Source organism: Hyla sarda, chromosome 3 (assembly GCF_029499605.1).
Source record: "Hyla sarda isolate aHylSar1 chromosome 3, aHylSar1.hap1, whole genome shotgun sequence".
Taxonomy (NCBI): Eukaryota; Metazoa; Chordata; class Amphibia; order Anura; family Hylidae; genus Hyla; species Hyla sarda.
Window position 1 is genome coordinate 432,498,673 of NC_079191.1, and position 144,179 is coordinate 432,642,851.

Sequence of the window (144,179 nt, forward strand, 5' to 3'; positions counted from 1 at the left end):
CTGACCATTTCGTGATGCCAGGGCACTGTTAGCCTATACATGGTCCGAGGTTGGAGACCTTCTCCTGGGCCAGACATAGGGAGTAAGGAAACACACTGACGTCGGGTTACGGATAACTGTCTTTACTGAGCAGGGTGCAGATGGTATTACACGCCAACAGTATGGAGCAGAGCGAGAGGATGCAGTGTAACCCCTTGGGAGCCCGGTTGCCTTGCTGGGACTTATAGTGTTTTTCACGCAATTGATTAATACTGACTTGATATGAGGTTAAACATTGTTCCAGGTCGCTAGGGTTCTGACAAGGTCCTGTGACTTTTTCTTCCAAGGCTTGAATTTCCTCTGTGCGGGGAATTCTTTGCAGAACGACTGGATAAGACTTCGGATACGCTTTTGTGCTGGGCCTTCCCTCAGAGCTTCTCCACACCTTTACCACACATCTGCTCAGCACTGATCACTGAAATGAACTGGAGCAACTCCTCCCCCCACTACTCTATATGGCCAAGAATTTAGGGGTTCCCATTGGCAGGCAGGGTCACATTGGTTTTCACAGCTCCTCTTTAAATCCCTTAAGGACGCAGCTCATTTTCACCTTAAGGACGCAGCCCTTTTTTGCAATTCTGACCACTGTCACTTTATGCATTAATAACTCTGGAATGCTTTTACCTATCATTCTGATTCTGAGTTTGTTTCGTCGTAACATATTCTACTTTGTTAGTGGTAAATTTTTGTCGTTACTTGCATCCTTTCTTGGTGAAAAATCCCCAAATTTCATGAAAATTTCTAAAATTTTGCATTTTTCTAACTTTGAAGCTCTCAGATTTTAAGGAAAATGGATATTCTGAATAAATATTATTTTTATTCACAAATACAATATGTCCACTTTCTGTTGGCATCATAAAATGGACATATTTGTACTTTTTGAAAAAATTAGAGGGCTTCAAAGTATAGCAGCAATTTTCAAAATTTTCATGAAAATTGCAAAATCTGAAGGGACAGATGATACAGAACTACAACTCCCAGCATGCCTGGGCAGTGTAGGCATGCTGAGTTGTAGTTTGGCAACATCTGGAGGGCTACCGTTTGGGCACCACTGTAATAGTGGTCTCCAAACTGTGACGCTCCAGATGTTGCAAAACTACAACTCCCAGCATGCCCAGACAGCCTTTGGCTGTCTGGGCATGCTGGGAGTTGCAATTTGGCAACAACTAGAAGGGCAGCAGTAAAGATCGCTTTACTGCCACTTTCCTTCGACCCCCCCCCCCCCCACCATCACTTCCCTACCTGCGCCACTGATTTCCGCTGTCTCCACCGATGATCGGCGGTCCTGGTACTGGCCGCCATCTTCTCCCCCCTGTTCTGCCCGACAACCAGGGGTGGGCAGAGCGGGGGGTTTCCATGGCAACCCCCTGTCGTGCACTGCCATTGATCAGAACTCATTTCTGGCTAATGGTAGGGGATAGGAGAAGATCGCAGCGCTGCAACCTCGCTCCTATCCCTCAGGATGACAGCTCCGATCATCCCTATTTTCTGGGTGATCGGGTCACTAGAGACCCGATCAGCCCGGAATAGCAGAAAATCGTATGTCTGAATTGACATGCGATTTTCTCCGATCGCCGACATGAAGCCCAAAGGACAGCCTTTGGTGCTGGGACACCACAACCCCCCCCATCTTAAATACAGCCAATCTTGGCACCCAGTCCTGAAGAGTGACAAGGGTAGTGCCTTAGGAGTTCAGTATTGGATGTAGAACACTTTGGATGAAAGTTCCTTCCCTTTTGAATGGTTGGTGCCTTAGTCGATAACCTGAGTATGGGATTTGTTTTTGTCATTGGTCTGACAGAGACAAATGGACACGAAACAGACACAAAACAGGCCTTGGAGCTCCTCCTGGGGTATGACCAACATGACTCTGGAAGGTGGGCCGGAGCTGCTGTAGGCTATCCTTCGCTACTGATCCTGTGCCACAGGGCCCATTGGCTTCTAGCATCTTCTCCCCATGACGAGTGTAGAGTCCACCTCATTGGCCACACCCGAAGGACACAACAAGGACACAGACAGACTCCTCCTTCGGCGCTTATGTTCCAGCCAAGGTATCCCCTTGAACTTCAGGGTAACCTCATGCGCTTCAGGAGACAAATGATACAAACCACATAGAACATGCAGAGAGATACATCCTGACTGAATATACTGTAACACATTTAATTACTGTCTGGCTTTGTGCATTTCACTAACAGCATTAATTAAGGCATAAAAAATACTGAATAAGACAATATAAGACACTTGAAGGCTGACTGAGTGCGGAGCAAGACTGTCTAGGTTAAACATTTTCCTCTCTAGGCAGTCCTGACTAAGCATTTCCTTATTGTAAAGGCATTTTAAGTATTTGGCACAAAACAAGGAAGGTATAAGGATATTAGTTCACGGTAGAATACCGGGCACATGAAGTGTTATGGTTTCTTCTTGGCTAAATGCCAGGCACGTTACATGAACTGTTGCACAACTTTGGTAACAAAAACAGGTATCAGTCCTGGGGCATTACTCTCAATGTCCTACAAAGGCTGGTTAAGGGTACACAGGAAAACGCCGGGGTGGCCTGACCTCCGCATCAGACGGAGTTGTGAAGCTCTGAATCTATGACACCCTTGAGAGCTGTGATCCCGAGATGTGGGGACTCACCGTGACGACAACCTGTATGGACGCAGCACCCGCCACTGGAGCTGCTGAAGATGTTGTTGGCTCCTGCTCTTCTGCCATAACCTTGGTATTAGGGGGTCATGGCGCGGTCTCTCTTGGTACGGCTGGTGGTGGTGGAACCGTTGTGGGTGGTGGCATCCAGCCGGATGGCGTCTTTTTCTTAGGAAAGGGGAAAGAGAAACTCGTGCATATAGCAGAGCAGCTTGGGCTCATCCCCGAATACCCACTGCTGCAGCGGGGTTGATTTGGGCCTCACTGGTGGTTCCGTTTGGTTAGGGCACATTCAGATATCCTCTCGAGGCTAGAGTAGGATAAGGGCGTAGTGAACCCAACCCAGGTTGTAATGTTCACCTCAGACTCTTCACTCTGGATCCCCGCCAAGGAACCCACGATTGAAGAGCCACACAGGAGATGGTGCCCGCGAGGAGCGCTTAGAGTACTTTTCAGGGCTGAAGTAAATTGGTGTGGGTTAGTATGTAAATGATGGGAGCTGTGACTTTTGTGCATCTTTCAGAGAAAAGTCACACGTCACAAATCCATCACCACTGCATAAAACTAGTCTAAACCACTGCACATGGTAGTTGACTTTCAGATATGATCCATAGCAAAAGTCGCAGGAGAAGAGACTTTTGATGCAACTTTTTAGATATAAAAAAAACGATCTAAAAAGCTTGAATTCCCCTCGTTATCCCTATCAAAATGATAACATGTCTGATTGCTAGTACATAGCTCATGCTCATTTCTACTCTGCAATATGATACAAGATGTTACTCAGGATCAGTACAGGATAAGTAATGGAATGTATGTACACAGTGACCTCACCAGCAGAATAGTGAGTACAGCTCTGGAGTATAATACAGGATATAACTCAGGATCAGTACAGGATAAGTAATGTAATGTATGTACACAGTGACCTCACCAGCAGAAAAGTGAGTACAGCTCTGGGGTACAATACAGGATATAACTCAGGATCAGTACCAGATAAATTATGTATTTACCAAGTTCCTCAATGTCACGGCCCTGTATGTGAGGGGTTGGGGGGAGAATTGCAAGGTGCCTCCAGCTGTTGCAAAGCTGCAATAGGTCACGCTGAAGTTGTAGCTTAGCAACAACTGAAGATGCCCTGGTTGAGGAACGCTGTTATGTGTGTGTGTGTGTGTGTGTGTGTGTGTGTGTGTGTATATATATATATATATATATATATATATATATATATATATATATATATATATACATAATATGTAACCAGTGTTTCCCAGGGTGCCTCCAGCTGTTGCAAAGCTGCAATTGGGAATGCTGAGAATTGTAGTTTTGCAACAGCTTAAAGGAAAACACTGATCAGTTTGGTCCTTACCATGCCTGGATCCGCTGCGCCGTTCCGCCGTAATCTTCTATTTTCGGAATATGCAAATGAGGTGCTAACTTGCAACGGACGGACGGGCTAACTGGCACTCTGACGTCAGTGCTGCTGGGGACCCACTCAATCTTTCATGCAGCACCCCGTTATCATCAGCCTCTGGAGGGAACATCGCTCCGGGTCTCAGGAATCACCATCAAGGGGCCGCAGTATCGTGACATCACAGCTCCGCCCCCTCAATGCAAGCCTATGGGAGGGGGCGTGACAGCTGGAGGAACACTATTCTCTATGAATTCTGATGTACAGAACATCTCATCCCTCCAAAGGTCGTCATTGTACATTTTCGGGCCCCTCCTATGGTCACATTCAGAGCTGCATTCTTAATTCTGCACCTTACCTGCTTCTCCAGACTACACACCCCACATCTAACGTTTATCCTTCCGCTCACACATTTGGTGACTATTTCGGTATGACACAGACTTTCCTCATCTGCTAAACATAATATAAGATAAAACCCTGCAGGCTTCATGTTTGATCCGCCCCAGACTAGTCTGACTACTCCGCTCCCTGACGTTCCGGCTCCTGTTATTCATGATTTTTATTATGTGTGTTTGTTATTAATTGTAACTTCAGATCAGCTAATAAAAATGTACAAATACAGGGAACTGTCTTCGGCGCTGTGCTCGGTGCTTCTACCTATAATCCGCTAGCGCCGGTGGGGGAGGGGGGCTCGCCGGCGCTAACACAGTAGCGAGATGGGGGTGAGTGGCTTGCGCCCTTTGCATGCGCTAAGTAGCTGGGAGGGGGAGGAGTGGGGAGTAGGGGCTAGAAGGACAGAGGGACTGTGTGCATACAATTACTTTTTTGTGGCAGACAGAGCAGCGCCCCCATCAAGAGAGAGGCACTAGGCAGCTGCCTATCCCGCCTATTGGTGGTGCCGGCCCTGGTCAGCATTAGTTTAAAGGGGAACTCCGCTGCTCAGCATTTGGAACAAACTATTCTGAACACTGGAGACGGCGCCGGAAGCTCGTGACGTCATAGCCCTGCCCCCTCATGACATCACGCCCCGCCCCCTCAATGCAAGTCTATGGGAGGGGGCGTCACGCCCCCTCCCATAGACTTGCATTGAGGGGGCGGGGCGTTATGTAATGAGTGGGGCCGGGCTATGATGTCACATGCTCCCGGCGGAGTTCCCCTTTAATGAGAATCCTTCTATTCACTGACAGGATGCGAGTTCTTGCAAAATGATGAGGATTTGGAACACAAAATATATTAGAAAGTTAGTTGCTAAATTTTTACATCTGTCCCGTATGTGTTATGCTTGGTGCAGGGCCGTCCCATCAGACCTTACACTACTATCAGTTTTGCCTGGAGTGTTCTTTTAAAGGGGTACTCCAGTGAATAACAATTTTTTTTTTTCATATCAACTGGCTCCAGAAAGTTAAACAGATTTGTAAATTACTTCTATTAAAAAAATCTTAGTCCTACCAGTACTTAACAGCTACTGAAGTTGCGTTGTTCTTTTCTGTCTGACCACAGTGCTCTCTGCTGACACCTCTGTCCGTCTCAGGAACTGTCCAGAGTAGCAGCAAATCCCCATAGCAAACCCCTCCTGCTCTGGACAGTTCCGTAGACAGACAGAGGTGTCAGCAGAGAGCACTGTGGTCAGACAGAAAAGAACAACTCAACTTCAGAAGCTGATAAGTACTGGTAGGATTAAGATTTTTTTTAATTGAAGTAATTTACAAATCTGGTTAACTTTCTGGAGCCAGTAGATATGAAAAAAAAAAAAAAAAAAAGTTTTTCACCGGAATACCCCTTTAAATGCGCTAAAGCCAACACATATTTTGCACTTCTGTCTTTTCACATAATGAATATGAAGAACATTTCAGAACCTGGCGATGACTTATTATAAATATTAATATTGTACGATTAATAAAGAGAAATAAAAGAGAAGCAGAATTTTTATTTCATTTATTTTTACAGCACCCACAATCGGCAAAGGCATCCGCATCCCCCTACAAAGCCTTAGAGCAGTGTTTCCCAACCAGTGTGCCTCCAGCTGTTGCAGAAAACTACAACTCTCAGCATGCCCGGACAGCCAAAGGCTGTCCGGGCATGCTTAGAGTTGTAGTTTTGCAACAGCTGGAGGGATCCTGGCTGGGAAACACTGCCTTAGAGAGTAGTCAGTGTACACCATTAAATGCGCCATTAAATGCGCCACTGCTTCACATAGCAGTTTTTTTTCTCCAATCAGAAATAGCACCACTCTTTCATATGGTTGTGTGTGGGCACTGCACATCTTCTGCATTAAAGTGCATGGGGCTGAGCCGCAATACCAGCCACAATCATGGAATAAAGTGGCGCTATTTGGAGAAAAAAATATAAATTTAGCACTGCTTACAATACTGGATAACCAGTTTAAATTGTTGCAATTTTATACTTAAGTATTTAAGTATTTAGTAAAGTGTATAAACAGAAGGGTAGACATCTAAACCCGCAGGTGTGTGGATCTCAAATCCCAATCAAGAGCTGCAGTAAACAGAGGCCGGCACTCACCAGTCCATGAGTTCATGGTCATGATTAAGAGCTAGATCCCCTCAAAACACGTCGGTTCATTCCAGTCCTGCTGTAATTTTCCTGTAACTACCATGCACTTATGGACTGTATCAATGTCATCTTAAAATTCATGAAAGTGCATAGTGGTTCCAGGTGATTTACAGCATGACTGGAAAGAACCAACGCGTTTCAAGTTGATCTAGCTCTTAATCATGGCCATGCACTTATGGACTTAACAGTATTAATGTCCTCTAAAAATCCAGAGAAAGCGTCCATAAGTGCTTGACCATGATTAAGAGCTAGATTGGCTAATAAGAAGTTGGTTCTTTCCAGTCAAGGTGTAATTTACCTGTTACCACCATGCACTTATGGACTGTATTAATATCTTTGTTAAATTCAGGGAGAAAAAAAGAGTCCAGGTGATTTACAGCATGACTAGAAAGAACCGATGCATTTCGAGTTGATCTAGCTCTTAATCATGGCTTTGCACTTATGGACTTTGTCTCTGGATTTTAAGATCACATTAGTAGAGTCCATAAGTTCACGGTCATGATGAAGAGCTAGATCAGCTCCAAAATGCGTTGGTTCTTTTCAGCGATGTGGTAATTTACCCATAAGCACCATGCACTTATGGACTGTATTAATGTCATCTTAAAATCTAGAGAAAGAGTCCATGGTCCTGATTAGTGATGAGCGGCTGGGTCCATATTCGAATTCGCAATATTTTGCGAATATATTAACGGATATTTGCCCTATGTTTGCGAAATACACATATTCGCTATGTTTGTTTCACTTTTTTTCCATGCTTAAATTTGCATGGAGAATTCGCATAAAAATTTGCATGTGAAAAAAAAACAATATTCGTCATTACGAATATATAGCACTATATTCTAAATATTCCCGAAATTGCTAAGTGCCGATATTCGCAATAAAAATTTGCATTACGAATATTCATGCTCAACACTAGTCTCAATTAAAGGGGTACTCCGCCCCTAGGCATCTTATCCTCTATCCAAAGGATAGGGGATAATGTCTGATTGCAGGGGTCCCGCCGCTGGGGACCACCTGTGATCTCAGCTGTGCTACCCCAGACACCTGGTGCGCGGAGCGAACTTCTCTCCGTGTCGGATGACTGGGGATGCTGGGCAGAGGCTCGTAACGTCACGGCCACGCCCCGCTCGTGACATCACGGCCACGCCCCCTCAATGCAAGTCTATGGGAGGGGGTGTGACAGTGCCACGCCCCCTCCCATAGACTTGCATTGAGGGAGTGTAGCCGTGACGTAAGGAGAGGGGCATGGCCGTGACGTCACAAGTCTCCGGCACTCCACCCGATGCTCTAAACGAACACCAGGTGTAGCAGGGAGAAAGCGGGGTTCCCAGTGGCAGGGGTCCCGCCGCTGGGGACCACCCGCGATCTCAGCTGTGCTACCCCAGACTTGTGACATCACGGCCATGCCCCGATAAGACAAAGGATAGGGGATAAGATGTCTAGGGGCGGAGTACCCCCTTAAGAGCTAGATCAGCTCAAAATGGGTTGGTTATTTTCATGTCGTGCTGTAATTCACCTGTAACCACCATGCACTTATGGTGGGATTTTATCTTCTGATGAGTGCTGGCCTCTATTGACCGCAGTATTTAGAAAAGAGTAACTCATGCTCGGAATGGAAGCGATATTACAAGATTCACCATAAAACACGCAGTCTGACGCTCCTATGTATAAAATAAGTTATATACTCAGCAGATCAAAATACACCTTTTTGCCCCCTTAAACTATTTCTACTAAAAATCTCCTTTAATACAGCATTTTATTTATCACTTGCATTTCACATGCCAGAGGCAGCCATTTTATTTTTTGCATCAACCAATGATCCATTTTAAGTATCAATACATGAGGCATAAGGCACAGTGCACCTCATACCTCACGGATATCACTACTAATTCTGAATGGACCATGGTCCAGCCTAACAGCATGGCTGCCTCTGTTTCCCATCTATCATTTTAATACACATCCCAAACTCATGGTCCTCTACTTCAACCTTATAACACTTCATGGCATATCTAGCCTCTAAGGTTGTGTCCTCTCATTCTATCAAATCAATAGTATTGATACTAAATCTGAGGATGAAAAATACTCATGCCATGCTTTTGCATATAATATGATGCCCAATGACTATAAAGAAGGTCTTGACAAGGTCAGAATTTGCAGCAAAAGTTGTGCAAGCTGGCCTTTTCTATGGTTTGAAGATCCCGTAAAAATCAAGGGAAATTCGTTTCACCCCAATACTGACCACTAGGGGGTTGGAAAAATAGCAAATTGGGGGAAAGTCACAGGATGATGGGCATCAAGCTCATGCTCCATCAGGCTTCATGTGGCACAAGTAGCAGAATTCCCCTACCCTCACCCACAAGGATCTGAAATATCAGTAAAAAAAAAGTTCTCCACAATTGTCATCTCCATACACAAGGTCAAAGCACACCATAGGGTCTACAATGAACACTCACCATCTGGTAGGTCTATATATGATAAATTTGGTGCCTACATCAGATCTACCATGTACAAAAAACAACATCTCTTAGATGTGAACATAATGTATTAAAAACGTAGGGTCTACAATGGACAGGAACCCTAAGGTAGGTCTGTATGTGATGGCAGGTAAGATCTGTAATAGACAAAATCAACAGATAGGTCCATATATAATGAACGTACCCATGTAGGGTCTACAATGGACATGGACTAACAGGTAGGTCCATATAGGATGAATGTACCTACATAAGGTCTACAATAGACAGGAACCCTCAGGTAGGTCTGTACGTAAAGTTGGTCTATTATTATGATAAATGTACCTCATAGGGTCTACAATGGATAGGAACCCTCAGTTAGGTCTGTACGTGGTGACAGGTAGGGTCTGGACTATACAAAAACCATCAGATAGGTCCATATATGTTGAATATACCCAGGTGGGGTCTACAATGAACACAAAGCATTAGGTTGGTTCTACAATCACAAAATAATCAGGTAGATCTGTATATAATTAAAGAACCTACGTGTGGTCTACAATGGGCACGAGCCATCAGGTGGGTCAGTACAAGATGAATGAACCTATGTGTGGTCTACAATGGACACGAGCCATCAGGTGGGTCAGTACATGATGAATGAACCCTATGTGTGGTCTACAATGGACACGAACCATCAGGTGGGTCAGTACATGATGAACGAACCTACGTGTGGTCTACAATGGATACGACCCAACAGGTGGGTCAGTACATGATGAATGAACCTACGTGTGGTCTACAATGGACACGAACCATCAGGTGGGTCAGTACATGATGAATGAACCCTATGTGTGGTCTACAATGGATACGACCCAACAGGTGGGTCAGTACATGATGAATGAACCTACGTGTGGTCTACAATGGATACGACCCAACAGGTGGGTCAGTACATGATGAATGAACCTACGTGTGGTCTACAATGGACACGAACCATCAGGTGGGTCAGTACATGATGAATGAACCCTATGTGTGGTCTACAATGGACACAAACCCTCAGGTGGGTCAGTACAAGATGAATGAACCTATGTGTGGTCTACAATGGACACGAGCCATCAGGTGGGTCAGTACATGATGAATGAACCCTATGTGTGGTCTACAATGGACACGAACCATCAGGTGGGTCAGTACATGATGAACGAACCTACGTGTGGTCTACAATGGATACGACCCAACAGGTGGGTCAGTACATGATGAATGAACCTACATGTGGTCTACAATGGACACGAACCATCAGGTGGGTCAGTACATGATGAATGAACCCTATGTGTGGTCTACAATGGACACAAACCATCAGGTGGGTCAGTACATGATGAATGAACCTACGTGTGGTCTACAATGGACACGAATTATGGTAATCTCCAACCTCTTAGTGTGAAGAAAAGCCAACAGGGGAGAACCCGATTTTACAACCAAACATCATCCTACATGGACATTCTCAGTATAACAGACACATACAGGACATAAAAACAACAAACTGAAAACACATGGGCGGAAAACAATACAATGAGGTATCTGGGAAGCATCAAGAATAAAGGAAGCATAATACAAAACGCTACACAGATCCAAGAACACGTTACAGTCTTCACAGTCTCTCTTCCCTTTATTTTTTTAGAATATATTTTCATCTTCATTTAGTCCAGGTCAGCACAAAGGAACAAATATTAGCTTCTGGTTAAGGGTTAATAAAAGCTCAGTGGTGAATAGCATCTCGAGATGGATATATCTTGTTAAACCGAAATGCCACAGCAGGTTCACTCCACCTTAATAGCATCAACTTAAACTCTGTTACTTCTTGGGTCTCCTCCCTCATTCCAACACTTGACAATGTTCCCTCTGGGTTCACTCCGTCACCTTTCTCTTGGATGGTGGGATTAGATGGCAGGGCAGATCATTGGGAAGCTCATGACCTTCTAATTTCACCTTTATTAGGTGGTTGGCCAAGGCAAACTCCTCATCGTCCAGCAAACCATCTTTGTCTATGTCGGCAAGCTTCCAGATCTTTCCAAGAACAGTATTGGGCAGCTTGGACTTCACCATCTCCCTCTTGGCATTGGCACCAGTGATTTTGCCGTTGACAGGAGACAAAGTGTAGAAGATCTCGTCGTACATAGGCTTATCTCTGGCTACTACCCAGTCTGCATCGTCAATGCCTTCACCTGCCCCTTCCCCGTAACCATGTCCAAATGGGCCATTCTGGGTGCCCTCAAATGCGCCTCCTTTAACTATCTGGACTGGTTTCTGCGTTTCTTCTTGTCTAACCAGCACCATCAAGTGGGCGATGTCATGGGCCAGCATCTCATCCACGGTCTCCAGGAGCTTGCTCTTCAGAGGTTGGAATTTGTTAAAATCTTGGGATTGCAAAAGATCCTACATAACAAAAACACACGAACAGATTTAAAGAAAACTCTTCAGAAACGTATCCTAACGTTCAAAATGATTTATCATTTACTTTATGACTCATTGACGTGTAGAAAGGAAGGTCATCAATCAGACCATTTTACCAAACTTTTTGGATGAACAGTGCCTCAAAGAATTCTATGTCTACTAATCAGCTCTCTATAGGGCCCTGGCCCTATTTCCTCAAAAAGTCTACAACATATGAGCTCTATAGGGGTTCTAACTGTTCAAGGGCACCCACTAATTCCCGGGGTATCAGAGAGAAAACCAACCTTACTCCCCAATAAATGTATGAAAACTCAAGAACAACTAAGAACGAAAAACATCCACCATCAACAGTGGAGGTAAAAGAACAAGCGCTCCATAGGGTAATAATGATAATACCCAGTGTGAGAAAAGAAGTAGATAACTGCTCACCCTGGGTGGTTGTGTGGATTCATACACAACAATGATAAAGGCACAAAAGATGGTAGGTCGTGTGTTGCCTTCCGGTGAATAGTAGCAAGAGATCAGAAAGGGTAGACTTCAATGAAAGTAACCGGCTTACACGGCGCTGTTCGACCAGGACACGATGTGGAGGATACAAATGGACTTTAATAACCAAGATTAAACGCGTTTCGCTGCGCATGCGCAGCGAAACGCGTTGCATCTTGGTTATTAAAGTCCATTTGTATCCTCCATATCGTGTCCTGGTCGGACAGCGCCATTTGAGCCGGTTACTTTCATTGATGTTTACCCTTTCTGATCTCTTACCATCTACAGTGGGCATCCTTCTATTACCAAAGTACAGAAATCTAAGAGTTCAAAAGGTTATTCTGTAGATGTCCCGGTGGATGAGCAGGGAGGTCTACCGTACCTGCATCTTCTTCAGGTTGGGGAAGTCTCCAGGTGAAATCTGATGTTCTCGTTCAATTCGAGCATAAATCTCTCCCAAACTTCCAATCAATTCCTTCTTCTTATTGTCTTTTCCAAAGACGGCCGGCATATCCTTCTTCAAGGAACTGATGATGTATGCATGGACCTGAGGAAGAGACAGACGAGCTTGTGTCATGTAACATTTATAACAATCATATTATCATACTAAGTGTAAGGTCAGTAGTTCTAAATCACTGCTACTATAGGGGGCACTCCAGAATACACAGTCAGACTGCTGTTATAGGGGGAGCTCAAGACTACACAGCCAGAATTTTACTATAGGGGGCGCTCCAGACTACACAGTCAGACTGCTGTTATAGGGGGAGCTAAAGACTACACAAGCCAGAATTTTACTATAGGGGGCGCTCCAGACTACACAGGCATCTGTTCTAGGGAGTGCTTTAGACTAAACCTCAGACTGCTGTTATAGGGGGAGCTCCAGACTACACATCCAGACTGCTGTTATAGGGGCCCCTCCAGACAAAATATCCAGACTGCTAGCATTGGGAGTGTTTCAGACTAGACACCAGACTACTGTTATAGGGGGAGCTCCAGACTACATATCCAGACTGATGTTATAGGGGGAGCTCCAACTACATATCCAGACTGCTAGTATAGGGAGGGCTCCAGACTCCAGGCTCCACAGCCAGACTGCTTGTATAGGGGGCGCTCAAGACTAAACAACAAGACTGCTGTTATACGAGGAGCTCCAGACTACACACCAGACTGCTGTTATTGGGGCCACTCAGACTATACAGCCAGACTCTTACTGTAGGGGGCACTTAAGACTACACATCCAGACTGTTGTTATAGGTGGCGCACCAGACTACACATTCAGACTGCTGTTATAGGGGTGCTATAGACTGAACATCCAATCTGTTGTTATAGGGGGAGCTCCAGACTACACATCCAGACTGCTGTTATAGGGGTGCTATAGACTGAACATCCAATCTGCTGTTATAGAGGTTGCCCCAGGCTACACAGCCAGACTGCTGTTATAGAGGGCACTCCAGACTTCACATCTAGACTGCTGATATAAGGTGTGCTCCAGTATACACATCCAGACTGCTGTTATAGGGGGAGCTCCAGACTACACAACCAGACTGCTGTTATAGGGGGAGCTCCAGACTACACGACCAGACTGCTGTTATAGGGGGAGCTCCAGACTACACGACCAGACTGCTGTTATAGGGGGAGCTCCAGACTACACGACCAGACTGCTGTTATAGGGGGAGCTCTAGACTACACAACCAGACTGCTGTTATAGGGGGCGCATCAAACTACACACCAGACTGCTGTTATAGGGGGAGCTCCAGACTACAGGGATTATAAAGATTACATATATTTCTGTACTTTCACCAGCAGGGAGGCGCTACTGTTTAAAAGTGCTTTCATTTTCCAGAAGACAGATTAACAAGAATTATAAAACATATTTTCCATGTTCTATTCAATTTTTCACACAAGAAAAGCACAACGCCGTTTCCTCTGACTGTTTGACCCCTGGGATGAGGTCGCTGCGTAATAAGGGCAGAAATTCATGGCAGTCACAGGAAATACCAGACGTGAATTACATCTCAATAGACTCGTCTCCGAGTACACAAACTTCAGCGCTAAAATAGACTGTTACTATTTAAAGACAAAACTCACTTTCTCAAAAGGAGAACAATGGAATGACATTAACCCCGTGTGTGTTTCAGGGCCATTGAACAAGAAAGAGAGGGATTCTGTAAAGATAATGCTGTGTGGTGAAAGGGTATGAATACTTTTGCGACTAATTCATTCTTGTTTTCCTGATAGATCACAGAAAGAAAAATGAGGTTTACTTTATCAGTTGTTTTAATTAGAAAACTGTTATTGTTTTGTGTAAACAGCTCCTATGCAGGTTCATTAAAGGGGTATTCTGGGAAAAGGATAGGGGATAAGATGTCTGATCGCGGGGGTGCGCTGTTGGGACGACCCCCCCCCCCCCCCCGCGATCTACCTGCAGCAACCGCATTCTATGCAGGGGCTGCGTCCCCAGTTTCGGAAACCTCCGGGTTTCCGGGACTGGGGACTTGACGTCACGCCACGCCCCCTCCATTCATGTCTATGGGAGGGGGCGTGACAGCATGAATGGAGGGGGCGTGGCGTGACATCACGTCCCCAGTCCCGGAGGTTTCGTCACGCCCCCTACCATAGACATGAATGGAGGAGGCGTGGCGTGACGTCCCGTCCCCAGTCCCGGAAACCTGGAGGTTTCCGAACTGGAGACGCCACGCCCCCTCCATTCATGTCTATGGGAGGGGGCGTGTCAAAACCTCCAGGTCACGCCCCCTCCCATAGACATGAATGGATGGGGCGTGGCATGACATCTCGTCCCCAGCCCCGGAAACCTGGAGGTTTCGTCACGCCCCCTACCATAGACATGAATGGAGGGGGCGTGGCGTGACGTCCCGTCCCCAGTCCCGGAAACCCGGAGGTTTCCGAAACTGGAGACGCCACGCCCCCTCCATTCATGTCTATGGGAGGGGGCGTGACAAAACCTTCAGGTCACGCCCCCTCCCATAGACATGAATGGAGGGGGCATGGCGTGACGTCAAGTCCCCAGTCCCGGAAACCCGGAAGTTTCCGAAACTGGAGACGCCATGCCCCCTCCATTCATGTCTATGGGAGGGGGCGGGACAAAACCTCCAGGTTTCCGGGACTGGGGACGTGACATCACACCACGCCCCCTCCATTTATGTCAATGGGAGGGGGCGTGACAGCCATCACACCCCCTCCCATAGACATGAATGGAGGGGCATGGCGTGACGTCACCAGTCCCGGAAACCCGGAGGATTCCCAAACTGGAGATTCAGCACCCGCATAGAATGTGGGTGCTGCAGGGAGATCGTGGGGGGTCCAAGCAGTGGGCCTCTCCGCGATCAGACATCTTATCCCCTATCTTTGGATAGGGGATACGTTTTTTTTCACGGAATACCCCTTTAATCTCCATGGTTACAGACTACAAATGAACCCTGTGTAGTCTGATCCTGAAATAAAATTAATTATAAAAAAAACCTCTTAGGTTAGAGACATATCAAAAGCTTTTATTGGTCAGGGTCTGAGTGTTGAGACGCCGATGGATCAGAAGAAGTTTCCCCTAATAAGTCCCCTCCAAAAGAAAATAATAGAAATCCCCTTCCCTCCGCTGAGGCCTCTGCATCCTCCGCTCTGTACGTGGTCCAGGACCTCCTCCTTGGCTCCCTTATCCAGAGAGGTGCAAGACCTGCCGCGCAATAAAATTGCGATGAAGAGGCCTCAATGAGTGCAGGATCGGAAGAGATGCGAGAGGATTTTTCTTTTCTTTATGGTGTTCAGACCTGATCATGGTCATGTGACCAGGTCAGATTCATAATGTAAATCTATGGGACAGTTTTGCTTATATAGACACAGAGTGGCCATGTGACACTCTCCTCGCTCGTTCTACTGATCGGTCAGGTCTGAACACTCAGACACCGACCTATATAATGACAGGTAAGCATTAAAGGGGTACTCCGGTGGAAAACTTTATTTTTTATTTTTTTATCAACTGGTGCCAGAAAATTAAACAGATTTGTAAATTACTTCTATTAAAAAAAATCTTAATCCTTCCAGTACTTATTAGCGGCTGTATAGTACAGAGGAAATTCTTTTCTTTTTGGATTTCTTTTCTATCTGTCCACAGTGCTCTGTGCTGACACCTCTGTCCATGTCAGGAAATGTCCAGAGCAGGAAAAAATCCTCATAGCAAACATATGATGCTCTGGACAGTTCCTAAAATGGACAGAGGTGTCAGCAGAGAGCGCTGTGGACAGACAGAAAATAAATCCAAAAAAGAAAAGAATTTCCTCTCTAGTATGCAGCAGCTGATAGGCACTGGAAGGATTAAGATTTTTTCATAGAAGTAATTAACAAATCTGTAACTTTTTGGCAACAGTTAATTAAAAAAAAAAAAAAATAATAATAAAGTTTTCCACCGGAGTACCCCTTTAAAGTGGCCATACATATAAGATTGCTTGTTTGGCCGAGTACTCTCGCAAATGTCCTTGATACTTGCACACCATTAAAAAGAAATCCCTCTCGCATCTCTTCCTGTGCTGAGGACTGTTCATCAAATGTATTGCGTGGCCGTTCCTGCACCAATCTGAATAATGGAGCAAAGGAGGAGGTCCTGGACTACTAACAGAGCGGAGGATGCAGAGGCCTCAGCGGAGGGAAGGTGACTGGGATTTCTATTATAATTTTTTTTTTTTGAGGGGACTTATTGGGAGAAACTACCTAATAGGAGCTTCCCTACCTACCTGACTACCCAACTAGTGGGGGCTTTTACCTATAAAGGGGGAATTCCCTACTTATAGGAATCCCCTATTGAGGGCTTCTATCAAATATGAGGGATTCCCTACCTACCTAACAACTGGGGGCTTCTACCTTATGAAGGGGATTCCCTGCCTAATAGGGGCTTCTACCCAAAAGGGGGGGGGTCCCTTGCTACCTATTTCGGGCTTTGACCTAATAGGAGAGGATTCCCTACCTAACTACTTGGGCTTCTACCTTATATGGGTATTCCCAACCTAACTATTGGGGGCTAATGGGTGGGGGGGGGGGCTTTTACCTATAATGGGAAGCTTCTACCAAATATGAGGGATTCCCTACCTACCTAACAACTGGGGGATTCTACCTTATGAAGGGGATTCCCTGCCTAATAGGGGCTTCTACCCAAAAAGGATAAGGGGGGGGGGTCCCTTGCTACCTATTTGGGGCTTTGACCTAATAGGAGCGGATTCCCTACCTAACTACTTGGGGCTTCTACTTTATAGGGGTATTCCCAACCCAACTATTGGGGGCCAATGGGTGGGGGGTCCAACTAGTGGGGGGCTTTTACCTATAAAGGGGGGCTTCTACCAAATATGAGGGATTCCCTACCTACCTAACAACTGGGGGCTTCTACCTTATAAAGGGGATTCCCTGCCTAATAGGGGCTTCTACCCAAAAAGGGGGGGGGGTCCCTTGCTACCTATTTGGGGCTTTGACCTAATAGGAGCGGATTCCCTACCTAACTACTTGGGCTTCTACCTAAAAGCTTATTCCCAACCTAACCCCTGTGGGTTTATTCCTAATAAGGGAGATCCGTGCCTAACTACTGGGGGCTTCTACCTAATAGGGGAAATTTCCTACCTTACTACAGGAGGCATATCCTAACTATGAGTGTCAGTGAGGGCCTCATGTTTGAGTTTCCTCTACAAAGTCTAGAGCCACCTCTGCTGTCACATGACATTAAAGCATTACTGTCTTTTGGGCTGGCGTCAGGATACGAGTGAAACTAATATCGCTATTCCCATGCCGGCGCGGATACACACGTCATCAGAAGGACTGCCTAAGGGTTCGATCCTTGAAGTCCCATAGACTTGAATGGGGCTTCCCGGATGGAAGATCAGGCAGTGCGAGTGTCGGTGCCAGTCTGGGGCAATGGGATAGCACTTAGTTTTACCCATATCCTGCCGCCGGCCGAAACCATATTAAAGGGGTATTCCAGGAAAAAAAAATGTTTCTATATCAACTGGCTCCAGAAATTAAACAGATTTGTAAATTACTTCTATTAAAAAATCTTAATCCTTTCAATAATTATCAGCTGCATAAGTTGAGTTGTTGTTTTCTGTCTGGCAACAGTGCTCTCTGCTGACATCTCTGCTTGTCTCGGGACCTGACAGAGTAGAAGAGGTTTGCTATGGGGATTTGCTTCTAAACTGGGCGGTTCCCGAGACACGTGTCATCAGAGAGCACTTAGACAGAAAAGAACAACTCAACTTCAGAAGCTCATAAGTACTGAAAGGATGAAGATTTTTTTAATAGAAGTAATTTACAAATCTGTTTAACTTTCTGGAACCAGTTGATATATAAAAAAAAAAGTTTTCCTGGATAACCCCTTTAACCCCTTAAGGACCAAGGACGTACCTGTACGTCCTTGGTCCTGCTGCTGTGATATAACGCGGGGTTACACGGTAACCCTGCATCATATCACGGCGGGCCCGGCGTCATAGTGAAGCCGGGACCCGACGCTAATAGCGCGCAGTGCCGATCGCGGCGCCGCGCGCTATTAACCCTTTAGCCGTGCGCTCAGAGCTGAGCCGCGTGGCTAAAAGCAAAAGTGAAACCATGCCGGTTAACTCAGTGGGCTGTTCGGGATAACCGTGGCGAAATCGCGGCATCCTGAACAGCTTACAGGACAGCGGGAGGGCCCCTACCTGCCTCCTCGCTGTCCGATCGCCGAATGACTGCTCAGTGCCTGAGATCCAGACATGAGCAGTCAAGCGGCAGAATCATCAATCACTGGTTTCCTATGAGAAACCAGTGATCAATGATAAAGATCAGTGTGTGCAGTGTTATAGGTCCCTATGGGATAACAATGATCAGTGTGAGCAGTGTTATAGGTCCCTATGGGATAACAATGATCAGTGTGTGCAGTGTTATAGGTCCCTATGGGATAATAATGATCAGTGTGTGCAGTGTTATAGGTCCCTATGGGACCTATAACACTGCAAAAAAAAGTGAAAAAAAAAGTGAATAAAGATCATTTAACTCCTCCCCTATTAAAAGTTTGAATCACCCCCCTTTTCCCATAAAAAAAACACACAGTGTAAATAAAAATAAAAATAAACATATATGGTATTGCCGCGTGCGGAAATGTCCAAATTATAAAAATATATATAATTAATTAAACCACTTGGTCAATGGCGTGCGCGCAAAAAAATTCAAAAGTCCAAAATAGTGCATTTTTGGTCACTTTTTTATATCATTTAAAAATGAATAAAAACGATCAATAAGTCCTATCAATGCAAAAATGGTACCGTTAAAAACTTCAGATCACGGCGCAAAAAATGAGTCCTCCTACCACCCCATACACGCAAAAATAAAAAAGTTATAGGGGTCAGAAGATGACAATTTTTAAACATATAAATTTTCCTGCATGTAGTTATGATTTTTTCCAGAAGTGCGACAAAATCAAACCTATATAAGTAGGGGATCATTTTTACTGTATGGACCTACAGAATAATGATAAGGTGTCATTTTTACCAAAAAATTTACTACGTACAAACGGAAGCCCCCAAAAGTTACAAAACGGCGTTTTTTTTTCAATTTTGTCGCACAATGATTTTTTTTTTCGTTTCACCGTAGATTTTTGGGCAAAATGACTGATGTCATTACAAAGTAGAATTGGTGGTGCAAAAAATAAGCAATCATATGGATTTTTAGGTGCAAAATTGAAAGAGTTATGATTTTTTAAAGGCAAGGAGCAAAAAACGAAAATGCAAAAACGGAAAAAACCCCGGTCCTTAAGGGGTTAATGCTCTAAAAAGACAAAAAATAGGATCAGTAATTGGTATTGGTGATTACTTGAAAAAAAAAGTATTGGTACTCATACTTGGTTGTAATAAAATGGTATCGGGACCATCCCTATCTTGTAACTCAGAGTTAAGAGATAAAAAAAAAAATTAAACAAAAGAAAGTATAAAAAAGAAATGGAGTATATATATATATATATATATATATATTATAACTCACCTTGGCCAGTCGTGCTCTCTTGATCAGGTCATTGAGTTTCCTGAGCGCCGCGTTCCGCGGTAGGCTCTGAATGTCCCTGAACAGGTCCTGCTCCTCGGCCTCGAACAGTTTGCGGTTGTCAGGGATGAGGAGGGGGTGAGACCAGAAAGACCCGATGTAGACCCTGATCACCTCGGGGGTGTTGACAATTTTCCCCAAGGACCACATGAGGGCGCCGTAAACCCTCATCAGCTGCTGGGTCTCGATCTGATCGGCCTTGTTCAGGACCACCCTCATTTTGTCCTCGTGGTTCTTCAGGGCTTTGATGACTTCGGAGAACTCGTCGGAAATGTCCAGCTTGTGGGCATCGAAGAGCAGAATGATGCGGTCCACCCTCTCGGCGAACCATTCCAACACTGCCGCGAAATCGTAGCCTGGAAACGACAAATTAAAAAAGGATACTGTTATAATATAGAGGACACGGTGGTCAGCGCAGGGTTGTGATTTAGTCTCTTAAAGGGGCACTCCACCTAAAATACTTAGAGGAGTGTTTCTAAACAGTGTGTCTCCTGCTGTTTCAAAACTACAACTCCCGGCATGCCCGGACAGCCGAAGGCTGTCCGGGCATGCTGGGAGTTGTAGTTTTGCAACAGCTGGAGACACACTGTTTGAAAACCACTGACTTTAGTAAGGGATAGCGAAAAGTATGGAATGAGAACTTCCGTTCCCTCTTACAGCCCATGGCTCATCTGATACAAATCGGTCAAGTGCGGCCGGCCAAAATGTCACCTTAGTATTGGATGACAGCTATAAATACTCATGGTTATTATTTATTTTCAACTTTTTGTAGGTGTAAAAAACAAACAGTAAATCTGCAAACATAGTAAAACCCACATAAAAACCCAGGCCTTCCCCCACAAAAACACACACACACACACACACACACATAACCTCACAAAAAACAACAAAAAGAAACCCCCACAAAACAAAAAAACAAACAACACAGAAATAACCCACAAAAAACACAACACAACCTCACAAAAAATGCACAAAAAAAAACACACACACACACACACACACACACACACACACAGCAAAACCTCACAAAAAAATACACCCCCCCCCCCCCCCCAAAAAAAAATACAAAAAAAAAAGAAAACAACCAAAAAAACACACAAAAAAACAAAAACAAAACTGTTGCTTCGGGAAACAAACAAAACAAAAAAACAATCCATCATAAAAAATAAAAAAAAACATCAAAACGCACAATCGCAAAAAACCTCTCTCTCAAAAAAATAAAAATAAAATAAAAATAAAAAACCACAACAAAGAAAAACCCCACATAAAACCACAACAAAACTAAAAAATTAAAAAAACACTCACACAAACACAAAAAATAAATGATTGCTTCCGGAAACCATCAACAAGCTTCTGTTGGTTGATCTTTTATTTTTATAACGTTTTATTTTACATAATCGTGTTCTGCTGTGAATGAGTGGTGGTTAAAATGGTGCACCCCAAAAGATACAAAATCATTCACAAGAACATGGAGCTTTTACTCTCTGGGTGGAGCGGCCCTTTAAATATTTTTTTATAATAAGATTGGAAGTCCTGCAGGCTTTGGGGCTCTGCCCAGGACGCTCGCTGTGCGCTTCCGATGCAGCTGATCAGTAGGAATAGAGAATTTGATAACTTAAGTGTTTAGTTGGTGAAGAGCCAAGTGACTTCATTGTTTTTACAGATTTTGGAAATAAAATTAAAAAAAAGTTTATAAACTTTGCTCCTGTAAGAACAAAAATATCTACACAAAAGGTCACAAAAATTTGATGATCTGACCCTCCTATAATAGACAGTATCAGTATGTACAAAGTGGTGGCCTGCTAGGGACACACTACTGCACCTATGGTTTTCTGTTATAGGGTCTTTTGGCTGTCTCTGCATTTGGGGTTCTTTTGCTATTAGGCCAACCATGTGACAGAAAAAATAACTCCCAAATACAGTACCAGTCACATGACTTCAATTACAATTCCAGCTACAGAACCCTACATACAATGCATTTGGTTGCTCCTTGTACTAAAATCAACCAAAAATTCAAGTTTTCCCAACTATCACTACAGTGATCATGGTGGGGGCAGCAACATGTCTGGGGGAAACCAGGTACTGCCCATCACCTGCCCAATACCATCCCTACAGTGATCATGGTGGGGGCAGCATCATGTCTGGAGGAAACCAGGTACTGCCCATCACCTGCCCAATACCATCCCTACAGTGATCATGGTGGGGGCCGCATCATGTCTGGGGGAAACCAGGTACTGCCCATCACCTGCCCAATACCATCCCTACAGTGATCATGGTGGGGGCAGCAACATGTCTGGGGGAAACCAGGTACTGCCCATCACCTGCCCAATACCATCCCTACAGTGATCATGGTGGGGGCAGCATCATGTCTGGGGGAAACTAGGCACTGCCCATCACCTGCCCAATACCATCCCTACAGTGATCATGATGGGGGCAGTATCATGTCTGGAGGAAACCAGGTACTGCCCATCACCTGCCAAATACCATCCCTACAGTGATCATGGTGGGGGCAGCAACATGTCTGGGGGAAACCAGGTACTGCCCATCACCTGCCCAATACCATCCCTACAGTGATCATGATGGGGGCAGTATCATGTCTGGAGGAAACCAGGTACTGCCCATCACCTGCCAAATACCATCCCTACAGTGATCATGGTGGGGACAGCATCATGTCTGGGGTAGTCCAGGCACTGCCCATCAACTGCCCAATACCATCCCTACAGTGATCATGGTGGGGGCAGCATGATGTCTGGGGGAAACCAGGCACTGCCCATCACCTGTTTAATACCATCTCTATAGTGATCATGGTGGGGGCAGCATCATGTCTGGGGGAAACCAGGCACTGCCCATCAACTGCCGAATAACATCCCTACAGTGATCATGGTGGGGGCAGCATCATGTCTGGGGGGAAACCAGGTACTACCCATCACCTGCCCAATACCATCCCTACAGTAATCATGGTGGGGGCAGCATCATGTCTGGGGGGAAACCAGGCACTGCCCATCTCCTGCCAAATACCATCCCTACAGTGATCATGGTGGGGGCAGCATCATGTCTGGAGGAAACCAGGCACTGCCCATCACCTGCCCAATACCATCCCTACAGTAATCATGGTGGGGGCAGCATCATGTCTGGGGGGAAACCAGGCACTGCCCATCTCCTGCCAAATACCATCCCTACAGTGATCATGGTGGGGGCAGCATCATGTCTGGAGGAAACCAGGCACTGCCCATCACCTGCCCAATACCATCCCTACAGTGATCATGGTGGGGGCAGCATCATGTCTGGGGGAAACCAGGCACTGCCCATCAAATGCCCAATACCATCCCTACAGTGATCATGGTGGGGGCAGCATCATGTCTGGAGGAAACCAGGCACTGCCCATCACCTTCCCAATACCCTCCCTACAGTGATCATGGTGGGGGCAGTATCATGTCTGGAGGAAACCAGGTACTGCCCACCACCTGCCCAATACCATCCCTACAGTGATCATGGTGGGGGCAGCATCATGTCTGGGGGAAACCAGGCACTGCCCATCACCTGCCCAATACTATCCCTACAGTGATCATGGTGGGGGCAGCATCATGTCTGGGGGAAACCAGGCACTGCCCATCACCTGCTCAATACCATCCCTACAGTGATCATGGTGGGGGCAGCATCATGTCTGGGGGAAACCAGGCACTACCACTGTACTTGTGAGAGTTTTTGTTGTCCCTTTATGTGGATCACATGGCTACATGGGGGTGGGAAATCACAGTCCATTGCTGCAAAATTGGAAATTTTGCACTTACAGATTAACCTGTCTTTACTGTAACTGTGCAGTCACAGCCTTACTGGTGACCTTGGTCTTTGACCTGGGAATTTTCCACTAAAACATTAGGCACATGCCAACAATGGATGATCAAAAGGAAAGCTATTTTTACACTATTTTGCGATGTATATCGCCAAGTGTTACAATATGAAAAATAAACCCTCTGGGAGTCGACATTCCAGGCAAGAAGAATGAGCAACAATTTAAATATCTTCTAAATCTATAAATGTTTTAGAAATCTAAGGAACAAAAAAATAAATAAAAAATAACACATTAAAAGTTCTCCTAATTTTATTATTCAGCCTTTTCTGAGCAGCTTTAGTCATTTTGTGCTGATAGCGGAAGGAGCATTGTTGTGAGAGCGCTTTATGTGTGTCTGGGACTATGGCATAGTGCCTGTGATTATACCCAGGGGACCCCAGGGCCGATATGATCAGCGAGTGTTAACTACAAGAGTCAACGCCAGAAACTCAACGGACGCTTCCTCAGGTGTCTCTATTCTTTCCAGCGTTGTTGTTTAGATGGGAAGTGTGAATAATGGGATTCTCAAGGTGCTTTCCACTCTCCATCCATAGTGCAAACATCATGCGGTATATTATTATAGTAGTTATATTCCTGTTAATAGGAAGCAGTATTAGAATGATAAGGATGACCCTTATCATTTTGATTACTGATATATATATATATATATATATATATTCTGCAGAAAAAGATTATTTTCCTTATGAGACATTTCAGCCAAAATATTTGAAGAGATATAGACTGTGTAGGAGGACAGAGAAATCTGGAATTTTCCAGTATGAGAGTTAGAGGGCAGCATAAGTGAACTTTGGCCAAGAGAGAAATGGATGCTTAAAGGGGTACTCCGTTCCCTTGCATTTGGAGCTCCGCTCCCCAGTGTCCGGAAGTTATTGTTCTGAACAATGTGTGTGTGGGCTTCCGTGTTCAGGGCCACCCCTCGTGACCTCACGCCTGCCCCCTCAACGAAAGTCTATGGGAAGGGGGCTTGACAGCCGTCACGCCCCCTTCCCATCAACTTTCGTTGCGGTGGCGGGCATGACGTCACGAGGGGGCGGGCGTGACGTCACGAGGGGCGGCCCTGGACACGGAAGCCCGCACATACATCGTTTGGAACAATAACTTCCGGACGCTTGGGAGCAGAGCTCCTAAAGCAAGCGAATGGAGTACTCCTTTAAATATGCTAATATATACACAGACACAAAACTCAAATAACCAATCAAAATATAACATGATGATTTTGACGTGATAACTAACCTCCCCTTTTTGTCAAATATAAAAACCAATGTACTTCCATGTAATAAACAGAACTCTTACCATTCCTGGAACAGCTCCTGAGCTTCCTGCTGAGAAAGAGTTTTATACCAACTTTTTGTCTGGTGTATAATTCTTTATGTCGGCACATTTTCAGGCCTCATCCGCAGCCATCCTTGACAATAGTAGTTCTGTAAGTCCACGAGGAGCAAAAAAGAAAGAATTCCACACTCACCCACTGTAGTTGCATGCAGAGGTCGTTTATTTTCAGATCATATGGATGACCGAACAGGTATAGGACGTGGAGGAGAAAAAAACATCAAGCGACTAGTTTCGCGCCCTGAGGCGCTTTCTCTGGCTTGACCACAGCAGCTGGGAGGAAGGGGCAGGAATTTCAAGACCCAGTACTGCTGACGTAACATATGCAAATAAGGTTAATACAGACACATAAGCATAAGATCCTACCAATGATGGGAGACCGTTCCTGAAAAAGCAAAAAAAAAAAAAAAGGGGGGGGGGGGCAAGACAGAGAAAGAAAAGAGAGAAAAAGGCAAAAATTTAAGATATATATACTCAAGTCCTGGCGATCATTTAATCCCAATCCATCTGGCGCTCTTGTGCGCATGATCCACCTTTCTTCACATCGGAGCAGCGTTCTGTGTCGGTCAATACCAGGTAAGCTGTTTTTAACCCTCTGGATCCCAGAGAATTTTAGGGTGTCAGCATCTCCTGCGCGCGCTGGTTATATATGTTCCATAAAGCGGACGCAGCCATGTCCAGTATAAATAGATCTGAGGTGCTCACGAAATCTAATTTTTAATGGTCTAATTGTTGAACCAATGTAAAACGGCCTGCACGGACAGATAACCCCATAGACTATGTAATCCGTGGGGCTATGACATCACGATCTCCCGGTGCCGACTCCAGCATTCGGAACAGTTAGTTCCAAACGCTGAGCAGCGGAGTACCCCTTTAAAGGAAAAGACGAAGCGTGGAGCATCTGTATTGTTCGTTTTCTTTTTGTAGTTTTTTGTGACCAAATCAAGTCTAGGAATTTTTTTGTTTTTTTTTCAAGAACTCTGTCTATCAAAATCTGGACATCAAAATCTCTCTCTTATTTTTTTTTTTTTAAGTCTCAAAAATTGACTAGAGGGCACAGCCCGTTTCATGTGGTGAGGGTAAAAACTCTCGTGATGTAAAAGGTTACTCGAAGCAGTTGGCTTCCAATAGACTTTTGTCAAGAAGTGGCCATTTTCAATGACTAAAAGTACATCTAAAAAGTTTTTCGTAAACTTCATGTCCATATCATTGTTTCCAATATACTTCAAAAACTCTTCAAAACTTTCTGCGGTGTTATTCCATACTATAAGTATATCTTAAAGGGGTAATCAGGTGGAATTTTTTTTTTCTTTTTAATGGTCTAATTGTTGAACCAATGTAAAACCGCTTGCACGGACAGATAACCCCATAGACTACGTAATCCGTGCGGCAACAGATGAATTCCTTGACTTGGATCTTAGTCCCTCCAAGCATGAAGGTTTTACCTCAGACAAAGAACTTACCGATATGGGGATGACATACTTAAAGGGGTACTCCGGTGGAAAACTTTTTTTTTTAAATCAACTGGTGCAAGAAAGTTAAATTTACAGATTTGTAAATTACTACTATTAAAAAAAAATCTTAATCCTTCCAGTACTTATGAATACTAAAGAGGAAATTCTTTTCTTTTTGGAACACAGAGCTCTCTGCTGACATCACAAGCACAGTGCTCTCTGCTGACATCTCTGTCCATTTTAAGAACTGTCCAGAGTGGGAGAAAATCCCCATAGCAAACATATTCTGCTCTGGATAGTTCCTAAAATGGACAGAGGTGTCAGCAGAGAGCACTGTGGTCGTGATGTCAGCAGAGAGCACTGTGTTCCAAAAAGAAAATAATTTCCTTTGTAGTATTCAGCAGCTAATAAGTACTGGAAGGATTAAGATTTTTTAATAGAAGTCATTTACAAATCTGTTTAACTTTCTGGCACCAGTTGATTTAAAAAAAAAAAAAAGTTTTCCACCGGAGTACCCCTTTAAGTATGTTATCCACATATCGGTAAGTTCTTTGTCCCAGGTAAAACCTTCATGCTTGGAGGGACTAAGATCCAAGTCAAGGAATTCATCTGATGCCGCACGGATTACGTAGTCTATGGGGTTATCTGTCCGTGCAGGCGGTTTTACATTGGTTCAACAATTAGACCATTAAAAATTAGATTTCGTGAGAACCTCAGATCTATGTATACTGGACATGGCTGCGTCCCCTTGATGGAACACATACGATCAATGCAGGAGATGCTGACACCCTAAAATTCTCTGGGATCCAGAGGGATAAAAACCGCTTACCTGGTATTGACCGATACAAAATGCTCCGATGTGAAGAAAGGTGGATCATGCGCACAAGAGCGCCAGATGGACTGGGATTAAATGATCTCCAGGACTTGAGTGTATACTTAAATTTTTTGCCTTTTTCTCTCTTTTCTGTCTTGCCCCCCCCCCCCCCCCCTTTTTGCCTTTTCAGGAACGGTCTCCCATCATTGGTAGGATCTTATGCTTATGTCTCCGTATTAACCTTATTTGCATATGTTACGTCAGCAGTACTGGGTCTTGAAATTCCTGCCCCTTCCTCCCAGCTGCTGTGGTCAAGCCAGAGAAAGCGCCTCAGGGCGTGAAACTAGTCGCTTGTTTTTTTCTCCTCCACGTCCTATACCTGTTGGGGCATCAATATGATCTGAAAATAAGTGTGGAATTCTCTCTTTTTTGCTCCTCATGGACTTACTGTATATGCTAGTCTTTGGTACTGCCCGCACCCCCAGGTTTTGCTACACTGCGGTTACTTCTGAAAGCCCAAGTTATTTTTCAATGTCAGCTGTTACATGCTGATATATACATTAACAGTGCCACTCGCCTCTCCAAGTTTGCATTATAGTAGTTATATTCTTGTATATAGGAGCAGTATTATAGTAGTTATATTCTTGTATATAGGAGCAGTATTATAGTAGTTATATTCTTGTATATAGGAGCAGTATTATAGTAGTTATATTCTTGTATATAGGGGACAGTATTATAGTAGTTATATTCTTGTATATAGGAGCAGTATTAGTTATATTCTTGTATATAGGAGCAGTATTATAGTAGTTATATTCTTGTATATAGGAGCAGTATTATAGTAGTTATATTCTTGTATATAGGGGACAGTATTATAGTAGTTATATTCTTGTATATAGGAGCAGTATTATAGTAGTTATATTCTTTTATATAGGAGCAGTATTATAGTAGTTATATTGTTGTATATAGGAGCAGTATTATAGTAGTTATATTGTTTTATATAGGAGCAGTATTATAGTAGTTATATTCTTGTATATAGGAGGCAGTATTATAGTAGTTATATTCTTTTATATATGAGCAGTATTATAGTAGTTATATTCTTGTATATAGGAGGCAGTATTATAGTAGTAATATTCTTGTACATAGGAGCAGTATTATAGTAGTTATATTCTTGTATATAGGAGCAGTATTATAGTAGTTATATTGTTGTATATAGGAGCAGTATTATAGTAGTTATATTGTTTTATATAGGAGCAGTATTATAGTAGTTATATTCTTGTATATAGGAGGCAGTATTATAGTAGTTATATTCTTGTACATAGGAGCAGTATTATAGTAGTTATATTCTTGTATATAGGAGCAGTATTATAGTAGTTATATTGTTGTATATAGGAGCAGTATTATAGTAGTTATATTGTTTTATATAGGAGCAGTATTATAGTAGTTATATTCTTGTATATAGGGGCAGTATTATAGTAGTTATATTCTTGTATATAGGAGCAGTATTATATTAGTTATATTCTTGTATATAGGTGCAGTATTATAGTAGTTATATTCTTGTATATAGGAGCAGTATTATGGTAATTATATTCTTGTACATAGGAGGCAGTATTATAGTAGTTATATTCTTGTATATAGGAGGCAGTATTATAGTAGTTATATTCTTGTATATAGGAGCAGTATTATAATAGTTATATTCTTGTATATAGGAGCAGTATTATAGTAGTTATATTCTTGTACATAGGAGCAGTATTATAGTAGTTATATTCTTGTATATAGAAGCAGTATTATAGTAGTTATATTCTTGTATATAGGAGGCAGTTTTATAGTAGTTATATTCTTGTACATAGGAGGCAGTATGATACTCTTTTAGTGTATGAGACCAGGTCCGAAGTAATGGAATCCCACTGTCATTCCCACAATAGGATACACAGGGCACAGGCTTTACAGCAGGACAGGGCAGGATTACCATCCTCATGCTTCTACTGTTCAGGCAGGATTAGGCTTCTTTTCCATACATTGTGCGCAGTCACTGGGCGCAGCTTCCCCTCCTGCTGCCTAATCCCTTTAACCCGCAGAGGGGAATCAGAACAGAGTTGAATACACGACATTTATCATATGTAGGAAGTGTGTTATCCTTGCAGCGGCCAATGTTCCCAGGAAAGGCGTAAGGATGGGTTGTAGCACGCTCCTCACACTCGTGACCCTTGATAGAGATTTTTGGTGTAAAATTCTTGGAAAATACTTATCTGGGCCATGGGTAACAAATCTATCAGTCTAGTTGGGAAGGTTTTACACTAGGATCCCATGGAATGTGAGTTATTGGGTATTCGTCCTGATTACAATGGATTCTCAATCTAAGTAATGTAAGTAATTACAGAGGTTGTCAATGTGTAGAGCTGCCTTTGGCCCTCCAGCTGTGGCAAAACTACAACTCCCAGCATGCCCGGACAGCCAACGGCTGTCCGGGCATGCTGGGAGTTGTCGTTTTGAAACAGCTGGAGGGACACAGATTGAACACCTAGAGTCGAGACTATTGTTTTCCAATCTGTGAATCTTCATCTGTTGCATAACTACAACTCCCAGCATGCCTTAAATGGGGTAGGCAAATGCAAGTGGGCGGTAATAAAGAGGATATGGGTGGGATTTACCTGGGCTCCTACCGTGCTGGGGAACATCCCCTGGGACACTCGAGCCCAATTTGCATAATAACAATAAAGACTTATTAGAAAGGACTGAGGAAATAAAAAGGTATGCCCAGAATCCTGATGACTAGCCCAATCTAGCCATGTGCTTATTTACTCCACGTGATATACATGTCAGAATGAGCGTCTGGTCCTTAAAGGGGCACTCCGGTGGAAATTATTATTTTTTAAACAAACTGTTGCCAGAAAGTTATAAAAATTTGTAAATTATTTCTATTTAATAATCTTAATCCATCCAGCACTTATCAGCTGCCGTATGATGCACAGGAAGTTCTTTTTTTCAATGTATTTCTTTTTTGTCTGACCCAGTGCTCTCTGCTGACACCTCTGTCCATGTCAGGAACTGTCCAGAGCAGGAGCAAATCCCCATAGCAAACCTCTCCTGCTCTGGACAGTTCCTGACATGGACAGAGGTGTCAGCAGAGAGCACTGTGGTCAGACAGAAAAAAAAATGCAAAAAAGAAAAGAACTTCCTCTGTAGTATACAGCAGCTGATAAGTGCTGGATGGATTAAGATTTTTTAAATAGAAATAATTTGCAAATCTGTTTAACTTTCTGGCACCAGTTGATTTAATAAAAAATTTCCACCAGTGTAACCCTTTAAAGACACGTGCTGCAGTAAGTGCAGTAAGTCTATAAAGCGAGCTCATGAGCTGAGCTCAATTCATAGTCAGTGAGTGACAGCTGCTATCAGCAGCCGGCACTCACAACCAATGACTGACATCAGGGATTATGCTGATGTCTGTCATTTAACCCCTTGCTTTCTGAGATCAATAGCAATTGTGACATTGAAGAGGTTCAATGATAGGTGCCAAATTGCCCCAAAACGTTCGCAAAGTGCTTTTTCGGTTTCCATGGCCACTGGAGGTCTTCACCAGGCCGCTGTGCCAGCCACAGGGCAATCTGCTATTAGTGCCTGCCTCAGGAAGTCTCTACTAGCAGATTGCCAATCTAATTCATCAATGCTATGCGATAGAATAGCAATGATCAGTAAAAGCAATCTAATGATTGCTTATAAAAAGTACCCTAGAGGGACGTGTAAAAAAAATAAATAAATATATACATACACACACACACACGCACACACACACACACACACACACACACACACACACACACACACAGTTCAAAATAAAGGGAACACAAACAACACAATGTAACTCCAAGTCAATGACACTTCTGTGAAATCCCACTGTCCACTCAGGAAGAACACTGATTGACAATCAATTTAACATGGAACAGACAACAGGTGGAAATGATAGGCAATTAGCAAAACACCCCCAATAAAGGAGTGGTTCTGCAAGTGGTGACCACAGACCACTTCTCAGTTCCTACCCCTATGCTTCCTGGCTGATGTTTTGGTCACTTTTGAATGCTGGCGGTGCTTTCACTCTAGTGGTAGCATGAGACGGAGTCTACAACCCACACAAGTGGCTCAGGTAGTGCAGCTCATCCAGGATGGCAGATCAATGCAAGCTGTGGAAAGAAGGTTTGCTGTGTCTGTCAGCGTAGTGTGTACAGAGCATGGAGGCGCTAACAGGAGACAGGCAAGTACATCAGGAGACGTGGAGGAGGCCGTAGGAGGCAACAACCCAGCAGCAGGACCGCTACCTCCGCCTTTGTGCAAGGAGGAGCAGGAGGAGCACTGCAAGAGCCCTGCAAAATGACCTCCAGCAGGCCACAAATGTGCATGTGTCCACTCAAATGGTCAGAAACAGACTCCATGAGGGTGATATGAGGGCCCGACGTCCACAGGTGGGGGTTGTGCTTACAGCCCAACATCGTGCAGGACGTTTGGCATTTGCCAGAGAACACCAAGATTGGCAAATTCACCACTGGCACCCTGTGCTCTTCACAGGTGAAAGCAGGTTCACACTGAACACATGTGACAGACGTGACAGAGTCTGGAGACGCCGTGGAGAACGTTCTGCTGCCTGCAACATCCTCCAGCATGACTGGTTTGGCGGTGGGTCAGTAATGGCATGGGGGTGGGGGGGCATTTCTTTGGGGGGCGGCACAGCCCTCCATGTGCTTGCCAGAGGTAGCCTGACTGCCATTAGGTACCGAGATGAGATCCTCAGACTCCTTGTGAGACCATATGCTGATGCGGTTAGCCCTGGGTTCCTCCTAATACAAGACAATGCTAGACCTCATGTGGCTGGAGTGGGTCAGCAGTTCCTACAAGAGGAAGGCATTGATGCTATGGACTGGCCCGCCCGTTCTGGGACGTCTCGCTCCATCCACCACAGACTGTCCAGGAGTTGGCGGATGCTTTAGTCCAGGTCTGGGAGGACATCCCTCAGGAGACCATCCTCCACCTCATCAGGAGCATGCCCAGGCGTTGTAGGGAGGTCATACGGGCACGTGGAGGCCACACACACTACTGAGCCTCATTGGGACTTGTATTAAGGACATTACATAAAGTTGGATCAGCCTGTAGTGGGGCAAAAAACAACCCCCTTATATGGGTCTGTAAAAGGGAGTTATGCCTCTTAAAAAAAGACGAGAAGATAAAAAAAAAGCGAAAAACCCAGAAGTGAAAAAACGTTGCGTCCTTAATTTATATAATATAGTTTTATTGATTTTAGATGTTTGTTACGATTTTCAGATAAATATTTAATATTCTTACACGGAAAATGATGGTTTGTTCTAGAGGTCAACTAAGGACGATCCGGCAGCAAAAAGCTGCGACCTGAGGATAATAAAAACAAAAACTTTATACATCCCTCCTAACGTGAGTTGGCGTTTCCTTCCTTTTTCGTTTTGCGACAAGAATCGGAGACTGTGACTTCCTGACGATGCGCGCAGAATACGGGCTTTGATGTTTGGTGTTACAGGTATCAGGGGGATTTTTCTATGGTAGGACTATTTACAGCACAGTGTTTCTCAAACAGAGTGCCTCCAGCTGTTGCAAAACTACAACTCCCAGCATGCCCGGACAGCCAAAGGCTGTCCGGGCATGCTGGGAGTTGTAGTTTTGCAACAACATTGACTTCAATTATCTGTAGATTTGCTGCAGATTCATTGAAGTCAATGGGGGAGATTTATCAAAACCTGTCCAGAGGAAAAGTTGCCCAGTTGCCCATAGCAACCAATCAGATCGCTTCTTTCATTTTCCACAGGCCATTTCAGAAATGAAAGTAGTGATCTGATTGGTTGCTATGGGCAACTCAACAACTTTTCCTCTGCACAGGTTTTGATAAATCTTCCCCCAATGTGTAGCAAAATGCGCAAGGGATTATGTACATGTAAATTCACCCTGCGGCCATGTCCGCACGGCAGAATTTCTGGGCGGAATTCTGCAGAAGTATTCTGCCGAAATGTACTGCCCATTTACTTCAATGGGAGTCCGAATTCTGCCGCAGAAATTCCGCAAAAAGAACGGACTTTAAATTTTGCGGAATTGCATCAACGCTCCAACGCTCGGAGCCGGAGGCCGTTTTCGTGACGTCACAGGCACGCCCTCTCATGACATCACACCACCCTCCTTCCAATCATGTCCTGCCGGCGGACATGCCCCCTCCCATAGACCTGAATGGAGGGGCGTGGCATGACGTCATGATGGGGGCGTGGCCGTGACATTACAACCACTGCCGCAGGAACCCGGCATTTGTTTAGAACGTCGGGTGCTGCGGGAGATCGCTGGCGGACCCCAGCAGCGGGACCTTGGCGATCAGACAACTTATCCCTATTCTTTGGATAGGGGATAAGATGTCTAGCAGTGGGGTTCCCCTTTAATTTCGGCAGAATTCTGCGTTTGGAGAATTGCGGTGGAATTTCGCCAGAAATCCGCAATTCCGCTAAGCAAACTTTGGCATGTGAGCATAGCCGACTTGGCAGAATTTCCACTTCCGTTGCAGCAGAGATTCTTATTGTTTTCAGTGGGATTCTGCTGCCCCGTGCACATGGTAGAACTTCCAAGACGGAAAGGTCTGCCACATAAAAAATTTATCGACATGTCAATTCTTTCTGCGGAATAAGTATGGTGAGGGTATGAGGGCAGATGGAATTACCCTAGGGGCAGATGGCATTAACCCTTTGCGTTCGTGATGCCAGGGCATTGTTTATCCTCTACACCACCCGAAGGAATACCGCTGGATCCTGGGCTAGGCACAGGGCCAAATAATGACTCTGAAGTTAGAAGAAGGATCCAAATATAGGGGATAAGATGTCTTATCGCGGGGGTTCCGCCGCTGGGGACCCCCGCAATATAGCATGCGGCACCCACCTGTTTCTTGTCCGGAAGCGCTGGAGGGTCTGGGTCGCGACCACAGGAACGGAAGTCTGTGACGTCATGACTCCGCCCCTGTGATGTCACACCCCGTCCCCTCAATGCAAGTCTATGGGAGGGGGCATGACAGCCGTCATGACGTCACGAACTTCCGTTCCCATGGTCACGACCCAGACCCTCCAGCGCTTCTGGACATTAAACAGGTGGGTGCCGCATGCTATATTGCGGGGTTCCCCAGTGGCGGATAGGGGATAAGAGGTCTAGGGGGGGGGAGTACTCCTTTAAAGAGAGTGAGGAGGCTCCACCCAAGGCTTATATCGGGGAGACTCTGGTGGGGTCCCATAGGTCACCCTTAGGTCCCATGGTCACTGGTACCTCACTGGGTTACAATCATATGACAACAGGTCTTAATGCTATAACACATTTTATGTACATTATATGGTATAATATAGGCATTTAAGGGAGTAGGTAGAACACAAGTGCAGGGGTGGTGGTGGTGGTGGTGGGGGGCAGGGGTCACTGTATGGAGTCTGCCGGACAGGGCAGCTAGGGTACAGGGGTGCCACATAAGCTTGAAAATGCATTGCAGTCTATGGAGACGGTATATTTCCGATTGGTCCTAGCGCCGACTCTTCTTTCCGTCAGGATATTCAACAAAAATTCTGCCTTGTAAATGGGGCCTAACCGGAACATCTCTGTTCCTGTTAGGCCGCACAATAGCCCAGAGGTTAGTTCTGTTGCCTTGGGGTCCTGGGTTCAAATCTTACCAAGGAAAACATCTGCAAAGAGTTTGTATGTTCTCTCCATGGGTTTCCTCCAGGTACTCCGGTTTCCTCCCACGCTTCAAAACATACTGATCGGTTTAGATTTTGAGCCCCATTGGGGACAGGGACCAATTCTATTGTACAGCGCTGCGGAATCTGCGTGCGCTATACAAATAGTTATTAGAGGGGTACTCCATTGCTAGACATCTTATCCCCTATCCAAAGAATAGGGGATAAGATGTCTGATCGCGGGGGGACCCAGCAGCGTTCTAAACAAATGCCAGGTTCCTGCGGCAGTGGTAGTCAAGCCACGCCCCCTCCATTCATGCCTATGGAAGAAGGAGTGTCGGCACAGGGGGCGTGGCGTGACATCATGAAGGGGCAAGGTCGTGATGTCATGATCACGGCCTCCGGCTCTGAGTACTCCTTTGAAGCGCCATTGAGTTCAATGGGATCCCGATGCAATTCTGCAAAATTTAATGACTGGTCTTTTTGCGGAATTTCTGCAGCCGAATTCTGTTGTGTGAATGGGACAGCGGACTCCCATTGAAGTAAATGGGCACCTTTAATACAAGGCACCAAGATTGACCTTACTGTGATAGCCTGGGGGAGTAGGGTATCCATGGGATGTAGCTGTGCAGTGACTAAAGGGTGTCTGATTAACCCTTTCTATTTGTGACAACAGGGTGAGGGCTCCTCTGTAATGCTTGTCCTACTGCCACCCTTCCCAAGAGCGATAGGGAGATATAGAATAATGGAATGTCCACAACCGGAGAGTTTGCTGAAAACAGGTGGAACCTTTACTGCAGATTTTATGCAACTTCCGAACAGGAACAGTCTCTACAAATGCAAATTCTCTTGGAGATTGACAAAGGTTGGGACCTTAAGCAATTTAGAGTCTTTAGATTGATATGCGCTGTTCCACTGGATTTAGGGGAGTTAGTTGCTGTCCAGTAGTCACGCTAGCTTTAGCCGGGATTAGATTAGAACTCACGGTTTAGGTTCTGCTGAGGCCGGTAGGTTTTCAGGCCTAGCGTGTCTTTGAAAGTTGCGCAGATCCGTCCTGCTACTACCCAAGAGAGCGATAATTGGCTGCAGCTCCCTTATATGGGCAGGGGCTGGACTAGTGCTAATTGGTCCAATACTTCTGTCAATCACCTTCACATAGGATTATGGGTAACATGTGACTCAAGGTCCTCCAAAGGTCCTCTAACATACCATAGAGGATTCAACATGGTCACATGACCAAAGGTCCTGCGACGCTAGACAAGGCAAGTACTATACATTATATTAAATATACATTATTATTAAATATGTACATATATAAACATTACAGAATTAGCATTGAGGAGAGGCGACTAAGGGCTGTCCCATCTGGGGACCCTACCTGAGCGTAGTTACTCTGACTTTGGGGCCGACCATACAAGGTACGGTATGCTATACGGTACCGGGACACCACATTACCCTGAGACATAACAGGGCCGTAAGGGGTCTAGGAGCCTATTTTCACCGTTATATACATCAATCACATCCATATTATACACAACATGTGCGAGTTATTCTTTCAATGTAAAATGCTCAGCAGTGGTTACTATAAAATGTTACTTTGTGAAAGCGAATTAGAGAATTAGATATCCATGCAAAGCCCATTACGCCTTTTATTTGTTTTTGTTTTTTTAGTGCATAAGCTCTTGTGCGTTTCAATACCTCCGTAAAGGCATCTGCGCAGACCGCTATAACCGCTTTCATCTTGTGCTGGATGAGAGAATAAAACACACAAGGGACAAAAAAGACACATGAAGCATGCAGAATAAAAGGCGAACACACAGTCCATCGGTTATGGAAGGAGGGGGTAGGGGGGGGGGGGGATTATTTTTCCGCTTTTTTATTTTTTATTTTATTCTTTTATACACAGAAAATTGTATATACAAAATTTGAATATTTATAAATACAGTGGTCCCTCAAGTTACAATATTAATTGGTTCCAGCACGACCATTGTATGTTGAAACCATCATATGTTGAGACCATAACTCTATGGAAACCTGGTAATTGGTTCTGAAGCCACCAAAATGTCATCCAAAAATTGGAAAAAGTGAGGATTAAAGGGGTACTCCCGTGGACAACTTTTTTTTTTTTTTCTAAGTCAACTGGTGCCAGAAAGTTAAACAGATTTGTAAATCACTTCTATTAAAAAAAATCTTAATCCTTCCAGTACTTTTTAGGGGCTGTATACTAAAAAGAAATCCAAAAAAGGAAAAGCATTTCCTCTGATGTCATGACCACAGTGCTCTCTGCTGACCTCTGCTGTCAATTTTAGGAACTGTCCAGAGCAGCATATGTTTTCTATGGGGATTTTCTCCTGCTCTGGACAGTTCCTAAAATGGACAGCAGAGGTCAGCAGAGAGCACTGTGGTCATGACATCAGAGGAAATGCATTTCTTTTTTTGGATTTCTCTTTAGTATACAGCCCCTAAAAAGTACTGGAAGGATTACGATTATTTTAATAGAAGTGATTTACAAATCTGTTTAACTTTCTGGCACCAGTTGATTTAAAAAAAAAAAAAAAAGGTTTCCATGGGAGTACCCCTTTAAATAAGTAGATAACTAATACAGATAAAGCAAATCCTTACATATAAAAGTAATAAAGATCTGCTGGGAGCTGTAAATTACTGTCTATTTCAGTGTTTACCAACCAGGGTGCCTCCAGCTGTTGCAAAACTACAACTCCCTGCATGCCCGGACAGCCTTCGGCTGTCCGGGCATGCTGGGAGTTGTAGTTTTGCAACAGCTGGAGGCACCCTCTTTGGGAAACATTGGTCTATGTAGAGGACAGAAGCTTCTTCAGGGTCCTGTACAGTACACAGTGTCCTAAAAAAAAGGAAAATGGAGCCGCCCTCACCTGGGGTCCAAAGGAGCAGCTAACCCTGGTACAGGTAAAGAGTACAGAACATGTAATACCTCCCTGTACTGTAGGGGGCGCTACCAGACACCAGTCAGTGCATGCACTTTAGGAATACACGAGTTTTACCAGTGAAATATCCATTCTGATTGGTCGGTTCTTCCAGCCATTGACACGTTTCACAGACTCCATAGCATTGTATGTTGAGTCTGGTTTCAAGTTACAATGGTCCAGAAAAGATCATTGTATGTTGAAACTATTGTATGTTGAGGCCATTGTAAGTTGAGGGATCACTGTAAGTAAATCTAAAAACTTTTAAAATTATAATTACAGATGGGTGAGAGTTTAATTTCTTTTTTAAATTAAACATATTTGAGAAGACCACCTCCTTACTTAGACCAGATTTTCAGTTCCTCATTTATTATGCATTCTTGGAGAAAACCCCTTTTTTTTGTGTGCAAATTTAGTGGTCGTCTCAAAGAGGTTACAGTTTTGCATTAGGAAACTTTAAAGGGGTTATCCAGGAAAAAACTTATATATATATATATATATATATATATATATATATATATATATATCTCAACTGGCTCCAGAAAGTTAAACAGATTTGTAAATTACTTCTATTAAAAAATCTTAATCCTTTCAGTACTTATGAGCTTCTAAAGTGGAGTTGTTCTTTTCTGTCTAAGTGCTCTCTGATGACACCTGTCTCGGGAAACGTCCAGTTTAGAAGAGGTTTGCTATGGGGATTTGTTTCTAAACTGGGCGGTTCCCGAGACAAGTGTCATCAGAGAGCACTTAAGACAGAAAAGAACAACCTTAAAGGGGTAGTCCAGTGGTGAAAAACTTATCCCCTATCACGACGCCGACGCGCCCCCTCAATACATCTCTATGGCAGAGCCGGAGATTGCCGAAGGCAGCGCTTCGGCTCTGCCATAGAGTTGTATTGAGGGGGCGTGTCGGCCGCCGCCTCGTGCGGAGGTCGACACGCCCCCTTCCCGCGGGCTGTCGGGGCTCCGTACAGGAGATCGCAGGGGGCCCCAGCGGTCGGACCCCCCCGCGATCTGCAACTTATCCCCTATCCTTAGGATAGGGGATAAGTTGCTCACCACTGAATCACCACTGGACTACTCCTTTAACTTCAGAAGCTCATAAGTACTGAAAGGATAAAGATTTTTTAATAGAAGTAATTTACAAATCTGTTTAACTTTCTGGAGCCAGTTGATATATATATATATATAAAAAAATGTTTTCCCTGGATAACCCCTTTAAAGCAATGTTTCCATACCAGGGTATCTCCAGCTGTTGCAAAACTACAACTCCCAGCAGGCTCGGACAGCCAAAGGTAGTTTTGCAACAGCTGGAGGCCCCCCCCCCCCAGTTGGGAAACACTGCTTTAAAGGTTCACTCATCTCCATAAGTCTCTGTTCACCACTGCATCAAGACCGCTGTCTAGAACAGAAGCCATGACACTACGCCAGATCAGGGTGACCTGCGGACCCTTTTGACTTAAACTGGGGTCCACCAATGGATGCTAAGACAAGCAACCGGCCAAAAAAAAGGAAGGATGGATGCCATTAGAGGAAAGAAGAAAAGCACACAAAACAACAACAACAACAACAACAACAACAACAACAACAACACAAGGACAGATCAGGTGTATGGGATAGAGATGTTGCAGGGTGTCAGACAATCTATGAATGATTTAGGCTTTATCCATTGTTAAAGAAGCACTCCAGGATTTTGTTTTCTTTTTAACTTATATAAAAATGCAGCATAGGCCATTATTAGACAATGTAGAGGTTCTTGTGTAAGCCTAGCGCTTACCTGTTTAATCTGATGTGGCAGGCACGGGGTTTTCAGCCATACTGATTGTAATTCCATCACTGAAATGGTCTTCTAAGACTAAGTTTCCACTTATTTCTGCCATTTTTTGGAATACTGCCACTGCAGTTTTTGAGCCAAAGTCAGAAGTGGATCCATAAGGGAGGAGAAGTGTAAGTCCTTCCTTTATATGTCCTATTCATTTTGAATACATTTCTGGCTTTGGCTCAAAAACTGCAATGGCCGATATCCAAAAAAATGCCAGAAAATAAAAAATATAAAAAGAAAAACAAGTGAAAACCTTGCCTAACGCTGCCTACATTTCCCATGAATCCCTCTGACTTTGCAGAGAGAGCGGGTGGAGTCTTATCACTGCACCTGGTCATCTAATTAAGCTGCTGGTGCTGGAGGGCACGCAGGGGAACTGATTAGACTCATAAGTGGGTTGGGGTCAGTTTACATTATGTGCCCTTTGGATGTATTTTTTGTATTCATTTTAAGAGAAATATTACCATGAGGCAAAAAGTGATTTAACCTATAAATCCCAATTGAGGTGTTTTATGAAGATTCCAAAATCAAAATCAATTGCAGTAAAACAGCATCATTGTAAAATATCACGAGATATAAAAGATCATTGAATATATATGTATTAAAAGTTATGGTAACCACGGGTTGAAATAACAAGCTCACCAGCAGCTGTTTCAAGAATATCACAGTATTCGATTGAGGTGAATAGACACGAGTAACATTCACACGTGGATTGTAATCCAGCAGTCGGCACACGGCGCGCAGGCGCTGGAACGTAAAACGCAATGTGCAGCATTTTTTTGATCTGGCTAAACCATTCAAATACGCCAGATGAGTCTGACGCTGCCCCCATTTTCTGCTTATGGGGCAATGGCTGTGATGTCAGATGCAGACGTTCCAACTTGTTGCATCGGGCGTTCCCTTCCAGGACGGCGCCGGGGCCTAATACATGGATACCAGCGGTGCCCCCCCATAGCTGGAGCTGCTCTTTCCTCTGGCTTGCTCTGCCCCTTTATACACCCTCGTACAGTATATTGCAATGTTTCCCCAAACAGGATGCCGCCAGCTGTTGCAAAACTACAACTCCCAGCATGCCAGGACAGCCTTCGGCTGTCCTGGCATGCTGGGAGTTGTAGTTTTGCAACAGCTGGCGGCACCCAGGTTGGGAAACACTGTTATACGGAAAGGGGTTTCCTAAAATTACACACATATCCGTCGTTTAAAAAGGACTCTTGAGGTTTGTCCAATACAGAACAAGTATGATTATAGCGGTGACGCCATTGCTTTATAACTGCCCTGCCAGTAGGGGGTGCTATACCAAGCCAACATTTTTCCCTTTACACGCAGCTTGCGGCAATCAGCAGGAGGAACGACTTCAGAGGTCGCCCTGTGGTGCGGCTGGAGAAAGTAAACACAGCTGAACGCTCATCCGTAATGTATCACCATCCGATTCCACCCAGCGCTAGGTCCACCAGTGGAAAGTTACACAGAGCGCTGCCAAGGGGCTGAGGTCCTCCGCTCCAACGAAAGCAGAGCCCCGTCCAGATATCACGAGTACAAAAACGAGAGATCAAGAACTTTTTATATGTACTGTAGATGAAAGCCGAGCGCCACTTTCCAAGTCTTCCTCATCGCCGACACCCTGTAAAATGTTTGCAAATATTGGATTTACGCTCCGGAGCTGCATTTAAAATTCTGCTGGTGTCACGTTTCTCTCTCTGACTGCATTCGATTTGCCTCTCGTAGCTGCCCCCTTCTGAATTACTTCTGCTGATCAATGGGAGGCGGCTCTCCAATTAGGCGCCTTAGGCAGTTGGCTAAGGCCTCAGGCTTGAGGGGGCCTGGTGGCCGCCTGACTCGACCCTAAAGTACATTGACCCTCATTTACTAAGAGTGGAGTGTCGGTTTGTGTTTTTGTAAGTCCTTTACTCCTTTTTATGCTATTTACTAATCTGTCGCCCAATTTCCCTTTCTTTCTGTCGCAGGTTTTTCTTCTGTCGCACAAAATGTATTCTGTGCGACAGAAAAAAAAGTCTCTGCAAATTCTGACTACATTAGTGCTTGTACTACTACCCCCATCATGGAACAGGGTCTGTTCCATGTTGGGGGTGGTAGTAGTAGAGGGGCTGAGGGATTGATCGCACCGGGTCTCACTTCTGAGACCCGATCCGATCAGAGGTTATTAAGCAGGGGAGCGGGCGGCATGTTCCGATCCCCTGCAATGTACTGTAAACTTTCATTTTTAAATTCCCCACCAGGAGCCCTGAATGGCCGGGACCGAGAAGCCAATCAGGGCTCCTGGCAGGGTTTTAATATAGAAGCGCTGTGGTGGGCAAAGATGTATAGAATCGCTGGGGGGGGTGGGGTATATATCTGGCCCCTCCAGCATTTCTATATACCTTTCCCCCTGCTGCGTTATATCAAACTGAGTGTTTGCTGTGCTGGAATAAATGTACTGCCCCCCCAGCGCTATTATATATCTATACTGACCCCCGCTGCGCATATACTGACCCCCGCTGCGCATATTTATATATATACTGACCCCTCCCCCCCCCCAGCTGCGCATATTAATATTCATGCTCTCCCTCCCCTGGCTGCCAATGAATGTAAACTCTATTAGCGGCGGAGCGGAAGGCTTGTCATTCATAGCGGGCAGCAGCTGTATATCATGCTGTGGGGGTCAGACACATGGATATATATCTGACCCTCACATCACACATATACAAATGCCGGCTCACCGCTATGAATGACAAGTAAAGCCGTGCAGGGAGGCTCGCGCTGCTGCTGCCAATAGCTTACTTGTCATTCATAGCGGTGAACCGGCACCTGTATATATAGATGCTGTGAGGGTCAGATATATATCCATATGCCTGACCCCAACAGCATGATATGCAGCTGCTGCCCGCTATGAATGACAAACTCTTAGCAGTGAGAGCGGGCAGCAGCCTTCCGCTCCGCCGCTAATAGAGGTTGCATTCATTGGCAGCCAGGGGAGGGAGAAGATGAAGATTAATATGCACAGCCGCGGGGGGGGGGGGGGGCAGTATATATATATATATATATATATATATATATATATAAATATGCGCAGTGGGGGTCAGTATATGCGCAGCGGGGGTCAGTATATGCGCAGCGGGGGTCAGTATAGATATATAATAGCGCTGGGGGGGCAGTACATTTAGTCAAGCACAGCGGGCACTAAGTTTTATATAGCGCAGCAGGGGAAAAGATATATAGGAACGCTGGAGAGGGGCCAGATATATACCCCCCCCCCCCCCAGCGATTCTATACATCTTTGCCCACCACAGCGCTTCTATATTAAAACCCTGCCAGGAGCCCTGATTGGCTCCTCGGTCCCGGCCATTCAGGGCTCCTGATGGGGAATTTTAAAAATGAAAGTTTACTGTACATTGCAGGGGATCGGAACATGCCGCCCGCTCCCCCGCTTAATAACATCTGATCGGATTGGGTCTCAGAAGTGAGACCCGGTGCGATCAATCCCTCAGCCCCTCTACTACTACCCCCAACATGGAACAGACCCTGTTCCATGCTGGAGGTAGCAGGATTCACTCCGTTTTGGGGACTTTACCGACAGCTCTGAGCTGTCGGCTTTCTGTGAAGCAAAACTCAGGTTTTCCTGTGAGTTTTCTTCACACTCGGATTCTGGCGAAAATTTTGGTGAAAATTCTGGCGCAGACAGAATTCTGGCGCAAAACCCGACAAAAAGTGTTGGGATCCTGTTAGTAAATGAGGGCCATTGTACACATCGCCACTCTGCAAAGCTGGGACTCATTTAAAGGGGTTCTCCAGGAAAAAACTTTTTTTTTTTATGTATCAACTGGCTCCAGAAAGTTAAACAGATTTGTAAATTACTTCTATTAAAAATTCTTAATCCTTTCAGTACTTATAAGCTGCTGAAGTTGAGTTGTTCTTTTCTGTCTAAGTGCTCTCTGATGACACACGTGTCTCGGGAACCGCCCAGTTTAGAAGAGGTTTGCTATGGGGATTTGCTTCTACTCTGGACAGTTCCCGAGACACGTGTCATCAGAGAGCACTTAGACAGAAAGAACAACTCAACTTCAGAAGCTCATAAGTACTGAAAGGATTAAGATTTTTTAATAGAAGTAATTTACAAATCTGTTTAACTTTCTGGAGCCAGTTGATATTTAAAAAAAAGTTTTTTCCTGGATAACCCCTTTAACTATAAGCGCGCCTTACAGACGTGCGTATAGTTAATTGCGTCGCTCAGCTGATCAACAGAGCGAAGAGCCATTGGCTTCCTGCTCTGTCAATCACTTTGTGGCCACCTGCAATATGCAGGCAAACCACAAGAGGCCCATGACGGTCTGGGCCGGATGGAGAAGAGAAAGAAAAGTGAACGACTCATATTAGAGAAGACATCACCTGATTTAACTCTTTATATAGTCTGCAGATGTCAGCTTTTAGCCAAGATTTCAACACTGAAGGACTGCAAGTTTCAGCCGGAAGAATAAGCATTGGACAAGGTTATCATAGTTACCCTTCAAAAGCTCAGGGTTACAGCCACGATCCAGCTATGACATGTAGTAACACGGATGATGGCTTCTTATTTACTAAGGTGTAACAGGAAAGTGGTATTTCCAGAGACAAGGACAGTCCGGAAAAACCAGCGCACAAGGGCGTCCTGACGGTGTCCGTGACAAATATCCTGGATACAGCACTGAGTCCAAGATTACCTCTTATTATACACACAAACACACACATATATATATATATATATATATATAAAGAAAAAAGTCCAGAAAATCCCAGGTACTAAACTTTATAATCCTGTAATAGATGTGACATGACAGGTGCTGGATTATCAGTCACCAAAAAGTACATGAAGATTTAGAAAGTATCTTCCATATATATGAATACAATGGGGGGGGGGGGGGTGTATGTAGTCATACTGGTGTACACCCCGCTGACGATACATGGACCAATGATATCTGGTTTGTCCTATGTGATAGCCTGGGGGTGTAGGGTATATGGGGTGTAGCTGTGCGGTAATTAAAGGGTGTCTGATTAACCCTTCTATTCGTGATGCCAGGGTGTGGGCTCCTCTGCAATGCTTGTCCTACCGCCACCCTTCCCAAGAGCGATTGGGAGGTATAGAATAATTGAATGTCCATATCCGGAGAGTTTGCTGAAAACAGTTGGAACTTTTACTGCAGATTTTATGCAAGCTTCATAAATGAAACAGTCTCTATACAGGCAAAGTCTCTTAGAGATTGACAGTGGTTGGGACCTTAAGCAATTTAGAGTCCGGAGACTGATATGCACTGTTCCACTGGATTTAGGGGATTTAGTAGAGGTCCAGCAGTCACGCTAGCTTTAGCTGGGATTTAGTTTAGAACTCACGGTTTAGTGTAGGCTGAGGCCGGCAGGTTTTCTAGCCTAGCTTGTCTTTGAAAGTTGCGCAGATCCGTCCTGCTAGTCGGGCATCCACGAGAGCAGCAACCCAAGAGAGCGATCATTGGCTACAGCTCCCTTATATGGGCAGGGGCTGGACTAGAGCTAATTGATCCATACTTGTGTCAATCATCCTTACATAGAGTTATGTGTAAACATGTGACCCAAGGACCTCCAACATACCATAGAGGAATCAACACAGTCACATGACCGAAGGTCCTTGCGACGCTACCAAGGTAAGCATACTAATATGCATTATATTAAATATACATTATTAAATATGTACATATAAACATGATAGAATTAGAGTACAAGGAGGCGACTAGGGGCTGTCCCACCTGTGGGATCCTACCTGAGCGTAGTAACTCTGACTTTGGGGACCACCATACAAGGTACGGTATGCAATACGGTACCGGGACACCACACCAACAACAGAGTTTTCCGTATTCTAGCCCACTACCAATTTTCACTGACCGGCAGGACCTCTTTTACGTACTGCCCTGTCAGGCCTGATGCATCTTGCTAGGCCTCTGGTTGTCATGGCAACCCCATCAGCACTCAATGATCACAGATGCTGATGGGGGGCATGGGGGGCCCCTTTTAGGCCACACAGGTGTTCACATTGCATTTTTACTTTCCGTCGCAGGTCTCTGTCAGCATGGTACTGAGAAGGGGATGCAGACATATACTTTTGGCAGAGAACAGCGGGTTCCATTCATTTTATTCGCCTGAATGGAGTCACCTACTGACTGTTCAGGCCGCTTTCCACCGGTATTTTATTGGGACTCACTAGTTTAGCCTGCTGGGCTATTGTATCCTGGTAAATTAATGGACACAACCTGGACTCCTTGGTGACTCAATTTGGGCCATTAAATTAATGGCACCCACTGCTTTCCGCCACAGTAAAATGGTGGTATGCTGACGGATATACCTGTTGATTTAAAATGGAAATATGGTGTGAACTCGGCCTAACCCTGGCATCTAAAGGATTTAGCAGGATCTGGGCCATACCCAATCCCAAACACTGCAGCGGGAGGTTGTCTATATATTATAGACCAGTGGTCTTCAACCTGCGGACCTCCAGATGTTGCAAAACTACAACTCCCAGCATGCCCGGACAGCCGTTGGCTGTCCGGGCATGCTGGGAGTTGTAGTTTTGCAACATCTGGAGGTCCGCAGGTTGAAGACCACTGTTATAGACCATGTGGAAAGAAAGAGAAAGGGAGCTTCCGCCGCGCTACTGGGTCGTCAGGTATGAAGAACTTCAGGTGTCTTGGATTCAATAGGTATGTACTAAATCACCTTATGGTGGAGATCCCCTTTAATGGTATATCATCAGTTGTGTGCATACAGTGGAAGTTCCATAGCAGGCAGAATCCACAAGTGAAATCCCATTAAGGGTACGTTCACACGAGCGGATCCCCAGCGCGTATTACGCTGTGGATCCGCCGCTGAAGGGCCGCTGTATGCTGCCTTTACAGGTGCCTGCTCGGAGCGAGCAAACACACTGGGAGGTGCGATTTGCCTTGCGCATGCGCAGTATACTCGCCTAGCTAATAGAGCAGGCAGCATACAGCAGTCCTTCAGCAGGCAGCATACAGCAGTCCTTCGGATCCGCAGCGTAATACACGCTGGGGATCCACTCGTGTGAACGTACCCTTAAAGGGGTACTCCGCCCCTGGCATCTTATCCCCCATCCAAAGGATAGGGGATAAGAGGTCAGATCGCCGCGTACCCGCTGCTGGGGAGCCCCAGGGATCGCTGCTGCGGCACCCCGCCATCATTACTGCACAGAGCGAGTTCGCTCTGTGCGTAATGACGGGCGATACAGGGGCCGGAGCAGCATGACATCATGGCTCCGCCCCTCATGACATCACGGCCCGTCCCCTTAATGCAAGTCTATGGCAGAGGGCGTGACGACCGCCACGCCCCCTCCTATAGACTTGTATTGACGGGGGCGGAGCCGTGACGTAACGATGCTCCGGCCCCTGTATCGCCCGTCATTACGTGCAGAGCGATCTCGCTCTGCGCAGTAATGATAGCGGGGTGCCGCAGCGGCGATCCCCGGGGTCCCCAGCAGCGGGACCCCGGCGATCTGACATCTTATCCCCTATCCTTTGGATAGGGGATAAGATGTCTAGGGGCGGAGTACCCCTTTAAGGGGTACTCCAGTGGGAAACAAAATGTTTTAAAATCAACTGGTCCCACAAAGTTAAACAGATTAGTAAAAATGACTTCTATTTAAAAATCTTAACCCTTCCAGTACTTATCAGCTGCTGTATGCTCCAGAGGAAGTTGTATTCCTTTCTTTAATTCTTGTCTTGTCTGACCCTTTAAATGGAAATTGTTATAATATGTGAAGATAATAGAGGTGAAATTTTATAGAGAATTCATAATTATTGCAATTGAAATATAATAAAGAACTTTATAAAGAAAGGAAAGGGAAAAGAAGGAACAAAAAAAATTAATTAATGAAATTAATATTTTTATTTTATGTTTTTAGATCGGATGCTGAATGACTTTCTTCTAGTTACAACTGAGCCATGAAAAATAAAAAAAAGGGTCATGGTGGGATGGCGTGTGCAGGTTACACTAAAAGTCTCAGAATGTCGCACTCTTGGAAGTATTTATCAGTCAGTCTCAAACGTGATCACATCGCTGCGCTAACTGCAGGGTCAGGGGTATGTATGACGGGTCACGTGGTGAGAGAGACATAAATGGAGGAGAGCTATGGCCTCTTACTGTAACTTTAACACAGAGATGCCAAATGTCACTTCACCTCTAATTAAACCTCTAAGTAAATGATACCGACCGGACTGGAAAACAACATCGCATTCTACAAACAGTACAATCACACATCACTTACTCTGGGGCAGTGTTTTCCAGCCAGGGTGCCTCCAGCTGTTGCAAAACTACAACTCCCAGCATGCTAAGCAGCAAGTGTCATGGTCTGGGCAGTGAATGGGAGACCAACAGCAATTCTCAGAGCAGTGTTTCCCAACCAGGGTGCCTCCAGCTGTTGCAAAACTACAACTCCCAGCATGCTAAGCAGCAAGTGTCATGGTCTGGGCAGTGAATGGGAGACCAACAGCAATTCTCAGAGCAGTGTTTCCCAACCAGGGTGTCTCCAGCTGTTGCAAAACAACAACTCCCAGCATGCTAAGCAGCAAGTGTCATGGTCTGGGCAGTGAATGGGAGACCAACAGCAATTCTCAGAGCAGTGTTTCCCAACCAGGGTGCCTCCAGCTGTTGCAAAACTACAACTCCCAGCATGCTAAGCAGCAAGTCTCATGGTCTGGGCAGCGAATGGGAGACCAACAGCAATTCTCAGAGCAGTGTTTCCCAACCAGGGTGTCTCCAGCTGTTGCAAAACTACAACTCCCAGCATGCTAAGCAGCAAGTCTCATGGTCTGGGCAGCGAATGGGAGACCAACAGCAATTCTCAGAGCAGTGTTTCCCAACCAGGGTGCCTCCAGTTGTTGCAAAACTACAACTCCCAGTATGCCCGGACAGCCAACGGCTGTCCGGGCATACTGGGAGTTGTAGTTTTGCATCACACTGGTTAAGAAACACTGCACTATGTGTATATATATATATGCAAGAAAATGGCACCAAAGGTATCTAAAGTATGCTGGGAGTTGTAGTTTTGCAACAGCTGGAGGCACAATGGTTGGGGAACACTGCTCCGGGGTATAGTGTTTTTTTGTTTGTACTGACCAATCAGTCCCATGCACCGTGAATATGGCTGCATACACTAAACTAGTCCACATTTAAAGGGGTACTCCCGTCACACCCCCTCCCATAGACTTGCCCGGTCCACCTTGCCACCTACCTGCTAAGCGTGATGAGGCATTGAGTTGTACTGTTACACAAAGGCTATTTAGCATTTATACCTGGGGAATATTAGTCAAATAGAGGTTTACATCTATTAACAATAAGTTGAGTAAAATAGTTAATGAGGAGCTAACATCACTTACCTGTCTGGTGTCTATATTCTGCTGTAAGTATCTAAAATGCGGCACTTTTTTGCACTACGTAGGTTATAGCACCGGGATATATCTAGTCCCGGACCGCTACCCACGTGTTGATCCCAGGACATCGTTTCCGTGATGGTAATAAGCATCACCAAAGCCGCGACGTGATCACGTGGCTTCGTTTACATCAGGTGACTCAGTTATAGGTCACTCAGAATACTCCTATGACGGAGGCATCACATGTCACGTGGGTATAGCGCAATCATACGGGGCGTCCCTCGTGTGTAATTGCCGTTTCTGTATATCACATAATGGCACACACTTACAATACTTACGACTACTGCGGGTTTCTCTTGAAAATAAATCTAAAAACGCTGATATTGGTGTGTGCGGCGAACCGGAAGTGCTCTCCGTAAGGCTGGGTTCACACCACGTTTTTCAAATACGGTTACCGTATACGGTTTTCGGCTAAAAACGTATGGCAAAAACCGTATGACTCCAAATTAAAACATATACGGTTTTTCCCCCGTACGGTTCTATCCGTTTGCATCAGTTTTTGCCAACGGTTTTGCTAATTTGTTGGAATTAGTTTTCCAGCAATTTAATAAAGTTACTATTGTTCTATTGAAATTCCAATCTGCGCATGTGTCAACTCAAAAAACAGATTAGAAAAACCGTGTGCAACCGTATTGTGAAATTCTGTGTACGGTTCTCATAGACAACAATGTTAAAACAACCGCATACGGTTCGCATACGGTTTTCCAACCGGAGGCAAAAACGTGGTCGACAGCGTTTTTGCCTACGGTTGAAAAATCGGCAAAACCGTATCCGAAGCAAAACGGATACAACCGTACACAACATTTGGAATACGGTTTACAATACATTCTCTATGCATACGGTTTTGGATACGGTCGTATACGTTTTTTTAAGGAAAACCGTACACGGTAACCGTATTTGAAAAACGTGGTGTGAACCCAGCCTGATACTGGAAGTGCTTAGAAGCGTCTGCCGTGGGGTATAAAAAACAGGCCCGCGGCCATATCCAGACTGCGGGCGTGTGGATGAATATACCTACCGGGGCACACGCCTGACGTATCAGTGATGCATGAGAAGACAAGGTATTTCATTATTGCCCCCTTTCTCTTTCAGGAATCTATTTTTTATTGACAATATATCCCCAGGATACAGATTGACTATGCTTCTGTTTTTCTGTGCAGGCTTATCAGAGTTATCTATACTCAGGCCTCTTCTTGTGACATCAGTCCATATCAATAGGACTTAACCCTAAAGTTCCTTGAGAAACCCCGACAATGTGGGGAAACACGTCGGAACGGGAAAAAAAATTGTAATGTCCTTTTTAATTCATTCACGTAATATTGCACAATAGGTGGTATGGTTTAAGGTACCGTATTTTTTGCCGTATAAGACGCACTTTTTCTTGGAAAAGTCGGTGCGTCTTATACGGCGAATACACCCCTATTGCGGCGGTACCTGCGGCCATCAACGGCCGGGACCCGCGGCTAATACAGGGCATCAACGATCGCGGTGATGCCCTGTATTAACCCTTCAGACGCGGCGATCAAAGCTGACTGCCGCGTCTGAAGGGAAAGTGACACTAACCCGGCTGTTCGGGACCGCCGCGATTTCACCGCGGCCGTCCCGAACACCCCGACTGAACAGCTGGGTTAGTGCTTACAGGACACCGGGAGGGACCTTACCTGCCTCCTCGGTGTCTGCTCCGTGCCGGGATCCCCTGTATGGTCGGCGCTTTCCTTCCTCGCCATCACGTCGTCACGCACGTGCGTAACGACGTGATGGCGGCGAAGGAGAGCGAGGATACCCGGCCGGCAGCAGGGACGTTCCGGAGCGACGGGGACACGGCGACAGCGATGGAGCGACATCCAGGGCAGCGGTGACGGGTCCGGAGCGGCGGGGACATGTGAGTATTACCTCCTATGCAGTGGTCTTCAACCTGCGGACCTCCAGATGTTGCAAAACTACAACTCCCAGCATGCCCGGACAGCCAACGGCTGTCCGGGCATGCTGGGAGTTGTAGTTTTGCAACATCTGGAGGTCCGCAGGTTGAAGAACACTATTGGGTTCAGAATCTTTATTTTTTATTTTGACCCTATAAATTGGGTGCGTCTTATACGCCGGTGCGTCCTATAGGGCGAAAAATACGGTATACACCTGAATATCTTTGATGGCGAGTCTAGCTATCCTCTATCCACATTGTTAGGATTGGAGAACTGGATTTATTTCCGTAGCTACAATAGATTGCCTGAACCCTATTACGGGAGATAATAAACCTTTTTTGTATGTCGGCCTGTTGATCCTGGGGGACTGACATACGGTTACCTTTGGACTCACCATTTATAGTGATAATTCAGTAGTCAGGATTGACTCTGGATCAATATAGGGGGATATTTATCAAAACTTGTGCAGAGGAAGAGCGGTGTAGTTGCCCATAGCAACCAATCAGCTTGCTTCTTTCATTTTCAAAGAGTCCTGTGAAAAATGAAAGAAGCAATCTGATTGGTTGCTATTAGCAACTGCATCACTCTTCCTCTACACTGGTTTTGATAAATCTCCCCCATAGTGGTTTCAGATGTTACGATATTTTTTTGTCACAACATAGGGGGAGATTTATCAAAACCCGTGCAGAGGAAAAGTTGACCAGATGCCCATAGCAACCAATCAGATTGCTTCTTTCATTTTGTAGAGGCCTTGTTAAAAATGAAAGAAGCTATCTTATTGGTTGCTATGGGCAACTGGTCACCTTTTCCTCTGCACAAGTTTTGATAAATCTCCCCCATAGTGGTCACGATTTTCTCTATAATATAAATCATTTTAATGTAGATCAATAAAATGTATAAGTGTCAGTTTTATCTGTTACTAGGGTCCTGAAGGGGCTGTGATATTGCTATGTGTATATATACCAGAAAATGGCGCCAACTGTATATAAAGCATGCTGGGAGTTGTAGTTTTGCAACAGCTGGAGGCACAATGGTTGAGGAACACTGCTCCGGGGTATAGTGTTTTTTTGTTTGTACTGACCAATCAGTCCCATGCACCGTGAATATGGCTGCATACACTAAACTAGTCCACATTTAAAGGGGTACTCCCGTCACGCCCCCTCCCATAGGCTTGCATTGAGGAGGCAGGGTGTCATGAAGGGGCGGGGCTATGACATCACGAGCTCCGGGCGCCGGCTCCAGCGTTCAGAACAGTTTGTTCCAAACGCTGAGCAGCGGAGTACCCCTTTAATGAAAAGAAGAATGACCTTCCAGCACTAACCTGCTTTAGGGTACGTCCAGATGAGCGGATTTTCCGTGCGGATTTCGCCGCGGATCCGCCGCTGAAGGACCTCTATATGCTGCCTTTACATGTGCCTGCTCGGAGTGGCAATACGCCGCTACGAGCAGACACACTGTGATGTGCGCAGTACGCAGTATACTCGCACATCGCGGCAGCTCTCGGCCTAGCTCATAGAGCGAGTCTGCGAGTACATTGCGCATGCGCAGTGACTCGCACATCGCTTCAGTGTGTCTGCACGTAACGGCGTATTGCCGCTCCGAGCAGGCACATGTAAAGGCAGCATACAGCGGTCCTTCAGCGGCGGATCCGCAGCGTAAGATACGCTGTAAATCTGCTCGTCTGAAAGTACCCTAAAATGTCATGTATTATTGAAAACCTTACAATCTCCCAACTCCACCTGGCATGGAGCTTTACTTCCACTGTATGTACCTTCACGCTGTTTTCCACCAATATAATGCCATAGCCATAGTGACATATGTGGTAACACAATCCAAAGTACACCTTAAATAGCTCCTATACAGGTACTATGCCATAATTAAAGGGGTACTCCACTGGAAAACATTATTTTTATAAATCAACTGGTGCCAGAAAGTTAAAACAGATTTGTAAATTACTTCTATTAAAAAAAAAATCTCCTGTTCCGGACAGTTCCTAAAATGGACAGAGGTGTCAGCAGAGAGCACTGTGGTCAGACAGAAAGAAAAGGAAAAAAAACTTACTCTGGAACATACAGCAGCTGACCACAGTGCTCTATGCTGACATCTCTGTCCATTTTAGGAACTGTCCAGAGCAGCATATGTTTGCTATGGGGATTTTCTCCTACTCTGGACAGTTCTTAAAATGGACAGAGATGTCAGCAGAGAGCACTGTGCTTGTGATGTCAGCAGAGAGCTCTGTGTTCCAAAAAGAAAAGAATCTCCTCAGTAGTATTCAGCAGCTAATAAGTACTGGAAGGATTAAAAAAATTTAATAGTAGTAATTTACAAATCTGGTTAACTTTCTGGCATCAGTTGATTTAGGTAAAAAATAAAAATAAAATTTCCAGTGGAGTACCCCTTTAACTCAAACTCAGTGTTTCTCCAAGAGGGTAGGTTCATCCACGGAATTCCGCATGGTGATTTCCGCCAGAGATTCTACCGTAATTTACTGTACTTTCACTTCAATGGGATTGCGCTGTCCCATTCAGACAGGAAACACTGATATAATTGTATAACATGCTGGTAGTTTTGCAACAGCTGGAGGGCCACAGTTTGGAGACCACTGCTTTTGGGGTATGTTCACACATACTGTATAGACTGCAGGTTTTATGCTGCATTAAAATGATTATACTGTATCTAGAAAAAAGGGGAAATTAAAAACTTAAAGGGGTATTCCAGGAAAAAAAAACTTTTTTTTTATATATCAACTGGTTCCAGAAAGTTAAACAGATTTGTAAATTACTTCTATTAAACAATCTTAATCCTTTCAGTACTTATGAGCTTCTGAAGTTAAGGTTGTTCTTTTTTTGTCTAAGTAATCTCTGATGGCACGTGTCTCGGGAAACGGCCAGTTTAGAAGCAAATTCCCATAGCAAATCTCTTCTAAACTGGGCGGTTCCCGAGACACGTGTCATCAGAGATTACTTAGACAGAAAAGAACAACCTAAACTTCAGAAGCTCATAAGTAATGAAAGGATTAAGATTTTTTAATAGAAGTAATTTACAAATCTGTTTAACTTTCTGGAGCCAGTTGATATATATATATATTTAAAAAAAAGTTTTTTCCTGGAATACCCCTTTAAAAATGAAGTCAGATGCTCTATTCTTGCTGCTGCAAGATTTTTCTTTCTTTGTCATCTTTATTTTTTTCTATTTTACTGAATTGAAAATTGTATTGATAAAACAATAAATAATCAGTTAAAAAATGAAGTCAGAACCTTAGAAGCACAGAGAAGTTTTTTTGTAGAGTCAGGATTTTTTTCACACTTGATATAAGGAAACATCCCCAGTGATGATGACCCCTAAGGGCCCTTCACGTCCTCGTAACAAGTCAATGATGGTCAGGTCGGCCGTGTCTTCAGGAAGGGAGGGTGGAGGTTGTAGTTCGGAGCCACATGATAAATCAGATGCTGGAACGTGGCCTTGCAGCAGTTCTTCCAAGACAAACAATTGGGCTTGTTAAGACTTCATTCCACCAGATAACACTTTTCATTGGCCGTGACTCTAATCCCTGGACCGTGCTCTATCATTTCCTGTTATACTACAGCCAAGATAATGGAGCCTTGGAGCAATAGAAAATCACATCTGTACGCAGTGGAGTATCTTCCACTAGGCCAACAAGGCCCAGGCCTAGGGCGGTGGTAGGTGGGCACCTAAAACCTATTGGCTAGTAATACCTACACCACCTATTACCATGGGGGTGCCAACCTAGAATAACAGGAATCCTTCTTATTCGATATAAGTATATGCCAAAATCAACCCTGCTTGTTGATAAAATGGTATGGACCAAGTATGTGATCATTAGTTCAAGTTCTGAGCAACAATGACATGCACCCCATGTACAGGGAGGTTTTTGACGGCTATTTACCATACCTGCCAAAAATCCTGTTACGTCTCGGGGGCTCCCCAGCATATAAGGAGGCCTCAAGGAAAAAAAGTGGGATGCTGGAGGCATTTAGGCTTGAAGGAGGCTGGAAACATTTGGGTGGGAGGCTGGAGGCATTGTATGTGGGGGTGGAGGAATTGTATGTTTGTATGTGGGAGGCTGGAGGTATTGTATGTGGGGGTGGAGGCTGGAAGTATTGTATGTAGGGGTGGAGGCTGGAGGTATTGTATGTAGGGGTGGAGGCTGGAGGTATTGTATGTAGGGGTGGAGACTGGAGGTATTGTATGTTTGTATGGGGGAGGTTGGAGGTATTGTATGTGTGTGTGTGTAAGGGAGGCGGGAGGTATTGTATGTTGGCGTGGTGGCTGGAGGTATTGTATGTGGGGGTGGAGGCTGGAAGTATTGTATGTAGGGGTGGAGGCTGGAGGTATTGTATGTAGGGGTGGAGGCTGGAGGTATTGTATGTAGGGGTGGAGACTGGAGGTATTGTATGTTTGTATGGGGGAGGTTGGAGGTATTGTATGTGTGTGTGTGTGTAAGGGAGGCGGGAGGTATTGTATGTATGTGTGTGTGGTGGAAGCAATGTGTTTCCAGGAGACAGGAGGCATTTGCGGGGGAAAGAGGAGGACGATGCAAGAAAAGTAGGGGGCCTAATGTGTTTATGTTGCAGGTTCTGCACTGAAGAATTGTGACTGAAAGAAATCATCACGACGGTCTGGGCCAGATGGAGAAAAAAAGGAAAAGTGAAGGACTCAGATCAGAGAAGACATCACCTGTAAGTTACTGCACATAGCAGCCATGTAATCTACATAGACAACAGATATAGGTTTGGTCTTATGACAAAAATTATTCAATAGGGGTGCCCGGCAAATTTTTTTTCCCCATGAGGGGTTCCCCAAGCTGAAAAAGGATGGCAAACACTGGTCTACAAAGCAGTACAATGCCAAATAACCAGTCCAGTCATTGGTGGTCAGAGACATACATAATACCAAGTCGATGTGTTTAAAAGGGGTTGTCCAGAACTCGAAAAACAGAGCTGAAAACAGTGCCACATCATCTTCAGGTTGTGTGTGGTATTACAACTTGGCCTTCACCTTCAAGGAAACTGAGCTGCAAAACCTCTCAGAAACTCAGGACAGATGTGGCGCTGTTTTTGGAAGTAATCCACTCTATCTTTTTAATTCTGGACAGCCCCTTAAAGGGGTACTCTGGTGAAAAACTATTTTTTTTTTTAAATCAACTGGTGCCAGTACGTTAACAAATTTGTAAAATTACTTCTATTTAAAAATCTTAATCCTTCCAGTACTTATCAGCAGCTGTATGCTCCACAGGAAGTTCTTTTTTTCTGACCACAGTGCTCTCTGCTGACACCTCTGTCCATGTCAGGAACTGTCCAGAGCAGGAGAGGTTTGCTATGGGGATTTGCTCCTGCTCTGGACAGTTCCTGAGACAGACAGAGGTGTCAGCAGACAGCACTGTAGTCAGACAGAAAAAGATTTAAAAAGAAAAGAACTACAGCAGCTGATAAGTACTGGAAGAGTTAAAAAGAAGTAATTTACAAATCTGTTTAATGATCTGGCACCAGTTGATTTAACCCCTTAAGGACTCAGGGTTTTTCCGTTTTTGCACTTTCGTTTTTTCCTCCTTACCTTTTAAAAATCATAACCCTTTCAATTTTCCACCTAAAAATCCATATTATGGCTTATTTTTTGCGTCGCCAATTCTACTTTGCAGTGACATTAGTCATTTTACCCAAAAATGCACGGCGAAACGGAAAAAAAAAATCATTGTGCGACAAAATCGAAAAAAAAACGCCATTTTGTAACTTTTGGGGGCTTCCGTTTCTACGCAGTGCATATTTCGGTAAAAATTACACCTTATCATTATTCTGTAGGTCCATACGGTTAAAATGATACCCTACTTATATAGGTTGGATATTGTCGTACTTCTGGAAAAAATCATAACTACATGCAGGAAAATTTATACGTTTAAAAATGTCATCTTCTGACCCCTATAACTTTTTTATTTTTCCACGTACAGGGCGGTATGAGGACTCATTTTTTGCGCCGTGATCTGAAGTTTTTATCGGTATGATTTTTGTTTTGATCTGACTTTTTGATCACTTTTTATTCATTTTTTAATGTTATAAAAAGTTACCAAAATACGCTTTTTTGGACTTTGGAATTTTTTTGCGCGTACGCCATTGACCGTACAGCTTAATTAATGATATATTTTTATAGTTCAGACATTTACGCATGCGGCGATACCACATATGTTTATTTTTATTTTTTTTTACACTGTTTTATTTTTTTTATGGGAAAAGGGGGGTGATTCAAACTTTTATTAGGGAAGGGGTTAAATGACCTTTATTAACACTTTTTTTTTACTTTTTTTTTGCAGTGTTATAGGTCCCGTATGGACCTATAACACTGCACACACTGATCATTGTTATCCCATAGGGGCCTATAACACTGCACACACTGATCATTGTTATCCCATAGGGACCTATAACACTGCACACACTGATCATTGTTATCCCATAGGGACCTATAACACTGCACACACTGAGCTCTCATCCTGATCACAGGCGTGTATTAACACGCCTGTGATCAGCATTATCGGCGCTTGACTGCTCCTGCCTGGATCTCAGGCACGGAGCAGTCATTCGTCGATCGGACACCGAGGAGGCAGGTAAGAGCCCTCCCGGTGTCCGATCAGCTGTTCGGGACGCCGCGATTTCACCGCGGCGGTCCCGAACAGCCCGACTGAGCAGCCGGGATACTTTCAGTTTCACTTTAGAAGCGGCGGTCAGCTTTGACCGCCGCTTCTAAAGGGTTAATACCGCACATCGCCGCGATCGGCGATGTGTGGTATTAGCCGCGGGTCCCGGCTGTTGATTAGCGCCGGGACCCACGCGATATGATGCGGGATCGCGGCGCGATCCCGCTTCATATCGCGGGAGCCGGCGCAGGACGTAAATATACGTCCTGCGTCGTTAAGGGGTTAAGATATATTGTTTTTCCACCGGAGTACCCCTTTAAAGGGGTACTCCGGTGAAAAACTTTTTTTCTCTTTTAAATCAACTGGTGCCAGAAAGTTAAACAGATTTGTAAATTACTTCTATTAAAAAATCTTAATCCTTCCTGTACTTATTAGCTGCTGAATACTACAGCGGAAATTCTTTTCTTTTTGAAACACAGAGCTCTCTGCTGACATCACGAGCACAGTGCTCTCTGCTGACATCTCTGTCCATTTTAGGAACTCTCCAGAACAGCAAATGGACAGAGATGTCAGGAGAGCACTGTGCTCGTGATGTCAGCAGACAGCTCTGTGTTTCAAAACGGAAAAGAATTTCCCCTGTAGTATTCAGCAGCTAATAAGTACTGGAAGGATTAAGATTTTTTTAATAGAAGTAATTTACAAACTTTCTGGCACCAGTTGATTAAAAAAATAAAATAAAAAAACGTTTTTTCACCGGAGTACCCCTTTAAGCATAACCTGTACAATGCCAAATTAGAATGGGTAATGTCCAGCCCCAGCCATCCAGTGCTTGTATTTACAGTGACCCCCCCGACCTACGATGGCCCCGACATATGATCAAATCGACAAGAAGACAGCAGAGGACCGGAGAAGACAGCGGAGGACCGGAGAAGACAGGGGAGGACCGGAGAAGACAGCGGAGGACCGGAGAAGACATCGCGACATCGCGAGCGACGGGGACAGGGGAGTACAGCTTCCTATACTTTACATTACGAATCCCTCAACATACGATGGATTCGACAAACGATGGCTCGTTTGGAACGAATTACCATGGTATGTTGAGGGACCACTGTATTTGTACACCGTTTTGCTCAGATCAGCCTCACTACCTCTGACATAAAACACCTTCCCAATAGACTGATGGTGACAGTGGTCGGGTCTGGACATATCCAAAATACAATAAAAAGGAAGCAGCATCAAATCCTGCAGTCAATAGTATAAAGCGTCTATGCATAGCAAAACTCAAAATGCCCATAGAGGCCCCTGGGCAGACTCTGAGCCTCGGGGGTTACTACAGGATACCAGTGTTGTTGCCAAAAGTGCCCGCTGCTGCTGCCGCCTTGGTTACATCACAGCGGACGTCTCGGTGCTTAACAACTAGAGCGCCGGCAGCTGTGAATAACAGGAGAACAAAGTACAAAGTATAAGGAAACACAAGGGTGGGGGGGGGGGGGGGGGGTGGGGGGGAGTAAGATAATGTGGAGGCCCCCCTCCCCCCCAAATTACAGGAGGCTAAATACAAGAAAAATGTAAGACGTTAGGGCTACAGGACAGCGATATGGCAAAAGTTCCCTTCCTATTTGGGATACTTAAAGCAACAGGCACCGTTTTAACCTTTATTTTCCTACTTTGTATACTAGCGGTTATAAATTTATGTTTTTTGTTTGATATAGCGGTATAAGGGACATGTACTTTGTATACAGTTGGTGGCATGTTCTAGAATATATACATTTGCGTTGAGCATTCACAGTGTTTCCCAACCAGTGCGTTGCAAAACTACAACTCCCAGCATGCCCGGACAGCCGTTGGCTGTCCGGGCATGCTGGGAGTTGTAGTTTTGCAACAGCTTGAGGAGCGCTGCTTGAGAAACATTGATATGTTCCGCGTGAAATAAGTTCCGGAACCCCAGGCAGCTCGGATCTGCTGGCAAAATTCAGCGAGGAGTGGACAGGGGAGCCTGTAACCCCCTGGGTTATTCTCACATCATAGACGCCAGTACAGACACAGCACCGGACGCTCACCTCGACTGATCCTCTGTTTCTCTCCGGAAAGGATCCCAGGGGTGTCGATCACGCTGATGCTCTCCAGGACTGGGTTGGGCAACTGTGCACACACGAACCTGCAAAGCACAGAATGCAACAATTTAATACTTTGTGAGAATCAAAGCAGTGCAGAGTATTTCAGCAGAGGAGTGTGATCTTATGACCTATATATACACACTAATGCAATCATATTACCTTCCCACTAACATGATCTTTGCTAGCACAAAGCTATAGGGTCAATGTTAATTGTAAGAGTATGGTGATCCTTCAAGTAGTAACAGTGTTACATAGTAAAACAATCTTCTTAATTATACAATTTTAAAACATAGCCCACAGGACATGTAGATAGGCAAGACAGGCCTGACGGGTTTTGGTCAACATACCTCAATCATAGACCCTATGATTAAGATCTGTTGACCAAAACACGTCAGGCCTGTCGCACATATCTACATGTTGTGTGGACTGGGTTTTAATGTTAGATAATAAAGAAGATGGTTTTACCTTGATCCCGTAGGCTGAATTCACCAGACCCCCACCGATAGACTTGCATTGAGGGGGCGTGGCCGTAAGTCACGACCCCGCCGCCTGCTCCCAGCCATCTAAACGAATACCGGGTGCTGCACAGAGATCACGGGGGTCCCAGCAGCAGGACCCCGAGGCGATCAGACATCTTATCCCCTATCCATTGAATAGGGGAAAAGATGTCTAAGGTGCGGAGTACCCCTTTAACCTGGACACCATGTATAATGCTTCAATAAAGTAGAACTTCAGCACCTGATCACGGATCTTGCGGAAACTTGAATGAAGTAGAATAATAGGTTGTGTAATGGAAAAGTTCTACCAGAAGGAGCCGCCATACTTGTTACAGATAAATTCCTCAGCAAACACGGTGTGGTTTTCCCGGAGGTGCATTGTTTGCGGAACATTTTGACTGCAGAGCATTCGCTCCAAGTGTGAGGCTGTAAGCGGACAGAAGATGTGAGAGGTATACAGCCTTATCCAGAATTAGAAGAACATAGTGGCTTTCCTCCAGAAACAGCGCCACTCTTGTCCTCAGTTTGTAGGTGGTGTTGCCGCTCATTTTCATTAAATTTGTACTCCGGTGAAAAACTTTTTTTTTTTTTTTTAATCAACTGGTGCCAGAAAGTTAAACAGATTTATTAATTACTTCTATTAAAAAATCTTAATTCTTCCTGTACTTATTAGCTGCTGAATACTACAGTGGAAATTCTTTTCCCTTTGGAACACAGAGCTCTCTGCTGACATCATGAGCACAGTGCTCTCTGCTGACCCCTCTGTCCAATTTAGGAACTGTCCAGAGTAGGAGAAAATCCCCATAGCAAACATATGCTACTCTGGACAATTCCTAAAATGGACAGAGATGTCAGCAGAGAGCACTGTGGTCATGCTGTCAGCAGAGAGTACTGTGGTCATGATGTCAGCAGACAGTTCTGTGTTTCAAAAAGAAAAGAATTTCCGCTGTAGTATTCAGCAGCTAATAAGTACAGGAAGGATTAAGATTTTTTTATAGAAGTAATTTACAAATCTGTTTAACTTTCTGGCACCAGTTGATTTAATAAAAAAAAAAAAAGTTTTTCACCGGAGTACCCCTTTAAATTGAGCAGAGCTGTAATACTGCACACAACCTGAGGATGGGTGTGGCACTGTTTTTTTTTTTTTGTCTTGCCTTGTAGTACACATCCAACATATTAACGTGAATGGACACAGTGTATGAGTAGGATAACACGTAATGTATACGCAACGTATTTCACGATGTGCAAATCCACTCCGCAGCAGGAAATACGCAGAGTATCCGCTCACACACAGGGATACCCGGGAACAGCCCTGTGTGTGTTGTAAGGTTTGGGAACAGACCCGTGCAGCACAGATTTTGCGCAGCGTAAAATACGCTGTGTGTGACCCTACCCTTATACCGCATTTCTCCTTTAATGAACACTGACTCCCAGGTTTCACCATTATTGATAACTTGGGGGGGATCACACTGTGATCATCTTACTGTCAAGGGATCCTTCTAAGGGTATGTTCCCACTGAGGAATTGACAAAGAATTTAATGGCGTAATTCCGCGCCAATAATCAGCTCCAATTCCGTCTTGATTGCCTTTGACTTTAAAGGGGTACTCCGGTGGAAATTTTTTTTTTTTTTTTTTTATCAACTGGTGCCAGAAAGTTAAACACATTTGTAAATTACTTCTATTAAAAAATCTTAATCCTTCCAGTACTTATTAGCTGCTGAATACTACAGAGGAAATTCTTTTCTTTTTGGAACACTGAGCTCTCTGCTGATATCATGACCACAGTGCTCTCTGCTGATATCATGACCACAGTGCTCTCTGCTGACATCTCTGTCCATTTTAAGAACTGTCCAGAGTGCGAGAAAATCCCCATAGAAAACATATGCTGCTCTGGACAGTTCCTAAAATGGACAGAGATATCAGCATAGAGCACTGTGTTCCAAAAATAAAAGAATTTCCTCTGTAGTATTCAGCAGCTAATAAGTACTGGAAGGATTAAGATTTTTTTAATAGAAGTAACTTACAAATCTGTTTAACTTTATGGCACCAGTTGATTTAAAAAATAAAAAAAGGTTTCCACCAGAGTACCCCTGGTCTTTCCGCCACTCTTTTCCCACTAAAGAAATTCCACATATGAAATTCCAACACATAATCGTATTCGTCCAGATGATTGAACATGTTCATTCTTCTGATGGAATCTGCGGGTAAAAGCCCATTGAAGTCACTGAAGTTGTTTTTCCTGACAAAATGAGTTTGGTGCAGAATTAAAGGGGTATTCCGGCCATAGACATCTTATCCCATATACAAAGGTGCTGTACGGAAATCTCTGGGGGTCCCAGCACCGGGCCCCCCGCGATCAGACATCCTATCCTCTAGACAGGGGATAAGATGTCTATGGCCGGAATAACCCTTTAGGGCTCTCTTTCACACAGAAGGATACGCTGCGGATCCGCCGACGATGGACCCTACAGTGTTGCCTTATCTGTGCCTGCTCATAGCATCAATCTGCCCCTACGAGCAGACACGCTGCAATGTACGAGTCGTATACTTACACACATCGCGGCTGCTCTCGGCCTAGCTCAGGGGAGTGGCGCGATGTGTGGGAGTATTCTGCGCATGCGCGCGGCAATTTGCACGTTGCAACGTGTCCGCTCGTAGCAGCGGATTGCCACTATGAGCAGGCACAGATGGAGGCCACACTGTAGGGTCCATCGTCAGCTAAGGGCTCGTTCACACGGACGGATCCGCAGTGTATTTTACGCTGCAGATCAGCCGACGATGGACCCTACAGGGGAATTTCCAAGCAGCTCAAACCCCAAAGTGATTGAACTTTCTCCACATCCTCCTCCCAATTTCCTCTCCGAGCCCAGTGTCAAATTGTCAGATTTTCAAAATTTCCGGCCCAAAATGATTCCCCGTCAATTTCTCAGTGTGAACATACACTAACAGGTTGTGATTGTCCAAAGTGTAAAACACCTTTAATCCGTTAAAACTAATTCAAGTATCATGTTTTCCCATAGAGAATGCATGAATGGGGTGCGTCGCCCTCGCTCTGTGCACAGGGACTCGTTCTGGAGATCGCCTGGGGTCACAGCGGTTAGACCCCTCGCGATCAGACCTTTATCCTGTGGAGAGAGGATACGTTTTTAAATGCATGTTAACCCCTTTATTGACACGTCCGTCAGTAGCAGCTAACCTGCTTGCTGGCAGTCTCCATATTTAATTTTTTATTATTATTATTTTTTTACTACGCTGTGCTGTAAAAGTGTACAACAAATGTAAGAAAAAAATATAATTCAGAGATATAAATACATATATACATGAAAATAAGTCCACACCTCCACAGGCCTCAGTTACCATCTCACGGGTTCAGAGCCGACTCACAGGCCTTAATGGACGACCCACCCTTCAGTAACCACTCCGCTCATCCAGCACGCGACGTCATCGCCATTACTGAACATTTCATTAGGGTTCACATGATAAACATTCCTGTCATGTCACCGAGAGATCGCCTCTATATGTGCAGCCTGCAAACCAGACCTCGCACCTCGCCGCCTCATCCTCGGGAGCGCCCTGCCGTAATTCACACCTCAATCACTGCCCACATTCCTGGTATTTCTGCACAGGACTGTGAAGGACCCCAGGGGGGGTACACAGCATAGCACAGCTTCACTTTTCTCCCCGTAAATACATTTTGGTGAAATCAGATTAATAAAGACATCCTGGCTACTACGGATACTCTGCCTAACAACCACAGCCTTTATAATGGCGTTGTCAAGGAGCATGTCCTTAGCAACCAAAATTTCTTAGTTCTTAAGCCAGTGTTTCCCAACCAGTGTGCCTCCAGGTGTTGCAAAACTACTACTCCCAGCATGCCCGGACAGCCTTTGGAGGGGATTCCCTACCTTACTACTGGGGCTTCTACTAAATAGTAGTTGGGATTCCCTACCTATGTGCTGGGGCCTTCTACCTAATAGGGTAGTGGATTCCTTACTTAAAGGGGTATTCAAGGAAAAACCTTTTTATATATATATATATATCTCAACTGGCTCCAGAAAGTTAAACAGATTTGTAAATAACTTCTATTAAAAAATCTTAATCCATTCAATAATTATCAGCTGCTGAAGTTGAGTTGTTGTTTTCTGTCCGGCAACAGTGCTCTCTGCTGACATCTCTGCTTGTCTCGGGAACTGCACAGAGTAGAAGAGGTTTGCTATGGGGATTTGCTTCTAAACTGGGTGGTTCCTGAGACAGGTGTCATCAGAGAGCACTTAGAAAGAAAAGAACAACTCAACTTCAGAAGCTCATAAGTATTGGAAGGATTAAGATTTTTTAATAGAAGTAATTTACAAATCTGTTTAACTTTCTGGAGCCAGTTGATTGAGCTATAGAATAATTTATATATATATATATATATATATATATATATATATATATAAAAGTGTTTTCCTGGATAAACCCTTTAACTACTGGGGGCTTCTACAGAAGAGGAGGGATTTCCTAACTAACTGCTAGGGCAGTGGTCTCCTACCTGCGGACTTCAAGATGTTGCAAAACTACAACTCCCAGCATGCCCGGACAGCCAACGGCTGTCTGGGCATGCTGGGAGTTGTAGTTTTGCAACATCTGGAGGTCCGCAGGTTGAAGACCACTGTACTAGGGGCTTCTACCTGATCACTGCCCCCATCATGATAAACCACCCCCTTCCTTTATTTTTTATTATTTTTTTGTTTTCTACCTTGATATTGCTCTGTATTTTCTGCTCAGTCTCAGTCAGATTCACAGACAGGGAAGGGGGCGTTCCCCAGCAGGCGTGACATCATCTGAAGCCATACAGGGGAGAACTTCCTCCCTCACTCTGCTACACACAGCCCAGAGCAGTTCAGTGTGAGATGAACTATGATTGGCTAAGGCTGCACACACCCCCTCCAGACTGCATTTCCTGATTTTGGACTTCTGCCAGGCCAGCAGGAGTCCAAAGTCTGTGCAAGAGATGGGGGGGGGGGGGGGGGGAATGTACTCTGGACAAGTAGGGAGACACCTAGTGGCAGCTTTTCTAAACACAAATAAAACTTCTATTATAAACACAATGGAGAGGCTCCTGTCTATCTGACAGTCACCGAGGACCCGAGCAACCCAACACACACCTATACCCACGGTGTATAAAAATAGGATCAATATGGAAAAAATAAATGGGGCTCAATAATTTTTATTATTATTTTTATTATTATTTTTCTCTGTGTATATATATGAATGTATATATATATATATATATATATATATATATATATATATATATTTTATATTCATTTATTTTTCATTGATTATTATTTTACTATTTTTATTTTTTATTTTTTTATTTTTATTTTTATTTTTTATTTTATTATATATTTTTTATATATATTCTTTTATATATATTTTTTATATATTATTTTTTGTATGCTATTTCACTTTTTCCCTTTTACAATTAGATATTATACTATTTCAATGTCAGTTCCAGTGGCATACTGACATTGGATAGTATTAATAGTCCTAGCAGGGGTTTATGTTTTTTCCTTTGTGTCCTATAATTATATATGAATTATATATGGTTTATGATGTTATATAGTTTGTATAAAAATTGTTGATATGTTCACAGACAAGCTTAAAACGGTGTTCATGTATTTATTTCTTTTTTTTTTTATATTTGGGTAGTGTTCACAATGGAAATCAATAGATTTTTTGCTCAGGATGTGAGGTCATAGGTTAGGTCATTATGAAGGGGCGTGATTTAAGATATATAAACCACTAGTTTGTTATAATTCACACGTTCCGCTGCTGAAGAAAAAACCGAGGAAGGTTTTGAAACGCGTCCAGCGATTTAGACATTGCGTTATTGAGCCTGTTATTAAAGAACACTCTTCTGACAGAATAGCGATCATTCGCCAGATCCAAGGCATTTATTACAGTGAACCATCTCCCGAGCGCGCGACCTGTGCACGAGGAACGCCGCCGGTTTACTCACTCTGCTTATCGCATACAGCCGTTATAACAACCACCAGTGAGAAGCCAATCGGGCCATCTACAATAAGGACTTGAGGTCTACAGACCACCATCATTCCAAGTTGGTCAGACCAAGGGACTCCGCTTGACAGCGCTGCAGTCCCCCAAACGGTGCCCACCACTGAATGCTGCGCTTTTAGGAGTTGGCCGAGACTCCAGCAGCACGATCCCTGACAGAGGCAAGGCACCGGTCATAAGACGCTATACAGCCGGCCCCCAGGACTATACTGAAGGGAGATCCGTGACATCTCGGAGTGGTGAGCATTATATGAAATGTATTGCAAACCGGTTACTTTGATGTATGACATACGCAGAAATGCTTAAAGAGTGATTCCAAGTGACTGTTCACTGCTCACAAAGTGCCACATTGTATCACTGTGTCGGTGAGATCTAGTTGCCAAGGTTTGGACAGATACAGCACCACCGCATTAATTGATTATTTGTAGCGGCTACATTTTATCTTTTCTATATTGAAGATCTCTGGAAACAAGAGTTTTTGAATGAACATTTATACTGTGCTGTTCCTCAAGATCAGTAGATCGCTATATTGATATCACAGGCTCAAATTGCATATCAATTTTATAGTTGTTATTATTTTTAGTTTTTTATATTGGGATTATCATATTTTATTGTTATTTAATTAATTAGGGAGGTACAAGGGCCCTGTACATCCCTATTTAGTCTTTTTTGCATTTTATATTAATAAATACCAATCAATTTAAACCAGATATCTTTGACCCTTGAGCCCCATTTATTTTTTCCACAAATAAAACTTCATTATTTTTTTTTTTTTAAACAAAATACATTAGACAGATTTTTTTATTTACCATAAGTGCTATAGCAAAAATTAGTTTTAATGATAGCGCACATTTAAAAAGTGGAGAGTCAGGCTTTTCATTGTACGGATTTTCTATATCATCAGATAGGATGATGGGGTTCTACAGCATGCACGGTAACCGTATCAGGCTGCATGCACACCCCGTTTTTGCAATACAATTCCCGTATCAGGTTTTTGATGAAAAACGGATTCCTCAAAACCGGACTAAACTGTATCAAAACGTGTGTACAAATTTCAACCCATATACGGTTAAAAACCGTACAAGGTTTGAAAAATAATGTCCGGTTGCATCCATTTTTTAAGAAAAAAAACATACGTTTTTAACTTTTCACTCCATTTTGAATAAAGTTTCACTTGTTTGATTGAAATTCCAAGAAAAAAAACTGTGCAAAGTCAAAAACCGTATGGTGAAAACCTGATGGAACAGTACACACATACAGTTCCCATTGACTCCCATTAGAGATGAGCGAACTAACAGTAAATTTGATTCGTCACGAACTTCTCGGCTCGGCAGTTGATGACTTTTCCTGCATAAATTAGTTCAGCCTTCAGGTGCTCTGGTGGGCTGGAAAAGGTGGATACAGTCTAAGGAGACTCTTTCCTAGGACTGTATCCACCTTTTCCAGCCCACCGGAGCACCTGAAAGCTGAACTAATTTACGCAGGATAAGTCATCAACTGCCGAGCCGAGAAGTTTGTGACGAATCGAATTTACTGTAAGTTCGCTCATCTCTAACTCCCATGTTAAAAAAAATGTATACGGTTTAATATGGTTTTTCCCCCGGTACAAAAAAAACGTGGTAGACTACGGTTTGGGGTACGGCTAAAAAAAACAGACAAAACCATATAAGACGCAAAACGGACTAAACCGGATGATGCGTTTGACATACAGTTTTCTATACAGTTCCGTACGGTTTTTAACCCTAAGGCTGCATTCACACCACGTTTTTGCAGTACAGTTCCCGTATACGTTTTCAATTTGAAAACCGTATGTAACTGTATTGAAAACCGTATGCATTGACTCTCCATTGAAAACCGTGTGCCAAAAGATGCATCTGGTTGCATCCATTTCGCATCTTGTACGGTTTTGTCCGTTTTTTTTTTTCTAGTACCCAAAACCGTAGCCTACCATGGTTTTTGGTCCCGTACTGTACAGAACTGTATGTGCGTACGGTTCCATCCAGTTTTCACCATGCAGCTTTTTACTTTGCACAGTTCTTTTCTTGGAATTTCAATTAAAACAAGTGAAACTTTATTCATATTGGAGTGAAATGTTAAAAACGTTAAAAAGTTTTTCTTAAATGGGTGCAACCGGACATCATTTTTCAAACCGTATACGGTTTTTAACTGTATATGGGTTAAAATCTGTACACACGGTTTGGAGTAATCCGTTTTTCATCAAAAACCTTTTACGGGAATTGTATTGCAAAAACGTAGCGTGAATGCAGCCTAAGGCGCTGCTTGTGGAGAGATTTCCTTAAAACAAACAGGATAAAAAGGAGGATCTGCTTTCTGGCTGCCGTCTGCAGTCTCCGGAGCATCGCTTCTCTCACTTTGTAATCTCCATGTTCCTTTACATGTCTTGGAGGGTTCGGTTTCAGGACAAGTGGCCACCGGGGAGCAAGGATTTTGCTTTTAAGCTCTCAGCTCGTCATTGGGCCCAGCATGGAGTTCCTGGCAGCGCATTACTGCAGGGTGTAAACACGTCTGGATACAGAGAACAGATGCTGGTGGTGATCGGTAACTCCTGATAATTCCCCGTGCCTGACAGATAGCACCACCAGAACGGTGTCCTCTGTGAGACCTGTTCACGCGCGTCAGATTCTGTACCGAAATCTACATCATTCAGCATCTTGCTTACGTGAATGGGGGTCCCAAAACTGAATCTAAGGCCTTATTCCCATTATAGATTTTCCAAGTGGAATTCTGCATGGAAAATTTGATGCAGCAGCCTCCCATTGTTCTCAATGAGATTCTGCTGCACAATTTACGCTACGAAATTTCCACTGCGTATGTTCTGCCATGGAAATTCCAGACCACAGACTCCACGGAAAGAATGAACACATTCATTTTTTCGGCAGAATCCACTCTGAATTGCCATCTATTGAGACGGCGCGTTTCTGAGCAGTTCTAGCACAGACTTGTTTTGCCGGCGCCTGCACCAAATGGAATTTCTGTCGGAGATATTGTAGAAAATAAGTTGGAGATCTGCAATAGGAATGTCCAGACATCTGCACAAGTCCCGATACCCACAGACCATAAAAATATCGAAAATCCCTCTCAACTCTCCTCGCCGAGGCCTCTGCATTGTTCGCTCTGTTATCCATTGTGCCAGGCACAATGACGTCATTTCAGCATGTAGCAGGTCCTGCAGCACAACAGATAACGGAGTGAAGGAAAAGGTCCTGCACCACTCTGAATAATGGAACGAGCGATGTAGAGGCCTCAGAGGGGAGAGGGATTTTTTTTATTTCTTTTGGAGGGAACTTCTTGTAATTTAATGGGAGCATCTACCTTTGGCTGCCTGGACATACTTGGGAGTTGTAGTTTTGTAACAGCTGGAGGCACCCTGGTTAGTGGAGACACTAACCTACCTATACCTAATAGCAGGTTCCCTACATACCCGACTACCTAACTATGGGGGCTTCTACTTAATAAGAGAGGGAATTTCCTACCTAACTACTGGGGGCATAACTTGTGGTGTCCCAGCACCAGGGGCTATCCTGTGGCTTCGGACTTCCTCAGACAGACCTGCAGCATAGGTGTTGGGCCCACTGAGGGACTTATTGTTGGGTTTATTATGTCCCAGCACTTTGCCAAGAGTTAATATATTTTTCTAATTATCATGTTATGTTATTCCTATATATGTTATTTATATGTGTTATGGTACCTTTAAGAGAGGAGCGGTACAAACCATGTGACCCTGCCTGCCAATGGGAACCCCTAAATTCTTAAAGGATCACCTGCACGGTGGAAGTTCATGCCCTGGCGGAGAAAGCTACAGGACCTTGACAGAACCCTAGCTACCAGGATCAATCTTCAATTCTCTCAAGTCAGTACCAATTTATTGGGTGAAAGCACCACAAGTACCAGCAAAGCAACAGGGCTCCCAAGGGGTTACGCTGCATCTTCTCACTCTACAGCATACTGTGTGTAATACCATCTGCACCCCCAGTAAAGACAGTTATCCGTAACCTGACGTCATTGTGTTCCTTTGCTCCCTGTGTCAGGCCCAGGAGAAGCTGTCTCCAACCTCAAACCTGTATAGGATAACGGTGCCCTGTCGTCACGAAGTGATAAGGTATTTTCTCTACACCACCCGTGGTACCACAAACGTACTTATGTGTCCGTGAGGGCCTTAAGTTCGACTTTCGCCTTAGGCTTCACAAAGTCTCAAAAAATTTGGTATCGGGACATCCCTAATTTGCTAAATATATATAGAAATTCAACAAGTGTGAATGTATGAATAGGTTTGCCTGAATTTATCTCATCTCTGTTTTAGTACAGCATCTGAAGATACAGGGAGGGAGAGGGGGGAGATGCTGCTGCAGTCTATATCTGTGTGCTGTGAGAGGGGAGGAGGGAGGCAGGATCCCAGGGTAAGGTCACACCAGAAAATTCAGCAAGGAATATTTATTTGCTAAATTCCTCTGTAGATCCACAATCCAGAAATGGAGCTTACTGTGACTTTACGGATTTCAGCGGAAGGTTGAACATGGTCAATCTTCTGCCGGAATCCATATCCTCATTGGAAGTTCTGTCGCAGAAGAATGTGTGAAGTGAGCAGCACAAAAACCATTAAAATCAAGGGGCGTGTGGTGCAAGCTGAAATTCGCATGGAATTCCTTCACCTTGTGTGAACAGGGCTTTAGTGTTTTAACATTAAAAAGGGGTACTCCGCTGCTCAGTATTTGGAACAAACTGTTCTGAAAGCTGGAGCCGGCAGCTTGTGATGTCATAGCCCCACCTCCTCATGATGTCACGCTCCGCCCCCTCAATGCAAGTCTATGGGAGGGGGCGTGACAGCCGTCACGCCCCCTCCCATAGACTTGCATTGAGGGGGCGGGCTTGATGTCATGAGGGGGCGGGGCTATGACATCACAAGCTGCCGGCTCCAGTGTTCGGAACAGTTTGCTCCAAACACTGAGCAGCAGAGTACCCCTTTAAGAACCATCTCAGTTTTTCTGCATCACAGTAGAAAAAAAAAAAAAAAAAAAAAGAAACAGTCCAATGAAAAACTCGGTACTACTACATCATTAGATCATTTAAAGGGGTTCTCCACCATAAGGTGATTTTAGTATGTACCCGGCAGACAGTAATGGACATGCTTAGGAAGGATCTGCGCTTGTCTTGGGGCTAAATGACTATGTTGTGAGATTACCATAACACTGTGGGTAGCTTTTTGTGAACTGGTATTTCCTGTTTGAGTTTTTCTTTTTTGCCTACAAATCCCACAATTCCATTTTCCTCCCTCCCACACATCACCCATTGAAACATAAATGAGCTGCATCCATTCAAAAGACCTGTGGTTTTCAATCAGGGTGCCTCCAGCTGTTGCATTAGTTGCAGATTGATCTCCCTCCACCCATTGAAGCAGACAGGCTCCCTGTCATCAGCTGACTAGTGAGGTAAGGTCTCGGCCGCATTGCAAGCTGGGAAAAATCTGAGACAACAGTCATTTTGTATGCTGGTAAAAATAAATAGGGTTGAAAATCAGAGAAAAATTGTGAGAAAACCGTCACACACAGGTACAGACACTATATTATGAACTACACTAACTTTACAGCCCCTGTAGCATAGTCAAATAAAAAAAAAAAAATTCATGGAATACCCCTTTAAGCCTAACACAGACTGACCTGTTTAGGAAGGCGTTTCCAAAGGCATTGAGTTTTCGGAAAGGTTTTTTGGGGTCCACCACTAGAGCGTTGCCTGGAATAACCCCTTCAACATCGCCCTGCATCACCGCAATGAAGGAATCTGTGGTGGGCTCCGGGCCGATCCTCATTCCGGGGAAGTCCTGCTCCAGGAGATACCTGAGGAGGGGAAAAGAACAGCGTCAGAGACACGTTACTGCATAATGTCTGCCATTGTGGACCACATCCCCCTGTCTATATGAAGGACCGTAACATTTCAGACTGCAAGGAGAACCACTATACAGAGCCGCTACTCACCCTTCACTACTCACAGCTGAGGGTTTGCTACTAGTGTTTATAGTCTAGGCCAGTGGTCTTCAACCTGCGGACCTCCGGATGTTGCAAAACTACAACTCCCAGCATGCCCGGACAGCCGTTGGCTGTCCGGGCATGCTGGGAGTTGTAGTTTTGCAACATCCGGAGGTCCGCAGATTGAAGACCACTGGTCTAGGCAATTCCGTATACTGTGCGGCACACGATTCCCCCCCCCCCCCCCCCCCAACGCAATAAATATATACAAAAAGGCATAGGTCACAGCATTCCGTCACATTTAGGGCCCATTCACACTACAGAATATCCAAGCAGAATTTCTCCCGGTGGAGATACTGTTGTGTGAATGGGACCTTACTCATCAGGAAATGCTCCTTACACCTCATCTGGAAAGCTCCAGTGCAATGTGAATAGAGACAACATTTAAAATGTTTAAAATACTGTTTAAAGAGGTACTCCAGTGGAAAAAAAAATAGTTTTTTCTAAATCAACTGGTGCCTTGAATGCAGCCCTTCTTAAGCAGTGGATGCCAGAATGAGTGAGCAGCAGAGGAGAGGAATTTGTGAGCCAAATACAGAAAATAAACACATATAAAAGACATGTAAAGAAACGACTTGGCCCAGTGAGTAGTATATAAAAGAATAATATTTTTATATGTGATATCACAGGTGCGCTTTAAAGGGGTACTCCGGTGGAAAACTTTTTTTTTTTTTTTAATCAAATGGTACCAGAAAGTTAAACAGATTTGTAAATTACTTCTATAAAAAAAAAAATCTTAATCCTTCCAGTACTTATTAGCTGCCGAATACTACAGAGGAAATTCTTTTCTTTTTGGAACACAGAGCTCTCTGCTGACATCAAGAGCACAGTGCTCTCTGCTGACATCTCTGTCCATTTTAGGAACTGTCCAGAGCAGGAGAAAATCCCCATAGCAAACATATGCTGCTCTGGACAGTTCCTAAAATGGACAGAGATGTCAGCAGAGAGCACTGTGCTCGTGATGTCAGCAGAGAGCACTGTGTTTCAAAAAGAAAATAATTTTCCGCTGTAGTATTCAGCAGCTAATAAGTACTGGAAGGATTAAGATTTTTTAATGGAAGTTATTTACAAATCTGTTTTTCCACCGGAGTACCCCTTTAAGGGTAGAGTCAAACGTGCCGTATTTTGCTGCGTATTTATTGCTGAGTATTTTCCTATCCAGCAAACTTCTGGCCCGAAAAAGACTTGAATTGCAGGGGTTAATTTCTGTGGCAAATTCCGTGAATAATTAACCCCCATTCCAGAAAGATCCGCTGATAGAATTCAGCAAGGAGATTATTTACTGAATTTCCATAGTAGGCTAATTTGCATAATTAATTATATATGCGTGACATCATACGTGGGGGAAATTTTGTTCTATTCTGACCCCTATAACTTCTTCTCCTTATACGGGGCCTGTTTGAGGGGTAATTTTTCTGCGCCCCGATCTGTAGTTTTTAACAGGACCATTTTGTTTTGATGTGACTTTTTGATCGCTTTTTTTTTATTAAATTCGGGAGCTGCAGTTAGTTACTAACTACAACTCCCAGCATGCCCTGATACAGCCTGTGGCTCAGCAGCTGCCCCAAACAAAAACTACAACTCCCAGCATGTTGGACTATATAGTAGTATATAGTATAGGTCAGTGTTTCCCAATCAGGGGTGCCTCCAGCTGTTGCAAAACTACAGCTCCCAGCATGTTGGGCTATATAGTAGTATATAGTATAAGTAATTGTTTCCCCAAACAGGGGTGCCTCCAGCTGTTGCAAAACTACAACTCCCAGCATGTTGGACTATATAGTAGTATATAGTATAGGTCAGTGTTTCCCAATCAGGGGTGCCTCCAGCTGTTGCAAAACTACAGCTCCCAGCATGTTGGGCTATATAGTAGTATATAGTATAAGTAATTGTTTCCCCAAACATCGGTGCCTCCAGCTGTTGCAAAACTACAACTCCCAGCATGATGGGCTATATAGTAGTATATAGTATAAGTCAGTGTTTCCCCAAACATGGGTGCCTCCAGCTGTTGCAAAACTACAACTCCCAGCATGTTGGGCTATATAAAATAGTATATAGTATAAGTCAGTGTTTCCCCAAACAGGGGTGCCTCCAGCTGTTGCAAAACTACAACTCCCAGCATGATGGGCTATATAGTAGTATTTAGTATAATTCAGTGTTTCCCAAAAAAGGGGTGCCTCCAGCTGTTGCAAAACTACAACTCCCAGCATGATGGGCTATATAGTAGTATTTAGTATAAGTCAGTGTTTCCCCAAACATGGGTGCCTCCAGCTGTTGCAAAACTACAACTCCCAGCATGATGGGCTATATAGTAGTATTTAGTATAATTCAGTGTTTCCCAAAAAAGGGGTGCCTCCAGCTGTTGCAAAACTACAACTCCCAGCATGATGGGCTATATAGTAGTATTTAGTATAAGTCAGTGTTTCCCCAAACATGGGTGCCTCCAGCTGTTGCAAAACTACAACTCCCAGCATGCCCAGACAGCCAACGGCTGTCTGGGCATGCTGGAAGTTGTAGTTTTGCAACAACTGGAGGCACCCTGGTTGGGAAACACTGGTATAGGTTATGGTGCAACATTCCGGGAGTTGGAGGATTGGTTGGATAAATAGCGGCCATTGCATGGCCGGTATTTTTTTATATAAAAACACCGGCAGGGTAGCCAAAACACCGGCCAGGTGGCAACCCTATGCATGGGGCCTAAGAGATCTTCAGTCTATGATGGCAACATAAGTTCAGATATATACGTCAGATGGAAAGGAAGGGGCAGGATGTGTTTTTTATTTTTATTTTTTGGGGGGGGGGGGGGGGGGGGTCAGAGCTCTGTAATTGCATTATTGGCCCTAAAATGCAGCTATGGACCAACAGGACGCAGCTGTAAAGAACGCGATTCTGATCACCACATTCTAAAAAGGAAGTTATTCAGAATGCATGCAGTGCCTGAATTGGCGCAGTTTTCTGGCACATTATTAACCTCTACTTTGCCTTTTGGCAACACTAATGTGTTTATACGAGACAAGAGGGATCTCACACAAGGACATACATTCACAATACAATTCCGGGTATACAATACACCCACATCTCAGGTAAACACGGAGCCGTCAATAGCGCCAATTCATCCTCAGTGCCCGCCTGCTCTTATATACCCATCTCTGCAAGGTGACCCGAATGGAACCACAAAGCTCTTAAAAGAAACAGCGCACTTTATGTCTACTGTCTTGAAGAGAACCAGTCAGACTAGAATAGTGTTTCTCAACAAATGTGCCTCCAGCTGTTGCAAAACTACAACTCCCAGCATCAGCGCCGGACATCAAGGACTCATCACTAATGGGAACAAAAGATTAGACGCCCTTTTCCTTGACCTATAATGGCAGGAGATTCCTGTACACAACAGACTGTCTATTGATCCTGTCAATATTCAATGGGCTTCAATACAACTTTACGTACTCTGCATGGATAGATTTAGAATACAATTGTGATGTCCCAGTGCGGGATATAGTCCCGTACCGTACTTAGGCCCTGTCAGGTTGAGTCCCTATGTGTCCTAGGGGCTCTCCTGTAGTGTCTCCCCCATAGTAATAAATATTCTGTATAGTGTTATGTGTGTTATGTATAAAGGACCTTTTAAGGACCTTTGAGTTAGTCACATGATAATGTGTTCACATGATGTGTTTGTTACCCAGACAGCACCAGCTAACCAGGTGACCTGCAGCTTGATCTATGGGCTTCTGGCTCAGCCCCCGTTTATAAGAGGGGCGGCCATTACAATCTCTCTCTTGATCCTGAGGTAAAGTAAAGACAAGACGTCTCAGAGCCAGTGTCCAGCACATCTGGAGGCCTCAAGCCTAAATTACAGCCACAAGTCAGTAAGTCAAGTCATCTATGTCTGCTGTCACTACCTACAGTCAAGTCTATAGTCAAGTCTATTATGGTCAGCGTGGCTGTCCTAAAGTCTTTCAAAGTCACTACAAGTCCCAGCAAGCTGTGAGGTCCTTCTGTGTTACTGGCCACCTCTCTGGGATCCTGGCCTAGCTGTAAAGAATGTTACCATATGTCTACCTCAGTAAAGCTACTGTTAACCCCGACCTGGTCTTGGACTATTATTGCCCTGCTTAACCTTGGGATATCAGTGCTACTGTTTCGGTTGGTTATCGAGAAAACCACACACTGGCGTCACGAACATTTAGGGGATAACAACACCTTGCCCCTGGGCTACAACATCTGCCCCATACACCTCACCTTCACACCCCGAGACACCACACAATATCAGATTTCTAGTAAGAAATCTCTGAGCAGTGCTAAAGGGCCTCAGTGCTCTATAGGGCCTTCTATGCAGGATGTCCGTGGCGTTCAGTACATGTATGGAAGATCATGGCCTCTGGATTCCCTTTTATATAGAGGTCTTTCAGTCATGTCTAGCGGAGGCGGTGCATGTCTAGGGATTTTTTTTGTGGTAATATGGCATAATTATAGACTCCACATGAGAAGCACCGAGAGATCGGAGCGGGTGAGACGTTACTTCATGTCAGCCCAGGCGATATCCGTAACGTACAATTACCGACATGTCTGAGGGTAACAGAACTGATCCAACAAGATTAAAGGGGTACTCCAGTGGAAAAAAATTTATAAAACAAATAAAACAGATTTGTAAATTACTTCTATTAAAAAATCTTTACCCTTCCAGTACTTTTAAGCAGCTGTATGCTACAGAGGAAATTCTTTTCTTTTTTAATTTCTTTTTTTTCTCTCTGCTGACACTTCTGTCCGTGTCAGGAACTGTCCAGAGCAGCATAGGTTTGCTAAGGGGATTTTCTCCTGCTCTGGACAGTTCCTGATACGGGCATCCGGTGTCAGCAGAGAGCACTGTGGACAAGACAAAAAAGAAATTCAAAAAGAAAAGAATTTCCTCTGTAGCATACAGCTGCTAAAAAGTACTGGAAGGGTAAAGATTTTTTTAATAGAGGTAGTTAACAAATCTGTTTAACTTTCTGGCACCAGTTGATTTAAAAAAATAAAAATAAAATCTGTTTTCCACCAGAGTACCCCTTTAAAGAAACATCGTAAGAGAGACCATATACTCCAGCGGTCTCCAAACTGTGGACCTTCAGCTGCTGCAACTACAACTCCCAGCATGCCCTCTGTTATTCCTCCCGAACACTCAGACCCTGACCCAATGTTTCCCCAACCAGGGTGCCTTCAGCTGTTGCAAAGCTACAACTCCCAGCATGCCCGGACAGATTTTGGACTTCTGCCAAGCGAGCCGGAGCGAGTCCAAAGTCTGTGCAAGAGATGGGGGGGAAACGTTCTCTGGACACGTAGGGAGACACCTAGTGGCAGCTTATAAAACATAGAAAACTATATTCTTTTTACACAAAGTAGATTAGAAAGATTTTTTTATTTACCAAAAGGAGTACAATAGCAAAAAAGTTTTAATGAGAGTGCACATTTTAAGATTTTTTTTTTTTGTGTGGAATGAATCACCTCAAAAGTAGGCAATTTAGCTTTTTAGGATTCTAGGAAAGCTGGGAGATGCCATATTAGTCATCACCTAGCTCTCCCGGTTATGTAAACTGTCCTGGTTAAGTTGATATTTATATACACGGCGCTGCTTTATCCCAGGGCGTCAGATTTTTGGCACGCTTTTCGTTTTACATTTTCGGCGGCCAATATCAGCCCCACCCTCCCCGTTATTCATGTGAGAACACGAGGCTTCACCAGGATCTACGTTTCCCTTAGCAGGCGCTGCTGGACCTGGATCTACCCCCTTCACAAACGTATTCAGATTTTTCACACTTTTTGCCACTAGTGCTAGTGGAAACAGTCAGTACGCTGCTGATGCCGGATCTGTTTACACGCCTGTTACCCCAAAATGTGCTTGTGTATGTACTGGAGCTGCAAAACCCAGACCCCCCAAAAAAGGGTTCTATAGTGATCCCAGTTCAACAGAACTGTAGAGGTTCAGTGTGTTTTCGTTGCAATCTTGCCGCTTGAAGAGGTTATCCAGGATTACAAAAAACATGCCTGCTTTCTTCCAAAAAAGAACAGCACCACACCTGTCCTCAGGTTGTGTGTGGTATTACAACACTGCTCCAATCACTTCAATGCAACTAAGCTGCACTACCACACGCAACCCGCTGACATGAGAAACTTTTTTTTTTTTTTGGAAAAAATAATGTTTTTCCTAATCTTTGGAGAACCAAGGTGCCTCCAGCTGTTGCAAGACTGCAACTCCTAGCATGCTAAGCAGCAGGTATCATGGTCTGGATAGTTGATGGGAGACCTACAGCAATGCTCAGAGCAGTGTTCCCCAACCAATATGCCTCCAGCTGTTGCAAAACTACAACTCCCATCATGCCCGGACAGCCGAAGGCTGTCCGGGCATGCTGGGAGTTGTAGTTTTGCAACAGCTGGAGGCACCCTGGTTGGAAAACACTGTTCTATGGGGGAGATTTATCAAAACCTGTCTAGAGGAAAGTTGCTGTGTTGCCCATAGCAACCAATCAGATCGCTTCTTTCATTTTCGAAAAGGCCTCTGGAAAATGAAAGAAGCGATCTGATTGGTTGCTATGGGCAACTCAGCAACTTTTCCTCTGGGCAGGTTTTGATAAATCTCCCCCTATGTGTACCAAAAATAGGATAATTCTGATATATCTGGGTCACTTTGCACCTTTGACAACAAATTGGGGGAGATTTATCAAAACCTGTGCAGAAGAAAAGTTGCCCAGTTGCCCATAGCAACCAATCAGATCACTACTTTCATTTTGCAGAGGCCTTGTTAGAAATGAAAGCAGCGATTTGATTGGTTGCTATGGGCAACTTGGCACATTTTCCTCTGCACAGGTTTTGATAAATCTCCCCCATTATGTGGACATTTGGCTGTCCAGGCATGCTGGGAGTTGTGGTCTTGCAGCTGAAAATCGTAACAATGCCGTTTTTTACAGCTTGCTATTTACCGCACAGTTATAGGCGATTATTGACAAGCGGAAACAAGGACTGGTAAAACCGTGGGAACTGGCCGTGAAACCAGTTCCTAGGGTTTGTTCACACCCAGAAATGTATGCAAACGTCCAATTTTTCGGAATTGGGGTTTACAGAAATCCAGGCAGCGGCTGAAGAAACAACCCCTATTCAGATGTAGAGGATGCATTTATTTTTTAGTGGCAGTAATTTTGCAGACCTGTGGTGGCCCAGTAGGGGAGATGCTGCCCTGTAACCTTAGGCTAGGTTCAGACTACGGAATTTCCGTCTGCAATTCCGCTTTGAAATTGCAGGCGGAAATTCCGCTTGATAAAATGTATAGTGTAGCGAATGGGTTTCCGTTCACAAATTCCCCCTTCGGAATTTGTGAAGCGGAATTTGTGAACGGAAAATCCGCTTGGAAATTTCCGCCTGAAGAATGCCGTTGCTCTTTCTTCAGGCAGAAATCCGCGCGGAACACATTGCAGTTTATTGGAGACTGCAGTGTCCGCGCGGTCCTAGCGCTGACTGATTCAGTCAGCGTTGGCAGCACTCGGACTCTCCGGGCGGAAATTTTCTGCCCGGAGATTCCGTAGTCTGAACCTAGCCTTACTGTCCTGTCAGGCAGCCTCCTCCAGTGTCTCCGGGGCCCCTTGCACCTGTTTCCCCCCCTGTACATATGTTCTGCAGTGTATTGTATTATAAAATGTGTTGTATCTTTAAGAGATATGTCATGTGATTGTTACCCAGGAGGTACCATTGATCAGGTGATCCCAAGAGTGACCTATGGGCTCCCTGCTAGTCTCCCCATATAAGCCCTGGGTGGAGCTTCTCTCTCTCTCTTCTGCTGAGGTCCAGTGCAGTCTTGTCTAGTGTCCAGAGTGTAAGAGACCTCAAAGTCCAGTCCTGCAGCCACCATCAAGTCAAGTAAGATAAAGTCACAGCTTTATGAGTCAAGTCAGTCCCTGTCATCTGTCTAGTCTGCATTCAATTGTCCAGTCCTACTACAAGTCCCAGCAAGCCCTTAAAGGGGTTCTCCGGTGCTTAGACATCTTATCCCCTATCCAAAGGATGAACTTAACTAAAAGTCACTGAACTATATAGAGACTGTTTGAATGAGACTGTTACTGTTCATTGGATGTACCACAAGCCTTTAAAGGGGTAGTCCTAAGGATAGGGGATAAGTTTGAGATCGCGGGGGGTCCGACCGCTGGGGCCCCCTGCGATCTCTCTGTACGGGGCCCCGGCTCTCCGCCGAGATAGCGGGTGTCGACCCCCACACGAAGCGGCGGCCGACACGCCCCCTCAATACATCTCTATGGCAGAGCCGGAGATTGCCGAAGGCAGCGCTTCGGCTCTGCCATAGAGTTGTATTGAGGGGGCGTGTCGGCCGCCGCCTCGTGCGGAGGTCGACACGCCCCCTTCCCGCGGGCTGTCGGGGCTCCGTACAGGAGATCGCAGGGGGGCCCCAGCAGTCGGACCCCCCGCGATCTGCAACTTATCCCCTATCCTTAGGATAGGGGATAAGTTGCTCACCACTGAGTCACCACTGGACTACTCCTTTAAGTAAAGTTTATCCAAGTTCAAGTACCTTGTGGACCTTCAGTCATTTTATGCATGCACCTATTGTTACTGGGAAGGGCGGCGATAGGCCGGAGAATTACCTCAGCATACTAGCCCTCAGCCTGGCGTCATGAACTGTAGGGTTAACCTTAACCCTTCATCTACTTAAACAACTCCCCAACTACCATACACCCCCGCCCCCAAAGGCTACCACATTCTATTAAAAAAATCTTAATCCTTCCAGTACTTATTAGCTGCTGAATACTACAGCGGAAATTCTTTTCTTTTTGGAACACAGAGCTCTCTACTGACATCTCTGTCCATTTTAGGAACTGTCCAGAGCAGCATATGTTTTCTATGGGGATTTTCTCCTACTCTGGACAGCTCTTAAAATGTCAGGTGTCAGCAGAGAGCTCTGTGTTCCAAAAAGAAAAGAATTTCCTCTGTAGTATTCAGCAGCTAGTAAGTACTGGAAGGATTAAGATTTTTTATAGAAGTAATTTACAAATCTGTTTAACTTCCTGGCACCAATTGATAAAAAAAATAAGAAAATAAAGTTTTCCACCGGAGTACCCCTTTAACCCCTTAAGGACGCAGGACGTAAATGTACGTCCTGGTGCGGTGGTACTTAACGCACCAGGACGTACATTTACGTCCTAAGCATAACCGCGGGCATCGGAGCGATGCTCGTGTCATGCACGGCTGATCCCGGCTGCTGATCGCAGCCAGGGACCCGCCGGCAATGGCCGACGCCCGCGATCTCGCGGGCGTCCGCCATTAACCCCTCAGGTGCCGGGATCAATACAGATCCCGGCATCTGCGGGAGTTCGCGATTTAAATGAACGATCGGATCGCCCGCAGCGCTGCTGCGGGGATCCAATCATTCATAACGCCGCACGGAGGTCCCCTCTCCTTCCTCCGTGCGGCTCCCGGCGTCTCCTGCTCTGGTCTGTGATCGAGCAGACCAGAGCAGAAGATGACCGATAATACTGATCTGTTCTATGTCCTATACATAGAACAGATCAGTATTAGCAATCATGGTATTGCTATGAATAGTCCCCTATGGGGACTATTCAAGTGTAAAAAAAAAAAAGTAAAAAAATGTAAAAGTAAAAAAAAAAAGTGAAAAATCCCCTCCCCCAATAAAAAAGTTAAACGTCCGTTTTTTCCTATTTTACCCCCAAAAAGCGTAAAAAACATTTTTTATAGACATATTTGGTATTGCCGCGTGCGTAAATGTCCGAACTATTAAAATAAAATGTTAATGATCCCGTACGGTGAACGGCGTGAACGAAAAAAAAAAAAAAATTCCAAAATTCCTACTTTAATACATTTTATTAAAAAAATGTTATAAAAAATGTATTAAGTTTTTTTAGATGCAAATGTGGTATCAAAAAAAAGTACAGATCATGGCGCAAAAAATGAGCCCCCATACCGCCACTTATATGGAAAAATAAAAAAGTTAGAGGTCATCAAAATAAAGGGATTATAAACGTACTAATTTGGTTAAAAAGTTTGTGATTTTTTTTAAGCGCAACAATAATATAAGAGTATATAATAATGGGTATCATTTTAATCGTATTGACCCTCAGAATAAAGAACACATGTCATTTTTACCATAAATTGTACGGCGTGAAAACAAAACCTTCCAAAATTAGCAAAATTGCGTTTTTCGTTTTAATTTCCCCACAAAAATAGTGTTTTTTGGATGCGCCATACATTTTATGATATAATGAGTGATGTCACTACAAAGGACAACTGGTCGCGCAAAAAACAAGCCCTCATACTAGTCTGTGGATGAAAATATAAAAGAGTTAGGATTTTAGAAGGCGAGGAGGAAAAAATGAAAACGTAAAAATTAAATTGTCTGAGTCCTTAAGGCCAAAATGGGCTGAGTCCTTAAGGGGTTAAAGTCTCTGCATCACTGGTCACCTCCTTGGGCCCTGGCTGAACTGTATAGACTTTACCAACTGTCTACCCTCAGTAAATCTGCCATTGTCCGTAACTTGCCGTCAGAGTCTTTATTGCCCCCGTGCCTACCCAAGATCCAGCGGTAAACCTTCGGGTGGTTTTAGGCTAAACCACGCCCTGGCGTCACGAATACAAGTGGTTAATGTTATCTGCCCCTAGGGTAACAACATCTTCCCCAATCACACAACCCACCACCACAAAGTCACTTCTACCCTAAGGCCAAAGTGTTGTGTTGGATGCTACCTGATGTGATATCCCAGTGCAATGCTGCAATAATAGTAAGGGTTCTATCTGTTTACACAGCGATATAATCTCCAGAGCGGAAGGGGTTAACCAGATGGTGAAGGCAACAAATGTGTGACCCCTGTTATCTCTGCATTTACTGCACTGATAATTCCAGCACTTTACACTGATTTCTGCTAAACACAACAGTCTGTATGAGGAGGACCCCTTTTTACAGGATTCGTCTATGCCAGTGTTTCCCAATCAGTGCACCTCCAGCTGTTGCAAAACTACAACTCACAGCATACCTGGACAGCCTACTTTCAAAAACAGTGCCACTCTTCTCCTCAGGTTGTGTGTGGTAGTGCAGCTTTGTTGCATTGAAGTGATTGGAGCAGTGTTGTTATACCACACACAACCTGAGGACAAGTTCTTTTTGTTTGATTAGTCTATGCCAGTGTTACCCAACCAGTGTGTCTCCAGCTGTTGACAAACTACAACTCCCAGAATGACCATGTAGCCAAAGGCCTGTCATATCTGAGTTCAGTTCGGGAAATGAAGTGCTGTGAGGGAGACATCTATTTATGCAAGTAATTTAATATTCCAGATCAGAACTGTAATATATTATTTAGGATTATATATATATACACATATACACACACACACACTGCTCAAAAAAATAAAAGTGAACACTTAAACAACACAATGTAACTCCAAGTCAACGACCCTCCTGTGAAATCCCACTGTCCACTCAGGAAGAACACTGATTGACAATCAATTTCACATGGAACAGACAACAGGTGGAAACTATAGGCAATTAGCAAAACAACCACTTCTCAGTTCCTATGCTCTCTGGCTGATGTTTTGATCCCTTTTGAATGCTGGCGGTGCTTTCACTCTAGTGGTAGCATGAGACGGAGTCTACAACCCACACAAGTGGCTCAGGTAGTGCAGCTCATCCAGGATGGCACATCAATGCAAGCTGTGGCAAGAAGGTTTGCTGTGTCTGTCAGCGTAGTGTCCAGAGCATGGAGGCGCTACCAGGAGACAGGACAGTACATCAGGAGACGTGGAGGAGGCCGTAGGAGGGCAACAACCCAGCAGCAGGACCGCTACCTCCACCTTTGTACAAGGAGGAGCAGGAGGAGCACTGTCAGAGCCCTGCAAAATAACCTCCAGCAGGCCACAAATGTGCATGTGTCCACTCAAACGGTCAGAACTGTAATATTATAGGAGAGAAGAAAAAAAAACTATCATTTTTTGCATGTTCTTTTGTTCCTTCTGTAAATTCTCTTTTCTTTTCTTCAACATCCAATAATCCAGAATATTTTGTTCTCTCGCACTAATCAGGTCTTGTCCCTGAGAAAGTAATGTAATAATTGTGGCCATATAATGCCTGTGCAACCAGTAAGAGGTGGCCTCCCCTGATAAGAGTTAATAAGACACAGCGGCCCCAAAAATTGTCCCTATAATGACCAACAAACTAGAAAGGACCCGCAGTGACAGCCACCACCCAGACTGGCCCCATATTGTGCCCCCTTATTAGACAGTGACCAGCCACAGTGGCCCCAGAATGACCGTGATTAGTCCATTAAAGACATGTATCAACTGGCATGCATTTGCAAAATTGCACCAAAATCATCTAATTTTGCACTATGTTCAGGGCTGGCTCCGCCTATAGGCAAAATAGGCAGCCGCCTAGAGCGCACTCTTGATAGGAGCCTCACCCTGCACGCAGCAATAAAGTTAGCCAACATCCAAAGCACCCACCCATCCAGCAAAATCCTGCCACCCCAGCAGTAAGGAGATTACATGAGGATGAGGTTTGTTACAGTGTGTCACCCCAGCAGTAAGGTGATTACATGAGGAGGAGGTTTGTTACAGTGTATCACCCCAGTAGTAAGGAGATTACATGAGGAGGAGGTTTGTTACAGTGTGTCACCCCAGTAGTAAGGAGATTACATGAGGAGGAGGTTTGTTACAGTGTGTCACCCCAGTAGTAAGATGGGGGTGACAAAGCGTGGAGCAAATGGGCGGGGTCAAGCGGTGGCACAATTAGCTTTCGCCTCGGGTGGCATAAATTCTTACACCAGTCCTGACTAAGTTTATGGTTTTTCTTGTGCGCTTACAGGGGACATGGTTTGCAGATGCCCTGGTTGGTGCGTTGAATTTATCCCTTGCGAGAAAAATGTATTTTTGCTAAAATGTACCAACTTGCATAGGAATGTGTGCAAGCTTTTATTTATTTTTTTTTTTTTGCGCTATCCAGGGCCTTCCTGTTATTGTCAAATTTATGAAGTGATGTGGGCAACATAAATTTTGTGCAGCAACCGGGACACCCACATAGGTTTTGTGCTATTTTTAGGTTGTCTGTGCTGGCTTTGGGATTTTTATTTTTTTAAATTTTTTTTTTTATTTCTAGATTTACGCTTCCTGGAGGTGTGGCTAAGCAGAAGCGCTGCGCAAAAATCTGTGCTAACGACACATTCTCCTCCCTCCCCCACATATGTATTCCCCCCCCCCAAATGACCAAAAATAGAGGCCAGACTTTCATGCTCCTTTCCCCATGTGTCGCAAACTTCTAGACCGCACCAGCGCAGGGCTGGCACCCTCAATTTTAGGATATGTACATACAGTCATTAAAGGGTTAATAAAGAGTTTTACTTCTACAATTACAGTCTCGGCCCTCACACCCTCTCATCATACGCCTCGACCTCTGTGGTTCGCCCTTAGGCCACCCCCACCCCCATCAATAATTTAGGGGCTGAAAGGTTCGCCGGAGCTTAGGACCCTATTAGGCCTCATGTATAATTAACCGCTTCCCTCCCAAGTGTCCAAGAGTCAGCAATTTATAATCGTGCTATCGGTCAGATATGGAGAGTCTCTGCACTGGAGAGGAGGGTGGGGACATAGTCCAGTGTTTCCTAATCTGGGTGCCTCCAGTTGTCCCAGCATGCCCGGACAGCCAAAGGTTTTGCAACAGCTGGAGGCACACTGCTTGGAAAACACTGACCTTGAAGAACACAACAGTCTGATAACAGAGAACAAATGTAGAGAAATATCCTTTAGGAGTCGTGACCTTTCAATGGCCTCTTATGGAACGCGGCTGCAGATCCGAGACGGTAAATTAAATTAATATGATGGAGCTAGAAAGTAATGATATGTAACTCGCTGAGTGTCTGGATTTCCTTCTGGAGACAATAATTAGAGGCCAAAAAAATGTAATTATTAGGCGGAGATCCAAATCTACAGAGCACCCGCCCCCATTGTGGAAAAGCGACAACCAATATGGCTGCCGTTGCACCCACTATTCAGGGGTCTAGAAAAAGCTGGGTGACATTCGCTTTGGGAGATGTAATAGAACGCCGGGTGTTTCCGGAAAACTTTATTCCTAAGCCTATGTTCACACAATCATAAATCTGCAAATTCCGTTACGCAATGCTTGCGGCAGAATTTATTCAGATTTTGGGGGAGATTTATCTAAATCTGTCCAGAGGAAAAGTTGCTGCGTTGCCCATATTAACCAATCAGATCACTGGTTTCATTTTTCAGAGGCCTTTTTCAAAAATGAAAGAAGCGATCTGATTGGTTGCTATGGGCAACTCAACAACTTTTCCTCTGGACAGGTTTTGGTAAATCTCCCCCTTTGAGCAGAATTGGTGTGCCCAAAACACAGAGGGGGATATTTACCAAAACCTGTCCAGAGGAAAAGTTGTTGAGTTGCCCATAGCAACCAATCAGATCGCTTCTTTCATTTTTGAAAAGGCCTCTGAAAAATGAAACCAGTGATCTGATTGGTTGCTATGGGCAACTCAGCAACTTTTCCTCCAGACAGGTTTTGATAAATCTCCCCCCAGAATTCGGCCAAAATTCACAGCCCAATTAAGTCCAATTTGATTCTGCCAAGACAGGTCTTTCAAATTTAGCAGAATGCGAAATTTCCACCGTGTGACTTTGTCCAGAAAACTACCCGGCCCCCCTCACTTTGCGCATATTTACATAAGCCCTGCATATTTTGAGGGCCAATGAAAAACTGGTGTTGCCTGCTCAGGCCCCATAAACCAGAAAGGAGAGCCCCCTAAGAAGCGGCGGCCGTCGCTTGTATACGTATTAGGCTGGACTCACGCCACGTTTTTGCAATACAGTTCCCGTATCAGGTTTTTGATAAAAAACGGATTCCTCAAAACCTGACTAAACTGTATCAAAACGTGTGTACAAATTTTAATCCGTATACGGTTTGAAAAATTATGTCCGGTTGCATAAGTTTTTAACTTTTCATTCCATTATGAATAAAGTTTCACTTGTTTGATTGAAATTCCAAGAAAAAAAAAACAGTACAAAGTCAAAAACCGTATAGTGAAAACCATATGGAACGGTACACACATACGGTTCCCCATTGACTCCCATGTTAAATTTTTTTTTTATAAAAGTTTCACACAGTTTTTCACCCGGACCAAAAACCGTGGTAGCCTACCATGGTTTAGGATACGGGGGGAAAAAAAAAACTGACAAAACCGTACAGGATGCAAAACGGACACAATCTGATGCATCGTTTGGCATAAGGTTTTCAATGGAGAGTCAATGCATACGGTTTTCAATATGGTTCCGTACGGTTTTCAAATTGAAAACGTATACGGGAACTGTACTGCAAAAACGTGGCGTGAACCCGGCCTTACATAGACGGTATATTACCCCTGCGGCACCTACGGCTGCCGCACCGATGCCGCAATGCGAAACCTGCTACACAAGTGTGTGGGTGGTGTTTCTGCATAAAAATGTATTATGTTGCGCACGTCACAAATGACAGAAAGCCCCTGGATAGTGCAAACATTTTTTTATTTTTAAAAAGTGAAAAGCTCACACATTTCTACGCCAACTGGTTAATGCAGTATATTTGGGCGCTAAAATAATTTTTTGTGCAAATGGTAAATATGGCGCACCATCCAGTGCATCAGCTAACCACGCCCCTTGGAAGTGTACAAAAAATAAATAAAAATTTTAAAAAAATTGCGCAAAATTAGGTCATAATTTGAGCACACGTCAATGCGCAAAATTTTGCAGGAGCACGCCGGTTTATAAATAAATGTTTAGGAGCACAGATCTTCAGAAAGTTCGCTATCTGATGTTTCAGAAAACCATATGAGGTTCCTATAGACGAGTGTATCCCAACCAAGGTACCTCCAGCTGTTGCAAAACTACAACTCCCAGCATGCCCGGACAGCCGTTGGCTGTCCGGGCATGCTGGGAGTTGTAGTTTTGCAACAGCTGGAGGCACCCTGGTTGGGATACACTACTATAGACAGATTAGACCCTTTGGTACTACTTAGAGAGTGGGTGAAAAATTGTGCGTGCTGCGTGTTTTTATTTTGTTCATTGACATGTGCCGAACGTATCATCTAATTTGGCGCTATTTTCACGTTCTACACCGGCTTCATGATTTTTCTTGTAATGCGCTATTTGCGCAATTCATCACTTCCGCAAATTTTTGCACAAATGTACCCCAGTGATCGGCTGGTGTAGGGACGTTTGTGAGCTTTTCAGTCATTTTTTTTTTTTTTGCACTGTCCAGGGGCTGGCAGTCATTAGCGCAAGTTTATGAAGTGACGTTTTTCACTGCGCAAAAATTCTGCGCTAATGATAAATTCTTCCGCCACGGCTCCACCTGTATGCAAATTGCCGGCGACATTTGACAGACTTTTGTTTAAAACGGATCTGACTTCTAGAGACAGAAATCTCTGAGCCGTGCCAAAGGAGATGAAACTTGCGCGAGACTACGCGCGTTCAAACTACGGATTTAGCAAAAGTGCTATGCAAGTCTATGGGACTTTCACCAAATCATAGGCTGAAAGCCTCTAGTCTTGCGCAAGGGAGGTTTTGACACAATTGGATCTAGTGTAAGAAAATCCTCTGAGAGTCAGACAAAGCACTCCAGGATGTTTAGCTCACAGAGCATTGTCTATACTGGATACAATTGTATCACTTCTCAGCTGAGAGCAGGACTAGCTATGTACAATGTATCAGTCTGGAGTCCAGGGTGTTTAGCTCACAGAGCATTGTCTAGACTGGATACAACTGACTTCTCAGCTGAGGGCAGGACGAGCTATGTACAATGTATCAGTCTGGAGTCCAGGCTTTTTAGCTCACAGAGCATTGTCTAGACTGGATACAATTGTATCACTTCTCAGCTGAGAGCAGGACTAGCTGTATACAATGTATCAGTCTGGAGTCCAGGATGTTTAGCTCACAGAGCATTGTCTATACTGGATACAATTGTATCACTTCTGAGCTGAGAGCAGGACTAGCTATGTACAATGTATCAGTCTGGAGTCCAGGGTGTTTAGCTCACAGAGCATTGTCTAGACTGGATACAACTGACTTCTCAGCTGAGGGCAGGACGAGCTATGTACAATGTATCAGTCTGGAGTCCAGGCTTTTTAGCTCACAGAGCATTGTCTAGACTGGATACAATTGTATCACTTCTCAGCTGAGAGCAGGACTAGCTGTATACAATGTATCAGTCTGGAGTCCAGGGTGTTTAGCTCACAGAGCATTGTCTAGACTGGATACAATTGTATCACTTCTGAGCTGAGAGCAGGACTAGCTATGTACAATGTATCAGTCTGGAGTCCAGGATGTTTAGCTCACAGAGCATTGTCTAGACTGGATACAATTGTATCACTTCTCAGCTGAGAGCAGGACTAGCTATGTACAATGTATCAGTCTGGAGTCCAGGCTTTTTAGCTCACAGAGCATTGTCTAGACTGGATACAATTGTATTACTTCTCAGCCGAGAGCAGGACTAGTTATGTACAATGTATCAGTCTAGGGTCCAGGATGTTTAGCTCACAGAGCATTGTCTAGACTGGATATAATTGTATCACTTCTCAGCTGAGAGCAGGACTAGCTATGTACAATGTATCAGTCAGGATTCTATACAGTTTAGCTCACAGAGCATTGTCTAGACTGGATACAATTATAAATTGTGAACGGAAAGACAAAGTATACCAGAAAGTTGATGAAGTTTTAGGATATACAACCCCTTTGGAGCTACCAGGGTATAATGGGATTTGAAACTGCGGACCTGCAGGTGTTGCAAAACTACAACTCCCAGCATGCCCGGACAGCCAACGGCTGTCCGGGCATGCTGGGAGTTGTAGTTTTTCAACCGCTGGAGGTCCACAGTACTAAGAGCCCCCCTTTACATACCGGATAAAGGTGGTCTTCCCCGTAGAGTATTGTCCCACCAGCAGGATCATGGGCTTGTTATCAAAATCCGCGTCCTCCAAAGCTGGCGAATGAAATTCATGGAATTTGTAATATTCTTCCAGGGGCAGCAGCTTGGTCTTGTAGAGTTTCTTCAGCCCATCGCTGACTGTCTGGAAAACTTCAGGATCCTTTTTCCTGCGGTCATCGTTCCCCAGCCAGCTGAACATCTCTGGGCGCAGAAGATGAAGAAGAAGAAGATATGGAATTAGGGGGGGACGACGACTACGCTGAAATAAAGGGGAACCACTGACAATCAGACAATATTTTGCAATATAAAAATTAAAAAGCTAATTTTTGCAGGATTTGATTGTCAGTATTGTCAATGTTTCTGTATAATCCAAAGGGGAGAGAGAATGTGCTGGGATCTTCTCTGCTACAATGTATCAGCTCAATGACACAATTAGGGATGCACAGTGCAAAATAAATAAAAGCCCCCTCCAGTGCAATAGGCTGGACCCTCAGATGCACATCAGCCCCTTCCAGCTGGATTTAAATGCCCTAAGCCCAGGAAACTGGTGTGACACCGGAAGTTCCCATCTCCGGGCAAGGCATCGCCAGTGTAAAGCAATGAGTGAAGCCGGGGAGGGCGGGGCCATGCGGGTGGGTGCGGCACATGACCTGCGGAGCAATGCAGGGATCGGGATCTGCCTGTGCTCGGGCGACACCTACAGGCGGACGGCGGTAAGGCAGGTCACCTTTTCGTGCCTTCTAAATTTAGCTCCGAGCGATGACTTCATGGCTGATACTCCCAGTGAACGCTTTGATGATGAGGGTTGTAGTCATTTACATCAGGGTTATTAACCAGGTGCAGACATTTAAAGGAGCCGCTCTGTGTATTTTACCTTCCTGTACAGGAGCCGTGTGGATGCGGTGAGACATTACTGTACAGTGATTACAATGTAGCAGGATGTCCGCATCTGTACAGCGCACTCTGGTGGAGGATCTGCTTTATTGCAGGATATGGGAGGATGAGTCAGGAGAGAAGTGACATCAATCACTCATCGCCAAAAGGGTAATCACAGGTGATATGTGTTATATATGGTACAGGTGATGTTCAAGGCAGTGTATAGATTTTATCTTTATCTATCTATCTATCTATCTATCTATCTATCTATCTATCTATCTATCTATCTCATATCTATCTACCTCATATCTATCTATCTATCTATCTATCTATCTATCTCATATCTATCTATCTACCTCATATCTATCTATCTATCTATCTATCTCATATCTATCTATCTCCTATCTATCTATCTCATATCTATCTATCTATCTATCTCCTATCTATCTATCTATCTTTCCATCTATCTATAAGTACTCCAAAGAAGTCCCGGCACAGCCAGGTAGCATATAGTGCAAAATAGTTGAGCTTTATTGGCCCATGTTATTCAATGTTTCGATGGTATCACACCATCTTTGTCCAAAGATGGACAAAGATGGTGTGATACCATCGAAACATTGGATAACATGGGCCAATAAAGCTCAACTATTTTGCACTATATGCTACCTGGCTGTGCCGGGACTTCTTTGGAGTACTTATCGATGGACACGGTCTGCGACTGGGACCACAGTCATCGCCTGCACCCCTGTTTACTCCAATTGTACCCCTGAGGTTGTGCTGCCTACCCTGTGTTTGTGTATCTATCTATCTATCTCATTTCTATCTATCTATGTATCTATCTTATATCTATCTATCTATCTATGTATCTATCTCACATCTATCTATCTCATATCTATCTATCTATCCGTCTCATACCTATCTATCTCACATCTATCTATCTATCTCATATCTTTCTATCTCATATCTATCTATCTATCTATCTCATATCTATCTATCTCATATCTATCTATCTATCTATCTCATATCTATCTATCTATCTTATATCATATCTATCTATCTCATATCTATCTATCTATCTCATATCTATCTATCTATCTCTCTATCTATCTCTCATATCTATCTATCTATCTATCTCTCTATCTCTCTATCTATCTCATATCTATCTCAGCCATTGGCTGTCCAGACATGCTGGGAGTTGTAGATTTGTAACAGCTGGAGGCACCCTGTTTGGAAAAAATGCTGCCCTACATGGCAGCCTTAGCGTGGAAATGAATCACACCTGATGCAGCCCTGTATATATCTGTTCATACATTGTGTATATAGATATGAGGATTTGTGTGATAGTAACTATATGTTGTTGTAAGTGATGTTATGTTGTAATTATATGTATATTATAATGATATATAATGATAATGTTGCGTGGGAGATTAGCTCTGTAGAACTTGTCAAACAGCGGCAAAATAGCAGTTAGAGACATGGAAGTAATGTTTAAAAAGCACTTCTGCATTTTTCTTTTTAGTAACAAAGCAAATCTATAAACACAAAATAAATCCTGCTTGTAGAGTGCTTACTATACAGATCTCTTCCCTGTCTATACAGGTGGCTTACTACTAGCCACCCAACACAATAGTCATCAAATTTGTTATTCTCACAGGTTATATTGTCCTATTTTGATGCTGCAAACCTCTGGGTTCAAACTCTCAGCAGGTTTCTCACAGCTTCAGTTGCAGACTCACCTAGTTTTAAAGCACCGCGATAAGCTGTCTGCAGCACCTGTGCTGATCTGGGTTAGTCTGAAAACCTTGACTGGCTCAGGAAGGGGTGGAAAGTCCCCACTACCAAACCTGCTAGGATCATCTCTTCCTTCCTGGCTCCAGCACAGACTCACAGTAACATCACTCATCATGCACCCTCAACCAGAGAGAAGGAAGAGAAGGTGAGAGAGCACTGTGAGGGAGCCTGGAGAAGGTTAGGTGGGACCTGGCTAAGGAAGTCAAAATTAAAGTAAAAATCCTACCTAATGGAGGAAACTACCTACAGAGGCCACCTACCTAATCTAGGAAACTACCTACAGAGGCCACCTACCTAATGGAGGGAATGACTCCTGGGGGGGGGGGGGCTGTCCCCCCTACTGGGGCTACCTTCATAACTATGGGTGGTCGACCTACTTACTCTTCATGAACCCAACAATCCTTCCCCCCAGCTCACTTAGGGTTTGATCACACCACACTTTGGACATGGATATAGGTTGGGTTGCCGATGTACTGTATCCCTGTTTGGACAGTCACAGGTTCCATTCATGCCAATTACCCAAATGCAGTCAACTTATGACTACATTTGGGTAATTTTCCATCCATAAACGAGTTTTGGCTTGGACAGCAAAATACACTGTTCAGTCCGAGTCAGAACTCGTATACGGTCGGACTATGACCCAAATGTAGTCACATGAAATGCAGGGGGCCTGTGCCTGCTCAAACATAAATTGGCACCCCATTTTGACAGTATCCCCCATGTCTCGGATGCCCAAAATTTGATGTGAACTCGCCCTTTCCTACCCACATTATTTTGCTAGGTATTATTACCAAGTAAAGTTTTGGGGTGCACCCCTGCATGCCAAGTGCAAGGTGAAAAACCTGTGTATGTATGAAATCAGAGGTATACTTTGGTTCCGGCGCTGCCATGCCTGGTCACAGCTGAGCGAGCTCCGCGCCTCTTATCGCTTATATGCAAAGTAATGCCGCAGTTGCTACTATTCAGACTAATGTCAGGGCGCTCGAACAGGGACATGTTAAAGGGGTTCTCCGGTTCTAAGACATCTTATCCCCTATCCAAAGGGACGGAGCATAGTGACATCATAGATCCGCCCCGTGTGATGTCATGGCTCCGCCCCCTCAAAGCAAGCCTATGGAGGGGGCGTGACAGCTGTCACGCCCCCTCCATAGGCTTGCATTGAGGGGGCGGAGCCGTGATGTCACACAGGGGCAGAGCCGTGACATCACTATGCTCCGCCCATGTGATCACCAGTAATCAGACCCGGAGCGAGCGCGCTCTGGGGGCTGATTCTAATGGGGTGCGGCGTGGAAGATCACGGGGGTCCCCAGCAGCGGGACCCCCACGGTCAGGCATCTTATCCCTTATCCTTTGGATAGGGGATAAGATGTCTTAGCGCCGGAGTACCCCTTTAACATCTCAGCATCTCAGGCCGCCCTGCAGCAGGAAAATGTGGACTTGTGGGCCAAACTTAAAGGAAAACTGTCAGCCTTCTCCCCCCCCCCGCACTAACCAGCAGTACTGGCTGATGGGTGCGGGGGACGCTGATCAGTTTGATGCTTACTGTGTCCGGATCCGCCCGGCCGATATCTTAGTTTTTCCCATATGCTAATTAATTGCTAACTGGCACAAGTGGGGTTACTGGCACTCTGACGTCACCGCCGCCGGCTGCAGCGCCACCCAGCTCATCAATAAACCTCCCCTCCCTCCACCTCTCCCTCTTCACTACAGAGATAGGAGAAGAAGGAGAGGCGGAGTGAGGGGAGGAGTATTGATGAGTCGGGCAGTGTCAGAGTGCCAGTTAACGCCGCCTGTGCCAGATAGCACTTAATTAGCACATAGGGAAAAACTAAGATTTCGGCCGAAGGGCCAGGCAGATCGGGGCACAGTAGGCATCAAACTGATTAGCGTCCCCCGCACTATCAGCCAGTACATCTGGTTAGTGTGGGGGGAGCAAGCTGACAGTTTTCCTTTAATGACCTGGTAAATCCCTCCAGGCGAAATAATTTAGGTATTGTTGGGCTCTCAGAACACGTGAGGCCGAATGACCTTCAATGCATTTGTGAAAAAGAACTGCCTGACGCTTTGGGGCTGGACTATTACTGCAGGGTGGAAAGGGCGCATCGAATATGTCCTGACCCTGGCTCCCGTGACGCACCCATTAGTCTCCCACAGTCATCGCAACGTAATCATCCTCGGCAGGTCGTAATTGTCTTCGACAGGTCGTAATCGTCCTCGGCAGGTCGTAGGATAGGAAGGGTGGGGAGGCCTCTAGATTGACTATCCGACCGAGTGATAGAACCTTTGCACGGTTTCTAGAGGCGGTTAACCTCGATGACCCCTGGAGGTTGGTGCATCTGGACAACAGGGAATTTACCCATTATTCCCATAGTCACTCCTCGTGGTCGCGGATTGACTATCTTTTAGTGTCCTCTGATCTTCTACAACATGCTGCAGACTCAGACATTAACACCATGGTGATCTCAGATCTCTCCCCTATCTCTCTTCACGCTCTTTGACACCTTCCCAAAGGGGGCTGATTTTCAATGGCGTTTCCCCGCCTATATGATGAAGGGCGATAACTTTATCGATTCATTGAGGAATTGGTGGACTGACTTTTCGTGGCATAATAGGGAGAATCTCTCCAATGCTCCATTGTGTTGGGAGTGTCACGATTCGGCTGGCTGGAGGTGGATCCTCTGTGCCAGAGAGGGATTGGCGTGGACCGTGTTGGTGGACCGGTTCTAAGTTGCTACTGGTATTCACCAGAGCCCGCCTCAAAGCGGGATGGTCTTGCAGCGGCGGTAGCAACCAGGTCGTATCCACCGGCAACGGCTCAACCTCTCTGACTGCTGAGATAGGCGCGGTACAAGGGAGTAGACAAGAGCAAGGTCGGACGTAGCAGAAGGTCAGGGCAGGCAGCAAGGATCGTAGTCAGGGGCAACGGCAGGAGGTCTGGAACACAGGCTAGGAACACACAAGGGAACGCTTTCACTGGCACAATGGCAACAAGATCCGGCAAGGGAGTGCAGGGGAAGTGAGGTATAAGTAGGGAAGTGCACAGGTGAAGGTACTGATTAAAACCTCATGCGCCAATCAGTGGCGCACCGGCCCTTTAAATCGCAAAGACCCGCCGCGCGCGCGCCCTAAGGAGCGGGGCCACACGCGCCGGGACAGCACAGACTGGGAACAGGTCTGGTAAGCAAGTCGGGATGCGCATCGCGAGCGGGCGCGTCCCGCATCGCGAATCGCATCCTGGCTGGGAACATTATCGCAGCGCACCCGGTCGGCAGGTCTGACCGGGGCGCTGTGAATAGGAGAACGCTGTGAGCGCTCCGGGGAGGAGCGGGGACCCGGAGCGCTCGGCGTAACAGTACCCCCCCCCCCTTGGGTCTCCCCCTCTTTTTGGAACCTGAGAATTTGAGGATAAGATTCTTGTCCAGGATGTTGTCCTCAGGTTCCCATGACCTCTCCTCTGGGCCGCAATTCTCCCAATCAACCAAAAAATTTTTTTTTACCTCTGACCGTCTTGGATGCCAGAATTTCTTTCACCGAAAAAACGTCAGAGGACCCGGAAACTGGAGTGGGAGAAACAACTTTGGGAGAGAAGCGGTTAAGGATGAGTGGTTTAAGGAGAGAGACATGGAAAGCATTGGCAATACGGAGAGAAGGAGGAAGAAGGAGTTTGTAAGAGACAGGGTTGATTTGGCACTTGATTTTGAAAGGACCAAGATAACGTGGTCCCAGTTTATAACTGGGGACACGAAAGTGGACATACTTGGCGGAGAGCCATACTTTGTCTCCGGGAGAAAAAATGGGGGGAATTCTTCTTTTCCTATCGGCATGTTTTTTCATCCGGGATGAGGCCTGTAAGAGAGAATTTTGAGTCTCTTTCCATATGGAGGAGAAGTCCCGAGTCACCTCATCAACAGCGGGCAAACCAGAGGGCATGGGAGTGGGAAGGGGAGGAAGAGGGTGACGGACGTACACCACGAAGAATGGGGATTTAGCGGAAGATTCAGAGACTCGGAAATTGTACGAGAATTCGGCCCATGGTAGGAGATCTGCCCAGTCATCCTGGCGGGAGGAAACAAAATGTCGCAAATAGTCACCCAGAACCTGATTAATTCTTTCTACTTGCCCATTGGATTGGGGATGATAAGAAGACGAGAAGTTTAATTTGATTTTGAGTTGATTACAGAGGGCCCTCCAGAATTTAGACACAAATTGAACGCCTCTATCCGAGACGATATGCGTAGGCAACCCGTGAAGGCGAAAAATGTGTATAAAAAATTGCTTCGCCAACTGAGGCGCAGAAGGAAGACCTGGAAGAGGGATAAAATGTGCCATCTTGTAGAATCGATCAACGACCACCCAAATAACTGTGTTGCCATGGGATAAAGGTAAGTCAGTAATAAAGTCCATACCAATCTGAGACCATGGTCGTTCAGGAACAGGCAGAGGATGGAGGAGACCAGCAGGCTTCTGGTGAGGGGTCTTGTCCCGGGCACAGACAGTACAGGCCCGCACGAAATCAACAACATCAGCTTCTAGGGTAGGCCACCAATAAAATCGAGAGATGAGCTGGATGGATTTTTTGATGCCAGCATGGCCTGCGAGGTGTGAGGAGTGTCCCCACTTGAGAATCCTGAGGCGCTGGCGTGGAGAGACGAAGGTCTTCCCTGGAGGAGTTTGTCTGATGGAAGCTGGAGAAGAGGAGATCAGACAATACGGAGGAATAATGTGTTGCAGGGAAGCTTCCACTTCAGAGGCATCCGATGAACGAGAGAGGATATCAGCCCTAATGTTCTTGTCAGCAGGGCGAAAATGAATTTCAAAGTTAAAACGGGCAAAGAACAACGACCACCTAGCCTGGCGAGGGTTCAGCCGTTGGGCAGACTGAAGATAAGAGAGATTCTTGTGATCAGTGTATATAATAACTGGATATTTGGATCGCTCCAGCAGGTGCCTCCATTCCTCAAGCGACAATTTTATGGCCAGTAGTTCTCGATCACCAATGGAGTAGTTTTTCTCCGCCGGAGAGAAGGTCCTAGAAAAGAAACCATAAGTAACAGTATGTCCGGAAGAATTTATTGTAGGAGTACTGCTCCAGCTCCCACCGAGGAGGCGTCTACCTCCAGCGAGAAGGGCTTAGATGGATCAGGTCTGGAGAGTACGGGAGCAGAAGAAAAGGCAGTCTTGAGATGATTGAATGCGTCTTCCGCTTGAGGAGACCAGGACTTAGGATTGGCGTTTTTCTTGGTTAGGGCCACGATAGGAGCCACAATAGTGGAAAAGTGCGGAATAAATTGTCTGTAATAATTGGCAAACCCCAAAAAATGTTGGATAGCACGGAGTCCGGAGGGGCGTGGCCAATCTAATACGGCTGATAGTTTATCTGGGTCCATTTGTAGTCCCTGGCCAGAGACTAAGTATCCTAGGAAGGGAAGAGATTGACATTCAAAGAGACATTTTTCCATTTTGGCATAAAGTTGATTGTCCCGAAGTCTCTGAAGAACCATGCGGACATGCTGGCGGTGTTCTTCTAGGTTAGCAGAAAAAATCAAAATATCGTCTAGGTAAACCACAACACAGGTATATAGAAGATCACAAAAAATTTCATTTACAAAGTCTTGGAAGACGGCAGGGGCGTTGCAAAGCCCAAAGGGCATAACCAGATATTCAAAGTGTCCATCTCTGGTGTTAAACGCGGTCTTCCACTCGTCCCCCTCCCTGATGCGGATGAGATTATATGCACCTCTTAAGTCTAGCTTGGTAAAGATGTGGGCGCCTCGTAGGCGATCAAAGAGTTCCGAGATAAGAGGTAGGGGATAGCGTTTTTTTACAGTGATTTTATTAAGTCCGCGGTAATCAATGCAAGGGCGTAGGGAGCCATCTTTTTTGGAAACGAAAAAAAATCCAGCTCCGGCAGGGGAGGAAGACTTGCGGATAAACCCCTTTTTTAAATTCTCTTGGATGTACTCCAACATGGCTTGTGTTTCCGGAGCAGACAGAGGGTAGATTCTGCCCCGGGGTGGAGTAGTACCGGGGAGGAGGTCAATAGGACAGTCATAAGGCCTGTGAGGAGGCAAAGTCTCTGCTTGTTTTTTGCAAAAAACATCAACATAATCCAGATAGGCCTTGGGGAGACCAGATATCGGAGGAACCACAGGGTCTTGACTGACAGTACAGGGAGCAGGCTTAAGACAGTCCTTGTGGCAAGAAGTACCCCAGTTCTTGATTTCCCCGGTGGTCCAATCGAGGGTTGGGGAATGGCGTTGAAGCCACGGTAGTCCAAGAAGAATTTCCGAAGTGCAGTTAGAGAGGACCAGAAATTAAATTTTTTCATGATGGGGTCCGATGCACATTAAGAGGGGATCCGTACGGTAACGCACAGTACAGTCCAATCTTTCATTATTAACAGAGGCGATGTAGAGGGGTCTGGCGAGACTGGTCACCGGGATGTTGAACCTGTTGATGAAAGAGGCCAAAATAAAATGTCCTGCAGATCCGGAATCCAAGAATGCCATAGCTGAGAAGGAGAAGGTAGAAGAAGAAATCCGCACAGGCACAGTAAGACGTGGAGAAGCAGAGTTCACCTCAAGAGCTGTCTCACCTTTGTGCGGAGTCAGCGTGCGTCTTTCCTGACGTGGAGGTCGGATAGGACAATCCTTCAAGAAATGTTCGGTACCGGCACAGTACAGGCAAAGGTTCTCCATACGGCGTCGTGTCCTCTCTTGAGATGTCAAGCGAGACCAGTCAACTTGCATAGCCTCCACGGCGGAAGGCACAGGAACTGATTGCAGTGGACCAGAGGAGAGAGGAGCCGGGGAGAGAAACCGCCTCGTGCGAACAGAGTCCATATCCTGGCGGAGCTCCTGACGCCTTTCGGAAAAACGCATGTCAATGCGGGTGGCAAGATGAATAAGTTCATGCAGGTTAGCAGGGATTTCTCGTGTGGCCAGCACATCTTTGATGTTACTGGATAGGCCTTTTTTAAAGGTCGCGCAGAGGGCCTCGTTATTCCAGGACAATTCGGAGGCAAGAGTACGGAATTGGATGGCGTACTCGCCAACAGAAGAATTACCCTAGACCAGGTTCAGCAGGGCAGTCTCGGCAGAAGAGGCTCGGGCAGGTTCCTCGAAGACACTTCGAATCTACGTGAAGAAAGAGTGTACAAAGGCAGTGACAGGATCATTGCGGTTCCAGAGCGGTGTGGCCCATGACAGGCCTTTCCCAGACAGAAGGCTGACTACGAAAGCCACCTTTGACCTTTCAGTTGGAAACTGGTCCGACATCATCTCCAAATGCAGGGAACATTGTGAAAGAAAACCACGGCAAAATATAGAGTCCCCATCAAATTTGTCCGGCAAAGATAAACGGAGGCTGGATGCCACTCGCTGCGGAGGAGGTGCAGGAGCTGGCGGAGGAGATGATTGTTGAAGCTGTGGTAGTAGCTGCTGTAGCATCACGGTCAGTTGAGACAGCTTCTGGCCTTGTTGCGCTATCTGTTGCGACTGCTGGGCGACCACCGTGGTGAGGCCAGCGACAACTGGCAGCGGGACCTCAGCGGGATCGATGGCCGGATCTACTGTCACGATTCGGCTGGCTGGAGGTGGATCCTCTGTGCCAGAGAGGGATTGGCGTGGACCGTGTCGGTGGACCGGTTCTAAGTTGCTACTGGTATTCACCAGAGCCCGCCGCAAAGCGGGATGGTCTTGCAGCGGCGGTAGCAACCAGGTCGTATCCACTGGCAACGGCTCAACCTCTCTGACTGCTGAGATAAGCGCGGTACAAGGGAGTAGACAAGAGCAATGTCGGACATAGCAGAAGGTCAGGGCGGGCAGCAAGGATCGTAGTCAGGGGCAACGGCAGGAGGTCTGGAACACAGGCTAGGAACACACAATGAAACGCTTTCACTGGCACAATGGCAACAAGATCCGGCAAGGGAGTGCAGGGGAAGTGAGGTATAAGTAGGGAAGTGCACAGGTGAAGGTACTGATTAAAACCTCATTCGCGAATCAGTGGCGCACCGGCCCTTTAAAATCGCAAAGACCCGGCGCGCGCGTGCCCTAAGGAGCGGGGCCGCGCGCATCAGGACAGCACAGATGGGGAACGGGTCTGGTAAGCGAGTCGGGATGCGCATCGCGAGCGGGCGCGTCCCGCATCGCGAATCGCATCCCGGCTGGGAACATTATCGCAGCGCACCCGGTCGGCAGGTCTGACCGGGGCGCTGCGAATAGGAGAACGCTGTGAGCGCTCCGGGGAGGAGCGGGGACCCGGAGCGCTCGGCGTAACAGGGAGACTGCTAAATCAGTACTTTGTGGTTGCTTGGTTGCCTATGTGACCACCGTGAAACAGAAGTCACTCCATCATTTCCAAGAGGTCAGCAAGGCCCTGCAACAAGCCTATACTCAATTTCTAAGCCATCTTTCTGAGGCGGCTTGCCAGGCTTGGAAGATGGCGAAAACAACTTTTGATCTTTGGTCGGAGAGCAAATGTATGGCCTCCTTTTCTAGGTTTAAAGCTGAGTTGTTCTGTTTTGGTAATAAGTCTGGTCGCCTACTTGCTCTTCTGGCAAAGGGCCGCAGAACCCCTCAACCCTTCTCTGGACGCCTTTGGGACGGTCCGCACTGATCCTAGAGAAATAAATTCTATGTCCAGTTCCTACTTTCAGTCTTTGTACTCTCCAACACAGGCGGACATGGTTGCTGGTAAGAGGTTTCTGGAATCGGTTCAACTTCCTGTGCTGTCTGACGATCAGCGGGCAGTGATAAATGCGGACTTTTTGGAAGGTGAAGTCCGGCTAACCATAAAGCGATTACACAATGCAAAAGCCACTGACCCTGATGGCTTCCCTGGGGAGTTACAAAGCCTTGATAGACCAAGTTGTGCCGCCACTGACGTCTTACTTCAACCATTTACTCCACACAAGCTCTTTGCCTTTACACTCTAACACTGCTATCTTTAAACTCATACTAAAACCTTGCAAGGATCCCCTTCTCCCTCAGTCTTATCACCCCATTTCCCTAATTAACCAAGACTTTAAATTGATCTCCAAGTTATTAGCAGACCGTCTAAGCCAATTTCTTCCCTCCTGGTAGGCCCCTCACAGGTAGGCTTTGTTCACAACCGCTCTGCGGTCACTAATATTCGTAAAGTGTTGACTGTCCTGGACAGGGTGCAGCATCATCCCAAGGCCAATAATAACCCACTACTATTGGCTCTAGATGCCAAGAAGGCTTTTGATAATGTTCATTGGGATTGGCTTTGGATGGTGCTGTACAAAGTAGGCATCACTGATCGCTTTCACACCTTTTTAGTCTTTATTCTTCACCCATGGCATGGATACATATTACATATTATCTCCACCCTTTGCTCTTTTTTAAGGGCATGAGACAGGGATGCCTCCTGTCTCCCCTCCTTTTCAATTTAGCTTTAGAACCCCTAGCACGCTATCTGTAGGATTCGGACTTGTACACAGTTATCCTGCGGAAGGAGGTCAAGTTGACTCTTTTCATGGATGACACCCTCATCTTCCTGGCTCATTACTTCCCTGTAATGTCTACCCTTGCCCATTTTGGCTCCTTCTCCAGATATAAAGTCAACCCGACGAAAAGTGAATTTCTCTCTGTGGGACCTTCTAGACCGGCCTCTTACTGGAGGTCTATGGGCCTCCCAACGGAGCTCCTCAAATCACATAAATTGGGATCAAGATAGGTAAACTTCCCTATTCCCTATACACTTTGAATTATTCCCCTCTTTTCAAAAAAATTAAGGAAGAACTCAAGAAATGGTTCCACCTCCCTATTTCATTTCTAGCCAAATGTCACTTAATTAAGATGATTAGCTTTCCTCATTTACTGTACCAATTACAAACTCATCCCATCCTTCTTAAGCACAAAGATGTTATGTTCTTAAACTTGGCCTTCACGTGCTTTATATGGGCAGGAAAGCATCCTAGGATAGCATTACAAAAATTGATGCTAAGCCGAGCGGATGGCGGGGTAGGTTTCCCCAATATTCACGGTTATAATCTGTCTTGTCTCTTTCGACATGTCATGGATTGGATCCATAAATCTGATTTCCACTTAAATTTTTCTCTGGAGCAGACCTGGTTTACCCTTGGAACTTGGTCTTCTGTTTGCATACCCGTATCCCACGCCTTCCTGCCTATGTAAAGCGCTCTTTGGTGATTAAAGACACCATCCTAATTTGGAAGGCTATTCGTAAAGCTTATGGTCTTCCCTTCCTGCTGTCCGGTCGCCTTAACCTTTGGGGCCAACCTGAGTTTCCGCAGGGTAGGAAAAATAGCTTGTTTGAGACCTGTTGACTTAAGGGGGTTCACGAGGCAACACAATTAATACACACGGATGACAATTCTCTCAAAATTCTCCTTGCCGCCCTCTCACTTCCTCAAGGTGTCTCAACTCCTTTCTTTTTGCACCTCCAGACTCTGCAATCCCTCTTCGGAAGCCGCTTCCACCCACCTTGATGTTATCATAGGCACACAACCTCGGAAAGCATCTCTGTTAGGTCTCTATTGGAGCTTTAGTGATCGTTTCTTAAAAGTCTCCACACAAATGGGAGGCAATCCTCCACACACCTGACTTAAAGGATCTTATTCTGGATGGGTGGGCCAAGGTTAGGGCCAATCTTATAAATGAGAGGTGGCGCGAAACTTTTTTTTAAATGATGCACTATGGTTACCAAGGTTTTAACATTCCAGCCTCCATTGCTTTCCCTGACAGGCTCACCTCCTGCCCCAAATGTGGCGAGCCGGATACGGACTTCTTCCATGGGATAAGGACCTGTCCTAATACTAAGCTCTTTTGGACTGAGATTGGCCAATACATCACAGATCTGTGGAAGGTTAGGTTGCCTCTTACTGCTTTGGCCCTTTTGTTCCAGTCTGTCGACTTGTCCGTTGCGGCTGAAGCTGGCCTCCGTAATGTTCCCAAATGTATTCATGTAGTTTTGCTGGTAGCAAAACGGGTTTGGATGCGTGAGTGGATCAAACCCGCCATACCTGCCACAAATGATGTAGTGGGCGAACAGAAGTCTTTCTTTGAAGCCGACGGATTGGACATGGAACGGCACAGGGAACGGAACACACAAAAGTTTTTCACCAAATGGCGTACCTTTCTCGTAACCCATTATTCACGTGCTCAAATTGAGGAGGTGGTGCTGCCCTTCCAGCATACAGAGTGGTTCTGTTTAGCGGTTTGAGTGACACCTTAGGCCCACTGCGCTTACCAGATGGCGTAGGTTAGGGTCCCTTCTTTTATCAGTTGATGTGGGGCGGAGGACCTGGACTTTCTTTTGACTTGCTCCTGTGTTTTCTTTCCATTTTCTTTCATGTCGGTTGAGTGTGTGATTGTATGCTTGTGTGATTCAGGAGGGTGGGTTGTGTAAACCAGTTCTATTAGCACATACATTATTGGGAGATGGATGGGGAAATACGAGTTATCATTTGGCGAACAGTTTTGGCCGATTTTTGCTACTGCTAATTGTTCTTGTGGGTGCTGATCTACTCACTGATATAAGTTATGTTTCCATCTATTTGTACCATTATTTTTGTACTGCTGTTTACTTTTAGAAAATTTAAAAATCCCAATAAATAAAGTTTATAAAAAAAATTTTTTTAGATATATACGCAGACACTGTGGTTAATTTTATGGCTATGGCGCCCCCTTGAGAATGAAAAATCTTGTCACATTGGTCTAAATTTTTATATTTGAACCTGTATGTTCTGGACAGACGTCTCCAGTCATGGATAGCGATGTGCCGTGGATGTTCCTCCCGCTCTTTACTGGACATTCCTGTTTTGGGAGTCAGGAGCCGTCATTACATTAAGCGGCAGCTCTGCTATCTGTGATCAGGAACGTCTTCACGTGGAGAACTATTGTATAACTCCGAGGAAATGTGTAAGAATTCGCAGCGCCGCCCGCAGCCATAGAAATCCAGATCAGAAATACTGACATGATGGAATCCATTCATTGCCCGGGGCTAACCTGAGAAATAGTTCGTAGAAATAAGAATTTTACACACAAAACTAAATAAAGATGAATAGAAATAAACAAAGAGCAGTCCTCTAGGTTATAAGGAATAAGGGGGAGATTTATCAAAACATGTCTGGAGGAAAAATTGCTGAGTTGCCCCTAGAAACCAATCAGATTGCTGTTGAGGCCTTTTCAAAAATGAAAGTAAAAGCTGATTGGTTGCCATGGACAACTCAGCAACTTTTCCTCAGGACAGGTTTTCTCATCCCCTCAGTATTTAAAAAAAAAAAAATGTTAAACCGTACCTTTCATAGTGCAAAAAAAAAAAAAAAAGTGATTTATGTGTATAGGACCTATATATCCAGAGCAAATAGCATTTATCTAATTTATTTGTTGCTCACTTTCTTTGCTTTTCTTCTTTCTGGAGGGGGCATGTCTGTCTGTGTCTCTCACATTAAAGGGGTACTCCGCCCCTAGACATCTTATCCCCTTTCCAAAGGATAGGGGATAAGATGTCAGATCGCCGGGGTCCCGCTGCTGGGGACCCCCGGTATCTCGGCTGCAGCACCCCGCTCTCATTACTGCACAGAGCAGACTCGCTCCGTGCGTAATGACTGGCAATACAGGGGCCGGAGCATTGTTGCGTCACGGCCCGCCCCTCAATTCAAGTCTAAGTCCATCACGCCCCCTCCCATAGACTTGCATTAAGGGACGGGCCGTGATGTCACGATGGGCGGAGCCATGACATCACGATGCTCCGGCCCCTGTATCACTGGTCATTACGCACGGAGCGAGTCTTCTCTGTGCAGTAATGATAGCGGGGTGCCGCAGCCGAGATTCCGGGGGTCCCCTGCAGCGGGACCCCGGCATTCTGATATCTTATCCCCCATCCTTAGGATAGGGGATAAGATGTCTAGGGGCGGAGTACCCCTTTAATGACTCATCTGCTCTGAGTCTCGGGAGCGAGCTTGGGCAGTCTGCGAATCACTGCTCTCTATTCTGTAACCCTTTCCTACAGTCACATCATTCATACATTATATATACAGTACATACACATGCTGCCTCCTGACCCCAAATTCACGCAACCCACAGCAACCATTCACCCCCCCGGCCTTTGGACCCCAAATTGCATTACCCGCTGCTCCTTCACTTCCTCACCGGCGATGGCCATGAAGATGCAGGTGATCAGGTCCCGGTGCAGGCAGCCATGTGCTCGGCCGTTGCTGCAGGCATTAGGAGCCTGCATGCCTGTGTGCGCTCGGGCGGCTTAGGGATCGTGGCTGGCACTGGAGGGGAAGAGGGGGTGGCATGTGGCTAGCTTGCATTATGGGGTTTAGAGAATGGGGAGCTCCCTCCCTTGGACTGCGGGATTACTCCTCCCTGTCTGTGTGTGCGCACTCCCTGCGCTTGTTCACAGGCAGTGCGTGCCCGCGCATACACTGTAGCTAATACAGTGGCGATCGCCTATAATGGATACCAGCACGCTTTACGGCTAGTATCCAGTATGTTGCAAAATCAAGACTAGTCTGTCTGGATAACAGACAGGCGACACCTAGTGGCGGCTATTTTTAGTTTTTTTTTTTATAGATGTATGTTGTAAAAAGGCATATTATGATTGGCTCTGCAATATAGCAAAAGTTTTCAACAATGACAGTGCCTCTTTAAAAGGGCACTCTCATTAAAACTAATTTTTGCTATTGCACTCCTTAAATAATGTCAGGATCTGGACTGGCGGCTGGTGAGGACACAAGAGGTGGATCCTCTTTGCCAGAGAGGCGATGGCGCGGGTCGTACTGGGGAATCGGTTCTAAGTAGTTACTTAGAGGGATGGACTTGCTGCGGCGGTAACTACCAGGTCGTGTTCCCCAGTAGCGACTCGACCACTCTGGCAGCTGAGACTGGCACGGTACACAAGGACTAGACAGAGGCGAGGTCAGATGTAGCAGAAGGTCAGGGCAGACGGCAAGGTTCGTAGTCAGGGGCAACAGCAGAAGGTCTGGATACACAGGCTAGGGAACACACTATAATGCTTTCTCAGGCCACAAGGCAACAAGATCCGGCAGGGACAGGAAGGGGAAGTGGGTTTTTATAGTGTAGGGAGTGATTGGAACTAATTGGGCCAGGCACCAATTAATGGTGCACTGGTCCTTTAAATCCGAGAGACCCGGCGCGCGCGCGCCCTAGAGAGCGGGGGCCGTGCGTGCCGGGACTGAGCAGGAGGCCGGGGCCGGTGAGTGACACGGGATGCGACCAGTGGGCGGGCACGTCCCGCCGCTGGGATCGCATCCCCACCGAGAGACACAGAGCAGCGCTCCCGGTCAGCGAGTCTGACCGGAGCGCTGCAAGCAGGAGTGTAACTCTGCGAGCGCTCCGGGGGAGAAGCGGGACCCGGAGCGCTCGGCGTTACAAATAAAAAGTCTTTCTAATGTACTTTGTTAAAAAAAATGAAGTTTTCTATGTTTTATTTGTGTTTAAAAAAAGCTGCCACTAGGTGTCTACCTACTTGTCCAGAGCACATTCCTCCCCCCCCCCCCATCCTTTGCACAGACTTTGGCAGAAGTCCAAACACAGGAAATTAAGTCTAGAGTGCTGACTTCTTTGATCATGTGACTCAAGGATTTTCCCCTCAAGAATGGAGGTGAAAAAACCCGGGGAAAAAAAGTCAAACCACTATACATACACATGTGGTATAGAAGCCTATGAGATGACAAAATGCCACAATTTCTTGAAAAATAAATGCTATGCCCAAAGCATGCCGCATTTAGAAAAACTGCTACTGAGCCTAAAAAACACCACTAAAGCTGGAAACACCCACAACCCCCCCCCCCCCCCCCCCAAAAAAAAAAAAAAAAACAACCTGCTTTCTAGTTAGTTTTTTTTTTTTATCTCCAAGAGGCAGTTTTCGTGGAGTTTTTGAAAAAAATAGTGTGTATTTAGTTACATAGTTCATTAGGTTGAAAAAAGACCAGAGTCCATCAAGTTCAACCTATATCCCTAATGAGTCCCTACTGAGTTGATCCAGAGGAGGGCAAAAAACCCTCATACTAGAGGTAAAAATTCCTTCCCGACTCCAAATATGGCATCAGAATAAATCCCTGGATCAACGTTCTGTCCCTATAAATCTAGTATAAATAACCAGTAATGTTATTATTCTCCAAAAATGCATCCAGACCCCTTTTAAATTATTTTACAGAGTTCACCATGACCACCTCCTCCGGGAGAGAATTCCACAGTCTCACTGCTCTTACAGTAAAGAATCCCCGTCTGTGCTGGTGTAGAATCCTTCTTTCCTGTATACGTAGAGGATGCCCCCTTGTTATAGATACAGTCCTGGGTATAAATAGATCATGGAGAGATCTCTGTACTGTCCCCTGATATATTTATACATAGTTATTAGGTCGCCCCTAAGCCTTCTTTTTTCCAAACTAAATGACCCTAATTCTGATAATCTTTCTGGGTACTGTAGTCCTCCCATTCCCCGTATTACCCTGGTTGCCCGTCTTTGAACCCTCTCCAGCTCCACTATATCTTTCTTGTACACTGGTGCCCAGTACTGTACACAGTATTCTATGTGTGGTCTGACTAGTACTGTACACAGTATTCTATGTGTGGTCTGACCAGTACTGTACGCAGTATTCTGTGTGGTCTGACTAGTACTGTACACAGTATTCTATGTGTGGTCTGACCAGTACTGTACACAGTATTCTATGTGTGGTCTGACCAGTACTGTACACAGTATTCTATGTGTGGTCTGACCAGTACCGTACACAGTATTCTATGTGTGGTCTGACCAGTACTGTACACAGTATTCTATGTGTTGTCTGACTAGTGATTTGTACTGTCCTCTATAGTGTTTACAACTTTACAGAATTTAGTATCATCTGCAAAGATTGCTACTTTACTATTCAACCCCTCTACAAGGTTATTAATGAATATATTAAATAGAACAGGACCCAAGACAGTCACCCAATCAGAATAAGTACCATTAATAACCACCCTCTGTTTCCTATCACTGAGCCAGTTACTTACCCACTTACACACATTCTCCCCAAGCCCAATCCTTCCCATTTTATGCACCAACCTTTTATGTAGCTCTGCATCAAATGCTTTGGAAAAATCCAGATATGCGACATCCAGCGATGCCCCCTGGTCCAGTCTGGAGCTCACCTCCTCATAAAAGCTGATCAGGTTAGTTTGACAGGACCGATCCCTCATAAAGCCATGCTGATATGGAGTCATACATTTATTTTTATTAAGATACTCCAGAATTGCATCCCTTAGAAAACCCTCAAACAATTTACATACAACAGAGGTTAAACTAACAGGTCTGTAATTCCCGGGGTCACCTTTTGACCTCTTTTTAAATATTGGCACCACATTTGCCATGCGCCAGTCCTGGGGAACAGTCCCTGTTACTATAGAGTCCCTGAATATTAAATAGGGGTCTGTCTATTACATTACTTAATTCCTTTAGAACATGTGGGTGAATGACACCTGGACCTGGTGATTTGTCTATTTTGATTTTTTTGTAGGCAGCACTATACTTCTTCCTGGGTTAGACAGGTGACCTGTACTTCTTCCTGGGTTAGACAGGTGACCTGTACTGGGGAGTTTACCTTATCTCGCTGTATTTCACCTGGCATTTCATTTTCCTCTGTGAGTACAGTGGAGAAAAATGTGTTTAATATATTTGCTTTTTCTTGATCCCCGTCTATAAATTTCATCCTCATCATTTTTTAAAGGGCCTACACTTTCATGTTTGACCTTTTTGCTATTTATATAGTTAAAGAACATTTTAGGGTTAGTTTTACTCTCTTTGACAATTAGTTTTTCTGTCTCTATTTTTGCGTTATCAGTTTTTTACATATTTTACATTTTTCTCTAAAGCTTTTTAATGCTTCTTCACTGTCATCCTGTTTTAGTAGTTTAAATGCTTTATTTTATTGCCCCCTTAACATTTTAATTCATCCATATTGGTTTTCTTTTATTCCTGACCCTTTTATTCCCATAAGGTATATACATCTTACAGTGAGAATTTAAGATATTTTTAACAGTCTCCCATTTAGTGTCTGTATTCTTGTTTTTGAGGAAATTATCCCATTTTATATTGTAAACCCCTTAAGGACCCAGCCCATTTTCACCTTAAGGACCCGGCCATTTTTTGCACATCTGACCACTGTCACTTTAAGCATTAATAACTCTGGGATGCTTTTACTTTTCATTCTGATTCTGAGATTGTTTTTTCGTGACATATTCTACTTTATGTTAGTGGTAAATTTTTGCTGATACTTGAATCATTTCTTGGTGAAAAATTCCAAACTTTGATGAAAAAATTGAAAATTAAGAATTTTTCTAACTTTGAAGCTCTCTGCTTGTAAGAAAAACAGAAATTCGAAATAAATTATATTTTGATTCACATATACAATATGTCTACTTTATATTTGCATCATAAAGTTGACATGTTTTTACTTTTGGACGACATCAGAGGGCTTCAAAGTTCAGCAGCAATTTTCCAATTTTTCACAAAATTTTCAAAATCTGAATTTTTCAGGGACCAGTTCAGATTTGAAGTGGATTTGAAGGGCCTTCTTATTAAAAAAATACCCTATAAATGACCCCATTATAAAAACTGCACCCCTCAAAGTATTCAAAATGACATTCAGAAAGTTTGTTAACCCTTTAGGTGTTTCACAGGAATAGCAGCAAAGTGAAGGAGAAAATTCTAAATCTAAATTTTTTACACTTGCATGTTCTTGTAGACCCAGTTTTTGAATTAATTTTTACAAGGGGTAATAGGAAAAAAAGCCCCCCAAAATTTGTAACCCAATTTCTCTTGAGTAAGGAAACACCTCATATGTGTATGTCAAGTGTTCTGGGGGGGGGGGGGGGGGGGGGGGGGAGGGGCAGTAGAGGGCTCAGAAGGGAAGAAGCGACAATGGGATTTTGGAGAGTGAATTTTGCTGAAATGGTTTTTGGGGGGTATGTCACATTTAGGAAGCCCCTATGGTGCCAGAACAGCAGAAAATCCCCACATGGCATACTATTTTGGAAACTACACCCCTCAAGGCACATAACAAGGGGTCCAGTGAGCCTTAACACCCCACAGCTGTTTGATGACTTTTCGTTAAAGTCGGATGTGTAAATGAAAAAAAAAATTTTTTTTCACTAAAGTGCAGCTTTTCCACCAAATTGACCATTTTTTACAAAGGGTAATGGGAGAAAATGCCCCCCAAAATTTGTAACCCAATCTCTTCTGAGTATATAAATACCCCATGTTAGGACATAATATGCTCTGCGGGTGAACTACAATGCTCAGAAGAGAAGGAGTTACATTTAGCTTTTGGAAAGCAAATTTTGCTGAAATGGTTTTTGGGGGGCATGTCACATTTAGGAAGCCCCTATGGTGCCAGAACAGCAAAGAAAAACCCACATGGCATACTATTTTGGAAACTACACCCTTTTGTGAAAGTTGGATGTGTAAATGAAGAAATATTTTCTCCAAATTTCTCATTTTTACAAGGGGTAATAGGAGAAAATGACCCCCAAAATTTGGGGTATTTCCTTACTGAGGAGAAATTGCATTACAAATTTTGGGGGTCTTTTTTTGCTTTTACCACTTGTGAAGATAAAAAGTATGGGCAGTGGCGTTGCTAAGGTTGGTGTCACCCGGTGCGATATAAAATGGTGTCACCCCCATACCTACCACCCCCCCCCCCAGTAAGTTTTTAGCCTGTTGTGACAGGCGCCACTGATGTAGCGCATTGTGAAAAATTCCAGTATAATAATCAAATATACCAATTGCCAAAGAATGGGAAAGTGCTAAAAAAGGTTTCACCAATTAAAACTACAGCTCCCAGTATGACCTAAGCAGTGGTGAGGTTATGCTGGGTGCAGGCCCGGTGCTGTCATAAGGCAAACCATGCGTCCGCTTGAGGGCGCATGGACTCGCAGCTGATGGGGGCGGAAAAATGAAGACTTTTTTTTATACTAAGACCCCCACCTGTGCGCCCCGCCGCCGCACAGCAGAGGTCACTGCTACCACTCCACCCTCTCTGGTTTTATTGCTGCGGCCCACCGAGATTCCCGAAATGGAGCTTCGCTTGTGTAGGCAGAAATCCTTGCAGCGGCCCTGGCTGGGAGTTGTAGTTAGAACTTACAAGTGACTACAGCTCTGATGCGACATAATGAGGAAAATACACAATAATCACATCTCAGTGACTACAGGTGACTTCTCTATAGTCTTTCCTTATGCACCCTCATCATACATAAGGAGGATCATCCTCCTGCCAGTGGCACCCCCATCATCCAGGATGGTGGGGGTGCTACTGGCAGAAGGATGATCCTCCCAATGGATTATGAGGGTGCTACGGCCAGGATGATGGGGGTGCTACATCTGCAGGAGCATCCTCCTGCCAGTAGCACCCCCATCATCCCGGAGGATGATCTGCTGATGGATGATGGGGGTGCAGCACCCCCATAATTCATCAGTAGCACCCTCATCATACATAAGGAGGATCATCCTCCTGCCAGAGGCACCCCCCCCCCATCATCATCCAGGAGGATGATCCTGCTGATGGATGATGGGGGTGCTACTCACAGGAGGATGATCCTGCTGATGGATGATGGGGGTGCTACTCACAGGAGGATGATCCTGCTGATGGATAATGGGGGTGCTACTCACAGGAGGATGATCCTGCTGATGGATGATGGGGGTGCTACTCACAGGAGGATGATCCTGCTGATGGATGATGGGGGTGCTACTCACAGGAGGATGATCCTGCTGATGGATAATGGGGGTGCTACTCACAGGAGGATGATCCTGCTGATGGATGATGGGGGTGCTACTCACAGGAGGATGATCCTGCTGATGGATAATGGGGGTGCTACTCACAGGAGGATGATCCTGCTGATGGATAATGGGGGTGCAGCACCCCCATCATTCATCAGTAGCACCCCCATCATACATAAGGAGGATCATCCTCCTGGCAATGGCACCCCCCAGAGCCTCTCAGCACCCCCTTTCTCCCTGTTACATTAAAACATTAAATCAGTGTTTCCCAACCAGGGTGCTTCCAGCTGTTGCAAAACTACAACTCCCAGCATGCCCTGACAGCCAAAGGCTGTCTGGGCATGCTGGGAGTAATAGTTTTGCAACAGCTGGAGGCACCCTGGTTGGGAAACACTGCATTAAATACACAGTTTTGCAGAGAGGTCTCACCAGCTCACCAGTCTCTTGTCTTCACTTTCTCCTCTCCCCGGGCGGCTCCAGGTCCAGGAATGTCCGGGGGTTGGGGAGGAATTTATCACCCATGCAGACGCGGAGCACATGAGGCAGGGACACGTCGGGGGAGGGAGCAGACGTGCGCACGGCACTTCTGTTCCCAGAGAGCATTGCACGTCTTAAAGAAGCAGCTTCCCGGGGCTGGGGGATAGGATTGTGTCGGGGGCTGAAACTGGAGTGCGACAGCCTGCAGGTAATGAAAGAAGCCTCTTCTGTCTGGGGATGCTGCAAATACCGGCTGAGTTGAGTGACGGTGTGCAGATGTGGGGGGTGCTGCCGGCCGTGGTGTCACCCCTCCAGGCTGGTGTCACCCGGTGCGCTCCGCACCCCCCGCACCCGGGTCGCAACGCCACTGAGTATGGGGCAGCACCAGCATGTTAGTGTAAATTTTTTTATTTTTTTTACACCAACAGGCTGGTGTAGCCCCCAACTTTTCCTTTTCATAAGGGGTAAAAGGAGAAAAAGCCCCCCAAAATTTGTAGTGCAATTTCTCCCGAGTACGGAGATATCCCATATGTGGCACTAAACTGTTTCCTTGAAATACGACAGGGCTCCGAAGTGAGAGAGCACCATGCGCATTTGAGGACTACATAGGGGTTGCATAGGGGTGGACATAGGGGTATTCTACGCCAGTGATTCCCAAACAGGGTGCCTCCAGCTGTTGCTAAACTCCCAGCATGCCTGGACAGACAGTGGCTGTCAGGAAATGCTGGGAGTTGTTGGTTGTTGTTGAGCTGGAGGCTCTGTTTTGGAAACACTGCCATACAATATGTTTTTAATTTTCATTGGGGGGGGTTACAGTGTAAGGGGGTGTATATGTTGTGTTTTATTATGTGGTAGTGTAGTGTTTTTCGGGTACATTCGCATTGGCGGAGGTTTACAGTGAGTTCCCCACTAGGAGTTTGCGCTGCGGCGTAAAATTTGCCGCAGCCCAAACTTGAAGCAGAAAACTAACTGTAAACTCGCCCGTGTGAATGTACCCTGTACATTCACTTGGGGGGCAAACCTCCAGCTGTTTCAAAACTACAACTCCTAGCATGTACTGACAGACCGTGCATGCTGGGAGTTGTACTTTTGCAACAGCTGGAGGCACACTGGTTGGAAAACCTTCAGTTACCTAACTCAGTATTTTCCAACCAGTGTGCCTCCAGCTGATGCAAAACTTCAACTCCCAGCATGTACTGATCACCAAAGGGCATGCTGGGAGATGTAGTTATGCAACAGTTGGAGGTACGCAACTACAACTCCCAGCATGCTGACACAGCTGGTTGCTGTGTGGGTATGCTAGGAGTTGTAGTTTTGAAAGATCTAGAGGGCCACAGTTTAGAGATCACTGCACAGCTGTTGCAAAACTACAACTCCCAGCATGCCCAAACAGCTGTCTGGGCATGCTGGGAGTTGTAGTTTTGCAACATCTGGAGGGCTACAGTTTAGAGACCACTGTATAGTGGTCTCAGACTGTAACCCTCCAGATGTTGCTAGGCAACTCACCGACTTCCGTAGGATCCAGGGAATCGCATAGCCATCCTCTTCTTCCGCCGATCGTCGCCCGCTGCCGTCGCCGATGGGTAAGTGGACTTCGGCTCTGGTCCTCCTCGGTTTCCCCGTTCTGCCCCGCCTATTGTGGGTGGGCAGAACGGGGAAACCGAAAGTTAACCCCCCTGCCCCCGATCTGCTATTGATCGTTGCGTCTTGACGACCAATAGCAGGGATAGGAGGGTGGCACCCCTGCCACCTCACTCCTATCCCTTCAGGGGGATTGTGGGTGTCATGGACAACTGCGATCCCCCTTATATTCCAGGTCACCATGGACTCGTAGGACCCAGAATCGGCGCAAATCACAGGTGTGAATTCACCGGCGATTTGCGCCGATCGTCGACATGGGGGGTCTGATGACCCCCCTGGCCATTTACGCGGGGTGACTACTGATCGATATCAGCAGTCACCCCGGTCCGGTCCCCGCCCGACACGCGGTGGGGACTGAAATTCCCACGGGCGTACAGGTACGCACTGGGTCCTTAAGTACCAGGGAATGAAGGTGTACCTGTACGCCCTGAGTCCCTATGTGGTTAAGGGCTTCTCTGAGTTGATCAAACTTTTCCTTCCTAAAGTTCATTATTTTTGTGGCCCCTCGAGAGATTCCCTTATTGAAGAACAAGTTATAATGTATTATATTATGATTACTATTTCCTAGGTGTCCTTCTATTTGAACATTAGTTACTCTGTCAGGTCTGTTGGTTAAAGGGATATTCCCGTGGAAAACTTTTTTTTTTAAATCAACTGGTGCCAGAAAGTTAAACAGATTTGTAAATTACTTCTATTAAAAAAATATTAATCCTTGCAGTACTTATCAGCTGCTGAATACTACAGAGGAAATGGTTTTATTTTTAGAACACAGAACTCTCTACTTCCTGGTAGTTCGATTTTCAAATGATACAATGTGGCATAGTTTTAGTTTGCTTCTTGAGTTTCTTTCCTCAGCCGACCCCTAGTAAATGGAGACCATGGGCATCTTGTGGAACCTCTCTAAACCACTGACCATTTTTGGACAGTTTTCCTTGTAAATAATAATGCTACACAATGCCAAGATAATACTACCAAATAGTTTAATTTACAAATGATACTTCTTTTTTTGAGTTTGTGTCTTTAGGAGACCCCTAGTAAATGGAAGCCCTGGGCATTTTGAGGGAACCTCTGTAAAGCGTTGACCATTATTGGACAGTTTTCCTTGTAAATAATAGCGCCATACAGTGCCAAGATAATACTACTGTTACGGCTGAGGTGTAGTGGATCCGCTTTACCTGTGTGGATGATGACACGGACTGTATAAGGGAGCAGAGTTTAAAGTGCCACTGGTTTTCACCAGAGCCCGCAGGATGGACTTGCAGCTGCAGGCGGCACCCAGGTGGCTACCCCTGATGCGACTCGTCCACACAGGTGGCCGAGGTGTAACGTGGTACTGGAAGGATAAGGCAAGTCGTAGTCAGGACAGGCAGGAGGTCAGGGCAGGCGGCACATTAGCAAGGTCAGGTCACAAACAAGAGGTCAGAGGTCAAGTGACACAGGAGCAAGGTCAGAGTACGTAGCAACAGGGTCTGGAACACAGCAAGGTAAAGCACAAACAGAACACTTTCTCTTAGGCTTATAAGGTACAAAGATCCGGCAAGGGTCAAAAGGAAGTGCCTGTACTTATAGGGTCATTGGGAAGCAAGAACCAATTAAATGTGTACCGTCCCTTGAAATTTCACAGAGCCGGCGTGCCCTAGGAGGCGGGGTAGCGTGTGCCGGCAAGCAAAAAGAGTATGGAGACGACGGGGGAGGTAAGAGACAGTGGCCAGGCTGCAATCGCATTGCGGGATGCGAATCGCAGTACGGGGTATGCCTGGCAGCGGAGGAGGAGTGCGTCAGCAGCCAGCATGCCTGACTCCTAATAACTACCCAATAGTTCCATTTCCAAATGATACCATCTGGCATAGTTTTCGCTTGGTTCTTTAGCTTCTGTCTTCAGGGGGCCCCTAGTATACGGAGGCCCTGGGCATCTTGTGGAACATCTCTAAACCGTCAACCGTTTTTGGACAATTTTCCTTGTAAATAATAGCGCCTTACAGTGCCACATTAGTTTAATTTCCAAATGATACAGTGTGGCATAGTTTTAGTTTTCTTCTTGAGTTTCTGTCCTCAGGAGACCCCTAATATGTGGAGACCCTGAACAAGTGCCCATTTTACCAGCCCCATTAAACACCCCTGAGCCCTCATTTGGCTCCATGTGGAGTTGTCCAAGTACCGTAATGAATACAATGTACCCATCCCCAGTGTCCGCGGACAATGGACATGTTATATCAGCTCTCTGGCCGCCATCCAAGGCAATTAATACAGATTAAGCCGTCAGTCGACAAATCATTAAGACACGTCAGGCCTGTTTGGTTGGATTTCACTTTCTGTCAGGTGACTAGTCGCTCGTGTCATAGGAGGTTGTGAGTGATGGAGAACATATGCTTCTTCATGGCCTGTCCCCATGATCTTTACATGAACACACAGGAGTTTAGCCGTGTCACATGACAGGAGAGTCACCGGAGGATTTGTCTACCCAGCATTCCTCTGGTCCACAGACACAATGTTATTTTGTGTAGTACATGTTATGGAGCGATGACAATAATGATAATAATCATCCTCCTGGATACATTCATTCACAATCTTAGATAATAATAGAGGATCTGATCTATTATATCATTGTTTTTATTGTACTAGTGTCTATGAATGCCGCCATATTGGTGTAGTCGTGTTTTAAACCTGTCTGGCACTGTTCTGTGTAGGAATTAAAGGGGTACTCCACTGGCCAGTGAGGAACTAAATTTTCCAAATGCTGCGGGGGTCAGCCACGCCCCCTCATTATGTCATGGCCACGCCCCTTCAATGCAAGTCTATGGGAGGGGGCGTGACATCATGAGGGGGAGTGGCCGACCCCTGCAGCGCGAAAACAGCGTTCGGAACACTAATTCCACACTGGCCAGTGGAGTACCCCTTTAACACAGTTACGGTAGCTGGGACCTCTATGTGGACCTTGCAGAACCTTCATGTTCTTTATAGTAGTGGTCTCCAAACTGTCCTCCAGCAGTTGCAAAAACTACAACTCCCAGCATGCCCGGACACACGAGTGTGTATTATGAGTTTTTTGGGGTCCATTGTTTGTAAAAAAAAGAATGTTAAAGAATTATATTTAACTTTATTTGTCTTTCTAGGGGACTTGTACAAGCGATCATTCGATTGCTTGCTTGTACAGTGCACTGCAATAGTATTGTATTGCAGTGTACTGTCATTTCTGCACTCTGCTAGTACAGCCTGCCTGTGAAAGGCTGTACTAGTAGATCTAACATTGCAGCCCTAACAGACTTCAGAAGGCCAACTATTGTACATTCTAGATCCTGTGCTATCTATATACAGATGTAGTGGCTGACAACTTGACTGATGCGCCATTCTGCTTCTGGGATTGGTATGTGCACAAAGGAGCAGGGACTCATATCACTAGATCCTCTGCTTCTACAGAGTAGGTACTAAGCGACGATGCATGTAGTACTGTGTACAATAGGTACTGAGTGGTGATGCACATAGTACTGTGTACAGCTGCTTCTGTAGAGTAGGTACTGAGCAGTGATGCACATAGTACTGTGTACAGCTGCTTCTGTACAATAGGTACCGAACGGTGATGCACATAGTACTGTGTACAGCTGCTTCTGTAGAGTAGGTACTGAGCAGCGATGCACATAGTTCTGTGTACAGCTGCTTCTGTAGAGTAGGTACTGAGCGGAGATGCACATAGTACTGTGTACAGCTGCTTCTGTAGAGTAGGTACTGAGCGGTGATGCACATAGTTCTGTGTACAGCTGCTTCTGTAGAGTAGGTACTGAGCAGTGATGCACATAGTACTGTGTACAGCTGCTTCTGTAGAGTAGGTACTGAGCGGTGATACACATAGTACTGTGTACAGCTGCTTCTGTAGAGTAGGTACTGAGCGGTGATACATATAGTACTGTGTACAGCTGCTTCTGTAAAGTAGGTGCTGAGCAGTGATGCACATAGTTCTGTGTACAGCTGCTTCTGTAAAGTAGGTACTGAGCAGTGATGCACATAGTTCTGTGTACAGCTGCTTCTGTAGAGAAGGTACTGAGCGATGATGCACATAGTACTGTGTACAGCTGCTTCTGTAGAGAAGGTACTGAGCGGTGATGCACATAGTACTGTTGAGAAGGTGTAGGTGATGCACATAGTACTGTGTACCGCTGCTTCTGTAGAGTAGGTACTGAGCGGTGAGGCACATAGTACTGTTGAGAAGGTGTAGGTGATGCACATAGTACTGTGTACCGCTGCTTCTGTAGAGTAGGTACTGAGCGGTGAGGCACATAGTACTGTGTACAGCTGCTTCTGTAGAGTAGGTACTGAGCGGTGATGCACATAGTACTGTGACCAGCTGCTTCTGTAGAGTAGGTACTGAGCGGTGATGCACATAGTTCTGTGTACAGCTGCTTCTGTAGAGTAGGTACTGAGCGGTGATGCACATAGTTCTGTGTACAGCTGCTTCTGTAAAGTAGGTACTGAGCATTGATGCACATAGTACTGTGTACAGCTGCTTCTGTAGAGTAGGTACTGAGCGGTGATGCACATATTACTGTGACCAGCTGCTTCTGTAGAGTAGGTACTGAGCGGTGATTCACATAGTTCTGTGTACAGCTGCTTCTGTAGAGTAGGTACTGAGCAGTGATGCACATAGTACTGTGTACAGCTGCTTCTGTAGAGTAGGTACTGAGCGGTGATGCACATAGTACTGTGTACAGCTGCTTCTGTAGAGTAGGTACTGAGCGGTGATGCACATAGTACTGTGTACAGCTGCTTCTGTAGAGTAGGTACTGAGCGGTGATGCACATAGTACTGTGTACAGCTGCTTCTGTAGAGTAGGTACTGAGCGGTGATGCACATAGTACTGTGTACAGCTGCTTCTGTAGAGTAGGTACTGAGCGGTGATGCACATAGTACTGTGTACAGCTGCTTCTGTAGAGTAGGTACTGAGCGGTGATGCACATAGTACTGTGTACAGCTGCTTCTGTAGAGTAGGTACTGAGCGGTGATGCACATAGTACTGTGTACAGCTGCTTCTGTAGAGTAGGTACTGAGCGGTGATGCACATAGTACTGTGTACAGCTGCTTCTGTAGCTGCTTTTGATCGACAAACACTACTGGTTAAGAGAAAGAAGGATCAGAATGATAATGAGGTAGTGCGATTTATATCAAGATATAATAAACAATGGGGCACAATGAAGAACATCTTTAAGAAATATTGGCCGATACTGTCCTGACGAAGTGGGGAGACCCACGAAACGACGTCCGTTGAGGGTGCACTGTGTCCCTGGATAGCCTGTGGGAACATGCCTATTACAGGTAGTGTTTTATGGATAATTATCTTTTTTGTATTAGCGGCGATTTTGTACTGAGATATACACTACCGTACTGATAATCTGAGTGAACCAATAACATAACTTATGCATTGTTCCTTACATTTACCATCTTGATAATCAGGACCAGGTCACTAGTGCTTATCTGGGGTATATGTTTTTTAGGGGTGGGTTTGTCTGTCCTTTAGTTTGTTACTAATTATTTAATAAAGTTTATATTATTTTTTCATGAATTTTGTATTATTGGTGTTTAATTCATGGTGACAATTGTAGGAGTAGTACCATAGGTGGTTTTTTGTTACCATTTCTATTGGTTTAACATTTCAGAGGAAGAGTGTAGGTTATATTCTGTAGAGTAGGTACTGAGCGGTGATGCACACAGTAATGTGTCCAGTAAGTACTGAGCAGTGATGCACATAGTTCTGTGTACAGCTGCTTCTGTACAGTAGTGTAAGCTTACTATTAGGCTGCAAGATCTGAAGATTATTATTATGATTAATATATATGTATATATTTATAAAATTTATTTTTTTCAAAGGGGGTTTGGAAAATAAAAGAAATTAATAAAAATCTTCAACATTGGTTCAATAGGAATATAGAGCGCATGCAGACCATGAATTGTGCCTGTATTTGTATGTGTGCGTGTATGAGCGTGCATTCTCAATAATCAACTGGTAAAATACACCGCAGGAATCCGAGGCCGCCCTATGAACGTCTGTGTCACATACTGCACGATGCCGTGTGAACCTACAATATACAGAGCAAGTCTATGCAAAAACATGACCATAAATAAAAGGTATTATATATAGATTTATGGTTGAAATGTAAATTAAAAAAAATGCTTAACTTTGTATTTCTGGAGTGGAGCTGAATGGTAGTTTTTGATGCACTAATCTTTTGTACATGTGGGGGCGCTATTACATTCACCTGTCTATTGTCTGCTTTCAGTATAAGGCAGTATAAGACAGTTCAGCGGTGGAAGCTCTGTTCGGGGGTAGCAATGGAACTCCCCTGCACCGGAATTTCCACTTGCGGAATTCCGCCTCAAATTAAAGCCTATAGACTTCTATGGGATTCTGCACTCTCAATTTGGCTAGGTTCACACTGTGGAATTTCTGGGCAGAATTTCTGCTGGAGATCAAACCGGCAGCACTTGGACCGCGCGGACTGCATTGCCGTTCCCATAGATGTCAATGCATTTCTGAGCAGATCTCCCAAAAGATCCACCCAGAAATGTATTGCCGTCTATGGGGATGGCAATGCAGTCCGTGCGGTCTTAGTGCCGCCGGCTAAATCTCTGGCAGAAATTCTGCCCAGAGATTCTGTAGTGTGAACCTAGCCTTACACTTCTGAATTTGCGCTTGAGGAATTCCGCAAGCGGAAATTCAGAAGTGTGAAAGGGCATGCTGAATCCCAAAGACGTCTGTGGGCTTTAATTTGAGACGGAATTCCGCAAGTGGAAATTCAGAAGTGTGAATAGACCCTTAGGTTAAGTTCACACTGTGGAATTTCTGGGCAGAATTTCTGCCGAAATTCGAGCCGGCGGCACTAGGACTGCGCAAACTACATTGCCGTCCCCATAGATCCACCCAGAAATGCATTGCAGTCTATGGGGGCAGCAATGCAGTCTGCTCGGTCCTAGTGCCGCCGGCTCGATCTCTGGCAGAAATTCTGACCGGAAATTCTGCAGTGTGAACCTAGCCTTAGGGTGCCGTTTCTGACGCGTGTGGTCAGCTGCTCGTGTGGTTTCACCCTATGGGTGATGCCATATATATTTATAGTGTTTTTTCCCCGTTTTTTTTACAGCTTTTTTGTGTGTCCTGATGTTAGTTGGATGTCAACAGGGAAATATAAAATGCTCCACCTGCAATTCTTTTTGGAGACTTCTTTCTCATTTGTGTGGTTTTGGGGCCAGTGGCATTTTTAACCCAATTTGTGGCAATTTATTACTTCATCGGGTAACAAAATGCGCAAAATCTGCGGCAAAATACACAGAATATTATCCACGTGTAAATGTATTCTTAGGCTGAAAACAGATGCAGCATTTTTGGAAAGAATCATATTCACCACATGGTATTTTTTCTTGGGCCAAAGACTCTGCAGCCTGGAGGTCAATAGGGAAATATAAAACATCAGATCCACATGGTGTTTTTTTGGGGGAGTTATTTCACCCTTTAGTGGCGTTAATACACAGCACACTCTGGGTACAGCAATTTTTTTAAAGAAATTGTTGTGTTTTTCCTTCTGTAGACTTCTATAGGTGGGAAAAAAGCGATGTGCAAACGTATGCTAGTGTTAGGTAACACTTGTGGCGCATTCCTTCACATACAGGTCATCTCTACTTCTTCCCTAAAGCAGCACAATAATAACACCTGGAGCAGCACAGGGTAACCCAACACTTTCAGCTCATCTTTCTCCCCTTGCACATCTTTCCCCTTAACTTGTAGCATACACTTCTCCCTCTGGCAGCACATCTTACCCCTTCACTTGCAGGATGCCTTCCACCTCTGGCATCACAGCTAATCACATCTGGTAGCACTAGTACATGTAAGCTTTCACATACAGGCCATCTTTTTACTTCTGGCCGCACAACTCTCCTACAGCAGCACAATACTGGGCACCCCTAACCTGATCTTCTCTCTTGTAGCACATCTCCTCCTCTGGTGCTGCAGCACATCTACTCCTCTGGGGCTGCAGCACATCTACTCTTCTGGAAGCACATCTCCTCCTCTGGCAGCACATCTCCTCCTCTGGCAGCACATCTCCTTCTCTGGGGCTGCAGCACATCTCCTCTTCTGGCAGCACATCTCCTCCTCTGGAAGCACATCTCCTCCTCTGGGGCTGCAGCACATCTCCTCTTCTGGTAGCACATCTCCTCTTCTGGGGCTGCAGCACATCTCCTCCTCTGGCAGCACATCTCCTCTTCTGGCAGCACATCTCCTCCTCTGGAAGCACATCTCCTCCTCTGGGGCTGCAGCACATCTCCTCTTCTGGTAGCACATTTCCTCCTCTGGAAGCACATCTCCTCCTCTGGGGCTGCAGCACATCTCCTCCTCTGGCAGCACATCTCCTCTTCTGGCAGCACATCTCCTCCTCTGGGGCTGCAGCACATCTCCTCTTCTGGCAGCACATCTCCTCCTCTGGGGCTGCAGCACATCTCCTCCTCTGGCAGCACATTTCCTCCTCTGGGGCAGCAGCACATCTCCTCCTCTGGCAGCACATCTCCTCCTCTGGGGCTGCAGCACATCTCCTCCTCTGGGGCTGCAGCACATCTCCTCCTCTTGGGCTGCAGCACATCTCCTCTTCTGGCAGCACATCTCCTCCTCTGGCAGCTCATCTCCTCCTATGGGGCTGCAGCACATCTCCTCCTCTTGGGCTGCAGCACATCTCCTCCTCTTGGGCTGCAGCACATCTCCTCCTCTGGCACTGCAGCACATTCTTCTGCTGAGCAGCTCATCTACCATCCCCCAAACAGCTAAACAACAAATCAGAGCAATGAACTTGGCCGCTGATGTCTCCATTTAATGTTATCCCCGATACAATATATCTAAAGTGGAACATAATCAGGGCCATCCTTGAGAAATCCCTTATCTCCATCATCCCAGAGAACACAATCATTTTGGATCCTTTCATCTTAAAGATTCAAATATTTGTCTTCAGGGAATGTGAGTAGATTGTGTATAGATAGAGGTGAGAATGTCTTTATATAGATAGTGGTGAGAATGTCTTCAGTGCTTTCTTCTAATGTAACGATAGGATCAATAATATAACACCGCCAACATATTCCCTAATACTATATTCATGGAGTACAGGATTAGAGAAACATAAAAAAAAAAAACTGCCCCCCTGTCATTGTAACGCCGAGCGCTCCAGATCCCGCTCCTCCCCCGGAGCGCTCGCGGTGTTCTGCTCCTGCTTGCAGCGCTCCGGTCAGACTCGCTGACCGAGAGCGCTGCTCTGTGTCCCCTGGCGGGAATGCGATCCGCGCGGCGGGACGTGCCTGCCCGCGGGTCGCATCCTGTTCCATTCACCTGCCCCATCCTCCTGCTCAGTCCCGGCGCGCGCGGTGCCGCTCTCTAGGGCGCGCGCTGGGCCTCTCAGATTTAAAGGGCCAGCACACCATTAATTGGTGCCTGGCCCAATCAGTTCCAATCACTCCCTACACATATAAACCCACTTCCCCTTCCTGTCCTTGCCGGATCTTGTTGCCCTAGTGCCCTGAGAAAGCGTTTAGTGTGTATTCATAGCCTGTGTATCCAGACCCTTTGCTGTTGCCCCTGACTACGAACCATTGCCGCCTGCCTTGACCTCTTGCTACGTCCGACCTTGCCTTAGCCTTGTCCTTGTGTACCGCGCCAGTCTCAGCTGTCAGAGAAGTCGAGTCGCTATCAGGGGATACGACCTGGGAGTTACCGCCGCAGCAAGTCCATCCCGCCTTGCGGCGGGCTCTGGTGAAAACCAGTAACTTCTTAGAACCGGTCCCCCGGTACGGCCCAAGCCATCGCTTCACTGACATAGAGAATCCACTACCTGTATCCTCCCTGCATACCAGTCCGGACCCTGACAGTCTGCACCTGTTGTATCTGGTATTGCAGCCCAGACACATTCACTTAATGCCACTGGGGCTATTTTCAAGCATATTTTATTATACTCCGTTTTACGTTGTTTTTTTTTTTTTTTTATAAATATGGCTGCTTTTACAGTGTGGGAACATAACCTTAAAGTTGTTGGGGAATTTATCATTGTATTTGCAAGGCTTTTTTGTGTGTATATTGCGCAACTTTTTTGCTTCCACACCGCTTAAGTTAAATTTAAAAACGCCTTAGGCAGAATTTCTGTATGGAATTCCTCGGAAGAATTCAGTCGGAAATTCCGCTGAAATTTACTGCCCATTGACTTCAATGGGATTTTGCCGTAAATGTCCGTGGCCGCAATCCTGCCGAGGAAATCCCGCATTCCACAAAATTTAAAGGAGAACTCTGGGATGTACAACTTATCCCCTATCCTAGGATAGGGGATAAGTGTTAGATCGTGGGGGGTCCAACCGCTGGGGCCCCCCGCGATCTACCGAACGGAGCCCCGGCTCCCTGCATGAAACGAGTGTTTTCGACCACAGCATGAAGCTGCTGCCAACGCGCCCACTCCATGCAGTTCTATGGGAGAGTCGGAGATTGCCGTATGCAGCGCTCCGGAACTCCCATAGAACTGCATGGAGGGGGCGCTTCAGCTGCCGCTTCTGGCGGTGGTTGAAAATGCTCGTTTCTTGCAGGGAGAAAGGGCTCTGTCTGGGAGATCGCGGGGGGGCCACAGTCGGACCCCCCACAATCTAACACTTATCCCCTATCCTTAGGATAGGGGATAAATTGTACATCCCAGAGTTATCCTTTAAATAACTGTTTAGAATTTTGCGTAATTTCATGGTGAAATCCCATTGAAGTCAGAGAATACATAATTCTTCCGGAATTCCGAAAAAACTCCACTGCAAGCTACGCAGAAGGAATTTGGGCGGGAATTGCGGAATTCCAATGTTTGAACGTAGCCTCAGGATGAAGTCAAATGTGCTGATTTATCAAATGCGCCAATGTTACATTGTCGTAGATTTTTGCGCAGTCTCACTCCAGTCCAGATCGCACTTTGCAACTTATGTAGATCTGAGCTGTTCATGAATAGTGTGCGCCATTTTGGTCAATCTGGCGCAGGTATACGTGAGACACAGGCAAGCAGCGGGAAAAGTACCTTGGTTTATACAGACCATGATAAATTCTCCCTTTTATACAGTAATATACACCTGACATAAACACACATACCAGATTGGTGGGGGGTCCAGAATCTGGGTCCCCAATAATGCACCCCCCCCCAAAAGAGCAATGAAGGAATGGAACAGAAACATGGCCGACACAATTTATATATCATAAAGGTCACTTTAAAGGGATACTCTGCTGGAAAAAAAAATCTATTAACTGATGCCAGAAAGTTAAACAGATTTCTATTTAAAAAAAAAAGCTTAATCCTTCCAGTACTTATCAGCTGCTGTATACTACAGAGAAAGTTATTTTCTTTTTGAATTTCTTTTCTGTCTGACCACAGTGCTCTCTGCTGACACCTCTGTCTGTCTCAGGAACTGTCCATAGTAGGAGCAAATCCCCATAGCAAACCTCTCCTGCTCTGGACAGTTCCTGAGACAGACAGAGGTGTCAGCAGAGAGCACTGTGGTCAGACAGAAAGGAAATTCAAAAAGTAAAGAACTTCCTGTGGAGCATACAGTAGCTGATAAGTCCTGGAAGGATTAAGATTTTTAAATTTAAGTAATTTACAAATCTGCTTCCACCCGAGTACCCCTTTAAGGTTTCGTACCATAGGTGTCACCTGTAAGGGGATACCACAGGTAAAGTGAGGATAGGACTAGTGATGGGGAGTAATGCATTTTGGAAAGAGTTATTTTTACTGAATACAATAATGAGAAACGTTACATTTCTATACATCCTGTTGGTTTGTGACCAAAGTCAGTCATTTACAACCAGGGTGTCTCCAACTGTTGCAAAACTACAACTCCCAGCATGCTAAGCAGCAGGCATCATGGTCTGGGCAGTGGATGGGAGACCTACAGCAATGCTCAGAGCAGTATTTCCCAACCAGGATGCCTCCAGCTGTTGCAAAACTACAACTCCCAGCATGCTAAGCAGCAGGTATAATGGTCTGGGCAGTTAATGGGAGACCAACAACAATGCCCAGATCAGTATTTCCCAACCAGAGTGCCTCCAGCTGTTGCAAAGCTACAACTTCCAGAATGCCTGGACAGCCTACGGCTGTCCAGGCATGCTGGGAGTTGTAGTTTTGCAACAGCTGGTGGCACCCTGGTTGGGAAATTCAGGTCTAATTCTCCGGTAAGCCAGGACTTCCTGCACACTGTGTTCTCTTCCCATCCAAAACTCACTCGACTGGTTTCCTAAATTATACAGTGTTTCCTTCCACCATCACAATCTATCGCCATGTCACAGTCTCTACAACTTGTGAGTCTATTAGTAAATGAAATCTGCTCCAATCATCCAGAATTATTGCCGACTCTGAGACATAGTTCCGAAACCTGCGCCCCGCAACACAGCCATGGGCCAGAGTCCTACAAGAGCATTACAGGTGCAAAAACTGCCCCCCCCCCCCCCCATTATGGTCAGGTTATATATATATATATATATATATATATATATATATATATATATATATATATAGGAACCATAACCATCCTTATAGGTACCCACCGTCTATATTTATAAATGCCAAGTATATGTAATCTGCGCTACAAGTCCATCAAAAACTTGAGCTAGTTATATCCCTATGGACTGCCTGCACAAAGTGATGAACATATGCACCCTATTCCTCCCAATAAAGGGAGAACTCTGAATGCACATCATATACCTCCATGCTGTATATCAAGCTGTACACTAACGTGGGAGAAGAGGGAGAGACACTTGTTATATGTGTACCTCTATTTCTCTAATTTGAATCCCTGATGAGTTGTGCCACAGAATAACGGGCGCAGCGAAACGCGTTGGGAGTTTATTATTTATTTATTTATTGTGTATATCAATTGGTTCTTCATTATATGTATACTGACTGTTTTGTATGCACCTGACTCACGCGGTGATATCGGGAGGTACTGTATAACAGATATCTGCCTTTAATACGCATCATTCCCCACACCTACCCCTATCCCATCCTTAAAGGGATACTCCGGTGAGAACCTTTTTTCTTTTAAATCAACTGGTGGCAGAAAGTTAAACAGATTTGTAAATTACTTCTATTAAAAAATCTTAATCCTTCCTGTACTTATTAGCTGCTGAATACTACAGAGGAAATTCTTTTCTTTTTGGAATGCTCTCTGATGACATCACGAGCACAGTGCTCTCTGCTGACGTTATTATAATAATGCAGATAAACTGTCAGCGGTTTTGGATTGGCCACGCCCTTCTGGACTCCGCGCTATCCAACGCTTCCTGGGATTTGCCAACTATTACCGACAGTTTATTCCCCACTTCTCCACCATTGTGACCCTGACCAGGAAGAATGCTAATCCTAAGTCGTGTCCTCCACAAGCGGATGAGGCCTTCAATCGTCTCAAAGCTGCCTTCGCTTCTGCACCAGTGCTGTCCAGACCTGATCCATTGAAGCCCTTCTTCCTGGAAGTGGACGCTTCCTCAGCCGGAGCCGTACTTCTTCAAAAAAACGCTACCGGACGTAACATTACTTGTGGTTTTTTCTCTAAAACTTTCTCTCCGGCAGAAAAGAATTACTCCATTGGAGATCGTGAACTTCTGGCCATCAAGTTAGCACTCGAGGAGTGGAGGCATCTATTGGAGGGTTCCAAACACCCCATTGTCATTTACACTGACCACAAGAATCTCTCGTACCTCCAGTCCGCTCAGCGTCTGAATCCTCGCCAGGCTAGATGGTCGTTGTTTTTTGGCTGCTTTAACTTCGAGATACACTTCCGTCCCGCAGACAAAAATGCAGCATAGCATACTGCCTGAGCGCCTGGTCTCCTCTGCTCCAGCCTCACTGGGACAAACCCCCCTTGGAAAGACTTTTGTTCCTCCACGCCTTCGCCTCAAGATCCTCAAATGGGGGCATTCCGCTCACCTTGCTGGCCATGCTGGCATTAAAAAGTCCGTCCAGCTCATTTCCCGTCTGTATTGGTGGCCTACACTAGAGGGTGACGTTACTGATTTCGTTCGGGCCTGTACTATTTGTGCCCGGGATAAAATCCCTCGCCAGAAGCCTGCTGGACTCCTCCTTCCTCTGCCCGTCCCTGAGCAACCATGGTCCCATATTGCCATGGATTTCATTACTGATCTGCCCGTATCCCATGGCAACACCGTCATCTGGGTGGTCGTTGATCGTTTTTCCAAAATGGCTCACTTCATTCCACTTCCGGGTCTTCCTTCTGCGCCACAGTGGGCGAAACTATTTTTTCTGCAAATTTTTCGCCTTCATGGACGCATATCGTCTCGGATAGAGGCGTTCAATTTGTGTCGAAATTTTGGAGAGCTCTCTGTAACCAATTAAAAATCAAATTACATTTCTCGTCCTCCTATCACCCCCAATCCAATGGACAAGTAGAGAGAGTAAACCAGATTCTTGGTGACTACTTGCGTCATTTTGTCTCCTCCTGCCAAGACGATTGGGTCGACCTTCTGCCCTGGGCTGAATTCTCGTACAATTTAAAAAATTCGGAATCCTCTGCCAAATCCCCATTCTTTGTGGTGTACGGCCATCACCCTCTGCCCCCCTCCCCATTCCCACTTCTTCTTCTGGACTTCCTGCTGTAGATGAAGTGACCCAGGATTTCTCTGTTATCTGGAAGGAGACTCAAAAGTCGCTCCTACTGGCCTTGTCTCGTATGAAGAGACATGCAGATAAGAAGAGAAGAACTCCTCCTGTCTTCGCTCCTGGGGATAAAGTGTGGCTCTGTGCCATATATATCCGGTTTCGTGTTCCTAGCTACAAGCTAGGTCCACGTTACCTTGGACCATTTAAAGTCAAAAGTCAAATCAATTCTGTCTCCTACAAACGTCATCTTCCTCCTTCTCTTCGTATTCCTAACTCCTTTCATGTTTCCCTTCTCAAACCTCTCGTTCTTAACCGCTTTTCCCCCAAGGTCACCGCTCCTGCTCCTGTCTCTGGCTCCTCTGATGTCTTCACGGTAAAAGAAATCCTCGCCTCCAAGGTGGTCAGAGGTAAAAAAATAATTCTCGTTGACTGGGAGAATTGTGGCCCCGAAGAGAGGTCTTGGGAGCCCGAGGACCATATCCTCGACAAAGAACTCATCCATAGGTTCCTGGACTCCAAAAAGAGGGGGAGACCAAAGGGGGGGGGGGTACTGTTACGCCGAGCGCTCGCGGCGTTCCTCTCTGTGCAGCGCCCCGGTCAGACCCGCTGACTGGGAGCGCTGCACTGGTATCACCGGCGGGGATGCGATCCGCGTAGCATCCCAATCTCCTCACCTGCCCCGTCCTCTTGCTGTTCTGTCCCGGCGCGTGCGGCCCCGCTCTCTAGGGTGCTCGCGTGCCGGCTCTCTGAAATTTAAAGGGCCAGTGCATTATTAATTGTTGCCTGGCCCAATCAGTACCTACACCTGCGCTTTGTGAATAAAAACCCACTTCCCCTTCCTGTCCTTGCCGGATCTTGTTGCCTTGTGCCCTGTGAAAGCGTTTAGTGTGTTCCCAAGCCTGTGTACCCAGACCTCCTGCTGTTGCCCCTGACTACGACCCTTGCTGCCTGCCCTGACCTTCTGCTACGTCCGACCTTGATCTTGCCTTGTCCCTGTGTACCGCGCCTGTCTCAGCTGTCAGTGGGGTTGAGTCGCTATTGGGTGGAACGACCTGGGGGTTACCTGCCGCTGCAAGTCCATCCCGCTTTGCGGCGGGCTTTGGTGAAAACCAGGAACCCCTTAGACTCCGTTCCCCTGGTACGGCCCACGTCATCGCCTCTCTGACACAGAGGATCCACCACCAGTGTCCTCGCTGCATACCAGTCCAGATCCTGACAACAAGTTTGGTGTATTTTATCAAGAAATCATTAAAAGTTATGTCTGAAAGCACTTCCAATGGGCCCTATATTTCCCCCTATTCTCTGGTATGATTTACATAAATATAAAATAAATTATATCTCTAAATAATCCTTGAAAGAAATAATACCGCTAAATGCTCCCTCTCTTTTTCTAATTCTCTCTCTCTATAGCGCATGCATTGCCTGTTAGAGCCAATCAGTGGATATATATATATATATATATATATATTTTATTTTTTATTTTTTTGACGGAATGCAGTATATGGCGGTTGTTAATTACATGTACAGTATGTGGTTTTTATTATTTGTGTGTATGGTATACATATTTAATATACATCTGTAGAGTATATGGAGGAATAATTTGTGCACATATTTGGGGGGGATTCATCAACATCAGTGTATGGTAGAGCTTTTTTTTTTACCCCTTTCTGCTGCGTGTATTTGTCATTTAGCTGCGCAAAATTTACTAAACTTGCGCACGGGTCTCTGTAAATCATGCGCAGTAATAGAATCCAGCCCATCTCAGCTCTTGTAAAAAAAATATAAGGCAGACTTGTACGTGTGGTGTATATTTGCGCAAAAAAAATGACACTTGCATTCTTTTTGTGCGCAAAAAAAAAAAAAAGACGCAGTTAGTAAATTCATGTCTACAGGAAAAACGGCTCTACGGTACACCTGAAGGGTGACATCTTTAGAAAAAGTTCCACCAAAAAAGACGCACAAAAAGAACGCAGGAAATATCCAAGATTTTGCGCAAGAAAATACACCTAAAAGGACTCTATATAGATTGATGAATCCCCCCCCATTATGTAGAGGTATTTATATGTAGCTCATATGGAAGAATTTTTTATGTGTGCAGTATATGGTGCCATTATATGTACAGTACAAGGTCACATTATTTATAAGTACAGCTTGTGACAGGATATGGTTTGTTTGTGGAATCTGCATTGTTTTCACATTGGTGGAAGCCCCCAGAGTTGGCTTATTTGGTGGGGCAAATATACTTCAGTAAGAGTGTCTGTTGCAGTTTTTCCCAAGAGCGTGACTCCAGCTGTTGCAAAACTACGATTCCCAGCATGCACGGACAGCCGAAAGCTGTCCGGGCATGCTGGGAGTTGTAGTTTTGCAACAGCTGGAGGCATGCTGCTTGGGAAATACAACTTTGAGCATTGCTGTTGGTCTCCCATCCACTGCCCAGACCACGGTACCTGCTGCTTAGCATTCTGGGAGTTGTAGTTTTGCAACAGCTGGAGGCATGCTGCTTGGGAAATACAACTTTGAGCATTGCTGTTGGTCTCCCATCCACTGCCCAGACTATGACACCTGCTGCTTAGCATTCTGGGATATGTAGTTTTGCAACAGTTGGAGGTACGCTGGTTGGGAAATACAGCTCTGAGCATTGTTGTTGGTCTCCCATCCACTGCCCAAACTATGACACCTGCTGCTTAGCATGTTGTTAGTTTTGCAATAGCTGGAGGCACCCTGGTTGGGAAACAGTGGTCTATTGCACGCTTAACGCATTATCCCTTCGGTTCTACATTTGTTACATCATTGCTATCAACATGAGTGCAGTATATATATATGTGATGCCATTACATTGTATGAAGGTAATGGAGTGCACTTTTTAAAGGGAAAGTCCCCATTCTTCCGCCGGAAGTATTACAATGGGCACAATGGATAAAATGTTGCGACTGCACATCCCGTGAGGACACCGATGATGTCATTGTCCGCACCAAGAGTCGGTTCCTTCCAGTAAAGCGCTGTTACATTGTGTAACCTGCCAGGTAAGGATTATTGTAACTGTCCGCCTGGAGCTACTGTACTTGTGAATCAGTCACTTTTGTTTACTCCAGGGAGTAGTGAACTCGGGCGACTTCTATCCAAGCGGAGATGACAACATCAAAGCAAAAAAAAAAAAAAAAGCGTGAGCGCTGTCAGAGGTTTGGCGGCTTCTCAAGGGCATCTATTGTTAGACAGATCTTTAAGGCTGAGTTCAAACTGCGCAAATAAAAAAAACTAAAAAAAACCTGCAGTGAAATAGCTATAAAAAAAAAAACTACAGTTTTTTTAAACTGTTGTTGCGCAATTTTTTTTGGGTGCATATTGGTTGTCTTCTGCTCGGAATTCACCTTATTTACGATTGTTTTTGCGTAAATTAAAAAAAAAAAAACATTTTGTTGTTGTTGCACTCAGAGGGGTCGTGGCTCAGTGTGTGCAAAAAGTATAATCCACTCCCTACGTGGCGTAGGATGTGACATGGTCGTTGTTGTGTGTCCCTGTTGTGAATCCTTTAACAAAAATGTAATAATAATAATTTGCACAATTTCGTAAATTAGACAGAAAAAAAAACAAACAAAAAAAACACCGGAAAAGCTCAGATTAAAAAAAAATATATATATATATATCTCTTCAGTGTGCTAAAGTATATGGAAAAAGCTGCTGTAAATGCACATTTCCCACCCAGATGTTGCAAAACTACAGCTCACAGCATGCCTGAAAAAGCGTTTGGCTGTCCAACATGCCTTTATGTCGGTATTTCCCTGCCAGGGGGCCTCCAGCTGTTGCAAGACGAAAAAATCCCAGCATGCTAAGCAGGGAAAAGTACCTTGGTTTGCACAGACTACGATAAATTATCCTCTTTATACACCTGACATTGACACAGATACCAGATTGGTGGGAGTCCGGAAACCGGGTCCCCAATAATGCCCCACCCCCCTTAAAAAACATTGAAGGAATGGAACAGAAACATGGCCGACACACTTTAAAGGGGTACTACAGTGGAAAAAAATGTTTTTTTTTAAATCAACTGGTGCCACATAGTTAAACAGATTTGTAAATTACTTCTATTAAAAAAATCTTAATTCTTCCAGTACTTATCAGCTGCTGTATACTACAGAGAAAGTTCTTTTTGAATTTCTTTTCTGTCTGACCACAGTGCTCTCTCCTGACACCTCTGTCCATTTTAGGAACTGTCCAGAGTAGGAGCAAATCCCCATAGCAAACCTCTCCTGCTCTGGACAGTTCCTGACATGGACAGAGGTGTCAGCAGAGAGCACTGTGGTCAGACAGAAAAGAAATTAAAAAAGAAAAGAACTTCCTGTGCAGCATACAGCAGCTGATAAGTACTGGAAGGATTAAGATTTTTAAATAGAAGTCATTTATAAATCTGTTTAAATTTCTGGCACCAGTTGATAAAAAAAAAAAATAATTGTTTCCCACTGGAGTACCCCTTTAAGGTTTTGTACCATAGGTGTCACCTGTAAGATGGTACCACAGGTAAAGTAAGGATACGACCAGTAATGGGGAGTGGTGCATTTTGGGAGGAGTTATTATTACTGATTACAATAATGATACATTTCTATACATCCTGTTGGTTTGTGACCTAAGTCAGTGTTTCCCAACCACGGTGCCTCCAGCTGTTGCAAAACTACAACTCCCAGCATGCTAAGCAGCAGGTATCATGTCTGGGCAAAGGATGAGAGACCAACAGCAATGGTCGGAGCAGTATTTCCCAGCTAGTGTGCCTCCAGCAGTTGCAAAATTACAACTACAATGTTTGGCTTTACAACATACCTCTATGTCAGTGTTTCTCCACCAGGGTGCCTCCAGCTGTTGCAAGGCTAAAACTCCCAGCATGCTAAGCAGCAGGTTTCATGGGCAGTGGAGTGGAGTCCAACAGCAATGCAATGTCCGGGCATGCTGGAAGTTGTGGCTTTGCAACAGCTGGAGGCACTCTGTTAGGGAAACACTGGTGCATGATGCCAGGTGTGTAGTTGATACAGTCACTTGTAATGAACTCCATGACCCGGGTCAGTGAGGAGACAAAGTATCCAGGTTACTTCCCTGTATGAGTGGCGGATTAGATACAGTGTTTTGACTTTTTGGTTTTTCCCATCTGACAGATGGACCCGTTGTGGCCCCACCTGGTTCCAGACACTGTCCCTCCATCTTCTGAGGTTTGGTTCACTATATCTGTAAATAAAATATATGTAATGGTCACGTTAGATTTCTGCTGATTGACTGATATGTCGTGCTCCTTGTATCTCTAAAAAGAGGTTCTTCAGCAGCTGTAGTGTGTATTACAGTTCTGTGTCTGATGATAGACAACATTATACAGTCACAGGACTTTATAATACATACCCCAGCTGCTGCAGATCCTCCTAATACCCATTTCAGATGGTGCACAACTCCATGACACCCCCTAAGCTGCTGCAGAACCTCTTAATATACACCAGAGCTGCTGCATAATATTATATACACCTCAGCTGCTGCAAAACCTCACAATTTACAACTCAACTGCTGCAAAACATCATAATATACACATCAGTTGCTGCAGGACCTCATGATACACAGCTCAGCTGCTGCAGAACCTCATGATACACAGCTCAGCTGCTGCAGAACCTCATTATACACACAACAGCTGCTGCAGAACCTCATTATACACACATCAGCTGCTGCAGAACCTCATTATACACACATCAGCTGCTGCAGAACCTCATTATACACACATCAGCTGCTGCAGAACCTCATTATACACACACATCAGCTGCTGCAGAACCTCATGATGAACGGCTCAGATGTTGCAGAACATTATAATATATACTCAGAAGATCATACTACTCAACTGAACCTCAGCTGCTGCAGAACCTTATTATTTATCTCAACTGCTGCAGATCATCATATTATACACATCAGCTGCTGAAGAACATCATATTATACACATCTGCTGCTGTAGAACATCAAACTACTCCACTGAGCCTCAGCTGCTGCAGAACCTTATTATTTACGTCAGCTGCTGCAGAACATCATAATATGCACATCAGCTGTTGCAGAACATCATAAAACACACCAACTGCTGCATACCATCATGATACACACCTCAGCTGCTGCAGAACACCATACAACACATCTCAGCTGCTGCAGAACCTCATGATACACGCCTCAGCTGCTGCAGAACATCATAATATATACATCAGCTGCTGCAGAACATCATAATACCTCCACCTCAGCTGCTGCAGAACATCATTATACACATTGGGTGACTGCACTGAGGGCTCTGCTTATATTCTAGGGGTTGGAATTTGTTCAGCTGTACAATCGTCTCTGCATCTGATCATGGATATAAAGGGGTACTCCGGTGGAATTATTATTATTTTTTTTAACAACTGGCACCAGAGAGTTAAACAGATTTGTAAATTACTTCTATTAAAAAAATCTTAATCCTTCCAGTACTTATTAGCTGTCACGATTCGGCTAGCTGGTAGTGGATCCTCTGTGTCAGCGAGGCATTGGCGTGGACCGTGCCGGTGGACCAGTTCTAAGATGCTACTGGTATTCACCAGAGCCCGCCACAAAGCGGGATGGTCTTGCTGTGGCGGTAGCAACCAGGTCGTATCCACTGGCAACGGCTCAACCTCTCTGACTGCTGAGAAGACGTGGGACAGAAGGACTAGGCAGAGACAAGGTCAGACGTAGCAGGAGGTCGGGGCAGGCGGCAAGGTTCGTAGTCAATATGGATAGTAGAAGATCTGGAAACACAGGCTTTGGACAACACTAACCGCTTTCACTGGCACAAGGCAACAAGATCCGGCAAGGGAGTGCAGGGGAAGTGAGGTATTATAGCCAGGGAGCAGGTGGAAGCTAATTAGGCTAATTGGGCCAGGCACCAATCATTGGTGCACTGGCCCTTTAAATCTTAGAGAGCTGGCGCGCGGGCGCCCTAAGGAGCGGAGCCGCGTGTGCCAGGACATGACAGCCGGGGGCCGGGATAGGTAAGTGACTTGGGATGCGATTCGCGAGCGGGCGCGTCCCGCTATGCGAATCACATCCCCGCTGGCAATGTCAGTGCAGCGCTCCCGGTCAGCGGGTCTGACCGGGGCGCTGCAGAGAGAGGAACGCCGCGAGCGCTCCGGGGAGGAGCAGGGACCCGGAGCGCTCGGCGTAACAGTACCCCCCCCCCTTAGGTCTCCCCCTTTTTTTGTCCGGCAACTGCTTCACATGGGACGAGGACACTGGGAGTGATTGTAGGGTTTCCTCAAAGGCAGGCAGTACAGCAGGAGTGGGAATGGGGAGGGAGGGCAGAGGGTGAAGCTTGGCACGGGGCAGGGTGTCACCTGGACGGGGGCCATGAGGAGGCACAGCACAGTCCTGATAGGCCTTGGGGAGACCAAGTGTAGGAGGAGGCACTGAGGCTTGCCTGACGGGACTGGGAGGAGACGTGAGGCATCTCTTGCGGCAAGCAGGGCCCCAATTCTTGATCTCCCTGGTGGTCCAGTCAAGGGTGGGAGAATGATGCTGGAGCCATGGAAGACCGAGGAGGACTTCAGAGGTGCAATTGGGAAGGACGAACAATTCAATCTTTTCGTGATGGGGTCCAATGCACATTAAGAGGGGTTTTCTGCGGTAACGCACGGTGCAATCCAATTTAACTCCGTTGACCGAGGAAATGTAGAGCGGCTTGACGAGACGGGTCATCGGGATGCAGAATTTATTCACCAAAGAATCCAGAATAAAATTCCCAGAGGCACCAGAATCCAAGCAGGCCACGGCTGAGAGGGAGGAGTTGGCAGAAGGAGAAATACGCACGGGCACCGTGAGACGTGGAGAAGCAGACTTCGTACCAAGAGACGCCACACCCACGTGAGCTGGGTGCGTGCGTGCATTTCCTAGACGTGGAGGACGAATAGGGCAATCCACCAAGAAATGTTCGGTTCTGGCACAGTACAGACAAAGATTTTCTTCCCTACGGCGAGTCCTCTCTTCCTGGGTCAGGCGAGACTGATCCACTTGCATGGCCTCCTCGGCGGGAGGCACAGGCATAGATTGCAAAGGATACTGTGGGAGAGGTGCCCAGAGATCTAGGTCTTTTTCCTGGCGGAGCTCCTGGTGTCTCTCAGAAAAACGCATGTGAATGCGGGTGGCCAAATAGATAAGTTCTTGCAGGTTGGCAGGAATCTCTCGTGCGGCCAGCACATACTTGATGTTACTGGATAGGCCTTTTTTAAAGGTCGCGCAGAGAGTCTCGTTATTCCAAGATAATTCGGAAGCGAGAGTACGAAATCGGATGGCGTACTCGCCTACTGAAGAATTACCCTGGACCAGGTTCAGCAGAAGAAGCTCGGGCTGGTTCCTCGAAGACACTACGGACTTCAGCGAAGAAGGACTGGACTGTGGCTGTGGCAGGATCATTGCGGTCCCAGAGCGGTGTGGCCCAAGACAAGGCCTTTCCAGAAAGAAGACTCACTACGAACGCCACCTTAGACCGTTCTGTAGGAAATAGGTCCGACAACATCTCCATATGTAGGGAACATTGAGATAAGAATCCACGGCAGAGTCTAGAGTCCCCATCAAATTTGTCCGGCAGGGACAAGCGGAGGCTAGGAGCGGCCACTCGCTGCGGAGGAGGTGCAGGAGCTGGCGGAGGAGATGATTGCTGCTGTAGCAGTGGCAGAAGTTGCTGTAACATGGAGGTCAACTGCGACAGCTGCTGTCCTTGTTGGGTGATTTGCTGCGATTGCTGAGCGACCACCGTGGATAGGTCAGCGAGACTTGGCAGCGGCACCTCAGCGGGATCCATGGCCGGATCTACTGTCTCGATTCGGCTAGCTGGTTGTGGATCCTCTGTGTCAGCGAGGGATTGGCGTGGACCGTGCCGTTGGACCGGTTCTAAGATGCTACTGGTATTCACCAGAGCCCGCCGCAAAGCGGGATGGTCTTGCTGCGGCGGTAGCAACCAGGTCGTATCCACTGGCAACGGCTCAACCTCGCTGACTGCTGAGAAGGCGTGGGACAGAAGGACTAGGCAGAGACAAGGTCAGACGTAGCAGAAGGTCGGGGCAGGCGGCAAGGTTCGTAGTCAATATGGATAGCAGGAGATCTGGAAACACAGGCTTTGGACAACACTAAACGCTTTCACTGGCACAAGGCAACAAGATCCGGCAAGGGGGTGCAGGGGAAGTGAGGTATTATAGCCAGGGAGCAGGTGGAAGCTAATTAGGCTAATTGGGCCAGGCACCAATCATTGGTGCACTGGCCCTTTAAATCTTAGAGAGGTGGCGCGCGCACGCGCCCTAAGGAGCGGAGCCGCGCACGCGCCCTAAGGAGCGGAGCCGCGCACGCCAGGACATGACAGCCGGGGGCCGGGACAGGTAAGTGACTTGGGATGCGATTCGGGAGCGGGCTCGTCCCGCTATGCGAATCGCATCCCCGCCGGCAGTGTCAGTGCAGCGCTCCCGGTCAGCGGGTCTGACCGGGGCGCTGCAGAGAGAGGAACGCTGCGAGCGCTCCGGGGAGGAGCAGGGACCTGGAGCGCTCGGCGTAACATTAGCTGCTGAATACTAAATTCTTTTCTTTTTGGAACACAGAGCTCTCTGGTGACATCACGAGCACAGTGTTCTCTGCTGACATCTCTGTCCATTTTAAGAACTGTCCAGAGCAGGAGAAAATCCTCATAGAAAACATATGCTGCTCTGGACAGTTCCTAAAATGGACAGAGATGTGTCAGGATCCGGATGGGAATGCAGTGAGGATACTGGTGGTGGATCCTCTGTGTCAGTGGGGTGATGACGTGGGCCGTACCAGGGGAACAGGGTCTAAGGGGTTACTGGTTTTCACCAGAGCCCGCCGCAAAGCGGGATGGACTTGCAGCAGCAGGTAACCCCCAGGTCGTTCCACCCGATAGCGACTCAACCCCAACTGACAGCTGAGATAGGCGTGGTACTGTTACGCCGAGCGCTCCGGGTCCCCGGTCCTCCCCGGAGCGCTCGCGGCATCCTCGCTGCTGCAGCGCCCCGGTCAGATCTACTGACCGGGTGCGCTGCGATACCGCCCCCAGCCGGGATGCGATTCGCGATGCGGGTGGCGCCCGCTCGCGGTGCGCACCCCGGCTCCCGTACCTGACTCGCTCTCCGTCGCTCCTGTCCCGGCGCGCGCGGTCCCGCTCCCTAGGGCGCGCGCGCGCCGGGTCTCTGCGATTTAAAGGGCCACTGCGCCGCTGATTGGCGCAGTGGGTCTAATCAGTGTGTTCACCTGTGCACTCCCTATGTATACCTCACTTCCCCTGCACTCCCTCGCCGGATCTTGTTGCCATTGTGCCAGTGAAAGCGTTCCCTTGTGTGTTCCTAGCCTGTGTTCCAGACCTCCTGCCGTTGCCCCTGACTACGATCCTTGCTGCCTGCCCCGACCTTCTGCTACGTCCGACCTTGCTTCTGTCTACTCCCTTGTACCGCGCCTATCTTCAGCAGTCAGAGAGGTTGAGCCATTGCTAGTGGATACGACCTGGTCACTACCGCCGCAGCAAGACCATCCCGCTTTGCGGCGGGCTCTGGTGAATACCAGTAGTGACTTAGAACCGGTCCACTAGCACGGTCCACGCCAATCCCTCTCTGGCACAGAGGATCCACCTCCTGCCAGCCGGCATCGTGACAGTAGATCCGGCCATTGATCCCGCTGAAGTACCTCTGCCAGATGTCGCTGACCTCACCACGGTGGTCGCCCAGCACTCACAACAGATAGCGCAACAAGGCCACGAGCTGTCTCAACTGACCGTGATGCTACAGCAGCTACTACCACAGCTTCAGCAATCATCTCCTCCGCCAGCTCCTGCACCTCCTCCGCAGCGAGTGGCCGCCTCTGGCCTACGACTATCCTTGCCGGATAAATTTGATGGGGACTCTAAATTTTGCCGTGGCTTTCTTTCACAATGTTCCCTGCACTTGGAGATGATGTCGGACCAGTTTCCTACTGAAAGGTCTAAGGTGGCTTTCGTAGTCAGCCTTCTGTCTGGAAAAGCTCTGTCATGGGCCACACCGCTCTGGGACCGCAATGACCCCGTCACTGCCTCTGTACACTCCTTCTTCTCGGAAATTCGAAGTGTCTTTGAGGAACCTGCCCGAGCCTCTTCTGCTGAGACTGCCCTGCTGAACCTGGTCCAGGGTAATTCTTCCGTTGGCGAGTACGCCGTGCAATTCCGTACTCTTGCTTCAGAACTTTCCTGGAATAATGAGGCCCTCTGCGCGACCTTTAAAAAAGGCCTATCCAGCAACATTAAAGATGTTCTGGCCGCACGAGAAATTCCTGCTAACCTACATGAACTCATTCATCTAGCCACTCGCATTGACATGCGTTTTTCCGAAAGGCGTCAGGAGCTCCGCCAGGATATGGACTTTGTTCGCACGAGGCGTTTTTTCTCCCCGGCTCCTCTCTCCTCTGGTCCTCTGCAATCCGTTCCTGTGCCTTCCGCCGTGGAGGCTATGCAAGTTGACCGGTCTCGCCTGACACCTCAAGAGAGGACACGACGCCGCATGGAGAATCTTTGCCTGTACTGTGCCGGTACCGAACACTTCCTGAAGGATTGTCCTATCCGTCCTCCCCGCCTGGAAAGACGTACGCTGACTCCGCACAAAGGTGAAACAGTCCTTGATGTCAACTCTGCTTCTCCACGTCTTACTGTGCCTGTGCGGATATCTGCCTCTACCTTCTCCTTCTCCACTAAGGCCTTCTTGGACTCCGGATCTGCAGGAAACTTTATTCTGGCCTCTCTCATCAACAGGTTCAACATCCCAGTGACCAGTCTCGCCAGACCTCTCTACATCAATTGCGTTAACAATGAAAGATTGGACTGTGCCGTGCGTTACCGCACGGAACCCCTCCTAATGTGCATCGGACCTCACCACGAAAAAATTGAGTTTTTGGTCCTCTCCAATTGCACTTCCGAAATTCTCCTTGGACTACCCTGGCTTCAACTCCATTCCCCAACCCTGGATTGGTCCACAGGGGAGATCAAGAGTTGGGGTCCCTCTTGTTTCAAGGACTGCCTTAAACCGGTTACCAGTATTCCTTGCCGTGACCCTGTGGTTCCCCCTGTAACCGGTCTCCCTAAGGCCTATATGGACTTTGCGGATGTTTTTTGCAAAAAACAAGCTGAGACTCTACCTCCTCACAGGCCTTATGACTGTCCTATTGACCTCCTCCCGGGCACTACTCCACCCCGGGGCAGAATTTATCCTCTCTCTGCCCCAGAGACTCTTGCTATGTCTGAGTACATCCAGGAAAATTTAAAAAAGGGCTTTATCCGCAAATCCTCCTCTCCTGCCGGAGCCGGATTTTTCTTTGTGTCCAAAAAAGATGGCTCCCTACGTCCTTGCATTGACTACCGCGGTCTTAATAAAATCACGGTAAAGAACCGCTACCCTCTACCTCTCATCTCTGAACTCTTTGATCGCCTCCAAGGTGCTCACATCTTTACCAAACTGGACTTAAGAGGTGCTTATAATCTCATCCGCATCAGAGAGGGGGATGAATGGAAAACGGCATTTAACACTAGAGATGGACACTTTGAGTATCTGGTCATGCCCTTTGGCCTGTGCAACGCTCCTGCCGTCTTCCAAGACTTTGTTAATGAAATTTTTCGTGATCTCTTATATTCCTGTGTTGTTGTGTATCTGGACGATATCCTGATTTTTTCTGCCAACCTAGAAGAACACCGCCAGCATGTCCGCATGGTTCTTCAGAGACTTCGTGACAATCAACTTTATGCCAAGATGGAGAAATGTCTGTTTGAATGTCAATCTCTTCCTTTCCTAGGATACTTGGTCTCTGGCCAGGGACTACAAATGGATCCAGACAAACTCTCTGCCGTCTTAGATTGGCCACGCCCCTCCGGACTCCGTGCTATCCAACGTTTTTTGGGGTTCGCCAATTATTACAGACAATTTATTCCACATTTTTCCACCATTGTGGCTCCTATCGTGGCTTTAACCAAAAAGAATGCCAATCCTAAGTCATGGCCTCCTCAAGCGGAAGACGCCTTTAAACAGCTCAAGTCTGCCTTTTCTTCAGCTCCCGTGCTCTCCAGACCTGACCCATCTAAACCCTTCCTATTGGAGGTTGATGCCTCCTCAGTAGGAGCTGGAGCGGTCCTTCTACAAAAAAATTCTTCCGGGCATGCTGTTACTTGTGGTTTTTTTTCTAAGACCTTCTCTCCGGCGGAGAGGATCTACTCCATCGGGGATCGAGAGCTACTAGCCATTAAATTAGCACTTGAGGAATGGAGGCATCTGCTGGAGGGATCAAGATTTCCAGTTATTATTTACACCGATCACAAGAACCTCTCCTATCTCCAGTCTGCCCAACGGCTGAATCCTCGCCAGGCCAGGTGGTCTCTGTTCTTTGCCCGATTTAATTTTGAAATTCACTTTCGGCCTGCCGATAAGAACATTAGGGCCGATGCTCTCTCTCGTTCCTCGGATGCCTCGGAAGTAGAGCTCTCTCCGCAACACATCATTCCTCCTGACTGCCTGATCTCCACTTCTCCAGCCTCCATCAGGCAAACTCCTCCAGGGAAGACCTTCGTCTCCCCACGCCAATGCCTCGGAATCCTCAAATGGGGTCACTCCTCCCATCTCGCAGGTCATGCGGGCATCAAGAAATCCGTGCAACTCATCTCTCGTTTCTATTGGTGGCCGACTCTGGAGACGGATGTTGTGGATTTTGTGCGAGCCTGCACTGTCTGTGCCCGGGATAAGACTCCTCGCCAGAAGCCCGCTGGTCTTCTTCATCCTCTGCCTGTTCCCGAACAGCCGTGGTCTCTGATTGGTATGGACTTTATTACAGACTTACCCTCATCCCGTGGCAACACTGTTGTTTGGGTGGTCGTTGATCGATTCTCCAAGATGGCACATTTCATCCCTCTTCCTGGTCTTCCTTCTGCGCCTCAGTTGGCAAAACAATTTTTTGTACACATTTTTCGTCTTCACGGGTTGCCCACGCAGATCGTCTCGGATAGAGGCGTCCAATTCGTGTCTAAATTCTGGAGGGCTCTCTGTAAACAACTCAAGATTAAATTAAACTTTTCTTCTGCTTATCATCCTCAATCCAATGGGCAAGTAGAAATAATTAACCAGGTCCTGGGTGATTATTTACGGCATTTTGTTTCCTCCCGCCAGGATGACTGGGCAGATCTTCTACCATGGGCCGAATTCTCGTATAACTTCAGAGTCTCTGAATCTTCTGCTAAATCCCCATTTTTCGTGGTGTACGGCCGTCACCCTCTTCCCCCCCTCCCTA

At 45.6% G+C, this 144,179-nt stretch overlaps 2 protein-coding genes across 2 annotated transcripts; both read right to left on the reverse strand.

The window, feature by feature from the left end:
* Positions 1 to 8,455: 8,455 nt before the first annotated feature.
* EHD3 (EH domain containing 3) lies at positions 8,456 to 91,273 on the reverse strand. The gene is made up of 6 exons (XM_056568536.1): positions 90,651 to 91,273; positions 72,372 to 72,548; positions 60,082 to 60,179; positions 20,038 to 20,450; positions 12,419 to 12,583; positions 8,456 to 11,532 (listed from the first exon to the last, which is right to left on the reverse strand). Exons 1-6 carry the CDS (start codon positions 90,875 to 90,877, stop codon positions 11,005 to 11,007), a joined length of 1,608 nt encoding a protein of 535 aa, XP_056424511.1. The 5' UTR covers positions 90,878 to 91,273; the 3' UTR covers positions 8,456 to 11,004.
* Positions 91,274 to 123,253: 31,980 nt separating this feature from the next.
* On the reverse strand, positions 123,254 to 124,015 carry LOC130361085 (axoneme-associated protein mst101(1)-like). The gene has a single exon (XM_056563652.1). It carries the CDS (start codon positions 124,013 to 124,015, stop codon positions 123,254 to 123,256), a length of 762 nt encoding a protein of 253 aa, XP_056419627.1.
* Between the last annotated feature and the right edge of the window lie 20,164 nt (positions 124,016 to 144,179).

Bases quoted from the DNA above. Each gene is read 5' to 3' on its own strand.
- EHD3 (XM_056568536.1), bottom strand. From the start codon at position 90,877: ATGTTCAGCTGGCTGGGGAACGATGACCGCAGGAAAAAGGATCCTGAA. The intron at 20,451-60,081 runs GTGAGCGTCCGG...TGTCGTTTCCAG, and splicing joins GAAACAGAGGATCAGTCGAG to GCTACGATTTCGCGGCAGTG. The intron at 11,533-12,418 runs GTACGGTAGACC...TTTGTTATGTAG, and splicing joins CCAACCTGAAGAAGATGCAG to GATCTTTTGCAATCCCAAGA.
- LOC130361085 (XM_056563652.1), bottom strand. From the start codon at position 124,015: ATGGTAGATGAGCTGCTCAGCAGAAGAATGTGCTGCAGTGCCAGAGGA.